General features: G+C 48.3%; 1 protein-coding gene and 1 pseudogene across 1 annotated transcript; one reads left to right on the top strand and one right to left on the bottom strand.

Moving 5' to 3' along the window:
- Positions 1-42,219: 42,219 nt before the first annotated feature.
- On the bottom strand, positions 42,220-137,322 carry ddx41 (DEAD-box helicase 41). The gene is made up of 17 exons (XM_070857414.1): positions 137,225-137,322; positions 132,834-132,911; positions 130,633-130,789; positions 129,989-130,063; positions 99,089-99,149; positions 96,596-96,732; positions 90,384-90,456; positions 88,191-88,344; positions 85,592-85,728; positions 83,227-83,389; positions 81,492-81,623; positions 79,650-79,721; positions 72,744-72,840; positions 71,486-71,635; positions 46,989-47,060; positions 46,077-46,187; positions 42,220-42,778 (listed from the first exon to the last, which is right to left on the bottom strand). The coding sequence occupies exons 1-17, from the start codon at positions 137,276-137,278 to the stop codon at positions 42,642-42,644; spliced, it is 1,860 nt and encodes a 619-aa protein (XP_070713515.1). The 5' UTR covers positions 137,279-137,322; the 3' UTR covers positions 42,220-42,641.
- A 230-nt stretch (positions 137,323-137,552) lies between these two features.
- On the top strand, positions 137,553-137,783 carry LOC139227316 (U2 spliceosomal RNA; annotated as a pseudogene).
- Positions 137,784-144,179: the final 6,396 nt, after the last annotated feature.

The raw sequence follows: 144,179 nt of genomic DNA, 5'->3' as shown, positions 1-144,179 counted from the left end.
CCACAACCTGGAGGAGGTGGCCAAGGTTAGTGGGAAACTAGAAGATTGGGAACATTTTAAACGACAGCAAAGAATGACTAAGAAAGCAATAAAGAAAGGAAAGATAGGTTACGAAAGTAAACTCGCGCAAAACATAAAAACAGATAGTAAAAGCTTTTACCGATATATAAAACGGAAGAGAGTGACTAAAGTAAATGTTGGCCCCTTAGAAGATGAGAAGGGGGATTTAATAATGGGAAATGTGGAAATGGCTGAGACCTTAAACAATTATTTTGCTTCGGTCTTCACAGTGGAAGACATAAACACCATGCCAAAAATTGCTGGTCACGGGAATGTGAGAAGGGAGGTCCTTGAGATAATCACTATCACTAGGGAGGTAGTGCTGGACAGGCTAATGGGACTCAAGATAGACAAGTCCCCTGGTCCTGATGAAATGCATCCCGGGTATTAAAAGAGATGGTGGAAGTTATAGCAGATGCATTCGTTATAATCTACCAAAATTCTCTGGACTCTGGAGAGGTACCAGCGGATTGGAAAGCAGCTAATGTAACGCCTCTGCTTAAAAAAGGGGGCAGACAAAAGGCAGGTAACTATAGGCTGGTTAGTTTAACATCTGTAGTGGGGAAAATGCTTGAAGCTATCATTAAGGAAGAAATAGCGGGACATCTAGATAGGAACAGTGCAATCAAGCAGACGCAACATGGATTCATGAAGGGGAAATCATGTTTAACTAATTTACTGGAATTCTTTGAGGATATAACGAGCATGGTGGATAGAGGTGTACCGATGGATGTGGTGTATTTAGATTTCCAAAAGGCATTCGATAAGGTGCCATACAAAAGGTTACTGCAGAAGATAAAGGTATGTGGAGTCAGAGGAAATGTATTAGCATGGATAGAGAATTGGCTGGCTAACAGAAAGCAGAGAGTCGGGATAAATGGGTCCTTTTCGGGTTGGAAATCGGTGGTTAGTGGTGTGCCACAGGGAGCAGTGCTGGGACCACAACTGTTTACAATATACATAGATGACCTGGAAGAGGGGACAGAGTGTAGTGTAACAAAATTTGCAGATGGCACAAAGATTAGTGGGAAAGCGGGTTGTGTAGAAGACACAGAGAGGCTGCAAAGAGATTTAGATAGGTTAAGCGAATGGGCTAAGGTTTGGCAGATGGAATACAATGTCGGAAAATGTGAGGTCACCCACCTTGGGAAAAAAAACAGTACAAGGGAATATTATTTGAATGGGGAGAAATTATAGCATGCTGCGGTGCAGAGGCACCTGGGGGTCCTTGTGCATGAATCCCAAAAAGTTAGTTTGCAGGTGCAGCAGGTAATCAGGAAGGCGAATGGAATGTTGGCCTTCATCGCAAGAGGGATGGAGTACAAAAACAGGGAGGTCCTGCTGCAACTGTACAGGGTATTGGTGAGGCCGCACCTGGAGTACTGCGTGCAGTTTTGGTCACCTTACTTAAGGAAGGATATACTAGCCTTGGAGGGGGTACAGAGACGATTCACTAGGCTGATTCCGGAGATGAGGGGGTTACCTTATGATGATAGATTGAGTAGACTGGGTCTTTACTCGTTGGAGTTCAGAAGGATGAGGGGTGATCTTATAGAAACATTTAAAATAATGAAAGGGATAGACAAGATAGAGGCAGAGAGGTTGTTTCCACTGGTCGGGGAGACTAGAACTAGGGGGCACAGCCTCAAAATATGGGGGAGCCAATTTAAAACCGAGTTGAGAAGGAATTTCTTCTCCCAGAGGGTTGTGAATCTGTGGAATTCTCTTCCCAAGGAAGCAGTTGAGGCTAGCTCATTGAATGTATTCAAATCACAGATAGATAGATTTTTAACCAATAAGGGAATTAAGGGTTACAGGGAGCGGGCGGGTAAGTGGAGCTAAGTCCATGGCCAGATCAGCCATGATCTTGTTGAATGGCGGAGCAGGCTCCAGGGGCTAGATGGCCTACTCCTGTTCCTAATTCTTATGTTCTTATGTTCTTATGTACGCAGACTTGACCGGGTAGGGCTGCGACTGAAAAAGGCGAAGTGCGTCTTCTTAGCTCCAGAGGTAGAATTTCTGGGGAGGAGGGTAGCAGCAGACGGGATCAGACCTACTGCGTCCAAAACGGAAGCGATCCAGAAAGCACCCAGACCCTCTAACACAACGGAGCTGAGTTCATTCCTGGGTCTATTTTGGCCGCTACACGTGCTCCTACGCAAAGGTCATGATTGGGTCTGGGGGGACAGCCAGGAAAGGGTTTTTGATAGAGCACGCAATTTGTTATGTTCCAACAAAATGTTAACGTTATATGACCCGTGTAAGAAAATTGTTTTAACGTGCGATGTGTCATCCTATGGGGTCGGGTGTGTGTTGCAGCATGTAAATTCCAATGGTCAGTTACAGCCGGTAGCTTATGCCTCCAGAAGTCTGTCCCAGGCAGAAAGGGGCTATGGGATGGTAGAAAAGGAAGCGCTAGCATGTGAATATGCAGTAAAAAAAAATGCACCAGTACTTGTTTGGCAGGAAATTTGAACTGGAGACAAATCACAAACCCCTCACGTCCCTTTTCGCCGACAACAAGGCTGTTAGATCTCTTAATTTTCAATGAAATGCGAACTCCAGTTGTCGTTTTAATGTAACTTTATTCTGGCAACTGCAACAAGCTCTTGGCTTTAAGCCAGGCCTTTGTCCTTCTGAGACCACATGGCCAAAATGGCTGTTCTTATACCTAACTCAGTTTACAGAAAAGAACGTGCCTTCTTTGACCTTATTGGCTCAATTGATATACTGTTAACCTTTAATTGGCTCGCTACCAAAGGTCCTAAAATGTCAAGTTGATTGATGACTTAATGCAACATGCTGAGTTGCACGTAGCAGCTTTGACTTGGGGTCTGTGAATTTTCACAGCCTGTCTGAATGCAGCCTGTTTGAATTCTCCATCAATCCCCCCTTTGATTCTTTCACAAACTGAATCATAAAACATCAGCTATCACTGGTTAAACATTCTACAAAATAATTTCATACACGTTAATAGAGTTTCCTTCTAAAATTTGTTGATGTGTTTCGCCACATGTCCGGACTAGTAGCTTCCATACAAATTTACACCAACCAGAATTCCATCGTGGCCACAATGCAAGTCTGGTTTTAGTAGATGAATTAACCTTATTCCAATTTAATCCAAATCAATATCTTAATTCAACCAGTAAACAACCTTCCCTTAAGCATAACATGCCCCTGTGCCACGTACAGATGGTCTGCTGGGACCTGCAAGGTGTCTCACCTGCGGGACAGCAGCTACAGCCGCCTGGTCGCAACAACATTTAATCAACATAAACAAACAATATAAAAGTAAAACAATTACAACAAATAGAATTAAACCTTCCACCAATGAAGTTCCTATTGAACCAAGCCATTCAGCAGCTCCACTCCACAAAGTGAATGATGGGGGTTGCTTAAGTTTTTCTACCTCCTTTTGGATATGCTCCGCTAAGTGGGTAATTTCTTCGGAGCTATCTGGGATATATGTGCAACACTCAGTTCAGAGTAGGGTGCAAGTACCTCCCTTTTCAGCCAGGATGTAGTCAAGGGCCAGTCTATTCTGTAGGGCTACTGTGCGGATTGCTACCATTTCTGCATTGATTTTAACTCGGGACTCTGAGGTTTCATTGGTTACCCGTTCCACAACGGGTGCCATGTTAATGGATTCCCTTGCCAGTCTGGCGGTCCCATACCTGGGGATCAGAATGGCAAAGGTCCTCTCTGTTTCTGTGATAGCTCTCTTAGGACGATGTAAATGTTCTGACAGTGACTTTATATGATACATATATGGCACAATATAGGCTAAATAGCAGGATCCCGTCCAATTCTGGGGCAGCCAAGGGTAGGCCTTGTGGCCACATACCCAATGGGTGCCATTATAGGCAATGAATGTTAGCTGTTTCTTTGTCAGCAACACTCCGGGGCCTGTCCAGACATTTCCATCTGTTTTATTCAGAATCCCCGTTACATTAAGAATTCCCACATCGGCCCAGTTATGACGGTTCCGTGGCTTGATTACATTATAATTCCGGGAGCAGTTACTATACCCCATATTTTGGCCTCCTTTGATGTTTCTAATCAGACAGACCAATTCCCCCGGTCTTCCTATTCCCGTTGTATTAGTGATAACAAAAAATGGGGGCCGTTTGGAGTTATTGTACCACGGTTGGTATCCCCCTTCAAAGGTAGTCAGATTGTAACATGCTGACTTTCAGTTACTTGCCCAGTTTTACGTATCCTGAAACGCATTGCCTGTTTTGTTTTGATTAATTATCCACTCAGCCATTTCCGAGATATTCAAGGGAACTGGCCTCAAGGGAATCCCTTCCTTTGAGTGAATAGGAATATGCGCACATACCCAACAACTAGAAATGTTACCTTGTTTGGTATAAATGTATGACATATATAAAAAGGTATTTACATGTAATTCCCTTGCTACCCTACTGTTTCCCTTTGGTGCAGAGGGTCGGCTAGTAAGAAGTAGGCAAATGCCTAGAATATCTGCAGTCAGTAATACAGTAAATTTATACATTTTGCCAAAAAGTAATTGTTCTTATTAGATTTCAGCTTCAATTGCGGGTGCTCATTTAATGTGTGAAGCGAGGATCCAGGCTTTCTTTCCTTGGACTTTAACAGCTGCCTGAATGGTCAATAACACTTGATAAGGTCCCTCCCACTTGGCACCCAAAGGTTCTTTATGCAACTTTTTCACATAGACCCAGACTCCGGGATGATGTCGTGTCCTCCTTCAGGTGGATTACCCCAAGCTGCCGATACCTGTCGGGAAACAGAACTAATAGCATTGGTTAGGTTCTGACAGTATGATAACAAAGTGTCACTCATTAAGTGAACATCAGCTTTCCGTAAATCGATAGTTCCTGGCAGCGACATGGGTCTTCATGTTATAATTTCAAATGGGCTTAGACCTGTAGTTCTGTTCGGGGTTGCCCTAATACTACATAGCACTATTGGTAGTGCCTGGGGCCATGGTGTTCCATCTTGGTGATATTTGGCAAGCCGTTGTTTCAGAGTTCGATTCATTCACTCTACTTGTCCTGATGATTGTGGATGATAAGGACAGTGTAAATCCCACGTAATGTTCAGTAACCTACAGACTTCTTGGCAGACAGCACCTGTGAAGTGTGTTCCCTGATCTGAGTCAATGCTACTCGGGACTCCCCATCGGGGAATGTAATCCTTACACAAGACCTTTACAGTGTGATTAGCTGTGGCTCTTTTAGTTGGGACAGCTTCTACCCATCTAGAGAATCTGTCGATCATGACAAGAATGTTAGTGTATCCTTGGCATGAAGGAAGAGATATATAATCAACCTGCAGATGCTGGAATGGTCCGACAGGGGCAGGGGGCCTCAGTTGGGGCATTACCGTAATGGGTCCAGAATTATTTTTCTGGCAGACCACACAGCGGTCTGTTACCAGCTGGGCATGTTTTTTAAATCCCCGACCCCACCAGCTTTTCTGGAACCGTGCTGTCATCTGTTGTGAGGCCAAGTGTCCCCACGAGTGGATCTGTTGGGCTAAAAAAGGCATAAGCGCTTGTGGCGCGACTGGCTTGTCGGTAGCTCTTTGTCTCCAGCCACCATCTTCGCATAGCTTAATTCCTGCCTCAATCCATGTCCATTTTTCCTCTCGGGAGCACTCGCCTTGCATTGTTTGAAGGTCTTGTGTCAAAGTCCTGAGTGCTTTCAATCTGCACATCTGTGTTGGTTCTTCTAGAGGAACGCCCTGTGAGGCGGCATCTTTAGCTGCCTGGTCGGCTAGGGCATTTCCCTCTACTTCTGTGGTATTTTCCTTGGTATGGGCCTTACACTTCAGGATAGACACTTCCTGAGGTAATTGTATGGCCTCGAGTAAGTCTCGGACTTCTTTTCCATTTCGGATAGGTGTACCAGCAGCAGTGAGGAATCCTCTTTTCCGCCATAACAGACCAAAGTCGTGAGCGACTCCAAAAGCATAACGCGAATCTGTGTAGACATTAGCTGTCTGTCCTTCTGCTATTCGACATGCTTCTGACAGGGCCCGTAACTCGGCCTGTTGTGCTGACGTTCCTGAGGGTAAACATCCTTTTGCCACTACCTCATATAAGGTTGTAACTGCCCATCCTGCTTTTCTGGTACCATTGTCAACAAAGGAGGAACCATCTGTAAACAGGATGAGGTCTGGGTTGTGCAGAGGCTCCTCTGCTGCTAAGGCTGCTTCTTTTGTTTCTTTTAAAATCTCCACGCAGTAATGCTCTTCACATTCTCCCCCCTCTGGCTCCCTCAATTCTGTCATCGGGAGCATAGTTGCGGGATTAACCGGGCTGGCCTGGACGATATGGAGATTAGGAGCTTCCAAAACTGCTGTCCAGCGGGTCCATCTAGCTGCCGTCACCTGAGACATTCTATTCATAGACAGCAAAGCGTGTACGGTGTGGGGACACTTGACAATCAGCTTTTGGTCGAGGACTAGACCCGCAGTAATCATTACCGCTCGACATGTAGCTTCCATGGCCCTTAGGCAACTTCCCCATCCGAGGGCTACCGCATCCAGTTTTGCCGAATAATAACCAATCGGTCTTTGCCGATCCCCATGTTCTTGTGTCAGTATAGCTGTCATATATCCTTCTTTCTCATGGGATATTTGTGCTTTGTCGATGATGGCTTTATGTCCTTTCAGCCGAAGGTGGTCCAACAAAGCTCGTAAATCTTGTTCATGCTGTTCTTCCGTGTTTGAAGCTAGCAAGATATCGTCTACATAGTGGTAGACTGTGGATGACAGGGGAGGTAATTCTCGCAAATGGCTTTGTAAAGCCATGTGGAATACCGTAGGGCTGTTGTGGAAACCCTGCGGTAACCGGGTCCAAGTATATTGTCGTCCTTGGACCGTGAAAGCAAACCACTGTCGAACCTCCGGTGCCAGAGGCACCGACCAAAATCCGTTGGCCATATCTATAACCGAGAAATATTTATGTTCCGGTTTGAGGGCATTAAAAATGGTGGAGGGATCTGCGACCAAAGGAGCTTTTTGATCAATACACTGGTTAGCTTTCCTATAATCGACAGTCAAACGCCAAGTCTCATTAGATTTCTATACCGGCCACATGGGGCTATTGGAGGAGCTATGCGTTTTAATAAGCACCCCTTGTTTCTCCAATTGCTGAATAACCGGTAAGATTCCCGCGATGGCAGTTGGACTGATGGGCTACTGTTTAGTGCATGGAGGCTTGGTCCCGGTAAATGACGCAGGCTCCATCTGGAGTAGGCCACAATCGTTCTTATCTTTAGCCCATATCGGGTGTTCCTTCAATTCTTCTTTCTTCAAAGTTCTAATTGACCATGTCACCCAACCAACCTCGAAATGCAACGATGAATCTATTTGGATTAAAACTTCCATTCCCAAAAGGGGTTGATCTACTGGGCCTATCCAGACCTGCATGGTTAGTTCATGTGGACCCAGCCCTTTAAGTACCGGTGTTGTCCTTTTAATTTCCATTTTATGGTCCCCAACTCCATAGGCTGTACGTGTCCTACCATCCAACGGCAAAAAGTCTCCATATTATAGGGGTAAGCATGTTAATTCCGCCCCTGTGTCTAAAAGACAGTCCACATCCTTATCGCCCACCCTCACAGTTATATATAGCCCATCTCCCCTTTGTTGTATTAGTGCAAGGAGGGGGGCCAGGGTGGGCTCTAATCGTTTTTTGCTATCCCAAGTAACTCCTTCTGTTGTTGTATTGTCAGTCGCTTAAATGCTTCCATGAGGTCATTATCTTGTGACAAGCCTGGCTTGTTGGCTGAATTGTATCCCTGGCTGCATCCTCTTCCCCAGCCGCGACCTTTCTGTTTTGCCCTGCACGTCTTGGCCCAGTGACCTTCTTTCCCACAATAATGACATTTTCCGGGTAATTTTCCTCATAACTGTTTATCGGAATCCTGGGATTTCCATCCCACAGCCTGCAGGGCTCTGACTTTAGCTCCCATATCCCGATCTAATTGGTTACATTGATCACCAACGCTGCAAAGGTAGTTCCTCTACCTTCCCAGTCCGGTAACACTACCTTAAGCATTTTGGACAGTTCTGACTTTAGACCTGCCACGAAAGCTGCTTTCAGGGGTCCAAACACTTGTTCATCCATTTCCTCATCCGTATTATTCATATCCGAATGTTCTAGCCATGTGCATCTAAACCGCTCGTCATACTCCAGGACCTCCTCTGTTCCTTTCTGTTGGCAGGCTGCAATTTTCCCCCAGTCTGTTTTAGCTGGACTGAAGGCTTGCAGCCAGTGTTTAATCGCCTCCCACCCTGCGTTTAATTCTTGCTCATCCTGCCCCAAAGCTTCTTCTACCTTGTCGTGTAATTTTCTTCCTTGTGTTTTTGGCACTATTATGGTCAAAATTTGCACTCCGTCCCAGGGATGAAGTTGATATATATTTCTTAAGCGATCCAATTGTTCCCACATTTTCACTCCCCCTTTCTTTGGATTGGGCAATTCCTTGGACCATTTATCAATTTTCTCTGGGTCTGCCGGATCATGAAATAAGTATTCTGCATACACCCTTTTCTTCGTTGTTTTGGTTCCGCCCTCATCCGCAGTCTCTTCTGATTTGACTACAACTCGTCTTTTTTTAAACGGGCACTGAAAACTGCGCCGATGTACTCAGCAGACTACCACTAGCCACCACTGAGGGGGCAGCTGAGCATGATGCTGAGATGGTCATGGCTGTTGAAGCTTTCGAAAGCGAAGGCTCACCTGTGACAGCCTGTCAGGTTAAAGTCTGGACAAATAACGACCCGCTACTGTCTTTAGTCAAGAAATGTGTCCTGAATGGGGACTGAACAGCCACGTGCGGGGCATGCCCTGAGGAGTTTAAATCGTTTCGTAGGCGCAAGGATGAACTCTCGATTCAGGCCGATTGCCTACTGTGGGGAAACCGAGTAGTCATGCCCCAGAAGGGCAGAGAGGTGTTGATCAGAGAACTTCACAATGAACACCCGGGCATTGTCATGGTGAAGACAATTGTCAGGTCACATGTTTGGTGGCCAGGGATAGATGTAGACCTAGAAGTTTGTGTTCGCTGGTGCAACATGTGTGCTCAGCTGGGCAACGCACCCAGGGAAACCCCCCCTTAGCCCCTGGTCCTGGCCCGCCAAGCCATGGTCACGCATCCATGTAGACTACGCAGCTCCTTTCATGGGAAAAATGTTTTTGGTTGTCGTAGATGCCTACTCCAAATGGATTGAGAGTGCCATTCTCAATTCAAGCACATCCTCTGCCACGGTAGAAAGTCTACGGGCAATTTTCGCCGCCCATGGTCTACCGGACATCTTGGTCAGCGACAATGGCCCGTGCTTTACAAGCATTAAGTTCCAGGATTTCATGGCAGGAAATGGTATCAACCATGTCAGAACGGCACCATTCAAGCTGGCCTCAAACAGCCAGTCGGAACGAGCAGTGCAGATAATCAAACAGTGGATGCTCAGAATCCAAGGAGGTTCCTACAAAGCCGCTTATCACACCTTCTGTTGGCCAATAGATCCCGACCACACTCACTCACAGGGGTTCCACCCGCAGAGCTGTTAATGAAAAGGACGCTCAAAACCAGGTTATCCCTTATACACCCCATCATGAAAGAAATTGTTGAGAGCAGGCGCCGGTCACAATGTGACTACCATGACGGGAATGCAAGGGCGCGATGTATTGATGTCAATTACCCTGTTTTTGTCCTTAATTATGCTACAGGGCCCAAATGGCTTGCAGGCACTGTGATTGCCAAAGAGGGGAATAGGGTTTTGGTAGTTAAACTTACCAATGGACAAATCTGCTGCAAACACGTGGATCAAACTAAAAGGAGGTTCAGCAACCCCATAGAAGAAGCAGAGGAAGAACACGACGTAGAGTTTACTCCACCACAGGTGACCGAACACCGGAACCAAGTGGAGGAGAGCCCAGTCACTGTGGGTAGTCTGGACAGGCCTGAGGCACCGCAAACAGCAGACACTCAGGCCAGCGCCCAACAACCGGAGCCCCAACTCAGGCGCTCTACAAGGGAGCGTAAACCACCAGAGAGACTTAGCCTGTGATCCCAATAAGACTTTGGGGGGGGCGGGGAGGTGATGTCATGTGTTCAACTGTCATTGTAACCCATGTATAAGCTGACCTAAGTTGTACACCGTGAGAACACTGACCACTAGGTGGTGAACTTGTGGGAGACACTCCTTTCCTGGACTTTCCGGTATAACAGGGGAAGCTCCACCCACCATCTGTCTCTTGAGGCTTTGGTAATAAAGGTAACTGGTCACAGAGTGACCTTTTCCCAAGTATGGGCCTCGTGTGCATTTATACTGTATAGTAAGGACATATTAGGGGGAGAGAGAGAGAGAGAGAGAGGCTGCGGGGGAGGGGGGAGAGAGAGAGAGAGGCGGGGTGGAGGGGTGAGAGAGAGAGGCTAAGGGGGGGAAGAGATGCTGGGGGGGGAAGAGAGAGAGAGAGGCTGGGGAGAGAGAGTCTGGGGGTGGGGGGGGTAAGAGAGGCTGGGGGAAGAGAGGCTGCGGGGGAGAGAGGGAGGCTGGGGGGAGGGGTGAGAGAGAGAGGCTGCAGGGGAGAGAGAAGCTGGGATGGAGAGAGAGAGTGAGGCTGGGGGGGGGTGTGGAAGAGAGAGGCTGCGGGGGGGGCAGGGGAGAGAACGAGAGAGGCTGGGGGGGGCAGGGGAGAGAGAGAGAGAGAGACTGGGGAGGGGGCGAGAGAGAGAGGAGGGGCAGAGAGAGGTGGGGTGGAGGGGGTGAGAGAGTGAAGCTGGCGGGGGGAGAGAGAGAGAGAGAGTGGGGGAGGGGGGAGAGAGAGTGACTAAGGGGAGGGGGCAGAGAGAGAGGCTGGAGGGGGGTACAGAGAGAGAGGCTGGTGGGGGGAGAGAGAGGCTGGAGGGGAGGGGGGAGAAATAGAGGCTGGGAGAGAGAGGCTGGGGGTGGGGTGAGAGTGGATGGGGGGATGGGGGGAGGGGGGAGAGAGAGATGCTGGGGGAGGGGGGAGTGAGAGCGAGACTGTGGGGGGGGGAGAGAGAGGCTGGAGGGTGGGGGAGAGAGAGAGAGGCTGGGGGGGCAGGGGAGAGAGAGAGAGAGGAGGGGGGAGAGAGAGAGGCTGGGGGAAAGAGAGGTGGGGTGGAGGGGGTGAGAGAGTGAAGCTGGCAGAGGGGGGAGAGTGAGGCTGGGGGGGAGAGAGAGAGTGGGGGAGGTGGGCGAGAGAGTGACTGAGGGGAGGGGGCAGAGAGGCTGGGGGGGGAAGAGAGAGAGGCTGGGGGGAGGGAGAGGGGGCGGGGAGAGAACTGGGGCAGGGGGTGAGAGAGAGGCTGGAGGGGAGGGGAGGGGGAGAAATAGAGGCTGGGAGAGAGAGGCTTGGGGGGGAGTGAGAGTGGATGGGGGGAGGGGGGAGAGAGAGAGGCTGGGGGAGGGGAGGGGTGAGAGCGAGACTGGGGGGGAGAGAGGCTGGGGGCGAGAGAGAGAGAGAGAGAGAGAGAGAGAGAGAGAGAGAGAGAGGCTGGGGGGAGAGAGAGACTGGGGGAGGGGAGAGAGAGAGGAGGGGAGATAGAGAGAGAGAGAGAGGCTGGGGGGAGAGAGAGACTGGGGGAGGGGAGAGAGAGAGGAGGGGAGATAGAGAGAGAAAGAGAGGCTGGGGAGGGAGGGTGGAGAGAGAGTGACTGGGGGGAGGGGGAGAGAGAGAGAGAGAGAGAGAGAGGCTGGGGGGTAAGAGGGGAGAGAGAGGCTGGGGAGGGGTGAGAGAGAGGCTGGGAGGAGGAGGAGAGAGAGAGAGAGAGGCTGGGGGGAGAGAGAGACTGGGGGAGGGGGAGAGAGAGAGAGAGGGGGGGAGAGAGAGAGAGAGCCGGGGAGGGGGAGAGAGAGTCTCGGGGGATGGGGTGGGAGAGAGAGAGGCTGGGGGGAGAGAGAGCGGATGGGGAGGGGAAGAGAGAGGCTGGGGGGAGGGGGGAGTGAGAGCGAGATTGGGGGGATGGGGGAGAGAGCAAGACTGGGGGGATGGGGGAGAGACTGGGGGAGAGAGAGAGACTGGGGGGAGGGGGGAGAGACTAGGGGGCGGGGGGAGAGACTGGGGGGCGGGGGGAGAGAGACTGGGAAGAGAGAGAGAGTGTAGCGTATGTCGGCACCTTTAGTAATGACTCCACGAGGCAGGGTATGATACTTAAACTGTGCAGACCTGCAGTCCTTTATTAGCAGCTCCTGAGTGCTGACAACAAGCTGTGTGTTCCTTTTATACTGGGTTATCTGCCATGTGCAGGCAACCCCTGGGTCTTCAGCAACAGCACTCTCTAGTGTACTGGTAAGGTGTGTATAGTGTAAGGGTACATTCAATGGTGCATGACAATGTTACAGACATCACACAATAAACAGGCATGCATACACAACAACACTCCCCCCTAAGCATTTTTCATATCCTTATTGTCATGCCCAGGGGAGGTGATCAGTGGTGGGTTATGGGAGGTTGTGGTGACGGTTGTGTGCTTGCCAGGTGTGACCCCTGTGCTTGAGGCTGGCCTCGTACGTTTCCCCTTCCTCACACATAGACAAAGTGGGTGTCACTGTTGTGGGATCCCTCGGGGAGGTAGCCACGGCAGCAGTGGGTGGTATACACTGTGATGTGGGTAGTTATGGGGTGGTGGGCAGGGCCACGAGACTGGGTGGGCTCCTTGTCCACCGATGGGGATGAGGGTCAGGTCATCCCAGGATTTGCCAGGGAAGCTGGAGGGTATTGGCCTCACGCTTGTGGTGTTGACCCTGGTGGCCAGGGGTTGTAGGGCTGGTCTGGTGCAGGTTGCCATTGGTGATGGCTGGGCTGCCCATTGACCACTGTCCCCGTAGTGGGTCTGCTCCCACTGGATGTGTGTGTGCCCTGCAAGGGGCATCACATTCATTCCAAAGGTCCAGGCTACATGGTCAGGTAGCCTGCTGGACCTGCGGGTCTCCCACAGGAGGATTCCATTGGCATTAGCCAATGTCCTTTGGCACTAATGTGACTAATGAGATGAATGCAGGTGTCAGTAAGGTTAAGAACAAGTTCATTATGCATAACAATAATGATGGAGATTGTGAGATGCCTAATGTAACCTTGGCTGTGCTCACACATAGTCGAGCCTGCATTTTACATTCTAGCACTTGCATCACTTTTGGTGTCCTGGTTTCAACAGACATGGTTACATTAGACATTTCACAATCTCCATCATTATTGTTATGCATAATGAACTTGTTCTTAACCTTACTGACACCTGCATTCATCTCATTAGTCACATTAGTTAAACCAGCATCACAATTCATGGTTACATTGCATACATTTTCATATTTGCACCCTTTAATTGCATCTTTAGCTTTAAAGTCCGTGTACTCAAATAGTTGGAACTTCCCCTTTAAATTTTTTTGGTTACCGGTCTCCTTTAAGGGAACTTTCAAATCTGATTGGCCGCTCGATGTCACATGTTGACTCCATGTTGACTCGTGGCATGGAGGAGGCCATTTTGAATGCAGGTCTGCTGCTTGAGGTGCTGCAGCCATTTTGTGATCTTGCTGCAGGCAGGCTGTGGTGCTCTTTTCTTCCACAGCACCATTTTGCCTGATGTGGACCCGGTTCATCCAATTCCTGCCCAGCAGCGTGGGACCGTCGCCGGCTACAATCCACAGGGGGAGTTTGTGCAATACACCGACCTGGGAGACTTGGACGTCTACACTGCCAACGATTTGGATTTTACCTTTGGTATAGGTGAGCAGCTTTGCCTGGACAGGAGACAGTTTTGGTCGAGTGGCAGGATTCCTTCAAATTTTTTCAAAGGTTTTTTGGCTCATCACAGACTGGCTCATCCCTGTGTCGCTCTCCATGGAATCTGGAACCCCGCCGATGTCCACTTCCATCATCGACGGAGAACTTCCGGTGGAGCAGGTAAAGATTCCATACTCCTCTCCCAGGGTTAGAGCAGCTTCATCTTCATCTGTGTCAGAGCCCCGGGGATTAACCAACTCATCAGAGACGTGGTGAGTACAGCCTTTTCTGCACATTCTCTGAAGGTGCCCGTTCTCTTTGCAGCCTTTGCATGCATAGTCTTTGTAGTGGCACTGGTGGGCCCTGTGGTTTCCTCCACAGTGCCAGCACGGGGCCATCCGGTTTGCCCCATGTGGCGGACTCAGGGTTGCGGGACTCAGGGCAGCATTTCTGCCTTTAAAAGTGTCCATGCGGTGCACTGCGCTCACCGGTTTAGAGTCCTGGGTCAGTATTCGCCTGGAGTCGCTGGCTGAAACCTGGCTGAAACCTGGCTCACTTGAATTGCTTTCTGCAGGGTGACCGTGATGTCAGCCGAGAGCAATTTGTGTAAGAGGCCTTTGTGGCCGATTCTGATGACCAATATGTCCCTTAGTGCTTCATTAAGGTGGTCGCCAAACTCACACGGTGCAGCTCGTCTTCTTAAGTGTGCAGCATACTTGGCAATTTCTTGGCCCTCAGGTCGCCTGTAGAACCGGTGCCTGGCTGAGGATGCTTTCTTTTGGTTTTAGTTGTTCCTGTATGATTGTTACAAGTTCCTCATAGCTCTTGGTGGTTGTTTTCTCCGGGGCTAGTAAGTCCCTGACAAGACTGTAGATGGTGGGCCCACAACTGCTAAGCAGGATGGCCCTGCGTTTGTTCGGTAGTGTAGCCGGTGTGTCCCCGTCCAGGTCGTTGGCTACAAAGAAGTGTTCCAATCTTTCCACAAAATTGTCCCAATCCTCCCCCTCTGTAAATTGCTGAAAGTTGCTGAGGTTAGACATGTTGAGCGTGTAGTTCGTGATCCCGTATTCCCGTCGCCAGTTGTAGGGTATGTAGGCACCTTTAGTAATGACTCCACGAGGCAAGGTATGTTACTTAAACTGTGCAGACCTGCAGTCCTTTATTAGCAGCTCCTGAGTGCTGACAACAAGTTGTGTGTTCCTTTTTATACTGGGTTACCTGCCGTTTGCAGGTAACCCCTGGGTCTCCAGCAACAACACCCTCTAGTGTAGCAGTAAGGTGTGTACAGTACAAGGGTACATTCAATGTTGCATGACAGTGTTACAGACATCACACAGTGAACAGGCATGCCTACACAACAGAGAGACTGGGCAGAGTGGGGAGACAGAGACTGGGGGGGGTGGGGGGGGGAAGAGAGGCTGGGTGGGGGAGAGAGAGGCTGGGGGTTGGTGAGAGAGACTGGAGGAGGGAGTGGGGGAGAGAGAGGCTGTGGGGGGGTGAGAGAGACTGGGAGGGAGAGAGAGGCTGGGGACGGGTGTGAGAGGCTGGGGGGCAGGGGAGGGAGAGAAACTGGGAGGGAGAGAGAGGCGAGGGGGGGAGAGAGAGGCGGGAGGGGGGGAGAAAGAGAGGCTGGGGGTGGGGGGAGGGGGAGAGAGAGGCTGGGGATGGGGGGAGGGGAGAGAGAGGCTGGGGGTGGGATGGGAGAGATAGAGGTTGGGGGGGAGGGGGAGAGAGGCTGGGTGGGGAGGGGGGGCGAGAAGAGGCTGGGGGCAGAGAGACTGGGGGAGAGAAAGAGGCTTGGGGAGGGTGAGAGAGAGAGGCTTGGGGGGGTGAGAGAGAGAGGCTCGGGGGGGGGGGGGGAGAGAGAGGTTGGAGCAGTGAGAGAGATGGCAGAGGGGGTGAGAGAGAGAGGCTGGGGGAGAGAGAGAGGCTGGGGGAGAGAGAGAGGCTGAGGGGGAGGTGGGAGAGAGAGTCGGGGGAGGGGTGAGAGAGAGTCGGGGGGAGGGGTGAGAGAGAGAGACTGGGGTGGGGGAGAAAGAGGCTGGGGGTGGGGGGAGGGGGAGAGAGAGGCTGGGGATGGGGGGAGGGGAGAAAGAGGCTGGGGGTGGGATGGGAGAGATAGAGGTTGGGGGGGAGGGGGAGAGATAGAGGTTGGGGGGGAGGGGTGAGAGAGAGTCGGGGGGAGAGAGAGAGGCTGAGGGGGAGGTGGGAGAGAGAGTCGGGGGAGGGGTGAGAGAGAGTCGGGGGAGGGGTGAGAGAGAGTCGGGAGAGGGGTGAGAGAGAGAGACTGGGGTGGGGGAGAAAGAGGCTGGGCTGGAACGGAGGGGTGGGTGTCATGTATGTAACCATCATGCAACAGTAATCTTTATGTAACTGTAACCTTCATGCAACTCCTGTACACTGTACTTATACCCTAGAAATGCACACCCTGACCACAGGGGGTGAACTTGTGGGAGACACTCTCACCTGGGTTTCCAGGTATAAAAGGGGAGGTCCCACCCAGGGTCAGCACTCCTTGGTCCTGGGAATAAAGGTTAAGGTCACAAAGTGACTGTGTCTGCAGTACATGCCTCGTGTGAGTTTGCAGTAAGGTGCAGGAACACCACATTTGGCGACGAGAAATGGGAATCACCGAACCACGAGGATGGCCACCGGTAACACAGAGGAACGGTACTGTGTGGGTGAGGACTGGGACGACTTCGTGGAAAGACTCCAGCAGGGCTTTCTCACGAAGGACTGGCTGGGAGCGACAGCGGCTGACAAGCGGAGGGCGCATCTACTGACCAGCTGTGGACCACAGACGTACGCGCTGATGAAAGACCTGCTCGTACACCAAAAGCCAGCAGACAAGTCCTTTGAAGAGCTCAGCCTGCTGATTAGTGAGCATCTCAAGCCGACGAGTAGCGTACACATGGCCCGGCACCGGTTCTACACACACCGGCATCGGGAGGGACAAAACATCTCGGACTTTGTTGCGGACCTGCGGAGCTTGGCCAGTCTCTGTAAGTTCACAGACGCCTGCAGGGGGGAGATGTTAAGGGATTTCTTAATTGAGGGCATTAATCATGCCGGTATTTTCAGGAAGCTCATAAAGATCAAGGACTTGACTTTAGAAGGGGCGGCGTTGATCGCTCAGACCTTCATGGCAGGGGAAGAGGAGACCAAGCTAATTTACGCGTGCAGCCCTGGTCCCAACGTGGCGATGGACCAGGGAGTTAACATGGTGAATGCGGCTCGGGACCCCACAGGCAGGCAAGAGCATTTCGAAACCGCCCAAGCAGCAACAAGCTCTAGGGTGGGCCCGCAACAAGGACAATGGAAAGGGGATCGGCAATTCACGCCATCACGAGGAACAATGTGTCCCGCGATGGGACCATTAACACCCACCATCAGAGTGCTTCGAAACAACCAAATGGGCAATCAGAGAGGAATGCCTGGTAACAGTCCCTTTGTTAACAACAATGTCAGCTCATGCTGGAGGTACGGCGGTAGACATACTGCGAAAAGTTGCAGGTTTCAGCAATAAAACTGTAAGATTTGTAACGTCAGTGGACATTTGGTCAGGATGTGCAAAAAGGCTGTAGCGAGGCTAATCTGTGAGACAGAGGAACCAGACAAGGTGTCTGCAATGCAGGATGATGCCTGGGGAAAAGACATGGATGCTGAAGTTCAGCGGGTTCATGTGGCTGACGTCCACAGCTCATACACTAAAACGCCCCCCATGATGATGAAAGTTTTATTGAATGGCATCCCGGTGCACATGGAGCTGGATACAGGAGCTAGCCAGTCACTTATGAGCGCCCAACAATTTGAGAGACTATGGCCACACAGAGCTAGCAGGCCCAAACTGGAACGCATTGACACGCAGCTACGGACGTACACCAAAGCAATCATCCCAGTGCTAGGCAGTGCAAACTTGGTGGTAACACATAATGGATCACAGAACCGGCTGCCACTCTGGATCATCCCGGGAAATGGCCCCGCACTCTTGCGGAGGAATTGGCTAGCCGAGATGGATTGGAAATGGGGGGATGTGCTCGCCATTTCATCTGTGGAGCGAAGTTCATGCTCACAGGTCCTACAAAAATTCGGGTCACTGTTTCAACCTGGTGTCGGAACGCTCAAGGGCACTAAAGTAGTGATACGCATCACTCCGGACGCCAGACCAGTGCACCACAAAGCCAGAATGGTGCTGTATGTGATGCGTGAGAAAATTGAAAGTGAATTGGACAGTCTGCTCAGAGAGGGCATAATTTCGGCCATTGAATTCAGCGACTGGGCAAGTCCCATCGTTCCTGTCCTTAAAGCAGATGGCTCAGTCAGGAATTGTGGCGACTACAAAGCCACCATCAACCGAGTGTCGTTGCAAGACCAATACCCGCTCCGGAGAGCGAAGGACCTTTTTGCCATGCTGGCCGGTGGCAAGCTGTTCACGAAGCTGGGCCTCACTTCAGCCTACATGACTCAGGAACTGGCTGAAGAATCCAAGCTTCTGACCACATCACGACGCACAAGGGATTATTTATCTACAACAGGTGTCCGTTTGGCATTCGTTCGGCGGCAGCTATCTTTCAGCGGAACATGGAAAGTTTGCTCAAATCCATTCCTGGAACGGTCGTATTCCAAGACGACATCCTTATAAAGGGTCGAGACACCGAGGAACACCTCCACAACCTGGAGGAGGTGCTACGCAGACTGGACCGGGTAGGCTTGCGGCTGAAAAAGGCCAAATGTGTGTTTTTGGCCCCAGAGGTCGAGTTTTTGGGCAGGAGGGTTGCCGCAGATGGGATCCGGCCCACCGAATCAAAAACGGAGACGATCCGCCGGGTGCCCAGGCCCGGCAATACGTCAGAGTTGTGATCATTCCTGGGACTTTTCAACTATTTCAGGAATTTTCTGCCGAACTTAAGCACATGCTCCTGCATAAAGGTTGTGAATGGCTTTGGGGGGACTGTCAAGAACGGGCTTTCAATAAGGCGAGGAACCTGCTGTGTTCTAACAAACTGTTGGCTTTGTATGACCCCTGTAAAAAACTGGTTTTAACGTGTGATGCATCGTCCTACGGGGTTGGGTGTGTGTTGCAGCAGAGTAATGATGACGACCGACTCCAACTGGTGGCTTATGCCTCCATGTCACTCTCCCAGGCAGAGCGTGGATATGGCATGGTCGAAAAGGAAGCACTCGCGTGTGTGTACAGTGTGAAGAAGATGCACCAGTACCTTTTCGGTAGACGGTTCGAGCTAGAGACAGACTACAAGCCATTAACATCCCTGTTGTCCGACAGCAAGGCTGTCAATGCCAATGCGTCAGCTCGCATACAGCGATGGGCCATCATGCTGGCTGCGTATGACGGCACCGGCCAGGCACTGAAAATTGCGCTGACGCGCTCAGCAGGCTCCCACTGGCCACCACCGAGGGGGCTTCGGAGCAAAGCGCTGAGATAGTCATGGCCATTGAGGCTTTTGACACTGTGGGCTTCGCCATCACAGCCCGCCAGATGAAACTGTGGACCAACAGAGATCCCCTCCTATCCATGATAAAGAAATGTGACCTGACTGGGGATTGGGCGCCCGCACACAGGGCGTGCCCCGAGGAGGTCAGACCGTTTCAGAGACAGATGGATGAGCTCTCCATCCAAGCCGACTGCCTGCTATGGGACAGCCAGGTAGTCATGCCCCAGAAAGGCAGGGAAGCGTTCACCAGGAAACTCCACAGCGAGCACCCTGGCTTCGTGTTAATGAAGGCCATTGCCCGGTCACATGTATAGTGGCCGGGGATTGACTCAGACCTGGAACACTGGGTTCGCAGGTGCACGACGTGTGCCCAGTTGGGCAATGCCCCCAGGGCGGCCCCACTCAGCCCGTGGCCCTGGCCCACCAGGCCATGGTCACGTATTCACATAGACTATGCGGGCCCGTTCATGGGGAAAATGTTCCTGATTGTTGTCGATGTGTACTCGAAATGGATCGAGTGCATCATATTAAACTCGTGCACGACATTCATCACCATGGAGAGTCTGCGTACGGTTTTCGCGACCCATGGCTTGCCAGACATCCTGATCAGCGACAATGGCCCGTGTTTCACCAGCCATGAATTCCAGAAGTTTATGTCGGGCAATGGTAACAAACAAGTCTGGACAGTGCCGTTCAAGCTGGCTTCCAATGGCCAGGTGGAACATGCGGTCCAAGTCATAAAACAGGGCATGCTACGTATCCAAGGACCCTCCCTTCAGTACCGCATATCGCGCCTCCTGCTGGCCTATAGGTCCCGCCGCACTCACTTACGGGAGTCCCGCCAGCGGAACTCCTTATGAAACGCACGCTTAAAACGCGGCTGTCCCTCATTCATCCAGCCCTGGCAGACATTGTTGAAGGCAAGCACCAGGCCCAAACCGAGTTCCATGATCAAAACTCAAGGGGGAGGTGTATAGAAATGGATGACCCTGTATTTGTTCTTAACTATGCTTTGGGACCCAAGTGGCTTGAGAGCACCGTAATTGGCAAAGAAGGAAATAGGATCATAGTGGTCAGACTAAACAATGGGCAGATATGCCGCAAACACTTGGACCAAGTAAAGAAAAGGTTCAGCATAGAGACGGTGGAACCTGAAGAAGAGCATGAGATGTCACCCACACCATTGCCAGTGAATGAGCAACAAGGACAGTCCACAGCATGCACAGTCCCTGCGGCCAGCCCGGACAGGCCGGAATCACCTCAGGTGACAGAGACACATGCCGAGGCTCAGCCACCAGAGCCACAACTGCGGCACTCCACGAGAGAGCGTCGACCACCTGATAGACTTAACCTTTGACACAAAAAGACATAAGGGCAGAGGTGATGTCATGTATGTAACCATCATGTAACTGTAACCTCCATGCAACTCCTGTACACTGTACTTATACCCTAGAAATGCAAACCCTGACCACAAGGGGTGAACTTGTGGGAGACACTCCTCACCTGGGTTTCCAGGTATAAAAGGGGAGGTCCCACCCAGGGTCAGCACTCCTTGGTCCTGGGAATAAAGGTTAAGGTCACAGAGTGACTGTATCTGCAATACATGCCTCGTGTGAATTTGTAGTAAGGTGCAGGGACATCACAGGGAGAGAGAGAGAGAGAGACTGGGGGATGAGAGAGTCTGGGGGAGGGGAGAGAGGGGCTGGGGTGTGAGGGGGGAGAGAGAGAGGCTGGGGGGGAGAGAGAGAGGCTGGGGGGGAGAGAGAGAGGCTGGGGGGAGAGAGAGAGGCTGTGGGGGGTGAGAGAGGCTGGGGGGAGAGAGTCTGGGGGAGGGGAGAGAGGCTGGGGTGTGAGGGGGGAGAGAGATAGGCTGGGGGAGAGAGAGAGAGGCTAGGGGTGGAAGAGAGAGGCTGGGGGGAGTGGGGAGTGAGAGCGAGACTGGTGGGATGGGGAGAGATAGAGACTGGGGGAGGGGGGAGAGAGAGTGACTGCGGGGTGAGAAAGAGAGTGGGGGAGGGGGGAGAGAGAGACTAGGGGGAGGGGGGAGAGAGAGGCTGGAGGCGGGGAAGAGAGAGGCGGGGAGTCAGTGAGAGAGACTGGTGGGAAGTGGAGGAGAAAGAGGCTGAGGGGGGCGGGTGAGAGAGGCTGGGGGGGAGAGAGAGACTGGGGGAGGGGGAGAGAGAGACTGGGGAGGGGGAGAGAGAGAGAGGCTGGGGGTGGGGGAGAGAGAGAGGGGCTGGGGAGGGAGGGGGGTAGAGAGAGAGGCTGGGGAGGGGTGAGAGGGAGATGCTGAGGCGGGGGAGAGAGAGGCTGGGGGGAGAGAGATTGGGGAGGGGGAGAGAGAGAGAGAGAGAGGCTGGTGGTGAGAGAGAGCAGGGGAGGGGAAGAGAGAGGCTCGGGGGATGGGGTGGGAGGGAGAGAGAGAGGCTGGGGGGAGAGAGGCTGGGGGGTAAAGAGAGCGGCTGGGGAGGGGAAGAGAGAGACTGGGAGGAGGGGGGAGTGAGAGCGAGACTGGGGGGATGGGGGAGAGAGAGAGAGACGGGGAGGGGGTGAGAGAGTGACTGAGGGGAGGGGGAAAGAGAGACTTGGAGGAAAGCGAGAGACGGGGGAGAGAGAGAGACTGGGTGGAGTGGAGAGAGAGAGAGAGACTGCGGGGTGAGAAAGAGATTGGGGGATGGGCAGAGAGAGAGAATGGGGGGGGAGGGAGAGAGAGTGACTGGGAGGAGGGGGGAGAGGGAGACTGGGTGGAGGGGGGAGAGCGAGGCTGGAGGGGGGAGAGAGAGGCGGGGAGTCAGTGAGAGAGACTGGGGGGGAGTGGAGGAGAGAGAGGCTGGGGGGGGTGAGAGAGACTGCGGGGTGAGAGATGCTGGGGGATGAGAGAGTCTGGTCGGGTTAGAGACAGAGAGAGAGGCTGGGCGGGGGGGAGAGAGAGAGGCTGGATGGGCTGGGGGGGAGAGAGGCTGGGGGAGGAGAGAGGTGGCGGGGAGAGAGAGAGGTTGGGGGGGAGAGAGAGGCTGCGGGGTGAGAGAGACTGGTCGGGCTAGAGACAGAGAGAGAGGCTGGGCGGGGGGGAGAGAGAGAGGCTGGGGGGGTGAGAGAGTCTGGTCGGGTTAGAGAGAGAGAGAGGCTGGATGGGGTGGGGGGGAGAGAGGCTGGGGGAGGAGAGAGGTTGGGGGGGAGAGAGAGGCTGGGGAGGGAGGGTGGAGAGAGAGAGGCTTGTGGGGGGGAGAGAGAGCCTGAGGCAGGGGGAGAGAGGCTGGGGGGAGGGTGTGTAGAGCACAGCACACACAGCTTCCTAACATGGCAGGCAGCTCTCTCGGAAGTCTCCGGAATTGCCTGGTTCTGTTTATTATTAACTCTGCACTTGCAGTACACAATACGTCCACATCCACACTGTGGAGCTACAAACATTACAAGCTTACAGACATTACAATAGAGAGAGGTTGGGGGAGGGAGGAGTGAGAGAGGGTGATGGGGGATAGAGAGGCGGGGGTTGGTGAGAGAGACTGGGGGGGGGGGAGTGGGGGAGAGAGAGTCTGTGGGGGTTGAGAGAGGCTGGGGGCGGACAGAGAGAGAGCCTGGGCAGTGGGGGGGAGATAGAGGGGCTTGGCGGGGGAGAGAGACAGGCTGGGGGGGGGAGCCAACGTGCAGATCTACGTGGACTCGGATGCAAGACCCGTCCATCATAAAACTCGGGCAGTTCCGTATATGAGGGAGAAGGTCGAAATCGAACTGGACAGACTCCAGTGTGAAGGGATCATATCACCGGTTGAATTTAATGAATGGGTAGCCCCATTGTTCCTGTCCGGAAAAGTGATGGCACAGTCAGAATCTGTGGAGACTACAAGGCTACGATCAACAGGGTTTCGAAACAGGATCAGTACCCGTTACCGAAGGCTGATGACTTGTTTGCAATGCTAGCCGGGGGGAAGTCGTTCATCAAACTGGACTTGACGTCAGTCTACATAACACAGGAGCTGGTCGAGACGTCGAAGAGACTTACATGCAATAACATGCATAAAGGACTGTTTATTTATCACAGGTGCCCTTTTGGAATTCGCTCGGCTGCAGCAATATTTCAGAGGAACATGGAGAGTCGACTGAAGTCCATTTCCAGAACCGTTGTGTTCCAAGATGACATCCTGATCACAGGTCGTGACTCCGAGGAACATCTGAACAACCTGGACGAGATTCTACATTGTCTGGACAAAGTGGGACTCAGACTGAAACGCTCGAAGTGTGTCTTTATGGCACCAGAGGTCGAATTCCTGGGGAGCAAAATTGCTGCTGACGGCATCAGGCCCACGGACGCGAAAACCAAGGCCATCAAGAATGCACCCAAGCCTCAGAATATGACGGAGCTGCGTTCGTTCCTGGGTCTACTCAACTACTTCGCTAACTTCCTACCTAAATTGAGCACCTTATTAGAACCACTGCACATGCTGCTAAGAAAAGGCGACAACTGGGTGTGGGGTGCATCTCAAGACAGAGCTTTTTAGAAAACCACTAATCTGCTTTGCTCTAACAAGCTGCTGGTACATTATGACCCATGTAAATGTTTAGTATTAGCCTGTGATATGGAATTAGTTGCGTACGCCAACAAGCTAATGAGTCGGGTAAACTTCAACTAGTCGCGTATGCTTCAAAAAGTTTGTCTAAAGCGGAAAGAGCCTGCAGCATGGTAGAGAAAGAAGCACTAGCCCGAATGTATGGGGTTAAAAAGATGCATCAGTACCTGTTCGGTCTTCAGTTTGAACTGGAGACAGATCACAAGCCGCTCATTTCACTGTTCTCCGAAAACAAAGGTTCATCCCGCATCCAGAGGTGGGCGCTGACATTATCCGCTTATGATTATGTCATTCGCCATCGACCTGGCACCGAGAATTGTGCCGATACTTTGAGCCGTCTGTCGTTGCCCACACCGGAGGTGGAAACGCCACAACAGGCGGACCTATTGTTGGTTATGGATGCTTTTGAGAGTACATTCGTCGCAAAGACGAACTGTCTATTCAGTCGGATTGTATACTGTGGGGCAATCGTGTTGTTATACCCAAGAAAGGGAGAGAGAAAGGTCCCTTGCAGTCGGATTCAGGTGAATTTATGGCAGACCAACTGAACAAATACTTCGGTTCTGTCTTCACGAAGGAAGACACAAATAACCTTCTGGAAGTACTAGGGGACCGAGGGTCTAGTGAGAAGGAGGAACTGAAGGATATCCTTATTAGGCGAGAGATTGTGTTAGGGAAATTGATGGGATTGAAGGCCGATAAATCCCTGGGGCCTGATAGTCTGCATCCCAGAGTACTTAAGGAAGTGGCCCTAGAAATAGTGGATGCATTGGTGATCATTTTCCAACAGTCTATCGACTCTGGATCAGTTCCTATGGACTGGAGGGTAGCTAATGTAACACCACTTTTTAAAAAGGGAGGGAGAGAGAAAGCGATAATTATAGACTGGTTAGCCTAACATCAGTAGTGGGGAAAATGTTGGAATCAATTATTAAAGATAAAATAGCAGCGCATTTAGAAAGCAGTGACAGGATCAGTCCAAGTCAGCATGGATTTATGAAGGGGAAATCATGCTTGACAAATCTTCTGGAATTTTTTGAGGATGTAACTAGTAGAGTGGACAAGGAAGAACGAGTGGATGTGGTGTTTTTGGACTTTCAAAAGGCTTTTGACAAGGTCCTACACAAGAGATTGGTGTGCAAAATCAAAGCACATGGTATTGAGGGTTGTAATGGAAAATGGGAAGGCTTCTCCTCCCACGAGCGGGCCCCCTGATATAGAGGGTCGACACTCGCCCCAACCCGCATAGCAGTTCTCGAAGTTAGCAGACAGAGACGGATGGCAAGGTATAACGATCTTTAATTATGAATGTCCGGGAACACCTCTCATCACAGCCGCCTGTGAGTGGAGATACTCCCCGAACAGCACAATCATACAACTTCTATACATTTCAAGAACCCCCTCCGTTCCCTTGTAAGACCTCCCTAGATCTCTAATTGGACTACCTTATCAGTACTACTTCTCTAATTGGACTACCTTATCAGTGCTACTTTGGATTGACAGGTCAAGACTCTTGTGACCACTTTAGGCCGTGACTAGAATGACTTCATTACGTCAGAATTTGTTGATTCTCCTTGGTGCCCGTGAGTCTGCCTCGAGCCTCTTCGCAAGGTCTTATCAATGTCTGTTTAGGTTCTCACATCGTATCCTGTCGGGATATTATTGAATTAATAACTTCTGGAGCCTTGGTACTGGAATGTACAAGGCCGAAGAGAGGCCTTTTACCTCCTTATGGGTCGGTGCATGAACCAGCACTTTAACCCTTATCCCGCTGGTACCCCTAATGCCAAATTTTTCTCTTACAGTTCCTCCCTTTTGGCCCTTGGCTATATGTCCAGCTGGCCATATTTCCCGATAACTATCTCCCTGTAGTCAAGTTCCAGATAGGTTCGTTCACCTGGGTGGCCATCTCCCAAGCTTCGGGACCTCCTGAGACCTTTCCCGCAGAGTTATATAAGGTAAGTCTTTCCTGTAGGACTGTTTAAATTTTCATCCCTTATGGCCTTAATCATAGCGCGTGCTCTACCGTGTCATTTGGCCTGTTTAATTTGTGCACATGTTAACCCCACCATTACCATCAGGTCCAGGCCCTGTATTACTACAAGTATGTGTGATATTATTCTTATCCATGGGTGAATCTGAATATTAAGTCCAATGTCCCACAGCTTTGAGTACCAGGGCTGATCAGCCAGCATTGCGTTAGTGTCTCTCTGTAAGTTGTCTATTTCTTCCATCAGCCGGATATACTGTCGTCTCTGATTCTGGATTCCTTGCACCAAACATAATCTGTTTGCCTTGCGGTTCCCATACCGCCTCCTTGTACCCCTCTCGGAGGGTACCCGTGACTGTTCCATGGATGATTTCCGTTGTCTCGGGATGTATGTGATATCCATTTATGTCTATTTCTCCCTTGGGTCTGAAACAGAAGTTAGGGCTAGTGAGGACACAGGGGGTGACTCCTTCCCTGGTCTTAATCGTCAGGTTGGCTGCCCCCGTGCTCACGCACCACTCTCTATTTCCTTGCGGGGCAGCGATGGTCTCAAGGTTGTGTTCAAGAGGAGTGATATCAGCATACATCCGTTTATGTGGTGGAATCCACAATCATCATTCGTCATTTGTGGCGTACGTGGACATAAAATCACTTGATTATTTTTATAGCAATCGGTTATGTCAATGCCTTTGGTACTAATTTAATCACCTGTCTGGAGGGGTGATGGTAACGTAACTGTGTTCGGTTTCTTCACCGATAGAAACATAGAAACATAGAAAATAGGTGCAGGAGTAGGCCATTCGGCCCTTCTAGCCTGCACCGCCATTCAATGAGTTCATGGCTGAACATGCAACTTCAGTACCCCATTCCTGCTTTCTCGCCATACCCCTTGATCCCTCTAGTAGTAAGGACTTCATCGAACTCCCTTTTGAATATATTTAGTGAATTGGCCTCAACAACTTTCTGTGGTAGAGAATTCCACAGGTTCACCACTCTCTGGGTGAAGAAGTTTCTCCTCATCTCGGTCCTAAATGGCTTACCCCTTATCCTTAGACTGTGACCCCTGGTTCTGGACTTCCCCAACATTGGGAACATTCTTCCTACATGTCTAAACCCGTCAGAATTTTAAACGTTTCTATGAGGTCCCCTCTCATTCTTCTGAACTCCAGTGAATACAAGCCCAGTTGATCCAGTCTTTCTTGATAGGTCAGTCCCACCATCCCGGGAATCAGTCTGGTGAACCTTCGCTGCACTCCCTCAATAGCAAGAATGTCCTTCCTCAAGTTAGGAGACCTAAACTGTACACAATACTCCAGGTGTGGCCTCACCAAGGCCCTGTACAACTGTAGTAACACCTCCCTGCCCCTGTACTCAAATCCCCTCGCTATGAAGGCCAACATGCCATTTGCATTCTTAACCGCCTGTCGGTTTGGTATAAGGGGTCTCCCTTTGTTACGTCATACTGTGGTACTGCACCTGTAGGGCTTGGTTATCCATGTCCCTCCCCAGTAAACCCCTTAAGATTTGCGTTAAGTTGTTAACCCGGTCGTCTATTCAGGCTGTATTGTATACAGGTCTATGGAATTTATCGTCGTAACCCCTGCCGCATAACCCGTGCCTAGCGTTTCCAGTATTAAATCTCAGGGTAGTGGATTCCGGGCCTTCGAGGATCCGTTGTGTCAGGTTCTGGGAAAGACTTATAGTTTCATTCCCACAGAAGGTAGGAAGGATGATATCTGTTAGGTTTAGGTGAAGTAGTCACTGACGCACCCCAAATTATATCCTTTCTTTAGATTCTTTCATAACTAGCCCCCCTTTGGCTCCAGTCTTTATGGACAGGCTTATGGGCTGGGAAGAGTTATTGTCCCCAGGGTGGTTGTCAGGGCAGCGCTAGGGCTTCCTTTGGGTGTGTTCTGTGTCCCAGCTGGACCTTTATTTCGGGTCCACTACATTGTCATCTTTCCTCCACACTCCATCCGCCCACTTTTTTAGGTTGTATTCCTTCTTGTTTGCGCTGCGTACGATTAATACCGGCTTCTTCGTGTTATTACCGTGTCACGCTTCGGGACATACACCTTATATTCCAGAGACCTCCCTTGCTCTTCATCTTGTCCAACTGGCCAGATTTCCTAAACATCCTGGGGTCCCACGCTGCTTTTTGCTCCGTTCTGTTCCCACCCCTCTGTACTTGTGGGGGGGATTTGGCTGCTCCGTTCTGTTCCCACCCCTCTGTACTTGCGGGGGGGATTTAGCTGCTTGTTTTGCAGCTTCGTCCGCCCAGGCATGAGCTTCTCGAACTGAAATTCCGTCCAGTTGGATTTCTGCGCCCTTCCCCTTTTGGTCCTATGAACTTGCTCCTGTCCTCGGAATCTACTGGCGCCCATGGCATCGGCAGCCTGCTGCATTACAACCCTACTTAATACACTATACATAGCCATGCGTTAAAATAAGTTCTGTCCTTGCTTCAGTCCTTGGCTGCTGGGATGCATATTTCGTCAGTTAAATTAAACAAAGCCCCATATTTCATGTAGTTGTGTCTTTCCTGTGTGTGCTATATCTCTCGTAGTCCGTCTGTATTATCCAGTGCTTGTGTGGGCCTTAAGGTTCCCAGTATCCTGAGTCTCCAGAGTCGAAGTAGCCGCTGCAGTCCCATCTCGGTGAGTGTTTTATCTGCAAATGTTAAACAGATTCTGGTCCTCACCAGGTGTTAGGTTCTGGTCTACTCATCTTTTATCCATGCATGTCGAGGTCACTCTGTGAAATTGGAGGTAAGGGTTAGGTTGGGTTTGTGGAGTCCACTTACCCACCGTGGGGTACACTTACCCACCGTGGGGTACATTGCCTCTATTACCATAGGTGATGGTGCTATGGCTGCGCACTGCACTATCCCTCTGGTCCCGGTTTAAAAAAAATCTCTTCCAGCTTATTTATCTTAGCTCTTAACTCTTGAATTTGTTTTGTTTGAGTATCTTTCTTTTACTTGTATCAGGTGAGTATTATTACATAGGCTAGTTCTGTTTTATTTTTATTCTGACTATCCCACCATTTCCTCTATCTGTCAGGTGAGTCTTTTTATTTCTATTAAGAAATCCAAATTAATAATGTCCAGTATAAAACAGCTGTCAATGGAAAGGGTTAACTCCTTTACAGGTTTGTAAGAAGGCCTGATGTCATTACGTGACTTCGCGTAATCATCTGAAAAATTTATTTTTTTAAATCTTTGAGCCTTCAAAACTTGCTTAGAAATTAGGAATCCGTTAAAACAGCAGAAGTCATTAGTAAAGCCGTCATAATAAAAGTCTTCTCATCGGGAAAGACAGCATTTTAGATTAAACTCCAATTTTTTCTTAACTTCTAATTCAAGTACTTGCCAAAGATTTTTTTTAATTGATTTAAAATGAGACCACACATTTTTAATAGCTATTTTGTTTACTGAAATCCAATTTTAAAATTCAGTACGATTTTCTAATTCCCAGTTTTTTTTTCTTTCTGTGCTGAGTTCGCACAGCTTAGATCTTTTCTCCTCATTATTTTCAAAATCCTCCTGCTTGTTAAGACTGTTCAGGATTTTTCTTGATAAACAACATCCATTTTGGAAATCTTTCAAACTGCAGCGAAACTTTCTCATCATTTAAAATCATTATCAATGGAGAGTGTCTTTTACCTCTTCAAATTCTTTTTTTTCAATGAAACCAATATCTTTTTCACAGCCGATATCAACTAGTATTTAGTAAGTTATGTCTTTTTCCATCGCAAACACCCCTTTTTTTTTCAGCACCTATTTAGTATGTTACGTCTTTTTTTTTCAGATCTCCTTTCTTCAAATTAGATTTTGTATTTTACACGGAGGGCTCGTGTCTCCGTAAATTTGTTAATTTAAAATCATCAGACAATCGAATACACTTTTTCTTTCAAATGCGTTCAATTTGTTTTCTTTCAAAGTTGCATCTTTATCTTTTTTGTCATACCTAGAATGGAGTCTAGCACGTAGGCTTTGAGAGCTGCTTTTCGTGATCTCAAATGTTCCAGTTTCAAGGCCGTTACAATGTCCTTTTTTCTAAACTGCTAAAGCTTGCCGTTTTAACATTTTTTTTCTCAAAAGTCCCTTTTACACCTTCGCACATAGCTCGCCACTCACCCAGGAGTTTAACCTGACCCCTGAAGGTATTTCTAGATTGTTTCCAAACCTTTTAGTTTTATTCCACCTTTTTTTTTTAAGAGATCAGATTTAAATTTTTTTTTAGTTTGAATCTATCTCAGTATTTTGCTGTGCCTTCTCTTAATATCTCAAAATCCCAATTCAGATATTGTACTGCCAATCTTTTATGAGCTAGAAGCTTTCACGGCAAGCTTTTACACAAAGGAAAATGGGAGCGTACTTCCCCAGCCCGCAGCCTCGAGAGACCCACGCAAGCTTTTTTTTTTAAAGGCATTCTTTATCTTATTCTTAGACTAAATTTATGTCTTTCAACCCAATGTACTCAATGATCTTTTATTTAAAACTCTTTTTATTCAACAAAGCTTATTAATTGTTTGGCCGGCTCTATTTTTGGATCCATATGTCACTTAAGATAGTCACCATCAGCTTTTTTATGGCATTATGTAGTTACGCAAGTTACAATTAATGATTGGTTTTATTCGCCTTTTTACTAGCCGGGTTACTCACCTTACCTTGGGGCAGGTGTAGGGGTCTTGGGCATTCCCTTTAATTCGTGTTAGGTATGCAGGACGTTATCTATATGTCTTCCCTCTGCGCCATGCTGCCACGCTTTGGGTCAATATGTCTCGTCTCTGCACTGTGCGCTCGTATCGCTTTGGGTCAATAGACCTTCCCCTATATCTTCCCTTGCTACCTCCACACGCGCATTTTAGGGTATACCTTTGACCCCCTTCCACCCCTAGATCGTCCTTGTCCTCCGTTTTCGTCCCTCTGGGACTCGCTGCAGATGGTTCTTTGTACGGATATCCTTCCCTTGTGGGTTACAATGCCACAGCTCTAACTTGAAGGTGGTTAATTAAAACATACTCACCCCAACAGCTGGGTCATTGTTCCATTCGGGAAGTCCATACCCTGCTCGCAGCGCCAAATGTAAGGGGAAAACCCCACGAGCGGGCCCCCTGATATAGAGGGTCGATGCTCGTCCCAACCTTCGTTGCAGTTCTCGAAGTTAGCAGACAGAGACGGATGGCAAGGTATAACGATCTTTAATTACGAACGTCCGGGAACACCTCTCATCACAGCCGCCTGTGAGTGGAGATGCTCCCCGAACAGCACAATTATACAACTTTTATACATTTCAAAAACCCCTCCGTTACCTGGTAAGAACTCCCTAGATCTCTAAATGGACTACATTTATCAGTGCTACTTCTCTAATTGGACTACCTTATTAGTGCTACTTTGGATTGACAGGCCAAGACCCTCGTGACCAATTTAGGCCATGACTAGAATGACTTCATTACGTCAGAATTTGTTGAATCTCCTTGGTGCCCGTAAGTCTGCCTCGAGCCTCTTCGCAAGGTTTTATCAATGTCTGTTTAGGTTCTCACATCGTATTCTGTCCTGTCGGGATATTATTGAATTAATAACTTCTGGAGCCTTGGTACTGGAATGTACAAGGCCGAAGAGGGGCCTTTTACCTCCTTATGGGTCGGTGCAGGAACCAGCACTTTCACCCTTGTCCCGCTGGTACCCCTAATGCCAAATTTTTCTCTTACAGGGGTAATATACTGACGTGGATGGAGAACTGGTTGGCAGACAGGAAGCAGAGAGTCAGGATAAACGGGTCTTTTTCAGAATGGCAGGCAGTGACTAGTCGAGTGCCGCAGGGCTCAGTGCTGGGAACCCAACTCTTTACAATATACATCAATGATTTGGATGAAGGAATTGAGTGTAATACCTCCACGTTTGCAGATGACACTAAACTGGGTGGTGGTGTGAGCTGTAAGGAAGATGCTAAGAGGCTGCAGGGTGACTTGGACAGGTTAGGTGAGTGGGCAAATGCATGGCAGATGCAGTATAATGTGGATAAATGTGAGGTTAGCCATTTTGGGGGCAAAAACACGAAGGCAGAATATTATCTGAATGGCAGCAGATTAGGAAAAGGGGAGGTGCAATGAGACCTGGGTGTCATGGTTCATCAGTCATTGAAAGTTGACATGCAGGTACAGCAGGCGGTGAAGAAGGCAAATGGTATGTTGGCCTTCACAGTTAAGAGATTTGAGTATAGGAACAGGGAGGACTTACTGCAGTTGTACAGGGCCTTAGTGAGGCCTCACCTGGAATATTGTGTTCAGTTTTGTCTCCTAATCTGAGGAAGGACGTTCTTGCTATTGAGGAAGTGCAGCGAAGGTTCACCAGACTGATTCCCGGGATGGCAGGACTGACATATGAAGAGAGATTGGATCAACTGGGCCTTTGTAGATTGGAGTTTAGAAGGATGAGAGGGGATCTCATAGAAACAGATAAGATTCTGACGGGACTGGACAGGTTAGATGCAGGAAGAATGTTCCCGATGTTGGGGAAGTCCAGAACCAGGGGACACAGTCTTAGGATAAGTGGTAGGCCATTTAGGACTGAGATGAGGAGAAACCTCTTCACTCAGAGAGTTGTTAACCTGTGGAATTCCCTGCTGCAGAGAGTTGTTGATGCCACTTGGGACCCTGACCATAATTTAGAACATATACAGGATCATTTACAGAAATATCATGTGATACAGCTGCGCGATTGCGATACCCTTGCTGACTTTGTCTTCTATATTCAACATGATTATTCAAGTCAGAGTCCCAAATGGATTGCTGGTACTGCCATGGCCAAGGAGGGCAACAGAGTATTTATTGTCAAGCTCAAAAATGGGCAAACATGCAGGAAACATATGGATCAGATAAAGCTGCGGCACACAGACGAACCGGAACAGTCGGAGGAGGAGACATTCGACGACCAACCAACCTACCCCTGTCATCAGAGGACGCAGTGGTCATCAGTGAATCGGGTCTTTCAATCACTGACATGACCATTGCCACTCCCACCAGGTCAGCCACCCAGCCACCAGTCACAACAGACTCTGAACACTCACCCAAGGCTGGAGTTGAACTGAGACGGTCAACCCGGAAATGTAAAACACCGGACCATTTCAATTTGTAAAAGACTGTGTTAATATATTGTCATGTATGTACTTTTGGGATCACTAGCCACCAGATGGCGTCACTGTTGGAGGCCATTGGGCTGCATGCACATGTGTGCAGCCCAAGTATAAAAGGCCAGCCATTTTGTATATTAGTCACTTTGGGCCTTAATAAAGCAGAGCCAAAGTTATACCTCTTGGAGTTAAACAGTACTCAGTCCAACAGTTATTGCAAACACAACAGGGGGAAGAGAGAGAAAAGCTGTGGGCGGGGGGGGGGGGGGGTGCGGGGTGGGGGAGAGAAGCTGAGGGGGGGCTGGAGAGAGACAGGCTGGGTGGGGGGAGAGATATGATGGGGGGGAGAGAGAGATTCTGGGAGCAGGGGAGAGAGCGGCTGGGGGAGAGAGAGAGAGGCGGTGGGGGGGGGGGGCAGGAAAGAGAGGCTGGGGGAGAGACCGAGAGGCTGGGCGGGGAGAGAGAAAGAGGCGGGGGGGTGGGGTGAGAGAGCGAAAGGCTGGGTGGGGTGTTGAGAGGGGCTGGGGGGTGGGGGAAGAGAGAGAGAGACATGGGTTGATCGGGGAGGCGGGGGGAGGGGGTGGGGTTGGAGGGGAGGGGGAACTCAGGGAAGATGGATCAGGTTCTCACAACCCCTACAAGGGACATTGTTGGACTGGATGATATCCTAAAGTCACGACACTGTCACTATTCACTTCATACCCAATAAATCTGTTAACAATCTGCACACAATGCCCCATCCATGGTGGGGTGGGGGTGGAGGTGTGGGGGAGGGAAGTACTTGGACTGGGGTAAGGCACTTCGGCTGGCCCTTGCTGTCTTCTGGGGAGCTCTGTCCTCTGTCGCTTCAGGAAGTCAAAGTGGATCGAGTTATAATTTGCAAAGTCAGTGAGACCTTGGGGCGGGCGGTTCCAGTTACACATTCCTGTGAAACTTCAGGGTGTGGCTTATAGAAACATAGAAAATAGGTGCAGGAGTAGGCCATTCGGCCCTTCGAGCCTGCACCACCATTCAATATGATCATGGCTGATCATGCAACTTCACTACCCTATTCCTGCTTTCTCTCCATATCTCTTGATCCCTTTAGCCGTAAGGGCCTCAGCTAACTCCCTTTTGAATATATCTAAACTGGCATCAACAACGTTCTGTGATCGAGAATTCCACAGGTTCACAATTTTCTGAGGGAAAAAGTTTCTCCTCATCTCGGTCCTAAGGGGACCAATCAGAAACAAAGGGTGAAGCATAATGGCCATTTTGGCAGTTCAAATAAACACAGATAAATGATAAATGGATAGAGAAGTGGTTGGCAGACTGGAAGCAGAGAGTCGGGATAAACGGCTCCTTTTCAGAATGGCAGGCAGTGACTAGTGGGGTGCCGCAGGGCTCAGTGCTGGGACCCCAGCTCTTTACAATATACATTAATGATTTAGATGAAGGAATTGAGTGTAATATCTCCAAGTTTGCAGATGACACTAAGCTGGGTGGCGGTGTGAGCTGTGAGGGGGATGCTAAGAGGCTGCAGGGTGACTTGGACAGGTTAGGTGAGTGGGCAAACGCATGGCAGATGCAGTATAATTTGGATAAATGTGAGGTTATCCATTTTGGGGGCAAAAACACGAAGGCAGAATATTATCTGAATGGTGGAAGATTAGGAAAAGGGGAGGTGCAACGAGACCTGGGTATCATGGTTCATCAATCATTGAAAGTTGGCATACAGATACAGCAGGCGGTGAAGAAGGCAAATGGTATGTTGGCCTTCATAACTAGGGGATTTGAGTATAGGAGCAGGGAGGTCTTACTGCAGTTGTACAGGGCCTTAGTGAGGCCTCACCTGGAATATTGTGTTCAGTTTTGGTCTCCCAATCTGAGGAAGAACATTCTTGCTATTGAGGGAGTGCAGCGAAGGTTCACCAGACTGATTCCCGAGATGGCAGGACCGACATATGAGCAGAGACTGGATCAACTAGGCCTTTATTCACTGGAGTTTAGAAGGATGAGAGGGGATCTCATAGAAACGTATAAGATTCTGACGGGACTGGACAGGTTAGATGCGGGAAGAATGTTCCCGATGTTGGGGAAGTCCAGAACCAGGGGAGATAGTCTTAGGATAAGGGGTAAGTCATTTAGGACCGAGATGAGGAGAAACTTCTTCACTCAGAGAGTTGTTAACCTGTGGAATTCCCTGCCGCAGGGAGTTGTTGATGCCAGTTCATTGGATGTATTCAAGAGGGAGTTAGATGTGGCCCTTACGGCTAAAGAGATCAAGTGGTATGGAGAGAAAGCAGGAATGGGGTACTGAAGTTGCATGATCAGCCATGATCATATTGAATTGTGGTGCAGGCTCAAAGGGCCGAATGGCCTACTCCTGCACCTAGTTTCTATGTTTCTATCCTTTGGGCTTGGTCTAAATAATATTTAGTTAGCATCTTGCACAATGATGTTTCTCATGGTGCTTCCCAAATTGAACTCTTGATCATTGAGAGCCACAATGAGATGAATGGCAACATATCTGTTCTTTGGGGTGCTGGTTGAGGGAGGCACTGGCAGAACTTCCCTTCTTTGAGTCGGCAGACAGGTTTAGCACTTCATCCGACCGTTTAACTACTAACAACATCATCAAATCAAAGTATTAATTAACAATGAGACATATATGACTTGAAAATGGTGATTGAATTATTTCTGCACACCCAGGCCCAATGATCCCCTGGTCTTATCTTTCCATCCTCACATTAATAGTTGGCGAATTAGAATCATAGAATGGTTATAGCACAGAAGGAGGTTATTCTGCCTATTCTGCCCAGAGCATTTCAGCCAGTCCCCCTCCCCCACTCAATCCCCGTGGCCATGCAATTTTTTTCCTGCAGGCACTTATCCAATTCCCTTTTAAAAGCCACGATTGAGTCTGCCTCCACCACCCTATCATTCCAGATCCAAACCACTCACTGCGTAAAAAGGTTTTCCTCATATCGCCTTTGGTTCTTCTGCCAATCACCTTAAATCTGTGTCCTCTGGTTCTCGAGCCTTCCCCAATGGGAACAGTTTCTCTCTGCTCTGTCCAGACCCCTCATGATATTGAACACCTCGATCAAATCTCCTCTCAACCTCTAAGGAGAACAACCCCAGCTTCTCCAGTCTATCCACGTAACTGAAGTCCCTCATCCCTGTAACCATTCTTGTAAATCTTTTCTGCACCCTCTCTAAGGCCTTCACTTCCTTCCTAAAGTGCGGTGCCCAGAATTGGGCACAATACTCTAGTTGAAGCCAAACCAGTGTTTTATAACTTCCTTGCTTTTGTACCCTATGCCTCCATTTATGAAGCCCAGGATCCCGTATGCTTTTATAACCACTTTCTCAACCTGCCCTGGCATCTTCAACAATTTATGCACATATACCCCCAGGTCTCTCTGTTCATGCGCCCCCTTTAGGATTGTACTCTTTAGTTAATATTGCCTCTCCTCATTCTTTCCGAGTTAAAATTTCACCTGTCACGTGTCTGCCCATTCCACCAGCCTGTCTGTGTCTTCCTGAAGTCTATCCCTCTCCTCCTCACTGTTCACTATAATTCCAAATTTAGTGTCATCTGCAAATCTTAAAATTGTGCCCTTTACACCCAAGTCCAAATCATTAATATATATCAAGAAAAGCAGTATCTCTACCTACTCTGTCGAGACCACTCATGATTTTGAACACCTCTATCAAACCTCTTCTCAAGTACCGACCCCTGGGGAACACCACTGTATACCTTCCTCCAGTCCGAAAAACAACAGTTCACCACTACTCTCTATTTCCTGTCACTGAGCCAGTTCTGTATCCAGGCTGCCACTGTCCCTTTTATTCCATGGGCTTCAGTTTTGCTGCAAGCCCATTATGTGACGCCTTATCAAGCGCCTTTTGGAAGTCCATGTACACCACGGCAACCGCACTACCCTCATCAACCCTCTGTTACCTCATCAAAAAACTCGATCAAGTTGGTTAAACACGATTTGCCTTTAAACAAATCCATGTTGGCTTTCCTTAATTAATCCACACTTGTCCAAGTGACTGTTAATTTTGTCCTGGGTTATTATTTCTAAAAGCTTCCCCACTACCGAGGTTAAACTGACGGGCCTGTGTTTGCTGGGTTTAGAGCTGCACTCATTTTTGAACAAGGGTGTAACATTTGCAATTCTCCAATCTTCTGGCACCAGTCCCGTATCCAAGGAGGATTGGAAGATTATGGCCAGTACCTCTTCAATTTCCACCATTACTTCCCTCAGCATCCTCGGATGTATCCCATCTGCTCCTGGTGACTTCTCAGCCTTTCAAGTACCTCTTTATCAATTTTTATCCCGTCCAGTATCTCAACTACCTCCTCTTTCACTGACTTTCACGGCATCGTTTTCCTTGGTAAAGGCGGATACAAAGTATCTCAGCCATGTCCTCTGCCTCCACGTGTAGGTCCCAAATCCACCCCACCCCTCCTTTTACCACCCGGTTATTATTGATTTGCCTTCGAACAGTTTTGGATTCTTCTATATGTTAGCTGCTAATCTATTCTCATTCTCTCTCTTTGCCCCTCTTATTTCCTTTTTCACTTCCCCTCTAAACTTTTGATATTCAGCCTATTCATTCACTTGTATTCTCAACCTGACATCTGTCATATGCCTCCTTTTTCTGCCTCATCTTATTCTTGATCTTTCATCATCCAGGGAGCTCTGGCATAGATTGCCCTCCCTTTCCCCTTCGTGGGAATGTACCTCGACTGTACCTGAACCATCTCCTCTTTAAAGGCTGCCCACTGTTCAATTACACTTTTCCTGAAATCTTTGATTCCAATTTATCCAGGCAAGATCCATTCTCAACTCACTGAAATTAGCTCTCCTCCAATTAAGTATTTTTATTGCTTGTCCTTTTCCATAACTAATCTAAACCGTATGATACTATAGGGCTAGACTTTCCACTTTTCTGGTTATCACCCAAAAAATTGGCGCTGTTCCAGTGATGGTCGATGTTTCAGCCTGGAACATCGCCCACTTTTGGGATCACGATTTTCCACTCAGCGATAGGCTAGCGATGTGAAACGGGCGATGCAAAAGGTCAGCGATGTAAAAGGTCAGCGATGTAACGTGCGCCCAGCCATAGGCCAGCGATGTGGCAGGCAAATGCTTCCCTGGCAACCCCCTTCTGTGCATGCGATTTTTTTTTCTTGGTGACTGGTTTTCCCGCGTTTCGGAAGGTCAGGGGTCATCCACACAGAAGTGATGTGAGCCGAAACTTGGGGGTTATTTTTCCGGCAATGTTCCAGCCTGAATTTCCACTTTTTGGTCAAAATAGGTGATAGCAGGTCTATTTGGGCGATGTGAAGTGGAAAGTCTAGCCCAAGGATCACTGATCCCTAAATGTTCCCCTACTGACACTTGCTCCACTTAACCCACCTCATTCCCCAGAACCAGATCCACCAATGCCTCCTCCCTCGTTTGGCCAGAAACATACTGTTCTCCTGAACACACTTCAGAAATTCTTCCCCCTCTCTGCCCTTTATACTATTACTATCCCAGTCTATATTGGGATAGGTGAAGTCCCCCATTATTACTACCCTATAGTTCTTGCACCTCTCTGTAATTTCTCTTTAAATTTCCTCCTCCATATCTTTCCCACTATTGGTGGTCTACAGAATACACCTAGTGGTGTAATGGCTATTATTTCTTAACTCTGACCAAATCGATTCTGTCCAGGGCATCCTCTCTATCCAGCACTAATATTCACCTTAATCAATACTGTCACCCCACCTCCTTTATTTCCTTCTCTATCTTTCCTGAACACCTTATAACCAGGAATATATAATACCCAATCCTGCCCTTTGAGCTAGGTCTCTGTTATCGCCACATCTTATTCCCAATGGCTATTTGCGGCTAAAGCTCACCAACGCATTTAACACACATTTTGTGTTCACACACATTCATGGATTCTCTCTTAGTCTGACCCCACCTAATAGTGTACTGTTGTTTACTCTAGTACAATCTGTCTCTCCCAATCCTTTGTGCACTTCGTTCTAGTGCTACATCCTGGTGCTCTTCCCTCTGCGAAATTAGTTTAAACCTCCCACCCCCAACAGCACTACCCCTCACCCAGTGAGGGTATGGGTCCCAGCTCCGTTGAGGCCGGTACCAATCCCATCTCCCCCAGAACCGTTCCAATGTCCCAAGAATCTGAAGCCCTCCCCTCCTGCACCATCTCTCCAGCCACATATTCATCTGCTCTAGCCTATTTCTGTACTCACTAGCTCGTGGCACCAGGAGTAATCCGGAGAGTCCTACCTTTGAGGTCCTGCTTTATCATCTCTTTCCTAGCTCCCCACAATCTGCCTGCAGGACCTCATCCCTCTTTCTAACCCATGTCGTCGATACCGATACAGACCACGACCTCTGGCTGTTCGCCCTCCCCCCCCCCAGAATGCCCTGCAACCGCTCAGTGACATCCTTGACCCTGGCACCAGCGAGGCAACATACCATCCTGGAATCTGTCTGTGCCCCTATCGAATCCCCTGTCACTATTGCTTTCCCAATCTAGCTATCTCCTCCCTCACACAACTGAGCCACCTGTGGTGCCGTGGATTTGGCTCTGGCTGTACTCCCCAAAGTAAGCATCACCCTCACCCATATTCCGTACTGAATATCAGAGGAGAGGGAACGGTTTACAATATCAGCTAACATGGGGGCAAGGAAGTTGGGTGGTCAGCAGTTTAGCGAGAATAGGGTCGAGGGAGCAGCAGGTGGGTTTCATAAAAACATAATTAGGAGCAGGAGTAGGCCATTCGGCCCCTCGAGCCTGCTCCACCATTCAGTGAGATCATGGCTGATCTTCTGTCTCAACATCCCTGCACTATCCCCATATCCAAAAATCTAGCGATTTCCATCTTGAATATACTCAAAGACTGAGCCTCCACAACCCTCTGGGGTAGAGAATTCCAGAGATTCACCGCCCTCTGAGTGAAGAAGTTTCTCTTCATCTCAGTTCTAAATAACTGGCCCCTTATTCTGAGACTGTGACCCCTGGTTCTAGACCCCCCAGCCAGAGGAAACATCCTCCCTGCATCTACCCTGTCAAGCCCTGTTAGAATTTTGTATGTTTCAATGAGACTTAGAGAATATAGGCCTAGTCTACTCAATCTCTCCTCATAGGACAATCCCCCCATCCCAGGAATCAGTCTGGTGAACCTCCGTTGCATTCCCTCTATGGCGAGTATATCCTTCTTTGGGTAAGGAGACCAAAACTGTGCACAATACTCCAGGTGCGATCTCACCAGGGCCCTATAAACTTGCAGTAAGGCGTCTTTACCCTTATACTCAAATCCTCTTGTAATAAAGGCCAACATACCATTTGCTTTCTTAATTGCTTGTTGTATCTGATGGACAAGATGAGCTCAGAGAGGGCTTGAGGGGAGAGAGAAGCTAGAGAAATGAGAGAGCTTGGGGCTAGGGCGTGGGGACCTCAGTAAATGTCTGGCCCATGGGCCGGGGAGGGGGGGGGAGAGAGGGGAAGGGAGGAATGCGGCATCAACAGCTGAACGGATTGTTTGAAACTTAGTAACAAAGACCTAATCGAGGTGTTTAAAATGATGAAAGGTTTTGATCGAGTGGTTACACAGAGAATGTTTCCACTTGTGGGGAAGAGCATAACTAGAGGCCATCAATATTAGATAGTCACCCAGAAATCCAATGGGGAATTCAGAACAAACTTCATTACCCAGAGAGCGGTGAGAATGTGGAACTCGCTGCCACAGGGAGTGGTTGAGGCAAATAGTATCGATGCATTTAAGGGGAGGCTGGATAAACATATGGGGGAGAAAGGAATAGAGGGTTATGCTGATATAGTTAGATGAGGAAAGACGGGAGGAGGCTCGAGTGGAGCATAAATGCTGGCATGGACTGGTTGGGCCGAATGGCCTGTTTCTGTGCCATATATCCGATACACGTACCCGAACTCCTTGCACGCTGTTAGAGGTGAATGTGGAAGGGGCCGGGGGAGGGGGGGGGGGGATTTAAGGAAACGGTTGGTAATGGAGAAGAGCAGCCAGTTATCTTTGCATTCCAGGACAAAGGGCCCAAGTTTCGGGCCGCGCCGTTCCTAGACACCCGTTTTTCGCGGCACTTACCGATTCTCCGGCTCCCTGCAGGTCCTCTGGAGCTGGGCGCGGCGCAGCATGAGCTGTGGGGGGCGGAGCTAGGTCCCTGCGCTGAAAACAGTGCCGGGACCTCTGCACAGGCGCGCTACAGTGGGCGCGCATGTGCAGTAGCTCCAGGCGCCCAAAACTATGTGGGAGGGGCCCGAAGCACGCAGCCCCTAGCCCTGGCCGAATGGGCTCACTGGGGCGGCGTGGATAAGGCTGCACCTCCCTCGTCCAGCTCCTGCTTCTTTCCTTCAGCTGGCTCTCTCAAACACCACCCCCCCCCCCCCCCGCTCCCCCAGCTCCCGCTCCGACACCCTCCCGACCCGACTCGACTCCCACTCCCCCCCCCCCCCCCGGACCCGACCCACCACCCTCCCAGGACCTGACCCGACCCCCGGCCACCTACCTTTAAATCTGGTGCTGGGGGCGGGCCCCGCCCGAAGTCTTGGGCCCAGCCCGTTCAGCTCAGCCTCCCTGTCCTCTCCTCCCTCGCTGTCAGAAACACAGACACTGACAGACAGAGAGTGAGAGAGGCAGAGAGATAGAGACACTGACAGGGACACACTGGGGGGGCCGTCCCAGCATGCTGTTGAGGGGCTCCCGGTGCTGCAGTCGGTAAGTGGAAAATGTTTTATTTATTGATTTTTTATTAATTTTTTTTGATTGATTTATTGGTTGATTTATTGATGTATTTATCATTTATTATTGATGATGGCTCTTTATTTGTAAAACTGAAGTGTTTAATGTTTGTAAACTTCCCTTTAACCTCCCCCCCCCCTTTCCCTACGCCTGATTTGTAACCTACGCCTGATTTTCTAAGTGGAGGCAAGGTTTTTCTGAGCGTACAAAAATCTACACTTACTCCATTCTATGTTAGTTTGGACTAAGTTTTCACTGGCTAAACTTTCAAAACGGGCGTAAGTAGCCGGACACGCCCCCTTTTGAAAAAAAAAATCTGTTCCAAACTGAAACTGTTCTAACTGACTAGAACTGGAGCAAACTAAATGCCGAGAAATGCAATTTCTAAGATACTCCATTCTCAACCAGTTGCTGCAAAAAAACATGAGCAACTCAGGCCGAAACTTGGCCCCAAATTGGGGAGGGTAGAGAGAGGCACTGAGCAGATTATTTCAAAAATAACAGCCTTTATTTTCAACAGATAGTTACTTTTTTGATAAGGCAAGTGCCTGACACATGAATGAAAATCACCAAGCCAAAGCATCCATCAAGCTGCTGAGGGCTATGTAAGGACAGACCCCAGTTACTGATGTCCAGAGTCACAGTGCAGGTTGACAAAAGTCAGGGCTTGGGTGTCTGGTGTTCCTGGGTGTCCTTAACCTCCAGGTCTGGCAGCGAGCTGCTCAAACACGGAACGACATGTCGCACAGACGTTTACTATTGCAGATAAATGTGCTTTCAGCTGGAGATTGGAGAACAAAAGATAAACTTTGGGAAATGCTGGAGCTGGTCACAGAACCTGTCACCCGGTCTCTCTCTCTCTCTCTCTCCGCAGGGTACACTGGGGGGGGGGGGGGGGGGTGCTGAGGTTAGAAGTCCATCGAGCTATGAGCCAGGTAGTCCTTGCGACCGATGTTGTTCACCTGCTTCGTCTGCATGGCCTCCAGTTTCGGACAGTCCGTGATCCGGTGGCCCAAACCACCACAAAACGTGCAGCCTCTTTCACCTGCACAAAGCACCAGAATTATACACAAAGTAGCAAATATATATCCACAAGCATCTCGATCAAACCCTCCCCAAGTACAGGCTCCACATCGCATCAAACCCATCCACACTAGTGCCTCTGACATGTCTTCCTTTTTCCTCAACCGAGGATTCCCCTCCGCCGTGGTTAACATGGCCCTCGACCGTGTCCGTTCTATTTCCTGCACCTCTGCTCTCACCCCTTCCCCTCCCTCTCAGAAGAACATCGACAGGGTTCCCCACCAGCCTCCACGTTCAACGGATCATCCTCCGCCATCTCCAGCGTGATCCCACCACCAATCACATCTTCCCCTCCCCTCTCAGTATTAAGAACATAAGAAATCGGAGGAGTAGGCCATATGGCCCCTCGAGCCTGCTCCGCCATTTAATACGATCATGGCTGATCCGATCATGGACTCAGCTCCACTTCCCTGCCCGCTCCCATAACCCCTTATTCCCTTATCGGTTAAGAAACTGTCTATCTCTGTCTTAAATTTATTCAATGTCCCAGCTTCCACAGCTCTCTAAGGCAGCGAATTCCACAGATTTACAACCCTCTGAGAGAAGAAATTCCTCCTCATCTCAGTTTTAAATGGGCAGCCCCTTATTCTAAGATTATGCCCTCTAGTTCTAGTCTCCCCTATCAGTGGAAACATCCTCTCTGCATCCACCTTGTCAAGCCCTCTCATAATTTTATGTTTCAATAAGATCACCTCTCATTCTTCTGAATTCCAATGAGTAGAGGCCTAACCTTCTCAACCTTTCCTCATAAGTCAACCCCTCATCTCCGGAATTAACCTAGTGAACCTTCTCTGAACTGCCTCCAAAGCAAGTATATCCTTCCTTAAATATGGAAACCAAAACGGTACACAGTATTCCAGGTGTGGCCTCACCAATACGCTGTATAACTGTAGCAAGACTTCCCTGCTTTTATACTCCATCCCCTTTGCAATAAAGGCCAAGATTCCATTGGCCTTCCTGATCACTTGCTGTACCTGCATATGAACCTTTTGTGTTTCATGCACCAGGATCCCAAGATCTGCAATCTTTCTTCATTTAAATAATAACTTGCTCTTTGATTTTTTTCTGCCAAAGTGCATAACCTCTCACTTTCCCACATTATACTCCATCTGCAAATTTTTGCCCACACACTTAGCCTGTCTATGTCCTTTTGCAGGTTTTTGTGTCCTCCTCACACATTGCTTTTCCTCCCATCTTTGTATCGTCAGCAAACTTGGCTACGTTAACTCAGTCCCTTCATCCAAGTCATTAATATAGATTGTAAATAGTTGGGGTCCCAGCACTGTGGCACCCCATTAATTACTGATTGCCAACCAGAGAATAAACCATTTATCCCGACTCTCTGTTTTCTGTTAGTTAGCCAATCCTCTATCCATGCTAATATATTACCCCCAACCCCGTGAACTTTTATCTTGTGCAGTAACCTTTTATGTGGCACCTTGTCAAATGCCTTCTGGAAATCTAAATACACCACATCCACTGGTTCCCCTTTATCCACCCTGTTGGTTACATCTTCAAAGAATTCCAGAAAATTTGTCAAACATGACTTTCCGAAGGGACAGCTCCCTCCGTGACATCCTGGTCCATTCCACAATCACCCCCAGCAGCCCCTCCCCTTCCCATGGCACCTTCCCGTGCAAGCGTAGGAGATGCAACACCTGCCCTTTTACCTCCTCCCTTCCCACCATCCAGGGCCCCAAACACTCCTTCCAGGTGAGGCAGCGATTTACTTGCACTTCTTGCAATGTAGTATACTGTATTCACTGCTCACGATGTGATCTCCTCTACATCGGGGAGACCAAACGGCAATTGGGTGACCGTTTTGGGGAGCACCTCCGTTCAGTCCCCAAGTGTGACCCCGAGCTTCCTGTCACTTTAATTCCCCGCTCCACTCCCACTCTGACCTCGGCCTCCGACACTGTTTTAATGAAGCTCAACGGAAAACTCAGTGATCTTCTGAAGAGCAATATATCCTTTGCAGAAATGTCATGTCATCCAGAATGAAGCTGGTTTCAGTGCACTTAGGAGCTTGCTATGCCCAGTATTTCCCTACACTCGGAGATGTTGGAGGTGTACTGTGGTGCAATATCAATGCAAAACTTCCTTTCCACCAGTGGATGTGGTGTACTTGGACTTCCAGAAGGCATTTGACAAGGTGCCACATAAAAGGTTACTGCACAAGATAAAAGTTCACGGGGTTGGGGGTAATATATTAGCATGGATAGAGGATTGGCTAACTAACAGAAAACAGTGAGTTGGGATAAATGGGTCATTTTCCAGTTAGCAACCATTTACAATCTATTTACAATCTATATAAACGACTTGGAAGAAGGGACCGAGTGTAACGTAGCCAAGTTTGCTGATGATACAAAGATGGGAGGAAAAGCAAATTGTGAGGAGGACACAAAAATCTGTAAAGGAATATAGACAGGCTAAGTGAGTGGGCAAAAATTTGGCAAATGGGGTATAATATGAGAAAATGTGTGGTTGTCCACTTTGGCAGAAAAAACTGAAAATCAAATTATGATTTAAATGGAGAAAAATTGCAAAATGTTGCAGTACAAACCTCGGGGTACTTGTGCATGAAACACAAAAAGTTAGTATGCAGGTACAGCAAGTAATCAGGAAGGCAAATGGAACGTTGGCCTTTATTGCAAGGGGAATAGAGTATAAAAGCAGAGAAATCCTGCTGCAACTGTACAGGGTATTGGTGAGGCCACACCTGGAGTACTGCGTACATTTTGATCTCCGTATTTAAGGAAGGATATACTTGCATTGGAGGCTGTTCAGAGAAGGTTCGCTAGGTTGATGCCGGAGATGAAGGGGTTGACTTATGAAGATAGGTTGAGTAGGTTGGGCCTATACTCATTGGAGTTCAGAAGAATGAGAGGTGATCTTATCGAAACATATAAGATAATGAGGGGGCTCGACAAGATGGATGCAGAGAGGATATTTCCACTCATAGGGGAAACTAAAACTCGGGGACATAGTCTCAGAATAAGGGGCTGCCCATTTAAAGCTGAGATGAGGAGGAATTTCTTCTCTTAGAGGGTTGTAAATCTGTGGAATTCGCTGCCTTAGAGAGCTGTGGAGGCTGGGTCATTGAATATATTTAAGGCGGCGATAGACAGATTTATGGGCAATAAGGTTATGGGGAGCGGGCAGGGAAGTGGAGCTGAGTCCATGATCAGTTCAGCTTTTCAAAGTTGGACGCTCAAGAGTAGAAAGGTTAGCTGTTGACAGGCGATAGGCCGACATACCTCCGATATCCAGCATGGTCTCGTCTCCTGTCTGAAGGACCTGGAGAACCGGTGGGACTTTCTGTTTAGCTTCCAGTAACAGAGCTTTCAGATCCATCAACACCGACTCGTCTGTGAGGGAAACACGCTTTAGCAAATCTCGCAAACACAAACACGCTGAATGAACTGATTTCTCAACGTTTACATTCAAGGTATCAAAAACAGATCGCGGCCTGGCTAATGGAACAGAACAGAGCAACAGTACGTATTACCCACAGGCTTTTAAATATCTGTACATCCACTTGAAGGCGGTGACCTCTGGCCCCCGTTGACTCCCTCTGGCCGTGCTACAGCTCCACAGAAACTGGCTGCCCTCCAACACCACATTGTGATCATCCTTCACGTCAACCCAGGCACAAGTGTCGGCAGGCTATATGTTTGTGGATGGCATCACAACCAGAATAGATTTTGTCCTCACCCAGCATCGATACACATGCACTTTGGAACAGGGACCCAAAGTGGAAGCCTTTGATGTTCCGAGCCCACAAACAGCGGTAGTGCTACCCCTATCACCCAGGCCCAGGTCAGTGAACTCAGCTCAGACTGGAAATTCACTGAGAAGCGAGTTAAATATGCTCGATGGTTTTCCAGTGCTGCTTCACCCATTTCCTGTTAGCTGTACAGCACAAAGTACGCGTTCATTGTCCAGAGTAACTCCAAGACTCGGCCTCAAATATTTATAGAAATGCAAATGGCATTAGGAGAAAAGAAACTCCCAGTTAACAACACCTGGATTCTAGTTGTTGCCGAATACATTTCCTCTCGCCCTGCTTCAGTTACTAACGAAAAGCCACATTCACCATAACCTCGGTGAGTCCCTTTACCAAAAGCAGGTTTCCTGTAGCTGGAAGTGTTCACACGGTCACCACTTACCACAAGCTTTGTTGATGAATGTTGTTGCAATCCCCGTTTTCCCTGAGCGACCAGTACGTCCAATTCTGTGAACTGAATATTGAGAAAGTGTTCAGAAACAGGGCTGGACAGGCAGCAGAACAGATCAGTGACATAAAGAGCAACAATCAAACTGGAACAGTGAATGAGTAAAGGAAAGGGTTTGCTTGGGTTTGAGTTATCAGACTCTGGAGTCGAGAGCATTATATGTTGAATCTATGTCCATCAACTCAGGGATCGGGTGAGCCTAATCCCCAGGGAGATGTGCAACAGGGCACCACTTACACCATTAAACTCTCCTGCTCCCCAATTTTCCACCATTCCTGAACAAAAACCAGAGGTGACTGCATTTGATATTAGATTCAAGTGGGAGAAGCAACAGAACAAAGAAAATTAAAGAGCAAACTTTGAAGGGATGAGAAATAAATTGCTAACTGTAAACTGGGCTGAGTTGTTAATACGATAGGCAGTGGAAAGTATTCAAAGAAGTATTTGGTACAATACCAAACCAGTACATTTGGTCAAGCAACCATGGTTAACAAATGAGGTCAGGAACAGTATCAAGCTAAAAGAAAAGATTTCCAGTAATGCAAGGAAAAATAGCAATCCAAGGGACTAGGAGAGTTAGAAAATGCAACAAAGGATAAAAATAAAGTAAGAGATGCAGAAAGGGAATATCAAAGTTAAGTTTTTATAAATATATGAAGAACAAAAAGTAGCAAAGGGTAAAGATGCAGCACTATACTGAATAGTATATGGGAACCTAAAGTAAGTCAAGGAAAAAAATTAGTAGATTTAATAAGAAGTTTAAAAAATGGTAACGAAGAAAATAATGGGACTTAAGCTAGACAAACCTCCAAAACCTGATATTTTCCACCTTGGGGTATTAAAAGAAACAGGTGAGGAAATATCAGATTAGTCATAATTTTCCAAAGCTCTCCAGATTCGGAAATTGTGCTACTGAAAAATCCATTATTTAAGAAGGGAGAGAGAAAGAAACCAGGTTTAACATGAATTGTGGGGAAGTGAGTGGAATCTATCATCAGGCTGATCAGTTGGACAAGTATGAGCTGATCAGCTTGAATTTATGAAGGGTAGATCATGTTTGAATGATCAGTTGAATTTTAAAGGAGGACAGTAACACAGTGGATAAGGGAGTGTCTCTGGATGTTGTCTAGATGGGTCTCCAAAAGTATCTGATAAGTTTCCGCACAAGAGATTATTGAAAAAATGAGAGCACGTGGAATTGGAGGGAACCTTGTGACATGGGTTGGGAATTGTTGGAAGACAGCAGACAGAGAGTAGGGAAAAAGGGAATGTTCTCTGATTGTTGGGATGTGACAAGTGATGTTCCCCAGGGATCTATACAGGGCCTCAGCTTTTCACGATACATATTGTGTGTATATGTATATATATATATATATATATATGTATGTATATGCAGTGGCCATACGGCTCTTTGAGTTTGCTCTGCCGTTCAATAAGATCATGGCTGAACTTTTGCATCGCCTCCACTTTCCCGCCTGATCCAGATATCCCTTGATTCCCTTAGTACCCAAGAATTTATCGATCTCGGTCTTGAATTTACTCAATGGCTGAGCATCCACAACCGCCTGGGGTAGAGAATTCCAAAGATTCACAACCCTCAGTGAAGAAATGTCTCCTCATCTCAGTCCTAAATGGCCGACCCCTTATTCTGAGACTGTGCCCCCCGGTCCTAGACCCTCCAGCCACGGGAAACATCCTCCCTGTGTCGACCCTGTCAAGCCCTCTAAGTATTTTCTAAGAAAGGGGCGATCACACTGCTGGGAGTGTACTATAAACCCCCAAGCAGTCAGAGGGAGATAAAAGAACAAATATGTGGGCAAATTGCCACGAAGTGCAAAAACTATAGAGCTGTAATCGTGGGGGATTTCAACTACCCTAATATTAACAGGGAAACAGGTAGTGTGAATGGTACAGAGGGTGCGGAATTCCTAAACTGCATTCAGGAGATCTTCTTTAGCCAGTATGTAACAAGCCCAACAAGGGAGGGACTTGGTTTTGGGGAATGAAGAGGGGCAGGTGGAAGGGGTATCAGTGGGAGAGCATTTGGTGCTAATGATCATAATTCAGTTAGATTTAGGGTAGTTATGGAAAAGGACAAAGGTGGACCAGGAATAAAATCTCAATTGGGTTAACGGCAATTTTGCAGAGCTGAGATGGGATTTGGCCAAAGTGGACTGGAAATGGCTACTTGAAGGTAAATCAGTATCAGAGCAGTGGGAGGCATTCAAGGAGGAGATCCTGAGGGTACAGAGCCAAGGGTGGGGCTAACAAATCTAGAGCCCCCTGGATGTCAAGGGACATACAGGGTAAGATAAAGACAAAAAGGGAAACTTACGATGGATACCAAGAACTGAACACTGCAGAAAGTCTCGGAGTATAAGAAGTGCAGGGGTGCAATTAAAAAAGATATCAGGAAAGCAAAGAAAGAGCATGAAAGTAAAATCAGGGAAAATCCAAAGATGTTTTATAAATACATTAAAAGCAAAAGGATAACTAGAGAAAGAGTGGGGCCCATTAGAGACCATAAAGAAAATCTGTATGCGGAGGCAGAAGACGGGGTATGATTCTTAATGAATACTTTGCATCCGTTTTCACAAAAGATGCAGACTTTGCAATGAGGGAGGAGGTTTGCAAAATATTAGACGAGATAAATACAGTGAGAGAGGAAGTATTAAGGGGCTTAGCAAGTTTGAAAGTGGATAAATCCCCAGGCCTGGATGAAATGTATCCCAGGCTGTTAAGAGAAGCAAAAGAGGAACTAGCAGAGGTTCTGACCATCATTTTCTAGCCCTCTCTGGCTACAGGTGTGGTGCCAGAGGACTGGAGGACTGCTAATGTGGTATCTTTGTTTAAAAAGGGAGAAAGGGATAGACCGAGTAATTACAGGCCAGTCAGCCTAACCTCGGAGGTGGGAAAATTATTTTGGAAAGACATGGATTAACCAGGGACAGTCATAAAAACATAGAAAATAGGTGCAGGAGTAGGCCATTCGGCCCTTCGAGCCTAAACCACCATTCAATAAGATTATTGCTGATCATTCACCCCTCAGTACCCCTTTCCTGCTTTCTCTCCATACCCCTTGATTCCTTTAGCCGTAAGGGCCATATTTAACTGCCTCTTGAATATACCAATGAACTGGCATCAACAACTCTCTGCGGTAGAGAATTCCACAGGTTAACAACTATGAATGAAGAAGTTTCTCCTCATCTCAGTCCTAAATGGCGTATCCTCAGACTATGTCCCCTGGTTCTGGACTTCCCCAACATCAGGAACATTCTTCCTGCATCGAACCTGTCCAGTCCTGTCAGAATTTTATATCTTTCAATGAGATCCCCTCTCATCCTTCTAAACTCCAGTGAATACAGGCCCATTCGATCCAGTCTCTCCTCATATATCAATCCAGCCATCCTGGGAATCGGTCTGGTGAATCTTCGCTGCACTCCCTCAATAGCAAGAACGTCCTTCCTCAGATTAGGAGACCAAAACTGAACACAATGTTCCAGATGAGGCCTCACCAAGGCCCTGTACAACTGTAGTACTACCTCCCTGCTCCTATACTCAAATCCCCCAGCTATGAAGGCCAACATACCATTTGCCTTCCTCACCGCCTGCTGTACCTGCATGCCAACTTTCAATGACTGATGTACCATGGCACCCAGGTCTCATTGCATCCTCCCCTTTTCCTAAACTGCTGCCATTCAGATAATATTCTGCGTTCGTGTTTTTGCCACCAAAGTGGATAACCTCACATTTATCCACATTATACTGCATCTGCCATGCATTTGCCCACTCACCTAACCTGTCCGAATCACTCTGCAGCCTCTTAGCGTCCTCCTCACAGCTCACACCGCCACCCAGTTTAGTGTCATCTGCAAACTTGGAGATATTACACTCAATTCCTTCATCCAAATCATTTATGTATATTGTAAAGAGCTGGGGTCCCAGCACTGAGCCCTGCGGCACTCCACCAGTCACTGCCTGCCATTCTGAAAAGGTCCCGTTTATCTCGACTCTCTGCGTCCTGTCTGCCAACCAGTTCTCTATCCACATCAGTACATTACCCCCAATACCATGTGCTTTAATTTTGCACACAAATCTCGTGTTGGATCTTGTCAAACGCCTTATTGAATGTCCAAATTAGTTACATTAGCTACCCTCTAGTCCATAGGAACTGATCCAGAGTCGATAGACTGTTGGAAAATGATCACCAATGCATCCACTATTTCTAGGGCCACTTCCTTAACTACTCTGGGATGCAAACTATCAGGCCCCGGGGATTTATCGGCCTTCAATCCCATCAATTTCCCTAACACAATTTATTGCCGAATAAGGATTTTCTTCAGTTCCTCTTTCTCACTAGACCCTCGGTTCCCTAGTATTTTTGGAAGGTTATTTATGTCTTCCGTCGTGAAGACAGACCAAAGTATTTATTCAACTGGTCTGCCATTTCTTTGTTCCCCATTTTCAATTCACCTGAATCTGACTGCACTGATCTTTTTCTCTTTACATATCTATAGAAGCTTTTGCAGTCAGTTTTTATGTTCCCAGCAAGCTTCCTCTCGTACTCTATTTTCCCCCTCCTAATTAAACCCTTTGTCCTCCTCTGCTGAATTCTAAATTTCTCCCAGTCCTCAGGTTTGCTGCTTTTTCTGGCCAAGTTATATGCCTCTTCCTTGGATTTAACACTATCCTTAATTTCCCTTGTTAGCCACGGTTGAGCCACCTCCCCGTTTTATTTTTATTCCAGACAGGGATGTACAATTGTTGAAGTTCATCGAAGTTACCTTTCCTTAAGTTCAGGACCCTAGTCTCTGAATTAACTGTGTCACTCTCCATCTTAATAAAGAATTCTACCATATTATGATCACTCTTCCCCAAGGGGCCTCGCACAACAAGGTTGCTAATTAGTCCTTTCTCATTCCACATCACCCAGTCTAGTTGGTTCCTCAACATATTGGTCTAGAAAACCATCCCTAATACACTCTAGGAAATCCTCCTCCACCGTATTGCTACCAGTTTGGTTAGCCCAATCGATATGTAGATTAAAGTCGCCCATGATAACTGCTGTACCTTTATTGCACGCATCCCTAATTTTTTGTTTGATGCTGTCCCCAACGTCACTACTACTGTTTGGTGGTCTGTACACAATTCCCACTAGCGTTTTCTGCCCTTTGGTATTCCGCAGCTCCACCCATACAGATTCCACATCATCCAAGCTAATGTCCTTCCTTACTATTGCATTAATTTCCTCTTTAACCAGCAACGCTACCCCACCTCCTTTTCCTTTCAGTCTATCCTTCCTGAATGTTGAATACCCCTGGATGTTGAGTTCCCAGCCTTGGTCACCCTGGAGCCATATCTCCGTGATGTCAATTATATCATATTCGTTAATTGCTGCCTGCGTAGTTAATTCGTCCACCTTATTACGAATACTTCCCGCATTGAGGCACAGAGCCTTCACGCTTGTCTTTTTAACACACTTTGCCCCTTTAGAATTTTGCTGTAATGTGGCCCTTTTTGATTTTTGCCTTAGGCTTCTCTGCTCTTCACTTTTACTTTTCTTCTTTCTATCTTTTGCTTCTGCCCCCATTCTACTTCCCTCTGTCTCCCTGCATAGGTTCCCACCCGCCTGCCATATTAGTTTAACCCCTCTCCAACAGCACTAGCAAACACTCCCCCGAGGACATTGGTTCCGGTCCTGCCCAGGTGAAGACCGTCTGGTTTGTACTGGTCCCATCTCCCCCAGGATGGATTTGTCAAACGAAAGTCGTGTCTGACTAACTTGATTGAATTTTGAGAGGAGAGTCGATGAGGGCAGTTCGTATGATGTAGTGTATATGGATTTTAGATAAGGTCCCACATGGCAGACTGGTCACGAAATTAATAGCCCATGGGATCCAGGGCAAAGTGGCAAGTTGGATCCAAAATTTGTTCAGAGGCAGGAAGCAAAGGGTAATAGTTGATGGGTGTTTTTGTGACTGGAAGGCTGTATCCAGTGGGGTTCCGCAGGCTCAGTACTGGGTCCCTTGCTTTTTGTGATGTATATCAGTGATTAGACTAGGTGGGTTTTGCATCACGAGCAAGACAGGTTGGGAGTTTGGAGGTCGGTGAGTCGGGAGGCCCTGAGGTCGGTGAGTCAGGAGTTCGGAGGTCCGAGAGGTCGGTGAGTCGGGAGTTCGGAGGCCGGGAGTTCGGAGGGAGGTGGTCAGTGAAGTAAGTTGTGATTTCTTTTTAAGTAGGTCGGGAGTTCGGAGGTCGGGAGGCCACAGAGGTCAGTGAGGTGAGTTGGTGCGTAGCTCTCTTTTCTCTATTTCTTTTTAAGTAGATTTTAAACTAGATAAGTCTAACTAGAGGGATGGCAGTGCAGCTCAGCCCCGTGGAGTGCACATCCTGCGGCATGTGGGAAGTCCTGGACACTTCGGGTAGCCTAGACAACCATGTGTGCAGAAGGTGTCTCCAGCTTCAACTGCTCGAGCTCCGCGTTTCAGAGCTGGAACAGCAGGTGGAGTCAATAAGGTGCACCCGCGAGACTGAGAACTACGTGGATAGCACGTTTCAGGAGGTGGTCACCCCGCATCTTAAAGGCAGCAGGTGGAGGGGAAGTGGGTGACCATAGTAAGTGTGCTAGGCAGGTAGCGCAGGAGTCCCCTCGTGAGTCCATCTTGCTTTCAAACCAATATTCACTTCTGAGTATCGGTAAGGACGATGGAGCCTCTGGGGAGTGCAGCCAGAGCCAATTCCAAGGCACCACGGGTGGCTCAGCTGCACAGGGGAGAGGGATGAAGAACAAAAGAGCCCTAGTGATAGGGGATTCTATAGTTAGGGGAACAGGAAGGCGTTTCTGCGGCCGCAGACGTGACTCCCGAATGGTTTTGTGCCTCCCTGGTGCCAGGGTCAAGGGTCACAGAACAGATGCAGGGCATCCTGGGGGAGGTGGGGGGGGGGGCGGAAACAGCTAGAGGTCGTGGTCCATATCGGGACCAACGACTCATAGGTAACATGAGGGATGAGGTCCTACAGGAAAAATTTAGGGAGCTAGGAAGAAAATTAAAGGGTAGGACCTCAAAGGTAGTAATCTCCGGGTTACTACCGGTGCCACGTGCTAATGAGTGTAAGAATAGAAGGATAGAGAGGATGAACACGTGGCTGGAAAATTGGTGTAGGGGGGAGGGCTTTAAATTCTTGAGGCATTGGGACCGCTTCTGGGGGAGATGGGACCTGTACAAACCGGACGGGTTGCACCTCAACAGCGCCGGGACCAATATCCTGGCGGGGAGTTTTGCTAGTGCTGTTGGGGAGAGTTTAAACTAGCTTGGCAGGGGAATGGGAACCTGAGAACGAATTCAAAAGGGAAGGAAGTAAAGCAGAAATTGGATAGCAAGAATCTAGAAAGCGAATCTGTAAGACAGAGGAAACAGGGTTTAGTAAGTAGTAAGCAAGGAGGTCTTCCTGTGCTGAATGGTATATACTTTAATGCAAGGAGTATAGTGACTAAGGCGGATGAGCTAAGAGCACAGGTAGACACTTGGGAGTATGACATTATAGCCATTTCAGAAACATGGATGAAAGAGGGGCAGGTTTGGCAGATCAATATTCCTGGCTACAGGATTTTTAGACAAGATAGAGAGGGGGGTAAAAAAAGGAGGGGGAGGGGGTTGCGGTACTGATTAAAGAAACTATTACAGCAATGAGGAGGGATATGTTAGAGGGGTCATCAAATGAGGCCATATGGGTCGAATTGAAAAATAAAAAAGGGGCGATCACACTGCTGGGCATGTATTATAGACCCCCAAATAGTGGGAGGGAGAGAGAGGAGCAAATATGTAGGCAAATTGCTGTGAAGTCTAAAAACCATAGGGTAGTAATAGTTGGGTATTTTAACTATCCAAATATTGATTGGGACAAATTTAGTGTGAAGGGTATAGAGGGTGCGGAATTCTTGAGATGCATTCAAGAGAACTTTTTTTAGTCAGTATGTACCAAGCCCAACACGAGAGGGGGCGGTCTTGGATTTAGTTTTGGGGAATGAAGCTGGGCAGGTTGAAGGGGTATTAGTGGGAGAGCACTTGGGTGCCAGTGACCATAATTCAGTCAGGTTCAAGTTGGTTATGGATAAGGACAAGAATAGGCCTCGAATAAAAGTTCCGAATTGGGGAAAAGCTAATTTTGCTAAGTTAAGGAGTGATTTGACCAGTGGACTGGAAACAACAACTTGTGGGTAAATCAGTGTCGGAACAGTGGGAGGCATTCAAGGAGGCGATCCGGAAGGCTCAGGCCAAACATGTGCCCTTAAAGAAAAAGGCTGGGAAAAATAATTCTCGAGCCCCCTGGATATCTAGGGACTTACAGGGGAGGATTAAGTAAAAAAGGTACGCTTATGTCATATCAACAGCTAAATACTTTAGAATCTATGGAGGAATACAGAAAGAGGCAAAATTAAAAAGGATATTAGGAATGCTAAGAGAGAGCACGAGAAATTCTTGGCAGTAAAATTAAGGAAAACTCTAAGATGTTCTATAAATATATTAAGAGTAAGAGGGTAACTAAAGAAAGGGTAGGGCCTAGTAGAGACCATGAGGGTAATCTTTGTGTGGAGGCAGAAGATGTTGGTAGGGTTCTTAATGAATATTTTGCATCTGTTTTCACAAAGGAAAGAGGTAATGCAGATACTGCTATCGAGGAGGAGTGTGATATTCTGGATGAAATAAATATAGAGAGAGAGGAAGTATTAAGCAGTTTAGCAGCTTTGAAAGTAGATAAGTTCCCAGGCCCGGATGAAATACATTCCAGGCTGTTGAGCGAAGTAAAAGAGGAAATAGCAGAGGCCTTGACCATCATTTTCCAGTCCTCTTTGGATCTGGGCATGGTGCCGGAGGATTGGAGGACTGCTAATGTGGTACCCTTGTTTAAGAAGTGAAACAGGGATCGGCCGAGTAATTACAGGCCTGTTAGCCTAACGTCAGTGGTGGGAAAATTATTGGAAAAAAATCCTGAAAGACAGGATAAATCTGCATTTGGATAGGCAAGGATTAATTAGAGACAGTCAGCACGGATTTGTTAAGGGAAGATCGTGTTTGACTAATCTGATTGAATTTTTTGAGGAGGTAACCAGGAGGGTCGATGAAGGTAGTGCGTACGATGTTGTATATATGGACTTTAGCAAGGCTTTTGATAAGGTCCCACATGGTAGACTGGTCATGAAGGTTAAAGCCCATGGGATCCAGGGCAAAGTGGCAAGTTGGATCCAAAATTGGCTTGGAGGTAGGAAGCAAAGGGTAATGAAGGGACTAAAGGCCAATAAAGCCCCAGGGCCTGATAGTCTGCATTCCAGACTACTTAAGGAAGTGGCCCTAGAAATAGTAGATGCATTGGTGGTCATTTTCCAACATTCCATGGACTCTGGATCAGTTCCTATGGATTGGAGGGTAGCTAATATAACCCCACTTTTTAAAAAAGGAGAGAGAAAACAGGGAATTATAGACCGGTTAGCCTGATATCGTTGGTGGCGGAAATGCTGGAATCAATTATTAAAGATATAATATCAGCGCATCTGGAAATCAGTGACAGGATCGGTCCAAGTCGGCATGGATTTATGAAAGGGAAAGCATGCTTGACAAATCTTCGAGTTTTTTGAGGATGTAACTGGTAGAGTTGACAAAGGAGAACCAGTGGATGTGGTGTATTTAGACTTTCAAAAGGCTTTTGACAAGGTCCCACACAGAAGATTGGTGTGCAAAATTAAGGCACATGGTATTGTGGGTAATGTTTTGACGTGGATAGAGAACTGGTTGGCAGACAGGAAGCAAAGAGTGGAAATAAACGGGTCCTTTTCAGAATGGCAGGTAGTGACTAGTGGGGTGCCGCAGGGTTCAGTGCTGGGACCCCAGCTATTTACAATATACATTAATGATTTAGACGAAGGAATTGAATGTAATATCTCCAAGTTTGTAGATGACACGAAACTGGGTGGCAGTGTGAGCTGTGAGGAGGATGCTAGGAGGCTGCAGGGGGAGGGGACTTGGACAGGTTAGGTGAATGGGCAAATGCATGGCAGATGCAGTATAATGTGGATAAGTGTGAGGTTATCCACTTTGGTGGCAAAAACAGGAAGGCAGATAATCTGAATGATGACAGATTAGTAAAAGGGGAGGTGCAACGAGATCTGGGTGTCATGGTACATCAGTCATTGAAGGTAGGCATGCAGGTAGTAAAGAAAGCAAATGGCATGCTGACCTTCATAGCGAGGGGATTTGAGTATAGGAGCAGCGAGGTCTTACTGCAGTTGTACAGGGCCTTGGTGAGACCACACCTTGAGTATTGTGTGCAGTTTTGGTCTCCTAATATAAGGAAGGACGTTCTTGCTATTGAGGGAGTGCAGCGAAGATTCACCAGACTGATTCCCGGGATGGCAGGACTGACATATGAAAAATGACTGGATCGACTAGGCTTATATTCACTGGAATTTAGAAGAATGAGAGGGGATCTCATAGAAGCATATAAAATTCTGATGGGATTGGACAGGTTAGATGCAGGAAGAATGTTCCCGATGTTGGGGAAGTCCAGAACCAGGGGTCACAGTCTAAGGATATGGGGCAAGCCATTTAGGACCGAGATGAGGAGAAACTTCTTCACTCAGAGAATTGTGAACCTGTGGAATTCCCTACCACAGAAAGTTGTTGAGGCCAGTTTGTTAGATATATTCAAGAGGGAGTTAGATGTGGCCCTTACGGCTAAAGGGATTAAGGGGTATGGAGAGAAAGCAGGAATGGGGTTCTGAAGTTGCATGATCAGCCATGATCATATTGAATGGTGGTGCAGGCTCAAAGGGCCGAATGGCCTACTCCTGCACCTATTTTCTATGTTTCTATGATGGATGTTTTTATGACTGGAAGGATGTTTCCAGTGGGGTTCCGCAGGGCTCAGTATTGGGTCCCTTGCTTTTTGTGGTATAGATCAACGATTTAGATTTGAATATAGAGAGTATGATCAAGAAGTTTGCAGACGACACTAAAATTGGCTGTGTGGTTGATAATGAAGAGGAGAGTCATGGGCTGCAGGAGGATATCAATCTACTGGTCAGGTGGGCAGAGCAGTGGCAAATGGGATTTAATTCAGAGAAGTGTGAGGTGATGCACTTTAGGAGAGCTAATAAGGAAAGGGTATACACATTAAGCGGTAGGCCACTTAATAGTGTAGATGAACAAAGGGACCTTGGAGTGCTTGTCCACAGATCCCTGAAAGTAGCAGGCCAGGTGGATAAGGTGGTTAAGAAGGCATTCGGAATGCTTGTCTTTATTGGCCGAGGCATAGAATATCAGAGCAGGGAGGTTATGATTAAATTGTATAATACTTTGGTAAGGCCACAGCTGGAGTACTGCGTGCAGTTCTTGTCGCCGTAGTATAGGAAGGACGTGATTGCACTCGAGAGGGTGCAGAGGAGATTTACTAGGATGCTCCCTAGAATGGAGAATCTTCATTATGAGAACAGATTGGATAGGCTGGGATTGTTCTCATTGGAACAGAGGAGGTTGAGAGGAGATCTCATTGAGGTGTACAAAATATTGAGGGGCCTGGACATAGTGGATATTAAGGGCCTATTTCCATTGGTGAAGGGGGTCTATTACGAGGGGGCATAGTTTTAAGTTGGTTGGTGGAAGGTTTAGAGGGAATTTAAGGTGGGGGGGGGGGGCTTCTTTATACAGAGGGTTGTGGGGATCTGGAACTCGCTGCCTGGAAGAGTGGTGGATGCAGAAACTCTCACCACTTTTAAAAGATGGTTGGATGGGCACTTAAAGTGCAGTAACCTGCAGGGTTACGGACCTAGAGCTGGTAATTGGGATTAGACCGGATGACCTTTTGTTGGGCGGCGCAGATATAATGGTAAATACAGCAGGGAATAAAATACGGCCAGGGTGATCTCCTGGACTAGTTTTGATCGTCTGGATGGGTCGGAGAGGAATTTTCCTAGATTTTTGCTCCCTAAATTGGCCTGGGTTTTTAATCTGGTTTTTGCCTCTCCCAGGAGATCACATGGCTCCAGTTGGGGTGGTGTGTAGAATGTTTCAGTATAAGGGGTGTCGCAGTTGTGTGAGGCGGACTGGTTGGGCTGGGTGCTCTTTGCCTTTCCGTCATTGTTCACAGGTTTATATGTAACCTTTAGGGCTGCTGACCAAGGGCCGTGCGGCTCTTTGTCGGCCGGTGCGGACACGATGGGCCGAAATGGCCTCCTTCTGCGCTGTATGTTTCTTCTACTTGGACTTAAATGTTGGGAGTATGATTACAAAGTTTGCAGGTTGTGTGATTGATAACGAAGAAGAAAGATGCAGACTGCAGGAAGATATCAATGTACTGGTCAAGTGGGCAGGACAGCGGCAAATGGAATTCAATCCGGACAATTGTGAGGTAATGCATTTGGGGAGGTCTAACAAGGCAAGGGAATACACATTAAATGGTACGACACTGAAAAGTGTAGAGGAACAAAGGGACCTTGGAGTGCAAGTCCACAGATCCCTGAAGGTAGCAGACCAGGTAGATAAGGTAATTAAGAAGGCATACGGAATGCTTGCCTTTATAAGTCGAGGCAGGTATACAAGAGCAAGGAGGTTATGTTTGAACTGTATAAAACACTGGTTAGGCCGCAGCTGGAGTACTGCGTGCAGTTCTGGTCACCACATTACAGGAAAGATGTGATTGCACTGGAAAGGGTGCAGAGGAGATTTACAAGAATGTTGCCTGGACTGGAGAATTTTGGCTATGAGGAAAGATTGGATAGGCGGGGTCTGTTTTCTTTAGAACAGAGGAGGCTGAGGGAAGACCTGATTGAGGTGTATAAAATTATGAGGGGCCTGGACAGAGTGGATAGGAAGGACCTATTTCCCTTGGCAGAGGGGTTAACAATCAGGGGGCATTGATTTAAAGTAATTGGGAGGAGGTTTAGAGGAGATATGAGGGGAAATTTCTTCCCCCAGAGGGTGGTGGGGGTCTGGAACTCACTGCCTGAAAGGGTGGTAGAGGCAGAAACCCTCACCATTTAAAAGATACTTGGATATGCACCTGAAGTGCCGTAACCTACAGGGCTATGGGACCAAGAGCTGGAAAGTGGGATTAGGCTGGATAGCTCGAGGTCGACCAACATGGACACGATGGGCCGAATGGCCTCCTTCCGTGCTGTAAATTTCTAAGATTCTATGATTCTAATTTTATATATTTCATTCTTCTAAACTCCACAGAATATTGGCCCATTCTAATCATCTAACCTCAGACGGCTCCCTCATCCCAGGAATCAAACTAGTGAACCTTTGTTGCACTCCCTCAAAGGCAAGTATATCCTTCCTGAGGTAAGGAGACCAAAACTGTGCACAGTACTCCAGGTGTGGTCTCATCAAAACTCCATATAATTGCAGAAAAACTCCAAACACTTGCAATGGCCTAGGGGGAGTGTTTGCTAGTGCTGTTGGGGAGGAGTTAAACTAACATGGCAGTGGGATGGGAACCTATGCAGGGAGACAGAGGGAAATAAAATGGAGGCAGAAGCAAAAGATAGAAAGGTGATGAGTAAAAGTGGAGGGCAGAGTGTGTTAAAAAGACAAGCCTGAAGGCTCTGTGCCTCAATGCGAAGAGTATTCGAAATAAGGTGGATGAATTAACTGCGCAGACAGCAGTTAACGGATATGATGTAATTGGCATCACGGAGACATGGCTCCAGGGTGACCAAGGCTGGGAACTCAACTTCCAGGGGTATTCAACATTTAGGAAGGATAGGCAGAGAGGAAAAGGAGGCGGGGTGGCGTTACTGGTTAAAGAGGAAATGAATGCAATAGTAAGGAGGGACATTAGCCTGGACGATGTAGAATCGGTATGGGTGGAGCTGCGGAATACCAAAGGGCAGAAACACTAGTGGGAGTTGAGTACAGACCACCAAACAGTAGTAGTGAGGTTGGGGACAGCATCAAACAAGAAATAAGGGATGTGTGCAATAAAGGTACAGCAATTATCATGGGCGATTTTAATCTACATATTGATTGGGCTAACCAAACTGGTAGCAATGCGGTGGAGGAGGATTTCCTGGAGTGTATTATGGATGGTTTTCCAGACCAATATGTCGAGGGACCAACTAGAGAGCTGGCCATCCTAGACTGGGTGATGTGTAATGAGAAGGGACTAATTAGCAATCTTGTTGTGCGAGGCCTCTTGGGGAAGAGTGACCATAATATGGTCGAATTCTTCGTTAAGATGGAGAGTGACAGTTAATTCGGAAACTAGGGTCCTGAACTTAAGGAAAGGTAACTTCAATGGTATGAGGCGTGAATTGGCTAGAATAGACTGGCAGAGGATACTGAAAGGGTTGTCGGTGGATAAGCAATGACAAACATTTAAAGATCACATGGATGAACTTCAGCAATTGTACATCCCTGTCTGGAGTAAAAATAAAACGGTGAAGGTGGCTCAACTGTGGCTAACAAGGGAAATTAAGGATAGTGTTAAAACCAAGGAAGAGGCATCTAAATTGGCCAGAAAAAGCAACAAACCTGAGGACTGGGAGAAATTTAGAATTCACCAGAGGAGGACTAAGGGTTTAATTAAGAAGGGGAATATAGAGTATGAGAGGAAGCTGGCCAGGAACATAAAAACTGACGCAAAAGTTTCTATAAATACGTGAAGAGGAAAAGATTAGTGAAGACAAACGTAGGTCCCTTGCAGTCGGATTCTGGTGAATTTAAAATGGGGAACAAAGAAATGGCAGAGCAATTGAACAAATACTTCGGTTCTGACTTCACGACGGAAGACACAAATAACCTTCCGAATGTACTAGGGGACAGTGGGTATAGTGAGGAGGAGGAACTGAAGGATATCCTTATTAGGCGGGAAATTGTGTTCGGGAAATTGATGGGATTGAAGGCCGATAAATCCCCGGGGCCTGATAGTCTACATCCCAGAGTAGTTAAGGAAGTGGCCCTAGAAATAGTGGATGCATTGGTGATCATTTTCCAACAGTCTATCGACTCTGGATCAGTTCCTATGGACTGGAGGGTAGCTAATGTAACACCACTTTTTAAAAAGGGAGGGAGAGAGAAAACAGGTAATTATAGACCGGTTAGCCTGACATCAGTAGTGGGGAAAATGTTGGAATCAATAATTAAGGCTGAAATAGCAGCGCATTTGGAAAGCAGTGACAGGATCGGTCCAAGTCAGCATGGATTTATGAAAGGGAAATCATGCTTGACGAATCTTCTGGAATTGTTTAAGGATGTAACTAGCAGAGTGGACAAGGGAGAACCAGTGGATGTGGTGTATTTGGACTTTCAAAAGGCTTTTGACAAGGTCCCGCACAAGAGATTGGTGTGCAAAATCAAAGCGCATGGTATTGGGGGTAATGTACTGACGTGGATAGAGAACTGGTTGGCAGACAGGAAGCAGAGAGTCGGGATAAACGGCTGCTTTTCAGAATGGCAGGCAGTGACTAGTGGAGTGCCGCAGGGCTCCTGACTGGGACCCCAGCTCTTTACAATGTACATTAACGATTTAAATTAAGGAATTGAGTGTAATATCTCCAAGTTTACAGATGACAGTAAACTGGGTGGCGGTGTGAGCTGTGAGGAGGACGCTAAGAGGCTGTAGGGTGACTTGGACAGGTTAGGTGAGTGGGCAAATGCATGGCAGATGCAGTATAATGTGGATAAATGTGAGGTCATCCACTTTGGGGGCAAAAACACAAAGGCAGAATATTATCTGAATGGAGGCAGATTAGGAAAAGGGGAGGTGCAACGAGACCTGGGTGTCATGGTTCATCAGTCATTGAAAGTTAGCATGCAGGTACAGCAGGCGGTGAAGAAGGCAAATGGTATGTTGGCCTTCATAGCTAGGGGATTTGAGTATAGGAGCAGGGTCTTACTGCAGTTGTACAGGGCCTTAGTGAGGCCTGACCTGGAATATTGTGTTCATTTTGGTCTCCTAATCCAAGGAAGTGTGGAAATGTATTTTTATCTAAGCTGATACCATACGGTATTTATGTGCCCTTTGCAATATATATATATCAAAATGGAGTCCTGGCCCTTCCAGAACTTTCTGCATTTTAGCAGTCAGCTTGCATAAACAGCTAAACCTGGTTTGAGATGGCTGATGGCCATCAGACAGCTAGGAGACAAATCATGCTGAGACAAGTACCCCCCCATGGGGCTCTCCTATTGTCTACACTACAGGAGTTCCATGTCACCCCACCCTTATCTTCTAGCCATTATCTCTTGCAGAGACCTCATCCATTTGATGCAAACAGATAAACTGACCAGGAAATTGAACTATCCTGACACAATACAAGACAGGTGATAGCCCATTACCTATGACTCATGGAGTAATGGCCAGCTGGCCAACTGATAACCCTGACAAAAGGAAATATCTGGATACCATGTCAGGACCAGGATATAGTAATTAACTCTTTATCTGTATTCACTGACTGTGAGACAGAGCAATACACAGGGAGAGGCCATAACTTGGGTTTTACCGTATAAATATCTTGTGAAACTGTACCATTTCGGAGGTGTTCACTTAGCCCTTGACTGAGTGTAACCTGCCCCTTGCTAGCAAGCGAATTAAAGAAACTTCTGCCGGAGCTGTAAGTGTCGGAGTCATTCTTTTCGGAGGTCGAGATTTCGACAGTTACTTCTTGGAGGTTCCACCGAGATGCATACTCTCTGTCCTGTGAGTAAAACGGATACAGGCATAGTGCCTCTCCAGTGAAAGGCTTCAGTGGCCAAACAAGGTGAGCCTTTTGCTCACAAGAGGTTTCTTCACTGTTGAATCGCATATGTAATCTGTTGTCCACAGGGGAGGTACTGCAATCTACAAGACTCGGCATTTAAAAGCTAAAGGTATTTTTTATAAGCATTTCTTTCTCAGCTCGCCAGCAGAAGAGAACAGGTTCTGGAAAAATCTCGAAACAGCCCGGGGAAGGTTTCAGTAGGTAAGGGAGCGCTAGTCGATCGAAAAGGGTTCCAGGTTCTTATGTGATAAGATTTTTATTGTTTTTAATTCGGAAGGGGTTCTTAAGTGATAGGAGTAGAAAAAAAAAAGGAAAGCGCTAATCGATCGAAGGTTCTTATGTGATAAGATTTTTATTGTTTTTAATTCGGAAGGGGTTCTTATGTGATGAGTACAGGAAAAAAAAAGAAAGCGCAATCAATCAAAGAGTTTGGGTATGGAACCATAAGTTTTATCAGTTTTTTATTAGGATAAGTTAAGGACGCGGTCTGTAGTGGCGTACAACGCAGACTGAGAATTTGTTTAGATAAGGTGTAAGGTTATGATTTGTGTACTCGCAGGAATATTGTTTGTTGTCCTTGTATTACTGTGTGCGCAATACCTTTGTGAGAGATTGCCATTAGAGAAACGGGAAGAGTCACTAGGGAAAATTGTGATTCGGAAAAAAAAACACAAGGATTGATTAAGAAAAGAAACGGTAACTGATTGATCAACTACGGTTGGTTCGTGCCAACGTATCTCACACACCCAGACTGAGCCCGAATTAAGAGCCTTTTCAGGCCATGTAACGGCTAGGAGAAGTGGGCGTAGAGAACTCGGTTGGCCGAAAGGATTGTGAGATCAGAAACTGTGGAAAATCTTAATCATCCAGAATGGGTGCCGGAGCAAGTTAAAATACCACAAAAGGCACACCAGCCTATGTCATGCTCCAGAATTGTGGTCAGTCTTCAATTGACCAAAGAAACAAAAACCGGTAAAGTGGACTAAGGGTGAAAACAGGCCATTTCCACCCGATGGTTCATTTAATTTAGAGAGAACAACATGTCTAGAGGAGTGTCTTATAAACAGAGATCCAGGTAGAAGAAAAAAAAAGGAAAGTAATAGAAAAGGGTTCCGATTCTTCAAGCCCATGTAAAATTAACAGAGGAAGTAAATCAAATGTAAAAAAAAAGAGAACCTGATAGTGACTTATGGATTAAAAAAAAAATAAAGCTAGCAAAAAAAAAACTTTATTGAATGGAGAGAGACTTTTGTGAATGTCTTGTCTTTGAATGAGAGTGCTTCTGTGTTTCTTCCTTGTGTCTGGAAACCTGTTTGGAAAGGTTGTGGAGCTGCCTGTTTGTTTTAGCTCCACCCACTTTTTCAAACAAAGTGAAGTTTTTTAACCCTTCATAGTGTTGTCCTGCATGTGGGAAGTTTAAGACATTTTAAGTCAGAAGCGCAGGTGTGGATTTATTCGGATGAGAAGTTACGGAGCTAGGAAATGCACAAAGGATAGGTTTGTTGAGATATGGTTCCGGTGGTTAAAAGTTGTAATGACTTTTTAAAAAAAAAGCCTTTGTGGGTCTCTCGAGGTGCAGGCTGGGGGAGTACACTCTCATTGTCCTTGGTGTAAAATCTTGGTACAAAAGCTTCTAGCTCAGTAAGAGGATTTTTTTTAGATAAAGAGTGGCAGTACAATATTTGAATTGGGATTTTGAGATATTTCAGGTGATCTCCTTGATCAACATTTTGGGTATATTGGAAAAATCTTGGGTTTGGAAGCCTTTTAATAAGATTAGAAAACAAGTACTTTACATTCTGTGATCTGTGAATCACTATAAGCATAAATGAGAAGTCCGTGTAACACACAGATTCGTCCAGTTCAGAAGCCCACACAAATGGAGGTGTGTCCATGACCTACGAGCTGTGAAGGAATCTACTATATTCTCACAATGCTTAAAGGATGTGGAATGAAGTATCCCGGAATGCTTTCCAGAGTCTTAAGCAGTCCCTCACTTCAGCACCCGCCTTGGGATTACCAGATTACACTAAGCTATTCAACTTATTTGTGCATCACAAGTCGGGTTTTGCACAATCTGTTTTGACTCAGTTACATGGGGACAGGCAGCGACCGGTAGCATATTTCAGTACCCAACTAGACCCAGTGGCACGCGGACTACCAGGATCTCTTCCTTCGTTGGCAGCAGCTTATTATGCTATGCATCAGGCTCAGACAATAACTCTAAATCATCAGACCATTTTATATATCCCACACTCTGTCGAGATTTTACTTACTAAATGTGCCACCCAACACCTAACCTCCGCAAGAACCACTAAATACGAGGTCGAACTGTTATCAAATCCGAACCTTATCAAAAGATGCACTACCTTAAATCCAGCCACCCTACTCTCCACGGAAGACGACGGCGAACCCCATTCATGTGAAATGGTAACCGAATTAGTGACTAAACCACGTATCAATCTAACAGATGTACCAATGTGTAACCCTGATTTAGTGTACTATGTTGACGGATCAGCCCTACGAAATGATAGGGGCCAACCTAGAGCGGCTTATGCAATTGTAACTCAGTTTAATGTTGTCGAAACAGCCTCTCTTCCAGACTCCTTTTCAGCCCAACAAGCCGAATTGTTTGCGTTAACTCGAGCATGTATTCTGGCTGAAGGACACACAGTTAATATATACACTGACTCCAGGTATGCTTTTGGGGTATCACATAACTATAGACAAATTTGGAAGATTCGCGGGTACCTGACTTCTTCAGGAACCCCTATCAAAAATGCAGAACAAGTGGAAAATCTTCTGCGAGCCATTCAATGCCCCTTGAAACTTGCCATTATCAAATGCCAAGCACATACAGGCCAGTCGAATGAGGTGGCACTTGGGAATGCCAGAGCTGATAATGCAGCTAAGTCAGCAGCTCTGTCAAAAGGGGGAATGCAGGTGTCATTGTTCCCACTAAGGAAAAATAATTGCTCAGACCCACCACCCACTATTAATGACGTGCTGGCCTTTCAGACACAGGCCAGTACGGAGGAGGTGGTGACCTGGACGAAGGATCAATGTTATAAAAATCCAGAAGGAATATGGGTTCACCATGACGGCCGCGTGGTGGCCCCCAGATCCTTACTTCCATGGATTGCCCGATGTATTCATACATTCACACATGCAGGCAAAGGGGGATTGGCAGATTATATTTTGGCAACTTGGTATGCACCAGGTATTTCGGCAATTGCAAAACAAATCTGTGAAAATTGTGTTACCTGTCAGACAATGAATTCGGGTAAGACGGAAAAAGTAGAATCTGCCTCCCACCCAAATCCAGTCGGGCCTTTTGTACATTTACAAATGGATTTTATTGAATTACCTATGTGTATGGGATTCAAGTATGTATTAGTTATTGTTGATGTGTTCTCTAGATGGATTGAAGCCTTTCCATGTAAAAAGGCCGATGCCACTACTGTTGCTAAATGTTTGTTAAAAGAAATTGTACCGCGCTTCGGAATCCCTGCTAAGCTTTCTAGTGATAACGGGTCACATTTCACGGGAACTGTTATAAGAGAAATGTGTAAAGCTTTGCAGATTAATCAATGTTTTCATTGCAGTTATCATCCACAATCAGCTGGACTTGTTGAAAGATATAATGGAATGCTTAAAAATAAGCTGGCAAAACTATGCAATGACACTGGACTGAAATGGACAGAACTGCTGCCCTTAGCTTTGATGGTAATGCGATCTGCAACCAACAGAACAACAGGCCTGTCACCGCATGAGATAGTTATGGGACGTCCCCAACGACTACCTTTTACAGCACCATTTACTGCAAAACAGATGGACATCCACAAAATGGAGGAAAATATGTTGAATTATTGTATTGCACTAACCAAATGTATTTCCAGCTTTCATTCACAGGTAAAGGAAGCCCAAGTCAAGCCAGCGGAAGGGAAGTGTCATAACCTGGAGCCAGGGGAATTCGTTTACATCAAGATTTTTAAAAGAAAAAGCAGTCTACAGCCAAGATTCGAAGGACCATACCAGGTCTTGCTGGCGACCAATACTGCAATCAAGGTAAAGGAAAGACCAACATGGATCCACGCATCCCATTGCAAACGGGCACCTGACCAGGAGGAAGGGAAGAAGGAACCAGAGGAACAGAAAAAGGAAGACTGAATAAGGAACTGTATGGACTATGGGGACTGATGATGCTGGGCTTGACAGGGTTTTACTTCACATTATTGATTACACCAGGGGTACAGACCCGCCACCGAAGGGAATTGCACGTAAACGTATTTATGGCACTGAGTCATAAGTATGCTCAAGAAAGAAACTTGTCGAGTTGTTGGATATGTTCCCATCTACTTGTCCACTCCGAAGGGGGTATTCCCCTGAAATCTGTCCCCTTTAACGAATCAGAAATGGTAGAATGGTTGACAGTGCCAAATAGGACAAACCTAACTAAGGGGCCAGAAACGAAGGAGCAAACAGAATGGAGGTCGGCAGGGTATAAACTTACAGCCTTCCAGGGATGATACCAGCCCAATTATGATAATAACCATCAGCCTCCCTTCCTAAGCATTACTCCCAGAATAGGAAATCCTGAAGGTATAATATGCCTAGTGAGTAATGAGACTAAAGGACCAGAAATGGGACGCAGCAAGTGTTCCCAAATGATTAAATGGCAAGCCACAACTAATCACACTGAGAGAAAGATAGCAACCGTTGGCTGGACAACGGTCCATAACAAAGCCCCAGGTGAAGGGTGGGAAGGTGAGACCACTTGAGTAGGGATAGTGCGAAAGGACCAGGAGCTGACGCCCTATAATTGCACCTACTTTATTTGTGGCCATAAAGCCTACCCATGGTTAGCTGCCAACTGGACAGGGTCCTGTTACTTAGGATATGTGGTACCCCTTATCAGATCAGTAAAGACTCTAAGGGAGGCCTATGGAAGTCACAGATTTAAACGGGATTTGACGTGGCTAAACGGAATATTCAAGGTAATGGTGCCACCCTATGGAATAGCATCAACCGAATGGCAGTTACGGGAACTGGCTAATTTAGTTGAATCAGTAGCCAACGCAACTTCCCAAGCCTTTGAAGGGATAAATGACGAAATGGTAGCTATTCGAACAGTTGCTCTCCAAAATCGTATGGCCTTAGATTATCTCCTAGCCAAGGAGGGAGGAACATGCGCATTAATAGGTGAAGAATGCTGTACACATATCCCAGATAAATCAGAAGATATCGGCAGTCTAGCTGAAAACATCAGGAAAAAGGTAATAGAGTATAAACAGACAGTTGGCCAGGACGGTATCACCTTGTGGGGTTGGGCATCAGGATGGTTGGGAGCCCTGGGGAAATCTGTGGTACAGGGTTTGATCATATTCCTGCTGATAGTCTTCGCTCTGTATCTATTATTTGTCGTCGTTAAGTGTTGCTGTGCCAGGGTGGGAGAAACTATGTTACCTACCGAGACCACGGCTAGAGTTATGGTAGCAACAACTGCTGAAGGCTCTTGTGTGGAAATGGAAATGGAGAGACTGTACAAGATCAGAATGGATTAAGTTGACCTTGTGAAGGACAAAATGGGGGAATGTGGAAATGTATTTTTATCTAAGCTGATACCATACGGTATTTGTGTGCCCGTTGCAATATATATATATATCAAAATGGAGTCCTGGCCCTTCCAGAACTTTCTGCATTTTAGCAGTCAGCTTGCATAAACAGCTAAACCTGGTTTGAGATGGCTGATGGCCATCAGACAGCTAGGAGACAAGTCATGCTGAGACAAGTACCCCCCCCATGGGGCTCTCCTATTGTCTACACTACAGAAGTTCCATGTCACCCCACCCTTATCTTCTAGCCATTATCTCTTGCAGAGACCTCATCCATTTGATGCAAACAGATAAACTGACCAGGAAATTGAACTATCCTGACACAATACAAGACAGGTGATAGCCCATTACCTATGACTCATGGAGTAATGGCCAGCTGGCCAACTGATAACCCTGACAAAAGGAAATATCTGGATACCATGTCAGGACCAGGATATAGTAATTAACTCTTTATCTGTATTCACTGACTGCGAGACAGAGCAATACACAGGGAGAGGCCATAACTTGGGTTTTACTGTATAAATATCTTGTGAAACTGTACCATTTCGGAGGTGTTCACTTAGCCCTTGACTGAGTGTAACCTGCCCCTTGCGAGCAAGCGAATTAAAGAAACTTCTGCCGGAGCTGTAAGTGTCGGAGTCATTCTTTTCGGAGGTCGAGATTTCGACAGAAGGACGTTTTTGCTTTTGAGGGAGTGCAGCGAAGGTTCACCAGACTGATTCCAGGGATGGCTGGACTGACATATGAGGAGAGACTGGATCAACTGGGCCTTTATACAGTGGAGTTTAGAAGGATGAGAGGGGATCTCATAGAAACGTATAAGATTCTGACGGGACTAGACAGGTTAGATGCAGGAAGAATGTTCCCGATGTTGGGGAAGTCCAGAACCAGGGGACATAGTCTTAGGATAAGAGGTAAGCCATTTAGGACTGAGATGAGGAGAAACTTCATCACTCAGAGTTGTTAACCTGTGGAATTCCCTGCCGCAGAGAGTTGTTGATGCCAGTTCATTGGATATATTCAAGAGGGAGTTAGATATGGCCCTGACGGCTAAGGGGATGAAGGGGTATGGAGAGAAAGCAGGAAAGGGTACTGAGGGAATGATCAGTCATGATCTTATTGAATGGTGGTGCAGGCTCAAAGGGCCGAATGGCCTACTCCTGCACCTATTTTCTATGTTTCTATAAAACCATATTGACTCTGCCTGTGTTGTGATTTTCAAGGTGCCTTGTTACTACGTTCCTAATAATAGATTCTAGCATTTTCCCATCTACTGATATCAGGCTAGCTGGTCTATCGTTCCCTGTTTTCTCTCTCATTCATTTCTTGAACAGCAGGGTTACATTTGCTACCTTCCAATCCACCGGGGCAGTTCTAAAATCTATGGAATTGATGATGATCAAAACCAATTTTCTCTGCAGCCATCAGGTCCACGGGATTTGTCAGCTTTTAGTCACACTAATTTCTCCAGTACTTTTTCTTTACTAATATTAACTGCTTTAAGTTCCTCACTCTCATTAGATTCTTGGTTCCCCACTATTCCCAGTGTGCTTTTTGTGTCTTCTACTGTGAAGATACAAAATATTTGTTTAAAGGCTCTGCCATTTCCTTATTCCCGATTATAATTTCTCCTGTCTCTGCTTCCACGGGACCCACATTGACTTCCGCTAGTCTCTTCCTTTTTACATACTTGTAAAGCTCTTACAATCTGTTTTATATTTCTTGCTCGTTTACTCTTGTTCTATTTTCTTTTCTCCCTTGATCAATTTCTTGCTGCGACAAATTACATTTTCGAGAATGAGTGATAGAATTTTGTTAGGTGAGCGTATCAAGGGATATAGTGCAAAGGCAGGAAAATGGAGTTGCGATGCAGATCAGCAATGATGTAATTAAATGGTGGAGCAAGCTTGAGGGGCTGAATGGCCTCCGTCTGTTCCTATAATGTATTTGGTCTGTACACCATACACACATGCGATAGACCAGACCAGCACCATGATAAAAAGGGGGCAATGATTCATGTGCTCACTCACGCCTGTACAGATGAGGGAGCTTTTTCTTACCATAATTCTCGATCTCCTCGGGCATATCATAGTTAATAACATGCTGAATATTTGGGAAGTCCAAGCCTTTCGACGCGACATCAGTTGCCACAAGTACGTCCTTCTTCCCCTCTCGGAACGCCTCAATGGCCTTAGTTCGCTCCTCCTGGTCTGGGAACAACCACAATAAGTACAAATCATTTCAAACTGCTCAACCTGTGGTGTTGGGATCAGCTCACACCCAAACATCAATCTTCAGTAGTCCAATCCTCCCACTCAAAACAGACTTCTTTCATTGAAGGTGAAAATAAATAAAACCCAGAGTTTTTCTGAGCTGACGTTTGTGATGGGTAGATGATCGGAGGCTGGTCAGAAGAGCATCAGAATAGACCAGTCAGAGTTAACAAAGGCAACAGGATGAGGGTTTCAGCAGCAGATGCGATGAGGCAGGGGTTAGGGTTAGGGTTAGGGTTAGGGTTAACGTACGATATTACAGAGGTGGCAGTCGGCAATCATGGGGATGGAGATGATATGGGGTCAGAAGCTCAGCTCAGGGTCAAATTGAACGCCAAGGCTGCAAACAGACTGGTTCAGGCCCAGACAATGGCCAGGAAGAAGGATGGAGTCAGTCGTGAGGGAATGGAGTCTGCGGTGGGGACCGAAGACAATTGCTTCAGTCTTCATTGTCACATCAAACACACTACTTATAATATACTCGCACCTATAACATGCACACACTCACTATTTTACACACTATCTGTAATATAATGATACGTTTTCCATCGCAAACACATTTGTCGCCGACTCCCCAGAGAGACATGTAAACGGGGTTTGCAATAATCTTCCTCCGACAGTACAGTGAACTATCGGGAGAACCCCCAGGAAATTCCCAACCATCATCTATAACATACTACCGTTGTCTATAATCTAAACATGCAATTTCTATAACATACTAACATTACCTATAATTTAAAAGCAATATCTAAAACATACAGCAGATATCTATTATAGAAACAATATCTATAACATATTCCCGTTATCTATAAATATAAACACAAAATCTAAAACATAGTTGTTATCTATAATTTACACTCGCACTTATATTTAAGTATTTCAGGGTTGCGGAATCTCCTTTATTTGAGCAGGATGTCAGCATCGGCTGATCCTCCCCTCTCCTGAAGGTGCTGCTGGGTACAAACTATGAGCATCAGCGCTCTCCACACCCTTCCTAAAACACCCTGTTCGGATGTGAGGACAGACGGAGCGTGTTGGAGCTTACCTTTCCCTCCGTGTATGGCCACGGCCTCCACACCCTTCAATAGCAGGTATTCATGGATCGCATCCACATCAGCTTTCTTCTCCGCAAATATCAGCACCTGAAAGGTACATCAAGGCCGGCCTTTAGACAGCAATGGTGTACTGACGTTCTCAGCCCCGAGGAGCCCATGCTCTCTGATAGAGAATTCAAACAGGCTACATGCATTTCAGCCACATTGCGTTAAGTCATCAATCAACTTGACATTTTCGGACCTTGGGTAGTGAGCCAATTAAAACATTAAAAGAATATTGATTGAGCCAATAAGGTCAAAGAAGGTGCATTCTTTTCTGTAAATTGAACCCGGTATAAAATACAGCCATTTTGACCATGTGTCTCAGTAAGACAAAGAAACTGGCAATCAGCCCAGCAGTTTGTTGCTCTCTGCCAAGATTAAAAAGTTAAAACTACCATCGGAGTTCGTATTTCATTGGAAATTAAGAGATCTAACAATTTTGGCGCTGCGAACAGGATCGCTGAGGAAAGAAACATCGGACCTATATATTGAGGTAAGGACTCCTCTTTTTAAAAAAAGTCCTCGGTCAAAAGTCTAAATTCGCCTCTCCTTCTACGCGATTCCGAAAGCCTCCGGTTTGCGAACCCTCCGGTTGGTAGTCGGCTCGAGGTCCCATAGACGTCTAAACTTCGGCGGTGTGTTAGTTAAGTAATCACCGACCTATTGATCGGCTAGAAAGCTTACGACTCGAGACCCCAGTAAAGAACTCAGTATAATTGCAGCAGGAGATAAGAACAACGAATTGCCTACAACTGTTAAAGGTGGGCAGGCACCACCTGAAGTTTCGCTAGATTTAATTCTCGAACAGTTGAAAGAATACATAGAGCAACAATTCAACTTATCTAAAACTTGTATTAAGATCGAATAAAAGTACGGAACCTCCAAAGGACAATGGTCCTTGGATGAGATTAAAAGGGTCTGGAGAAAAACGACCCGTATGAAAAATAAAGAGCGAACTAGATGGTCCCTAGCGGTTATGAGACAGATTCGAAACCGGAATGAAATTATAATGCGTTCCCAACATGATCAAGGACTGACCAGTACAAATGATCAATTGCAAGCAGTTTGTGCACAGCTGCGACAGAAAAAGCTTGAACTTGAAAAGCTGGAAGCGGAAGTTAAAGATCTTAAAGGTGAAATTAAAGAATGGAAAAAATCATTAGGTCAAGAGACAGTAATAGGAAAAGGAAAATGTATTGATCAATTCCCAGGGTACCCATGTTTGGATAAATTAAGAGCGCAAACCCGAAGACACGACCGAGGAATAGATACGGTTTCTGAATCCTCCGACAATACAGTGTCGGAGGATGATGAAGAATTAGGGGTGCGCTTTACTCCGTTTAAAAAAAGACGAGTTGTAGTCAAATCAGAAAAGACTGCGGATGAGGGCGGAACCAAAAAAACAAAGAGAAGGGTGTATGCAGAATACTTAGTTCATGTTCCGGCAGGCCCAGAGAAAATTGATGAATGGTTCAAGGAATTGCCCAATCCAAAGAAAGGGGGAGTAAAAACGTGGGACCAATTGGACCGCTTAAGAAATATATATCAACTTCATCCCTGGGACGGAGTGCAAATTTTGACCATAATGGTGCCAAAAACACAGGGAAGAAAATTGCACGACAAGGTAGATGAAGCTTTGGGGCAGGATGAGCAAGAAGTGGATGCAGGATGGGAGGCGATTAAACACTGGCTGCAAGCCTTCAGTCCAGCCAAGACAGACTGGGGAAAAATTGCAGCCTGCCAACAGAAAGGAACAGAGGAGGTCCTGGAGTATGACGAGCGGTTTAGATGTACGTGGCTAGAACATTCGGGTATGAATAATACGGATGAGGAAATGGATGAACAAGCGTTTGGACCCCTGAAAGCAGCTTTCGTGGCAGGTCTAAAGCCAGAACTGTCCAAAATGCTTAAGGTAGTGTTACCGGACTGGGAAGGTAGAGGAACTACCTTTGCAGCATTGGTGGATCGATGTAACCAATTAGATCGGGATATGGGAGCTAAAGTCCGAGCTGTACAGGCTATGGGATGAAAATCCCAGGATTCCGATACAGTCATTAGGAAAATTACCTGGAAAATGTCATTATTGTGGGAAAGAAGGTCACTGGGCCAAGACGTGCAGGGCAAAACAGAAAGGTCGTGGCTGGGGAAGAGGACGCAGCCAGGGATACAATTCAGCCAACAAGCCAGGCTTGTCACAAGATAACGACCTCATAGCAGCATTGGACGTTCTAATCCAAATAGATTCATCGTTGCATTTCGAGGATGGTCGGGTGACATGGGCAGGTACTGCAGGAGCGGCGAGGTCGGGGCAAAGGAGCGGCGAGAGATTGCAGAGGGACGTAATCGGGGCCCAGGAGAGGTGTGAGTTCGGGGCCAGAAGAGATGAGGGCCCAGGGGCAGTACAGGCCAGCCCACACTGCGATGTGTGTGCGCACTCGGTCCGTGCAGCAGAGCAGGTCTCCAGTCGTCTTGGGTAATCCTTGCCACTGGACCAAGACCTAGCTTTGTCCAGCCCGTGTGGTGGCTGGTGTGCAACGGTCACCCCACGTTAAAAAAGTCCAAGCATAATATTTCACCCTTCAAGATTTAGCTCGGGATCTGGAATATTAGGTCCTTCATTGAAACACCTGTGAACTTTCGAGGGACTGCCTATGATGATATGGATTTTAACATATGGATATGGATGATAAGGCCCAACAATGCAACCGGTCACGAAAGTAAAAGCCCATGGGATCCAGGGCCAAGTGGCAAGTTGGATCTAAAATTGGCTCAGAGGCAGGAAGCAAAGGGTAATGGTTGACGGGTGTTTTTGTGACTGGAAGGATGTTTCCAGTGGGGTTCCGCAGGGCTCAGTACTGGGTCCCTTGCTTTTTGTGGCATATATCAATGATTTAGACTTGAATGCAGGGGGCATGATTAAGAAGTTTGCAGGTTATACTAAAATCGGCTGTGTGGTTGACGATGAAGAAGAAAGCTGCGGACTGCAGGAAGATATCGATGAACTGGTCAGGTGGGCAGAACAGTGGCAAATGGCATTCAATCCGGAGAAGTGTGAGGTAATGCATTTGGGAAGGGCTAACAAGGCAAGGGAATATACATTAAATGGTAGGACACTGAGAAGTGTAGAGGAACAAAGGGACCATGGAGTGCATGTCCACAGATCCCTGAAGCTGGCAGGCCAGGTAGATAAGGTGGTTAAGAAGGCATACGGAATACTTGCCTTTATTAGTCAAGGAATGGAATACATGAACAGAGAGGTTATGCTAGAACTGTATAAAACACTAGTTAGGCCACAGCTAGAGTACTGCGTGCAGTTCTGGTCACCACATTACAGGAAAGATGTGATTGCACCAGAGAGGGTACAGAGGAGATTTATGAGGATGTTGCCTGCACTGGAGAATTTTAGCTATTAGGAAAGATTGGATCGGCTGGGTTTTTGTTTTCTTTGGAACAGAGAAGGCTGAGGGGAGACCTTATTAAGGTGTATAAAATAATGAGGGGCCTAGATAGAGTGGATAGGAAGGACCTAGTTCCCTTAGCAGAACGGTCAACAACCAGGGGGCATAGATTTAAAGTAATTAGTAGGAGGTTTAGAGGGGATTTGAGGGGAAATTTCTTCACGCAGAGGGTGGTGGGGGTCTGGAACTCACTGCCTGAAAGGGTGGTAGAGGCAGAAACCCTCACCACATTTAAAAAGTACTTGCATGTGCACCTGAAGTGCCGTAACCTACAGGGCTACGGACCGAGAGCTGGAAAGTGGGATTAGGCTGGATAGCCTCTTGTTGGCTGGCGGGACACTGTGGGCCGAAATGGCCTCCTTCCGTGCTGTAAATTTCTATGATTCTATGACACTCGGGTTGTATTCCCTGGAATTTTGAAGTTTAAGGGGTGAGTTGCTCGAAGTTTTAAAGATATTAAGGGAAACAAATAGGGTAGATAGAGAAACAATTTCCCAGGTTTGGGCAATGTACGATTGGGGGCATAGTCTAAAAATTAGAGCTAAGCCTTTCAGGAGTGAAGTTAGGAAACATTTCGATATGCAAAAGGTGGTAGAAGATGCTAGATTATGAGTTAATTTTAAATCTGAGATTCATAGATTAAGGCATATGAGGCAAAGGCAGATATATGGAGTTAGGTCACAGATAGGCCATGATCTGACTGAATGACGGAACAGGCTCGAGGGGCTAAATAGCCTACACCCGCTCCTATGTTCCGGAAGCTCGCGTGCACACACACACGCTTACGCACAAGCAAAAATACACGCATTTACACCCACACGCACAGAAAAACACATGCACGCACACGAACAAAAACAAACTCAGGCACACACACAACAGCAAACATACCCAAACACGCACGGGCATGCAAACGTGCACGCAAACACACCCGGGCGGGCGCACGCGCCCACGCACACAGGCCCGCGCCCACGCACACAGGGCATTTTATAGCACCTTTAAAGTAGTAAAACATCCCAAGGCAATTTACAGGAGTGTTATGGAAACAGAATGTGGCCCCAAGCCACATTAGGAGATATTAGGGTAGGTGATCAAAAGCTTGGTCTAAGAGATAGGTTTTAAGGAGTGACTTAATAGAGAGGGAGGTAGAGAGTGGAGGTGGAGAGGTTCAGGGAAGAAATTCCAGAGCTTTGGGCATAGGCAACTGAAGGTACAGCTACCAACAAGGCACAGTTACCGATCACAGCCTTGTCAGCAGTGCAAGACACTCTCCACTAGGAGAGGAAGGGAGCATTGCCCTCAAACAGCTGTCGGTGACCCCCATGTGCAGCTTTCACAGCCATGGTGTGAACCATGGAACAGGGACTCTGCCCCTTGAAAATCTACTACGCATATTTGAATATGTCCTAGAATATATAATTACAATTGTATACATCTCTAGTTCGACACCATGGTGTTCAGTTCTGGGCACCACAGGTCAGGAAGGAGTCACTGGTTTTGGAGAGGGAGCAGGGCAGATTCACCAGAACAGTACTGGGGCTAAAAAGTTCAATTATAAGGACAGGTTGCATAGACTAGGCTGGTAGTTCCTATAATAAAGATGATTAAGGGGTGAACAAATTGAACTGTTTAAGATAATTTAAGGGTTTGATAGGGTAGATAGAAACTAGTTTCTCCGGTGGATGAGTCCAGAACAAGGGAGCTTAACGTTAAGATTAGAGCCAGGCCGTTCAGGGGTGATGTCAGGAACACTTCTCCACACAAAGGGTGCTGGGAATGTGGAACACCCAGCTACAAAAAGCTGTTGAGGCCAACTTAAAATTTCAAAACTGAGTGATAGATTTTCATTAGGCAAGGGTATTGAGAAATATGTAAACAAGGCAGGTAAATGGTTAAGATACAGATCAGCCATGATCCCGACTCTGGGGTCTGAATGGCCAGCTCCTGTTTTTAATTGTCGGCAGCAGGTACTTCTAGTACAGGTACAGCACGGGGTTAGATACAGAGTAAAGCTCCCTCTACACTGTCCCATCAAACACTCCCAGGGCAGGTACAGGAGGTTAGATACAGAGTAAAGCTCCCTCTACAATGTCCCATCAAACACTCCCAGGGCAGGTACAGCATGGGGTTAGATACAGAGTAAAGCTCTTTCTACACTGTCCCATCAAACACTCCCAGGGCAGGTACAGGAGGTTAGATACAGAGTAAAGCTCCCTCTACAATGTCCCATCAAACACTCCCAGGGCAGGTACAGCACGGGGTTAGATACAGAGTAAAGCTCCCTCTACACTGCCCCATCAAACACTCCCAGGGCAGGTACAGCACGGTTTAGATACAGAGTAAAGCTCCCTCTACACTGCCCCATCAAACACTCCCAGGGCAGGTACAGCACGGTTTAGATACAGAGTAAAGCTCCCTCTACACTGTCCCATCAAACACTCCCAGGGCAGGTACAGCACGGGGTTAGATACAGAGTAAAGCTCCCTCTACACTGTCCCATCAAACACTCCCAGGGCAGGTACAGCACGGTTTAGATACAGAGTAAAGCTCCCTCTACACTGTCCCATCAAACACTCCCAGGGCAGGTACTGGAGAAGTGACCGCCGTAAGCGCGTGATCAGAATGAGCACCACCGCTCTCCCTCACCTGCAAAATAAATCCCCCGAAATTCACCAAAACAAATCGATCCCCCAGAGCTGTTTCTGTGGGTGCACCTTCCGATTGCGTGCGGCCCGGTAGTATGGCAGCCCTTCAAGGGGAGGGCCCACTGCTGTAGCAGCCACGTATTTGTTTTTGCCGGCCGATTTCCGGATCGGAAGTTCGGTCGGGCCGCCAACTGGCAGCCTGGCACCCCCTCTTGGGTACCAGGCCGCTGGCCCGGCCCAAACCCTCCCTCGTGGACGAAGATCTACAATGACAGATTCTCTCCCCTTTAACGGAAGGGAGAGAGCATGGTGATGCACACGCGCTGTGACATCACCACTGCTCCAGCGCTGATTGACCGCGGCCGAGTCTCTGCCCCTCAGCCTGCCTTCCTGTCAATCTCCCGCCTCCACTATCAGCAACTTCTGGTGGGATGTGGGAAAAATTTAAAAGTCCTGAAAATCGATCATCTGGCTGCCTCATGGATCCCAATGGTAAAACCTCTCAGGTGCACCAGGTTTCTGGCATACATGAAAAAGGATGGATGCCGCAGGCTTGAGGAAATGTCCATAAGGGGGAGGGAGGGGGAAAGAGAGTCAACCATATACTCTTTTACACTCTCCTGTGACAGCCCCCACACCATACAAAAGACTCTGGGTACTGTGCAGTAATCACCAGCAGTCACTGGCTGAGACATCCCATTTCACACGGTGCCCATAAAGTCAAACCGGACTAGACTGAGGTTAAGTCCTTTACCGGCGGTGGAGTCTTCTGCAGACACTCCAGCAAGTACACCATCTTAGCTTCTTCCTTTACGTATTCCACCTCCTAAACAAAAGAGGACATTAGCTTGTCATTCATGTTGGTCAGCTCAGTACAAAATACTCTGAAAGAAATGAAACAAGTGGAGACTTTGAGCTGTGACACCCCAGAATTGCTGAAAGTTTTCAGCGTGAACACACCACCCAACTCACTCGCAATCTTTGGGGATCTGGAGATCTCAGCCTCAGCACAGGTTTGAAAAGGAGACACCTTTGGCATCCAATGTGCTGTGTTCAACACTTTAGAACCACAGGTCGATCCAAGAAGGCAGTTAGTCTCAGGCACAGCTTCCACGGGGCTGTATAGGCGTGAATGGGTGGGTTAATCCCCGAGAGGGGGACCCTCGGGCTGGTTACAGAGCCACACTGTGAAAGAATGGACAACGGCAGGTTTGAGGGGGGGGGGGGGGGAAGGGACGGGGGGGGGGGAAAGGGGGACAAGGGGGGACTGGGGGCGCGAGGGTTTGGGAGGAGAGGGGGCGCGAGGGTGTGGGGGGTGAGGGGGTGCGAGAGTGTGGGGGGAGAGGGGGCGCGAGGGGGCGCGAGGGGGTGGGGGGTGAGGGGGCGCGAGGGGGTGGGGGAGAGGGGGCGCGAGGGGGTGGGGGGAGAGGGGGCGCGAGGGGGTGGGGGGAGAGGGGGCGCGAGGGGGTGGGGGGAGAGGGGGCGCGAGGGGGTGGGGGGAGAGGGGGCGCGAGGGGGTGGGGGGAGAGGGGGGCGCGAGGGGGTGGGGGGAGAGGGGGCGCGAGGGGAGAGGGGGCGCGAGGGGGCGGAGAGGGGGCGCAAGGGGGGGAGAGGGGCGCAAGGGGGGGAGAGGGGCGCAAGGGGGGGAGAGGGGGCGCAAGGGGGGGAGAGGGGGCGCAAGGGGGGGAGAGGGGGAGCAAGGGGGAGAGGGGGAGCAAGGGGGGAGAGGGGGCGCAAGGGGGGGAGAGGGGGCGCAAGGGGGGGGAGAGGGGGCGCAAGGGGGAGAGGGGGCGCAAGGGGGAGAGGGGGCGCAAGGGGGGAGAGGGGGCGCAAGGGAGGGAGAGAGGGCGCAAGGGGGGGGGAGGGGGTGCAAGGGGGGGGAGAGTGGGCGCACAAGGGGGGGAGGGGAGCGCAAAGTGGGGTGCGAAGGGTGGACGCAAGGGGGGAGAGGGCGCACGGCGGTGGGGGGAAGAGAGGACGCACGGGGGGGGGCGTAGAGAGGGCGCAAGTTGGGGGGAGACAGTAGAAAATGAAAGAAAAATGAATGGAAGAGAATCAATGAATTACTTTCAAAGTGTCGTCACTATTGATTAATAGGCAAATGCAGCAGCCAATGTTTGCTCAGTAAATAGATATTTAACCAAATAATCTCCTTTAGGTGGTTATAGGATCAATATTGGCTCGGATACTGGGGGAGTGTGGAGAGCTTCCCTGTTCTGTGACATTGTGCCGTGGCATGTTATGCTATTTAGAGCACACAGGGCCTCAGTTTAACGTTCCATCCAAAAGACGGCCCTTCCGACAGTGCAGCACTCCCTCAGTACGGCACTGGAGCCTAGACTCTGTGCTCAAGTCCCTGGAGTGGGGCTTGAACCCACAACCTTCTGACTCAGATTCAACAGTCAGAAGGCCCATTCCACTGAGCCACGACTAACACATAGTTAATTGATTATGGTTTTTTTCAGTATTTTTCAGATGAAGCTCAGAGTAAAGCTACTGCCTAGTCCTATGTTGAAGCATTCCTTTGAAGCCCTGGGTTTTACGGGCCTGACTGGATCAGGCACTTTCTGTATGAATTTTACTCCTGCCACCTCACCTGGATCACATCAAGGCTGGCAGCTCCTGCCCGGCCCACGTTGATGGTGATGGGCTTCACCAGGGCACTCTTGGCAAAGTTCTGAATCTTTTTTGGCATTGTGGCACTGAAGAGGAGAGTCTGGCGCTGGCCCTGTGGGGAGGTGAAAGAAGTGAGGTGAACATCAACCGGACAAAGTCCTCCTAATCAAAGCTTTACACTTCGAGCCGCAGATTGGAACTTGCTTCCCGTCCCAACTGAATATCACCATCTTCCTTCAGGGATGGGCAGTGTAGTTCCAACAATAACTGTCCCCTATCCATTTCTGTACATCTACAAGACCTGTTCTTGGAGGCCGAATGGGAAATTTGTTCTCCGAGTGCCCCTCTCCCAGGGCAAATGGTAGCAATCCTGGAATAGATCATTAAACTCACTCAAGTAAGCATCCCAGTCAGGGTGACAGAGCTCAGAACTGGGCCCAGTAAGGGAGGGGGGGGTGGGGAGAACCAGCTCCAGGGGCCTGGATAATGGAGGACATAACAAACCTCAACAACTGAGCAAAGAACACAAGAAATAGGAGCAGGAGTCGGCCGTTTGGCCCCTCGAGCCTGCTCCACCATTCATGGTAATCTTCAACCTCAACTCCACTTTCTCGCCCGATCGCCATATCCCTTAAATCCCTAAGTATCCAAAAATCTATTGATCTCCGTCTTGAATATATTCAATGGCTCAGCACCACAGCTCTCTGGGGCAGAGAATTCCAAAGATTCACAACCCTCTGAGTGAAGAAATTTCTCCTCATCTCAGTCCTAAATGGCTGACCTCTTATCCTGAGACTGTGACCCCTGGTTCTAGACTCCCCAGCCCGGGGGAAACATCCTCCCAGCATCTACCCTGTCTAGTTATGTTTCAATGGGATCACCTCTAGAGACTATAGGCCCATTCTACTCAATCTCTCCTCATAGGACAACCCTCTCATCCCAGGGATCAGTCTGGTGAACCCTTTGTTGCACTCCTCTATGGCCAGTATATCCTTCCCTCGGTAAGGAGACCAAACCTGTACACAATACTCCATGTATGGTCTCACCAGGGCCTATATAATTACAGTAAGCCTTACTCTTGTATTCCAATCCTCTTGCAATAAAGGCTAACATCCCATTTGCATTGCTGATTGCTTGCTCTCCCTGCATTAACTTTCTGTGATTCGTGTACGACACCCATTTGTCTTTCACCGTTTAAAACTAAATCTGTGTTTGCATTCTTCCTCCAAAGTGGATAATTTCACACTTCTCTGTCTGCCACCACCGTGCTCACTCACAAAGCGGAATAGCCAGCCTCAACACCCTGAGTAAAGCGGGAATAACCAAGTCTGATCAGTGACACGTGCTGCAAAGCATCAGGTTCCCTCATCTGGTCGAATATTCTGCCAACACCAACCTTGTGGGCTCAGGCGACCGGTGTCCATAGAACTGTAAGCAGCATCAGCCAGTACCACAGCGCAGGAGTGGAGAACAAGCAGAGGGAAATGGGGGATGGGACAGAAGTGATACTATGTGGGCTGGACAGACTTCACTGACAACACCGGAGCTCGGTGGGGTACATTTTGGGGTGCGGGTACCCCGCAGTGTTGAAGTTTGATCCCAATTCACTTCATTAAGCCAGTTATGGGTCGATCACCGCAATCTCCGCCTGAACCAATCACAGTGTGACAACACCCTTTCCCACTGAAAATCAAAGTGCGCTGCAGTATAGTCACCTTAAAGTAGGAAAATATGGTGCGAATATCCTCTTCGAAACCCATGTCAATCATTCTATCCGCTTCGTCCAGTGCCAAGTAGCGACAGATGTCCAATCCAACCATCTTTTTTTGGAGGAGGTCCATCAGACGACCAGGAGTGGCGACCATCATGTGCACACCTCTGCAGGGTCACAGGTCGGAAGCTTAAAAACATTGCTGCAATAGATATTTGTACTGAGATACTACCTCCCCCGGCCAAAATCTGAGTCAGCTCTCTGCAACCATCATTGCAGGAGGTGGACCCAAGCACTCACCATTCAGCCTATCACTCGAGATAGTTGATATCGCCTGACACTCAGTATTTCATCCTTGCTCACAATCACTGGATGAGACAGAGGACCTCTCACTCTCTTCCCCCTTCCACAGTGATAATCGATTTCAACTACAGTCTCCTTCAAAATCCTTTTCATTAAAAGAGACAGTCTCCGACTTCAGACCATGGTAGGTTACAGCCCAGGAGGCCATTCGGCCCATTGTGTCTGTACCGGCTCTTTGCTACAGCAATCTTTCTCTGCTACAAATATTCATGACAATTCTTCCCTACACAATGCTCCCTGTCTCACACGATTCTAACCCACTCCCTGCGTCACACCATTCCAAAGTGCAACAACTCTCCAGGTAGAGATTTCTCCCAACCTCTGTTCCCACTCCCTTTGTAAGAATTTTAAATTGATGATTCACCACCGACTCCCCAACTAGAGGAAATGCGCTTTCCATATTCACGATCGAAACCCATCATTATTTGAGAAACCTTGGTTAAATCTTCTCTTGCCCATCTCTGCTCCAGTGCACAGTCCCAGCATCTCTGGTCTCTCCTCATAACTAGAGTCTCCCGTCCCTGACATCACCGTGATCAATCTGTACTGTGCCCTCCCTCCCCCCACCATCCCTCTCTCTGCCCCCTCCCTTGTCCTCACCTTTCACCCCACCAGCTTCCACGTTCAACGGATCATCCTCCACTATTTCCCCCACCTCCAGCGTAATCCCACCACCAATCACATCTTCCCCTCCCCTCTCAGCATTCCGAAGGGACCGCTCCCTCCGCGATCCCCTGGTCCATTCCGCAGTCACCCCCAGCATCCCCTCCCGCGGCACCTTCCCATGCAAGCGCAGGAGATGCAACACCTGCCCTTTTACCCCCCCACCACCCCCTTCCCACTGTCCAGGGCCCCAAACACTCCTTCCAGGTGAAACAGCGATTTACTTCTTATACTTTCAATGTAGTATACTGTATTCGCTGCTCACGATGGGGTCTCCTCTACATTGGGGAACACCTCCGTTCAGTCCGCAAGTGTGACCCCGAGCTTCCGGTCGTCTGTCACTTTAATTTCCCGCTCCACTCCCAACTCTGACCTCTCCGTCCTCGGCCTCCGACACTGTTCCAATGAAGCTCAACGCAAGCTCGAGAGACAGCACCTCATCTTTCGATTAGGCACTTTACAGCCTTCTGGACTCAACATCGAGTTCAACAATTTCAGAGTGTAACCTCTGCCAATCTTTGGCTCCCTTACACCGCCCCCCCCAGAGCCGGTTTCTTTTTTCTCCTCGACTCTAATGGCAGCCGTTCATTATCCCATCAGTCACACCCTATCTTGACGAATGTTTTTGTAACTCCTGGTATAACCATTTCAATTTGGCCCTGCATCCCTTTTGTCTCTCTAATCTCTCCTGCCGTCCACCCTATCACAGACCTTCCCTTTTGTTCCTCCTGCCCCTCCCCCTTTCAGTGACTAAGGGTCATCGACCCGAAATGTTAACTCTGCCTCCTCTCCACAGATGCTGCCTGACCCGCTGAGATTTCCTGCATTTTCTGTTTTTATTCCACACTTACTGACTGGGATTCAGTATTCCCTACACTGACCGGGATTCAATATTCCCTACACTGGGATTCAGTATTCCCTACACTGACCGGGATTCAGTATTCCCTACATTGGGATTCAGTATTCCCTACACTGACCGGGATTCAGTATTCCCTACACCGGGATTCAGTATTCTTTACACTGACCGGGATTCAGTATTCCTGAAGGAGAAGGGGAGTTCTCCCAGTGTCCTGACCAATATTTATCTGAAAACAAATGAGCTGGTGATTTATCTTATAGCTGTTTGTGGGACCTTGCTGTGCCACATTCCCCCTCGAGGCTGACCACAAAGCAGACAGCTGAGCTACAGCGCTGAAGGCCCTCGCAAGGATTGATCATTCTAGCTTTCCCTATTGATGCAGAAGAGAATGAGCAGACAATGAACCGATGATGTTGCTCTTTCTGTCTTTAGACGTGGCAGAACACGAAGGGCAGAGTTTGGGCTACTGAAAGGTTGCACCTACCGTTTGACAACCTCCATCTGCTCCTTGATGGACATGCCACCAATGCAGAGTGCACATCGAAGCTGGGGGAAGCCATCCTCTTCTAGCAGACGGCAGTAATAGTCGATAATCCCGTGGGTCTGTCTGGCTAACTCTCTCTGCATGGGAAGGAAAACAATATTTCTATCAGCCCATAAACACGTAGCAGGACCCAACGTCCATGTCAACACATCGGTATTCACAAAGAATACAGCACTTTCACATCAGCAATATCAGTGCAAGAGCTGCACAACAACACAAAGATATCATGTGTAGTGATTTTATTGTGGGCTGACCAGGGAGAGGAAGATGGAGGGGCTGAGATGTCATCACTGGGAACACTGTGCTAGGGGCTGGGTGATGCACTCTGTTTCAACTCGGATAGGAATTCAAACCGCACCTGTCTGGAACAAAGCCTCTGCCCTGGGTTTGCTGTAAAAGTCCTCATTCAGATCCTCGCGGGCATGGGTCAGGAGGGCAAAACTATCCTAAACTTGCAACTTTCATTCACGGTGGCTGATCTGTAAAATGAACAAACATCACTCGAAGTGTTGGCTCTCTCTCAGGTGCATTACTGAGACGCATCATGCTGCCCTGGGAGTGTTTGATGGGACAGTGTAGAGGGAGTTTTACTCTGTATCTAACCCCTGTACCTGCCCTGGGAGTGTTTGATGGGACAGTGTAGAGGGAGCTTTACTCTGTATCTAATCCGTGCTGTACCTGCCCTGGGAGTGTTTGATGGGACAGTGTAGAGGGAGCTTTACTCTGTATCTAACCCGTGCTGTACCTGCCCTGGGAGTGTTTGATGGGACAGTGTAGAGGGAGCTTTACTCTGATGCTGGGCAAGTCCAAAACCAGGGGCCACAGTCTAAGGATAAGGGGTAAGCCATTTAGGACCGAGATGAGGAGAAACTTCTTCACTCAGAGAATTGTGAACCTGTGGAATTCTCCACCACAGAAAGTTGTTGAGGCCAGCTCGTTCAATATATTAAAAAAGGAGTTAGATGTGACCCTTACGGCTAAAGAGATCAAAGGGTATGGAGAGAAAGCAGGAATGGGGTTCTGAAGTTGCATGATCAGCCATGATCATATTGAATGGTGGTGCAAGCTCGAAGGGCCGAATGGCCTACTCCTGCACTTATTTGCTATGTTTCTATGTATCTAACCCATGCTGTACCTGCCCTGGAGTGTTTGATGGGACAGTGTAGAGGGAGCTTTACCTCACCCCTTATACCCTCCATCAAATGTTTCTGCCGGTATTTATCCAATTAGCTCTGGAATTTGCTGGTATAAATTGACAAAAAATAGCAAGCATGGAGTGGGGGTGAAGGGTAGTTGTTGAGTTGGATGAAGGTAGAAAGTGGTGTTCCACAAGGATCAGTCTGGGACCATTGCTATTCATAATTTACATTCATGATTTGGATTTAGGAACAAGTAACTCAATATCAAAAATTGGAGATGATCGGAACTGGGGTTATAGCTAAGACTGAGGAAGAATGAAACGTAATACATTAGAAAACCTGCAGACTGGGCAGCTAAGTGGCACATGAACATAGATAAACGCGAGGTGATGCACTTGGTAGGAATAATCGAAACTTCACCTACACCTTATGAAACTGAAGGGAGTGGATGAGCAATGGGATTTGGGAATATAGGTGAACAAATTGTCAAAAGCAGCATCGCAGGTTAGCAAAGTAATTAAAACTACTAACAAAGCACAGATTTATTTCTAGAGTTCATAAGAACTGCGCACTTGGAGCACTGTGCACAGTTCTGGTTTCCAGGCTATAAAAAGGACACAGCACCGGAGAAAGTAGAGAGAGATTTACAAGGATGGTACCAGAACTGAGTAATTACAGCGATCGGAAAGATTGAACATGTTGGGGCCTTTATCTTTAGAAAAGCGAAGACTTGGAGCTGACCTGATAGGGGCTTTTGAAATGATGAATGAGGCGGACGGGGTGGATGTGGAGAGAATTTTCCACTTGTGGGAGACTCCAAAACTAGGGCCATAAATACAAGATAGTGACTATCCAATTGGGAAATAAGGAATAGTTGCTTCACTCAGAGAGTGGTTAGAATGTGGAACTTGCTGCCACAGGAAGTGGTTGAGGCAAATAGATGCTATCAAAAGGGATGTAGAAGAGTAGGCATGAGAACAGGGGATAGAAAGGCATGTCGAGAGGCTGAGATTTCCAGCATTTCTCTTTTTATTCCAGATTCCAGCAGCCGCAGTATTTTGCTTTGTATAGAAAGATATAGTGAAAGGCCGAGATGGAGTACATGGATAGGAGGAGACTGATGTGGATTAGAAACACCAGCAGACTAGTTGGGCAGGATGACCTGTTCCTGTGCTGTATACTCTGTCATTCTATATAATTAGCCCCTCCCCCACTGCCATACATCCTTCTCATACAGAGGTTACATCTAAACTCGTTCAATTTATGGTTGTGTACTCTTGGTGTTGAATTGACGATGTTAAATATATCCCAACATGAACTTTCCTCACCTTGATGATCCTTTAAAAAACATCCCAGTAGAGGAGAGAGCGTACTCTGTGGAGGAGCAGAGCGGTACTTACAGATGGGCAGATGATGAGTCCATAGGGACCCTCTCTCTTGGAGAACGGCAGCCTTTTCTCCTGCTCCTGGCAGAACATGATCATGGGCAGGGTGAATACCAGCGTCTTGCCAGAGCCAGTGAACGCAATCCCGATCATATCCCTGCCGGCCAAACTGAAACACACAGGCATGAGAACATCCAAAACTGCAGAGCAGGGGAACTCCTGGACAATTCCAGTACTCATTCGTACCCTACATTAACGTCAGCCAAGGTCATACTGTCCGATGTGCCGTCTTTTGGATGAGACGTCAAACCCAGGCCCCGTCTGCCCTCTCAGGTGGATGTAAAAAATCCCGTGGCACTATTTCGAAGAAGAGCAGGGGAGTTATCCCCGGTGTCCTGGCCAATATTTATCCCTCAATCATCATAACAAAAAAAAAATTATCTGGTCATTATCACATTGCTGTTTGTGGGAGCTTGCTGTGCACAAATTGGCTGCCACGTTTCCCACATTACAACAGTGACTACACTCCAAAAGTACTTCATTGGCTGTAAAGCACTTTGAGACGTCCGATGGTCGTGAATAAGCGGCATAAAATCCAAGTCTTTCTTTTTACAAATCTTGCTGCAATGTGCCCTTTACCTGTGCCCAGTATTGTTCATCAGACAGTAATCCTTGCTGAGCTCCCGGGGCTGCTGACAGAGCGACCACGTTGGGACCAAGAACCAATTAGCACCACCAGCATCAAGCACAGGGGCGCACACCCCAACAGATAGCAAGGTGGCACCCTGTATTCCCAAACAGCAGAGGGCTGGGTCGCACGGTGTATATAACGTCACATTTTCAAACACGATTTCTTTCTCTTTTAAGTCCTGTCTCCCATGGTGCACCGAGCCGGGTTAGGCCTCCCAGCAGCGCCCAGTGCGCCTCCCCCCCGATCATCACATGCTTCCCCCCCCCCCACGAGCACACGCCCCCCCCCCACGCTCCTCCCCCTCCCCCCACCCATCAACACACGCCCCCCCCCCACCCATCAACACACGCGGTTCCCCCCCCACCCATCAACACATGCGTTCCCCCCCCACCCACGAACACACGCCCCCTCCCCCCCCCCCCCCCCCCATCACCACACATTTCCCCGTAATTGCTGCTGCCGGAGAGCGCTCAGGATCTGCCTCAGTTGCCAGCCCCTATCCCAAGAGCCGGAGACCATCCGAATGCATTACATTAACAGTTAAAGCATTTACCAAGAGAGCTCACTTCATCAGTGAACAGGTTCCCAGTACAAGGCTTCCTGGGGAGATTTACAGATTCTGGAGCAAGCTGGCAGCAGATTCAAATTCTCAACCCAGTAACTCAGTCAACAACACTTGTGTAAGCAGATGAAATGAGCTTTCGACCACTTATCCGCAGCATAACTAAGACCGCCTATTTCCACCTCCATAACATTGCCAATCTCCGTCCCTGCCTCAGTTCATCCGCTGCTGAAGCCCTCATCCATGCCTTTGTTACCTCTAGATTTGACAATTCCAACTCACTCCTGGCTGGCCTCCCACATTCTACCCTACGTAAACTAGAGGTGATCCAAAACTCGGCAGCCTGTGTCCTAACTCACACCAAGTCCCGCTCACCCATCACCCCCTGTGCTCGCTGACCTACATTGGCTCCTGGTTAAGCAACACCTCGATTTCAAAATTCTCATCCTGGTTTTCAAATCCCTCCATGGCCTCGCCCCTCCCTATCTCTGTAATCTCCTCCAGCCCCACAATCCCCGGAGATGTCTGCACTCCTCTAATTCTGCCCTCCTGAGCATCCCTGATTATAATTGCTCCATCATCAGTGGCCGTGCCTTCTGTTGCCTAGGCCCCAAGCCCTGGAACTCCCTGCCTAAACCTCTCTACGCTCCTTAAAACCTATCTCTTTGACTAAGCTTTTGGTCATCTGACCTAATTGCTCCTTATGTGGCTCGGTGTCAAATTTCTTATTTCCTGTGAAGCGGCTTGGGACATTTCACTACGTTAAAGGCATCATATAAATACAAGCTGTTGTTGTTGATGGCCAGGAGTGCTATCTACACAGTACTCAGGCCACATACTCACACTGTCCGAATTCCCTGGATCTGAATGGGTGTGGGATGCAAAATCCCAGCACTCACACTGTCGGAATTCCCTGGATTTGAATGGGTGTCGGATGTAAAATCCCAGTACTCACACTGTCGGAATTCCCTGGATCTGAATGGGTGTCGGATGTAAAATCCCCTTCTTTTTCAGGCCTTTCAAAATTGCTGGAAAGAAAGTAGCGAGAATGTTACCAGGAATGCACGCAGGATAGGTACAGGTTGGATCCCATATTCCTGGAGCCATAGCCGGAAGTGTCAACATTATAATAATAATAATAACTTGTATTTATATAGCGCCTTTAATGTAGTAAAACACTCCAAGGCACACAAGAAGAAATTAGGGCAGGTGACCAAAAGCTTGGTTAAAGAGGTAGGTTTTAAGGAATGTCTTAAAGGAGGAAAGAGAGGTAGAGAGGTAGAGAGGTTTAGGGAGCGAGTTCCAGAGCTCAGGCAGCTGAAGGCACAGCCGCCGATGGTTGAGCAGTTATAATGAGGGATGTTCAAGAGGCCAGAATTTGAGGAGCGCAGACATCTTGTGGGGTTGGTTGTGAGGCTGAAAAAGATTGCAGAGATAGGGAGGGGCAAGGACATGGAGGGATTTGTAAACAGGGATGAGATTTTGAAAATTGGGGCATTGCTTAACCGGGAGCCAATGTAGATCAGGAAGCACAGGGGGTGATGGGTGATCGGGACTTGGTGCAGGTTAGGACACGGGCTGCTGAGTTTTGGATCACCTCAAAGTTTACGTAGGGGAGAATGTGGGCGGTCAGCCAGGAGTGAGTTGGAATAGAAAAGTCATTTGAGAGCAGTACAATGTTTTGCAATGTCCAACAGACCTCCAGTACCTCAGTAAACATGAAACCTTTAACGAACATCTTAGCTGATACATGGAACTAACTGCATTTATCGCTGGTGTTTAAAATCAGAAACTCAGACAGGCTGGTGAGGAGAGCTTGGTGTACAATCTGTTGTGTATCTGTAAAGCATGCACTCCCAGGGAGCGCATCCCCTGAAGTCTCAAGGGATCCCAGCATCCCATGGGAGCACTGTGTATAAGCCGGCCCTCCTAAGGCCTGTTCCTCACTCTGGAGTGTCTTAATAAAGACTGAGGTCACTGTTACTTTAACCTCCCTGTGTGCAATCTCATCTGTGTTAGGAACACAATAACTGGCGACGAGTATACGAATCCAATGCAAAGATGCAGCAAACTGTGGACATCCTGGAGAAGTTCTTGGAGGGTGAGTACTGGGAAGCCTATGTCGAACGGTTAGACCAGTACTTTGTAGCCAACGAGCTGGACGGAGAAGGAAGCGCTGCAAAAAGGAGAGCGATCCTCCTCACGGTCTGCGGGGCACCGACCTACAGCCTCACGAAGAATCTTCTGGCTCCAGTGAAACCCACAGTTAAGTCGTATGAGGAGCTGTGTACACTGGTTCGGGAGCATCTTAACCCAAGGGAGAGCGTGCTGATGGCGAGGTATGGGTTCTACACGTGCCAGCAATCTGAAGGTCAGGGAGTGGCGAGCTACGTCGACGAGCTAAGGCGACTTGCAGGACAATGTGAGTTTGATGGCTACCTGGAGAAGATGCTCAAGAAACTTTTTTGTACTGGGCATTGGCCACGAGACCATCCTACGAAAACTTTTGTCTGTAGAGACACCGACCTTCAATAAAGCCATTGCGATAGCACAGGCGTTTATGTCCACCAGTGATAACACCAAACAAATCTCTCAGCACACAAGTGCTAGCAATGTTCATAAATTAACTGGAACTGTGTTTGCGAGCAGAAATGTACAGGCCAGAAAGCCTCAGGTGACCCAGATGACTCAGAGTCCGCAACAAAGGATGAATGCAAGGCAATTCACAACTTATTGGCGTTATGGAGGCTTCCATTCAGCCTATTCATGCCGCTTCAAAGGGTATGTTTGCAAGAGCTGTGGAACAATGGGGCACCTCCAACGAGACCTGCTAACCACCATGTGGCAGAAGATCGGTCCATGGTGGATCAAAGCAATTTCGAGCCTGAGAGAGAGGAGGCAGATGCTGAAATACACGGGGTGCACAAATTTTCGATGAAATGTCCACCTATAATGCGAAATGTAAAATTGAATGGCTTACCCGTAAGCCATGGAACTGGACACTGGCGCTAGCCAATCCATCATGAGTGAAAAGATGTTTGAGAGACTGTGATGCAACAAGGCACTTAGACCAGCCCTGAGCCCCATCCACACGAAACTGAGAACGTACACCAAAGAGCTCATCACTGTCCTGGGCAGCGCCGTGGTCAAGGTCACCTACGAGGGCACGGTGCATGAACTGCCACTCTGGATTGTCCCGAGCGATGGCCCCACACTGCTTGGAAGGAGCTGGCTGGGCAAAATCCGCTGGAACTGGGATGACATCCGAGCGCTACCACGTGTCGATGAGGCCTCATGTACCCAGGTTCTTAACAAATTTCCTTCCCTTTTTGAGCCAGGCATTGGAAACTTTTCCGGGGTGAAGATGTGGATCCACATGGTCCCAGAGGCACGACCCATTCACCACAAGGCGCGAGCGGTACCTCACATGATGAGGGAGAGAGTGGAAATCGAGCTAGACAGGCTAAAGTGCGAGGGCATCATCTCCCCAGTGGAATTCAATGAGTGGGCCAGCACGATTGTTCCAGTACTCAAAAGTGATGGCACAGTCAAGATTTGCGGCGATTATAAAGTAACTATTAATCGTTTCTCGCTACAGGACCAATACCCGCTACCTAAGGCAGACGACCTATATGCGACGCTGGCAGGAGGCAAGACGTTCACCAAGCTCGACCTGACTTCGGCCTACATGACGCAGGAGCTGCAGGAGTCTTCGAAGGTCCTCACCTGCATCAACACGCACAAGGGACTGTTTATCTATAACAGATGCCCGTTTGGAATTCGGTCGGCTGCAGTGATTTCCAGAGAAACATGGAAAGCCTACTCAAGTCGGTACCACGCACGGTGGTTTTTCAGGATGACATATTGGTCACGGGTCGGAGACCGTTGAGCACCTACAAAACCTGGAGGAGGTCCTCCAGCGACTGGATCGCGTAGGGCTGAGGCTGAAGAGGTCGAAATGCGTCTTCATGGTAACAGAAGTGGAGTTTTTGGGGAGAAAGATTGCTGCGGACGGCATTCGGCCCACAGACGCCAAGACAGAGGCTATCAGGAACGCGCCCAGGCCACAGAACGTCACAGAGCTGCGGTCGTTCCTGGGACTCAACTATTTTGGTAACTTCCTACCGGGGTTAAGCACCCTCTTAGACGCCCTACATGTGTTATTGCGTAAAGGTGAAAACTGGGTATGGGGAAAAAAAACAAGTAATTGCTTTTGAGAAAGCCAGAAACATTTTATGCTCCAACAAGCTGCTTGTATTGTATAACCCGTGTAAAAGACTTGTGCTAGCATGTGATGCGTCGTCGTACGGAGTCGGGTGTGTATTACAACAAGCTAACGTTGCGAGGAAGTTGCAACCTGTCGCCTATGCCTCCAGGAACTTGTCTAAGGCCGAGAGGGCCTACAGCATGATTGAGAAAGAGGCATTAGCGTGTGTGTTCGGGGTAAAGAAAATGCATCAGTACCTGTTTGGCCTCAAATTTGAGCTGGAAACCGATCACAAGCCCCTCATATCCCTGTTCGCTGAAAACAAGGGGATAAATGTTAATGCCTCAGCCCCTATACAAAGGTGGGCACTCGCGCTATCAGCGTATAACTATACCATCCGCCACAGGCCAGGCACCGAGAACTGTACAGATGCTCTCAGTCGGCAACCATTGCCCACCACGGGGGTGGAAATGGCGCAGCCTGCAGACTTGTTGACGGTCATGGAAGCGTTTGAAAATGATAAATCACCTGTCACAGCCCGCCAGATTAGGACTTGGACCAGTCAAGATCCTCTGCTGTCCCTAGTAAAAAACTGTGTACTGCATGGGAGCTGGGCCAGCATCCCCGTTGAAATGCAAGAGCTAATCAAGCCGTTCCAGAGGCGAAAGGACGAGCTGTCCATTCAGGCAGACTGTCTGTTGTGGGGCAACCGCGTAGTACTACCCAAAAAGGGCAGGGAGACGTTCATCTCGGATCTCCACAGCACACACCCGGGTATAGTAATGATGAAAGCGATAGCCAGATCCCACGTGTGGTGGCCCGGTATAGACTCTTGACTTAGAGGCCTCTATACGGCAATGCAGCGCGTGTGCTCAGTTGAGCAACGCGCCCAGAGAGGCACCACTAAGTGTGTGGTCCTGGCCCTCCAACCATGGTCGAGGATCCATGTCAACTATGCGGGCCCGTTTCTCGGTAAAATGTTCCTGGTGGTGGTGGATGCTTTTTCAAAATGGATTGAATGTGAAATAATGTCGGGAAGCACCGCCACCCCCACCATTGAAAGCCTGAGGGCCATGTTTGCCACCCACGGCCTGCCTGACATACTGGTCAGTGACAACGGGCCATGTTTCACCAGTGCCGAATTTAAAGAATTCATGACCCGCAATGGGATCAAACATGTCACCTCGGCCCCATTTAAACCAGCCTCCAATGGGCAGGCAGAGTGGGCAGTACAAACCATCAAACAGAGTCTTAAACGAATCACAGAAGGCTCACTCCAAACCCGCCTGTCCCGAGTACTGTTCAGCTACCGCACGAGACCCCACTCACTCACAGGGGTGTCCTCGGCTGAGCTACTCATGAAAAGGACACTTAAAATGGTGATAGCTAAAGAAGGGAGTAGGGTGTTTGTAGTCAAACTAGACAATGGACAAATTTGCAGAAAGCACCTGGACCAAACGAGGCTGCGGTTCACAGACTGCCCTAAACAACCCACAGCAGACACCACCTTTTTCGAGCCCACAACACACACCCAAAGGATCAACGACACCACCCCGGACCAGGAAAGTGAACCCATCACGCCCAGCAAGGTCAGGCTCACCTAGCAGCCTTGCAGGACCAACAATGCGCCAGCCCAGCGAGGGCACAGCCAACACACCAGAACAGACATTTGTACCGAGGCGGTCCACCAGGGAAAGAAAGGCTCCCGACCGCCTCACCTTGTAAATAGTTTTCACTTTGACTTTGGGGGGGGTGGGGGTGGGAGTGATGCTGTGTATCTGTAAAGCATGCACTCCCATGTTCCGCCACCAGGGAGTGCATCCCCTGAAGTCCCAAGGGATCCCAGCATCCCTTGGGGGCACTGTATATAAGCCAATCCCTAAGGCCTGTTCCGGACTCTGGAGTGTCTTAATAAAGACTGAGGTCACTGTTACTTTAACCTCCCTAGGTGCAGTCTCATCTGTGTTAGGAACACAATACAATCAACACAGTGCGAGGCAGCAGTGTCCCCAGACCTGCTCACTCGCACACAACCAACCAATGCCACTGCTCTGTAACTATAACTGAATATTAGTCACCAAGGGAAATTACACTGCTCTAATCTAATCCACGATTGTAATGTGAACTGTTGCCCTTGCCACTTATCGTGGGCGTGTTCATCTGAATGCGATTAGTTCGCAGCTTCCAGTGAAAGCGAGAAATTAACGATCCATTCCCAACAGCGATTTAAATCGAGTACGGTACCGGTACGGGAAGATGCCGGTCCTGGTCTGCACTCGCTAGTATTTGGTGACTTTCAGTTGCTGTGTTTGATGTTTTGGTCAATTTGATGCTGTTGGAAAGGAAGCTGATGTCTGGGGAACGGCTTCCACTCTCAACACCAGCCAGCATTGGGGCTCCTGACATCAGCAAAATATCGGTGCTTATTGTTGGAGGCTGTGTACATTCTGAACTGCAATTTCACTGGATCACTTTGATTTTTGGACTTTCTTTTCCTGTGGGAAGGACAAACCAGATTCTGTACTCTGTGTGGGAGATCGTATTCACTTTAAATGGGCTCCTGCAGTGGGGTGCACCCTGGCCTCCCAGTCAGCAGGTCATGGGTTCAAGTCCTACTCCACACAAACTTCTCCACAAGGTCCAGGCTAACACTCTCTGAGGTGGATGTAATAGTCCCAGGTCACCATTCAAAAGAGCAGCAGAGTTCTCTCCAGTGTCCTGGCCGAATATTTATCCCTCAACCAACAGCAGAAAAACAGATGAACAGGTCATTTATCACATTGCTGTCAGTGGGATCTTGCTGTGCACAGATTGACTGAAGCATTTCCAACATTACAGCGTTGGCTACACCACAAGTAGAGACCCCCGCCCTGGGCCCCCCCCCCTCTCCTCCCCATCCCAGGGCTCGTTCCCCCCCCCCCCCCCTCAGGGCTCACCCCCCCCGGTTCAATCGCTCTTACCTCCTGGAAACTTCATTTCCTTGAAGTGTTTGACGGGACACGGCAAACCTTCCCCCTCCACCAGGATGTGGTATTTTTTCCGCACACGCTCATTGCGCGCTTCGGGCATGCTGCGGATGTACCGCGGTGGGTTCCAGCTGCAAGCAGAGGTCCACGTTACTGTTTACATAGCCTCGGCCGGGCAGCTTAATCAGCCAAAGCCTCGATAAAATACAACGGTGTGCATTTACAACCATGCAATTCAGACTACTTGTTAGGAACAGACTGCTCAAAACATTTACAAAATATTTGAAGTCCTGAGAACATAGGGTGCTATATAGAACCATACAACCAAAACGTTTACAGCACAAAAGGGCACCATTCGACCGACTGTATACATGCGGCTCTGCATTGGAGCAATATCAAAGGAATGAATCGATCTCTCCCCATAACTCGATATCTTCCCCTCCTCCAAACAAGATTCCAATTTCTGCTTTAACACTCCAGTAACAATTTGCATTTATATTGTGTCTTTCACAGAGGAAACCATCTCGGGGTGCTTCACAACATGCATGCTGAGCCAAAGGAAGAGGTATTTGTGTTGCCGTCAAAACCATCGTCTCAATGCGATCATCCACAATAAGGTCACAGAGGCAATGCTGAACGGACTCTGCCGGTGCTAACGTATGCCACACACACCGGTCTGCAAAAATAAATCTCTCCCCATCCTCTTCGTAACAATTTTAAAATGAAGCACCCTCAGCATTGATTGCATGACAGTGTGAGGGATCTGGGCGAGGGGTTACTGAGTGACAGTGTGAGGGATCTGGGCGAGGGGTTACTGAGTGACAGTGTGAGGGAGTTGGGGGAGGGGTTACTGAGTGACAGTGTGAGGGAGCTGGGGGAGGGGTTACTGAGTGACAGCGTGAGGGAGCTGGGGGAGGGGTAACTGAGTGACAGTGTGAGGGAGCTGGGGGAGGGGTTACTGAGTGACAGCGTGAGGGAGCTGGGGGAGGGGTTACTGAGTGACAGCGTGAGGGAGCTGGGGGAGGGGTTACCGAGTGACAGCGTGAGGGAGCTGGGGGAGGGGTTACTGAGTGACAGCGTGAGGGAGCTGGGGGAGGAGTTACTGAGTGACAGCATGAGGGAGCTGGATTAACATCAGTAATTATCATCAGAGGCAGTCCCTCGAAATCAACTTGCTTCCACCCTAACTGAGTCCTCAGGTGGCTGTACAATACAGGAATTACAGTCCCTGTCATAGGTGGGGCAGACAGTGTTTGAAGGAAATGGTGGGTGGGGAGTCTGGTTTGCCACACGCTCCTTCCGCTGCCTGCGCTTGATTTCTGCATGCTCTCAGCGATGAAACTCTGTGCTCAGCGCCCTCCCGGATGCTCTTCCTCCACTTAGGGCGGTCATTGGCCAGGGACTCCCAGGTGTCGGTGGGGATGTTGCACTTTATCAGGGAGGCTTTGAGGGCGTCCTTGAAAAGTTTCCTCTGCCCACCTGGGGCTCGCTTGCCGTGTTACTCCTGTTCAGAGTGGAGCGCTTGCTTTGGGTGTCTCATGTCGGGCATGCGGACAATGTGGCCCGCCCAGCAGAGCTGGTCGAGTGTGGTCAGTGCTTCAATGCTGGGGATGTTGGCCTGAGCGAGGACACTGACGTTGGTGCATCTGTCCTCCCAGGTGATTTGCAAGATCTTGCGGAGGCAGCGCTGGTGGTACTTCTCCAGTGCTTTGAGATGTCTGCTGTATATAGTCGATGTCTCTTGAGCCATACAGGAGGGCGGGTTATCACTACAGCCCTGTAGACCATAAAAGCTTGGTGCCAGATTTGAGGTCCTGATCTTCAGGCGACCGAAGGCTGCGCTGGCGCACTGGAGGCAGTGATGAACCTCATCATCAAAATTTGCCCTTGCTGATAGTGGGCTCCCGAGGTATGGAAAGTGAGCCGTGGATTTTGATGACCGGAGGGGGGGGGGGGGGGGGGGGGGCAGTGTTGTGTGGCGGGGGAAGGTTGGTGGAGGACCTTTGTCTTACAGATGTTTAGCGACGGAGTGGAACTAAACTATAGAATCAATGGGAACCTGTTCAACCTACATCGCCTCCAGGCTGGATCCAAGGTTTTCACATACTCTGTCATCAAACTACAGTGCACAGACAACACTTGCATCTGCACGCACACAGAGGCCAATCTCCACGCCATCGTCAACACCTTCACCGAGGTGTACGAAAGCATGGGCCTTACGCTAAATATCCGTAACCCCCCCCGAGATACAGTCAGTAACACAGGGAGCTGGGGGAGAGGGGTTACTGAGTGACAGAGAGAGGGAGCTGGATTATCAGTAGAGATACATACAGTCGACAGTATGCCGGGGGGGAGGGGTTTAAAGACAGTGCCAGGAAGCGGGGGCGGGGGGGAGACAGGACAGTGCCGGGGGGTGGGAGGGACAGTGCTTGGGGGGGCGGGCATATCATGCATTGCTTTTGTCTCTGCTCTTTCATCCATGCTCACCTGGTTTGGATCGGGTCGTCGTACGTTATGCCCTTGGCCATTTCCTTCACAGATATCAGTGCTGCCAGAGAAAGGGAAGAGTTGTTTTGAGCACGACTTGGCAATGTGTGCTTCACCCTCCCTTGCTGCAGTGCCAGCCCAGGATGTGCTGGGGTAGGACTCCACTTACAGCACCAGCTCCCACACCTCGCCCAAGTCATTCAGGGGTGACCCCAGACTAGGTATCAGCAGGCTATTTGACTGTGGATGCCATCACAGCTAAGTCTGACCCTCTGCTCACCCGACAGCCACACAAACGCAGTTAGAACGTTTGAGCAGGGGGTCACTGAATGACATAAGCGCCAAGAATCCTGGCCAATGTTCTGTCCTCCCTAAATCAGACAGGAGCTACCTCAGGAATGCTGGAAATCTCAGCGGGTCAGGCATCTGTGGAGAGAAGCAGAGTTATCGTTTCAGGTCGATGACCCTTCGTCACTGAAACGTTAACTCGGTTTCTCGCTCTACAGATGTTGCCTGACCCACTGAGATTTCCAGCATTTTCTGTTTTTATTTCAGATTGCAGCATCCGCAGTATTTTGCTTTGTATGAGCCACCTCAGCAAAGACAAGATATGGGAGCATGTGTTGTGTCAGACACTTGTCCATGAGAAGAGTGACATCTCCTTTCACCATTATATTATATTTCCACATATTATATTCGGTCACTCTCCTCTTGCTCCTCCTTCTCCATTTCTGCCCCAGATTGTTAGTCAGTTTCTCTCGGTCTCCCATATTAGATTTCACACTCTAAAACAGTGATTTTCAAATGTATGTGTATGAATGACCCCGGAGAATGTTGACAGTCACTGACAGTGACACTGACAGTGCAGATGGTTCTCACAGCATTAGAGCAGAGCTTTGTCAATGTAGGATTCATAGAAACATAGAAAATAGGTGCAGGAGTAGGCCAGTCGGCTCTTCGAGCCTGCACCACCATTCAATAAGATCATGGCTGATCATTCACCTCAGTACCCCTTTCCTGCTTTCTCTCCATACCCCTTGATCCCTTTAGCCAGTCGATCCAGTCTCTCCTCATATGTCAGTCCTGCCATCCCAGGAATCAGTCTGGTGAACATTTGCTGCACTCCCTCAATAGCAAGAACGTCCTTCCTCAGATTAAGAGACCAAAACTGAAAACAATATTCCAGGTGAGGCCTCACCAAGACCAAAACTAAACACAATATTCCAGGTGAGGCCTCACCAAGGCCCTGTACAACTGCAGTAAGACCTCCCCTGCTCCTATACTAAAATCCCCTAGCTATGAAGACCAACATACCATTTGCCTTATTCACCGCCTGCTATACCTGCATGTCAACTTTCAATGACTGATGAACCATGACACCCAGGTCTCATTGCACCTCCCCTTTTCCTAATCTGTCACCATTTAGATAATCTACCTTCCTGTTTTTGCCACCAAAGTGGATAACCTCACATTTATCCACATTATATTGCATCTGCCATGCATTTGCCCACTCACCTAACCTGTCCAAGTCACCCTGCAGCCTCTTAGCATCCTCTTCACAGCTCATCCAGCTTAGTGTCATCTGCAAACTTGGAGATATTACACTCAATTCCCTCATTCAAATCATTAATGTATATTGTAAATAGCTGGGGTCCCAGCACTGAACCCTGCGGCACCCCACTATTCATTGCCTGCCATTCTGAAAAGGACCCGTTTATCCCTACGCTCTGCTTCCTGTCTGCCAACCAATTCTCTGTCCACGTCAGTACATTACCCTCAATACCATGTGCTTTAATTTTGCACACCAATCTCTTGTGTGGGACCTTGTCAAAAGTCTTTTGGAAGTCCAAATACACCAAATCCACTGGTTCTTCTTTGTCCACTCTACTAGTTACATCCTCAAAAAATTCTAGACGATTTGTCAAGCATGATTTCCCTTTCATAAATCCATGCTGACTTGGACCGATCCTGTCACTGCTTTCCAAATGCGCTGATATTTCATCTTTAATAATTGATTCCAACATTTTCCTCACTACTGATGTCAGACTAACCAGTCTATAATTACCCATTTTCTCTCTCCCTCCTTTTTAAAACAGTGGTGTTACATTAGCTACCCTCCAGTCCATAGGAACTGATCCAGAGTCGATAGACTGTTGGAAAATGATCTCCAATGCATCCACTATTTCGAGGGCTACGTCCTTAAGTACTCTGGGATGCAGACTATCAGGCCCCAGGAATTTATCGGCCTTCAATCACATCAATTTCCCGAACACAATTTCCTGACTAATAAGGATTTCCTTCAGTTCCTCCTTCTCACTAGACCCTCGGTCCCCTAGTATTTCCGGAAGTATATTTGTGTCTTCCTTCGTGAAGACAGAACCAAAGTATTTGTTCAACTGGTCTGCCATTTCTTTATTCCCCATAATAAATTCACCTGAATCTGACTGCAAGGGACCTACGTTTGTCTTCACTAATCTTTTTCTCTCCACATATCTATAGAAGCTTTTGCAGTCATTTTTAATGTTTCCGGCATGCTTCCTCTCATACATAAGAACAAAAGAATTAGGAACAGGAGTAGGCCATCTAGCCCCTCGAGTCTGCTCCGCCATTCAACAAGATCATGGCTGATCTGGCCGTGGACTCAGCTCCACTTACCCGCGGACTCAGCTCCACTTACCCGCCTGCTCCCCATAACCCTTAATTCCCTTATTGGTTAAAAATCTATCTGTGATTTGAATATATTCAATGAGCTAGCCTCAACTGCTTTCTTGAGCAGAGAATTCCACAGATTCACAACACTCTGGGAGAAGAAATTCCTTCTCAACTCGGTTTTAAATTGGCTCCCCCGTATTTTGAGGCTGTGCCCCCTAGTTCTAGTCTCCCCGACCAGTGGAAACCACCTCTCTGCCTCTATCTTGTCTATCCCTTTCATTATTTTTAATGTTTCTATAAGATCACCCCTCATCCTTCTGAACTCCAACGAGTAAAGACCCAGTCTACTCAATCTATCATCATATGGTAACCCCCTCATCTCCGGAATCAGCCTAGTGAATCGTCTCTGTACCCCCTCCAAAGCTAGTATATCCTTCCTAAAGTAAAGTGACCAAAACTGCACGCAGTACTCCAGTTGCGGCCTCACCAATACCCTATACAGTTGCAGCAGGACCTCCCTGCTTTTGTACTCCATCCCTCTTGCAATGAAGGCCAACATTCCATTCGCCTTCCTGATTACCTGCTGCACCTGCAAACTAACTTTTTGGGATTCATGCACAAGGACCCCCAGGTCCCTCTGCACCGCAGCATGCTATAATTTCTCCCCATTCAAATAATATTCCCTTTTACTGTTTTTTTTCCCCCAAGGTGGATGACCTCACATTTTCCGACATTGTATTCCATCTGCCAAACCTTAGCCCATTCGCTTAACCTATCTAAATCTCTTTGCAGCCTCTGTGTCCTCTACACAAGCCGCTTTCCCACTAATCTTTGTGTCATCTGCAAATTTTGTTACACTACACTCTGTCCCCTCTTCCAGGTCATCTATATATATTGTAAACAGTTGTGGTCCCAGCACAGATCCCTGTGGCACACCACTAACCACCGATTTCCAACCCGAAAAGGACCCATTTATCCCGACTCTCTGCTTTCTGTTCGCCAGCCAATTCTCTATCCATGCTAATACATTTCCTCTGACTCTGCGTACCTTTATCTTCTGCAGTAACCTTTGTGTGGCACCTTATCGAATGCCTTTTGGAAATCTAAATACACCACATCCATCGGTACACCTCTATCCACCATGCTCGTTATATCCTCAAAGAATTCCAGTAAATTAATTAAACATGATTTCCCATTCATGAATCCATGTTGCGTCTGCTTGATTGCACTATTCCTATCTAGATGTCCCGCTATTTCTTCTTTAATGATAGCTTCAAGCATTTTCCCCACTACAGATGTTAAACTAACCGGCCTATAGTTACCTGCCTTTTGTCTGCCCCCTTTTTTAAACAGAGGCGTTACATTAGCTACTTTCCAATCCGCTGGTACCTCCCCAGAGTCCAGAGAATTTTGGTAGATTATAACGAATGCATCTGCTATAACTTCCGCCATCTCTTTTAATACCCTGGGATGCATTTCATCAGGACCAGGGGGACTTGTCTACCTTGAGTCCCATTAGCCTGTCCAGCACTACCCCACTAGTGATAGTGATTATCTCAAGGTCCTCCCTTCCCACATTCCCGTGACCAGCAATTTTTGGCATGGTTTTTGTGTCTTCCACTGTGAAGACCGAAGCAAAATAATTGTTTAAGGTCTCAGCCATTTCCATATTTCCCATTATTAAATCCCCCTTCTCAGCTTCTAAGGGACCAACAATTACTTTAGTCACTCTTTTCCGTTTTATATTTCTGTAAAAGCTTTTACTATCTGTTTTTATGTTTTGCGCTAGTTTACTTTCGTAATCTATCTTTTCTTTCTTTATTGCTTTCTTAGTCATTCTTTGCTGTCGTTTAAAATTTTCCCAATCTTCTAGTTTCCCACTAACCTTGGCCAGCTTATACGCATTGGTTTTTAATTTGATACTCTCCTTTATTTCCTTGGTTATCCACGGCTGGTTATCCCTTCTCTTATCGCCCTTCTTTTTCACTGGAATATATTTTTGTTGAGCACTATGCAAGAGCTCCTTAAAAGTCCTCGACTGTTCCTCAATTGTGCCACCGTTTAGTCTGTGTTTCCTGTCTACTTTAGCCAACTCTGCCCTCATCCCACTGTATTCCCCTTTGTTTAAGCATAGTACGCTCATTTGAGACACTACTTACTCACCCTCAATCTGTAGTACAAATTCAACCATACTGTGATCACTCATTCCGAGAGGATCTTTTACTAGGAGATCGTTTATTATTCCTGTCTCATTACACAGGACCAGATCTAAGCTAGCTTGCTCCCTTGTAGGTTCTGTAACATACTGTTCTAAGAAACAATCCCGTATGCATTCTATGAATTCCTCCTCCAGGCTACCCCGTGCGATTTGATTTGACCAATCGATATGTAGGTTAAAATCCCCTATGATTACTGTCGTTCCTTTTTCACATGCCTCCATTATTCCCTTGATTATTGCCCGCCCCACCGTGAAGTTATTATTTGTGGGCCTATAAACTACGCCCACCAGTGACTTTTTCCCCTTACTATCTCTAATCTCCACCCACAATGATTCAACATTTTGTTCATTAGAGCCAATATCGTCTCTCCCAACTGCCCTGATATCATCCTTTATTAATAGAGCTACCCCACCTCCTTTCCCTTTTTGTCTATCTTTCTGAATTGTCAGATACCTCTGTATGTTTAATTCCCAGTCTTGGCCCCCCTGCAACCACGTTTCTGTAATGGCCACCAAATCATACCCATTTGTAATGATGTGTGCCGTCAACTCATTTACTTTATTTCGAATGCTGCGTGCGTTTAGGTAGTGTTTTAATACTAGTTTTTAAACCATGATTTTTAGTTTTGACCCCTCCTGCAGCCCCTTTATATTCATACATATTGTCTCTTCTTATCACCTTGTGGTTTACACTTACCCCAGTGCTACTCTGCTCTGTTGCCTCCTGCCTTTTGCATTCTTTTTTGGGGTCCTGTTCATCTGAGCTCTCGCCCACTCTAACTAGCTCAGAGCCCTCTCCTGGGTTCTGAATACTCCTTGCATTGAGGCACCGAGCTTTCATGCTTGCCTTTTTATTACACTTTGACCCTTTACAATTTTGCTGTGCAGTGGCCCTTTTTGTTTTTTGCCTTGGGTTTCTCTGCCCTCCACTTTTACTCATCTCCTTTCTGTCTTTTGCTTTTGTCTCCATTTTGTTTCCCTCTGTCTCCCTGCATTGGTTCCCATCCCCCTGCCATATTAGTATAACTCCTCCCCAACAGCACTAGCAAACACTCCCCCCCTCCCCCCCTCCCCCCCCCTCCCAAGGACATTGGTTCCGGTCCTGCCCGGTCCTGTCTGGTTTGTACTGGTCCCACCTCCCCCAGAACCGGTTCCAATGTCTCAGGAATTTGAATCCCTCCCTGCTGCACCACTGCTCAAGCCACGTATTCATCTGAGCTATCCTGCGATTCCTACTCTGACTAGCTCGTGGCACTGGTCGCAATCCCGAGATTACTGCTTTTGAGGTCCGACATTTTAATTTAGTTCCTCGCTCCTTAAATTTGTCTCGTAGGACCTCATCCCTTTTTTTACCTATATCGTTGGTACCAATGTGCACCATGACAACTGGCTGTTCACCCTCCCTTTTCAGAATGTCCTGTACCCGCTCCGAGACATCCTTGACCCTTGCACCATGGAGGCAACATACCATCCTGGAGTCTCGGTTGCGGCCACAGAAACACCTATCTATTCCCCTTGCAATTGAATCCCCTATCGCTCTCCCACTCTTTTTCCTGCCCTCCTGTGCAGCAGAGCCAGCCACGATGCCATGAACTTGGCTGCTGCTGCCCTCCCCTGAAGAGTCATCCCCCTCAACAGTCCTCAAAGCGGTGTATCTGTTTTGCAGGGGGATGACCGCAGGGGACCCCTGCACTCTCTTCCTTGCACTGCTCTTCCTGTTGGTCTTCCATTCCCTATCTGGCTGTGGACCCTTCACCTGCGGTAAGACCAGCTCGCTACACGTGCTACTCGCGTCATTCTCTATTCTACCCCTCCTAATTAAACCCTTTGTCTTCCTCTGCTGAATTCTAAATTTCTTCCAGTCCTCGGGTTTGCTGCTTTTTCCGGGCACTTTATGGGCCCAAGCTTCCACACGATAAAAAATGGGCGCCTCTCTGAGCTGGTCGCCCGTTTTTCGCGCCTAAAACGGCGCCTAAAAAAAAAATCGCGATTCTGGAGCGTTCTGTAGCTCCTTGTCTGCCTGGCGCGGCGCCCAGGGGGGCAGACCCTACACTCGCGCCGATTTTGTAACTGGGAGGGGGCGGGTACTATTTAAAAAATTTTTTCTCCTGCCGGCAACGCTGCGCATGCGCGTTGGAGCGTTCGCGCATACTCAGTGTGAAAAAAAACATTGGCACTCGGCCATTTTTGTAGTTCTTTGTAGCTGTTTAATTTTTGAACATTTTTTTAATAAAAGCACATTGCCATCAGCACATCAGCACTTGCAGCCTTCTCACTGTCTCCTTCCCCCCCCCCATCCACCCCCCCCTCCACCCCATGGGAAAGAACGGGCGCCTCCTCTCCCCTCCCCCGCGGGAAAGAACGGGCGCCTCCTCTCCCCTCGGGAAGAACGGGCGCCTCCCCCCCCCCGCGGGAAGAACGGGTGCCTCCTCCTCCCCCCCCCACCCCCGGCGGGAAGAACGGGCGCCTCCGGCTGACTGCAGCATTCTCCGTGCCCGAAGCACTTTCACACAGGTAGGAAGATGATTTATTTAATCTTTTCTTTGCTTATAAATGTTTATTCAGGTTGGATTTATTTGTATAATATTTGTAGAAGTATAAATAAGGATTTATTGTCGAATTTAATGACTTCCCTTTCCCCCCCCCTCCCCCCCACCTCGTTCTGGACGCCTCATTTGTAACCTGCGCCTGATTTTTTAATGTGTAGAACAGGTTTTTTCAGTTCTACAAAAATCTTCACTTGCTCCATTCTAAGTTAGTTTGGAGTACGTTTTCAATGTGGAAACTTTGAAATCAGGTGTCAGTGGCCGGACACGCCCCCTTTTGAAGAAAAAATTCTGTTCCAAAGTAGAACTGTTCTACCTGACTAGAACTGCAGAAAAAAAAATGTGGAGAATTGCGATTTCTAAGATAGTCCGTTCTCCACCAGTTGCTCCTAAAAATCAGGCGCAAATCATGTGGAAACTTGGGCCCTATATGCCTCTTCCTTGGATTTAACACTATCCCTAATTTCCCTTGTTAGCCACAGTTGAGCCACCTTCCCCGTTTTATTTTTACTCCAGACAGGGATGTGCAATTGTTGAAGTTCATCCATGTGATCTTTAAATGTTTGCCATTGCCTATCCACCGTCAACCCTTTAAGTATCATCATTTGCCAGTCTATTCTAGCCAATTCACGCCTCATACCATCGAAGTTACCTTTCCTTAAGTTCAGGACCCTAGTCTCTGAATTAACTGTGTCACTCTCCATCTTAATAAAGAATTCTACCATATTATGGTCACTCTTCCCCAAGGGGCCGCGCACAACAATATTGCTAATTAGTCCTTTCTCATTACACATCACCCAGTCTAGGATGGACACTGAGTCTGTGAACCAGCTCCGAGGGACCCCAAAGCTTCCTGCTTTCATTGACTCACTCGCACATTACTTATGCTGCTGTATCCCAATAAAAAATGCTTACAGCACTGCTTTTCTTTAGAATCATAATCATGGAGCATTTCAAATACCCCCAAATAAACTGACATGGAGCGGGAGTGAAAGCGGAGAAGGGAGCGGAGTTTTTACAATGTGTACAAGACTCCTTCTGACCCAATATTCAAGGCAGCCAACAAGGTCGGAATGATTGCTCGACCTATTCATGGGAAAGAGAGGCAAGTGTGGGAGAACATCGAGGAGTACGGATCACAATATAAGGTTAAGATAATGATTGAGGGATATAGATAGTACAAAGACCAAAGGAAAAATTGGGAAAAAGCCAACGATGAGTGAATGAGGATGGAGCTAAGGAAGGAAAACTGGAGGAATACCCTGTCAGAGAATTCGAACATCAGTGGGCAATATTTAAAGGAGAAATCAAAAAAGTTGAGCAGAAACGTATTCCAGTAAAAAAAAAGAACGAGCTAAGAATGAGACGCAATGGATAAACACACAAAAATCCACACACAATACAGGAGAGGAAAAAGGTAAAAACATACAATTAGGAAGGGAAAGAGAAAATAAAATAATAATGACTACAAAAAGAAACAGTAAAGTATTCGATATGCACACATGTAACAAAAAGAGAATTAAGATAAGGACAGGGCATGAAGGTTTGAGCAAGATAAACTCTCGGGCGATACTGAAATTGCAGGGATACTGCAGATACCTGGCCGCAGTTTTCACTGAAGAGACTAACAAAGAGGAAATGACAACAGGGGAAGGCAGTCAAGGGGGACAGCACGATGGTGAAAAGAAAGATGGCGATACTTGCCAAACCGAAGGGCAAAAGCCCAGGTCCAGGTGCATTGTACCCTGGGATACCCAAACTCAGGAAGACACAGCAGGGGGCAGCAGTATCCATACATAACAAGCCAATGGCAGAATGAGTACTGCCAGAGGGCAGGCTGACAGCAAAGAATGTTCCTATCTTCCAAAGAGGCGACAGACAAATCCAGCGAACTACAGGCCTGTGAGCTTAACGTCAGTAGCAGGGAAAATACTGGAATCGAAGCTAGAGGGTAGGGGGGTGGGGCGCAGGACACAAACGGGGGGGGGGGGTCAGGAACAGAGGGGGTGGGGTGGGAATGAGGGGGTGGATCGGGTGGGGAGAGTGGGGGCGGGAACGGGTGGGGGAGGTTCGGGAACAGGGGGGGGCGGGAAGGAACGGGGGGGAGCGGGAAGGAACGGGGGGGGGGGGGCGGGAAGGAACGGGGGGGGGGGGGCGGGAAGGAACGGGGGGGGGGGCGGGAAGGAACGGGGGGGGGGGGGGCGGGAAGGAACGGGGGGGGGGGGCGGGAAGGAACGGGGGGGGGGGGCGGGAAGGAACGGGGGGGGGCGGGAAGGAACGGTGGGGGGCGGGAAGGAACGGGGGGGGCGGGGAGGTCGGGAACAGGATGAGAATACATAAGAATTAGGAGCAGGAGTCGGCCATTCTGCCCCTCGAGCCTGCTGCGCCATTCAATGAGATCCTGGCTGATCATCAACCTCAACTCCAATTTCCTGCGCTATCCCCATATCCCTTGATTCTCGTAATATCCAAAAATCTATCGATCTCCGTCTTCAATATACTCAAAGACTGATCTTCCACAGCCCTCTGGGACAGAGAATTCCAGAGATTCACCGCTCTCTGATTCTCGTCATCTCAGTCCTAAATGGCCGACCCCTTATCCAGAGACTGCAACCCCTGGTTCTGGACTCCCCAGCCACAGGAAACATCCTCCCTGCATCTACCCTGCCAAGCCCTGTAAGAATTGTGTACTTTTCAATGAGATCACCTTTATTTCTTCTGAACTCTAGAGAATATAGGCCTAGTCTACTCAATCTCTCCTCATAGGACAATCCCCCCATCCCAGGAACCAGTCTGGTGAACCTTTGTTGCATTCCCTCAATGGCAAGTATACCCTTCCTTAGGTCAGGAGACCAAAACTGTGCATAATACTCCAGGTCTGGTCTCATCAGGGCCCTATATAATTACAGTAAGACGTCTTTACTCTTATACTCAAATCCTCTTGTAATAAAGGCCAAAATACCATTTGCTTTCTTAACTGCTTGCTGTACCTGCATGTTAACTTTCAGTGATTGGTGCACAAGGACACCCAGGTCCCTCTGAACACCAACATTCCCCAATCTCTCACCATTTAAAAAATGTTCTATTTTTCCTACTAAAGTGGATAACTTCACATTTCCCACATTATATTCCATTTCCCATGTACTTGCCCACTCACTCGGCCTGTCTATATCCCCTTGAAATCTCTTTGCATCCTCCTCACAACTTACATTCCCACCCAGCTTTGTATCATCAACAAACTTGGATATATTACACTTGGTCCCCTCATCCAAATCATTGATATAGATTGTGAATAGCTGGGGCTAGTTACAGCCTGCCAACTCGAAAATTACCTGTTTATTCCTACTCTCTGTTTTCTGTCCGTTAACCAATCCTCAATCCATGCTAGTATATGATCCACAATCCCATGAGTCCTAATTTTGTTCAATAATCTCTTGTATGGCACCTTATCAAATGACTTCTGAAAATCCAAATACACCACATCCACTGGTTCCCGCTTATCTATTCTACTGGTTGCAACCTCAAAAAACTCAACAGATGCATCAAACATGATTTCCCTTTCATAAATCTGTGTTGACTGCCTAATCCTATTATTATTTTCTAAGTTTCCTAAGTGAATAATAGATTCTAGCATTTTCCCTACTACTGATGTCAGGCTAACTGGTCTGTAATTCCCCGTTTTCTCTCTCCCTCCTTGTTTCAATAGTGGGGTTACATTTGCCACCCTCCAATCTGCGGGAACCGTTCTAGAATCTATGGAACTTTGGAAGATGACAACCAATGCATCCACTATCTCTATCACCACCTCTTTCAGACCCCTAGGATGTAGGCCAACAGGTCCAGGGGACTTATCGGCTTTCAGTCTCATTAATTTCTCCAGTACCATTTCTTTATTAAGACTAATTTCTTTCAGTTCCTCACTCTCGCTAGACCCTTGGTTCTCCACTATTTCCAGGAGGTTTTTTGCGTCTTCTTCCGTGAGGACAGTATTTGTTTAATTTCTCTGCCGTTTCCTTACTCCTCATTATAATTTCTGCTGTCTCAGCCTGTAGAGAACCCACACTTACTTTCGCTAATCTTTTCCTTTTTACATACCTATAGAAGCTTTTACAGTCTGTTTTTATGTCTCTCGCTAATTTACTCTCATATTCTATTTTCCCTTTATCAATTTCTTGGTCTAAAATCCTCCCAATCCCTCAGACTCACTGCTCTTTTGCAACATTATAAGCCGCCTCTTCTTTGATCTGATACTATAACATAACAAATAGGAGCAGGAGTAGGCCATTCGGCCCCTCGAGCCTGCTCCGCCATTTAATACGATCATGGCTGATCCGATCATGGACTCAGGTCCACTTCCCTGCCTGCTTCCCATAACCCCTTATTCCCTTATCGTTTAAGAAACTGTCTACCTCAGTCTTAAATTTATTCAATGACCCAGTTTGCACAGCTCTCTGAGGCAGCAAATTCCACAGATTTACAACTCTAGAAACAGAGACATATACAGCGCAGAAGGAGGCCATTTCGGCCCATCGTGTCCGCGCCGGTCGTCAAAGGGCCGCACGGCCCTCGGTCAGCAGCCCTGAAGTTTACACACAAACCTATGAACAATGACGGAAAGGCAAAGAGCCCCCAGCCCAACCAGTCCGCCTCATACAACTGCGACACCCCTTATACGGAAACATTCTACACTCCACCCCAACCGGAGCCATGTGATCTCCTGAGAGAGGCAAAAATCAGATAAAAACCCAGGCCAATTTAGGGAGAAAAAAATCTGGGAAAATTCCTCTCCGACCCATCCAGGTGATCGAAACTAGTCCAGGAGATCACCCTGGTCGTATTCTATTCCCTGCAGTACTTACCATTATATCTGCGCCATCCAACAAAAGGTCATCCAGTCTAATCCCAATTACCAGCTCTCGGTCTGTAACCCTGAAGGTGACTGCACTTCAAGTGCCCATCCAACCATCTCTTAAAATTTCTCCTCATCTCAGTTTTAAATGGGTGGCCCCTTATTCTAAGATTATGCCCCCTAGTTCTAGTCTCCCCTATCAGTGTGTAATAACACGAATCCTGTTATTATAAACTGACTCGGGTGTGTACCCGATCTCTTTTATTCCCACTTTGGATAAGAACAAGATCCGACTTCCTGTGTTGCCTGCATGACATCAGACAGTGGCGCCCTCTTGTGTCAGGTGACCCCAAGCATAAATATATTACAACATCCCCCTTTCAAGATCTTAATATCAGTCACTTTACAATACAAGACGATCTGAGGCTTTCCACTCACAAGTTGACCGTCTCAGTTCAACATTAGTTCTAGGTGAACGTTCTAAGTCAGTTGTGACTGGAGGTTGAGTAACAGTTCTGGTGGGAGTGGTAACAACATCAGAGACTGAAGGTCCGGGTTCAGGAATGACAACAGAGGTGAATGAACGATAGTTGATGGGTCACTGACTGGATCTTCCTCAAACGGTTCCAGTTCATCTGTATGCCGCAGTTTTACCGGGTCAACGTGTTTGGCCATCCTTGATCACGATCTGTTACCCTCCTCAGCTGTAACAGTATTAGCGATCCATTGTGGACCTCGACCATAGTTCAGTACAAACACTGGATCATTGACAGAGATCTCGTGACACAGCAGTATCATCAGGATACAATTGCTGACTTTGATATCTGTTTTCAACACGGTCATTCAAATCAGGATGAACAAGTGAAAGCTTGGTCTTTAGATTTCTTGTCATCAGTAGTTCAGCAGGGGAAACACCAGTAACAGTATGAGGTCTTGTCCTATAACTGAGCAATATACATGACAAATGAGTTTGAAGTGAACCCTGAGATACACGTTTCATACTTTGTTTGATAGTTTGAACAGCACGCTCTGCTCTGCTTGACCATTAGTAGCAGGTTTGAATGGTGCTGACCTCACATGTTTAATACTATTGAGTTTCATGAAGTCTTGACACTCCAGACTTGTGAAACACGATCCGTTGTCGTTCACAACAATGTCAGGTAAACCATGAGTAACAAACATGACACGTAGGCTCTCAATAGTGGCTGTAGATGTACTGGATGACATAATGATACTCTATCCACTTTGAATATGCATCCACCACGAATATGCATCCACCACAACAAAAACATCTTTCCAAGGAATGGACCCGCAAAATCGATGTGGATCCTCGACCATGGTTTAGATGGCCACAACCAAAGACTCAACGGAGATTCCGCTGGTACTTTACTTAGCTGCATACAAGTATTACACTGATGCACACGAGTCCAGATCAGAGTCAATTCCAGGCCACCATACATGAGATCGAGCAATGGCTCTCATAATAACAATACGGGATGAGTGCTATGTAGCTCACGTACAAATCTTTCTCTACCTTTCTTAGGCATGATGACACGATTACCCCACAGTGAACAATCTGACTGAATGGACAACTCATCTTTGCGACAGGTATAAGGTTTGGTCTCTTCACACATCTCCGTAGGTATTTCAGACCAATCACCACAATCCACAAAATAGGGTCATGGCTGGTCCAGATCCTAACTTGTTGAGAAGTGACAGAGTTCCTTCACTCTCAAAAGCATCCATTACCAACATTAGATCTGCGGGCTGAGGCGTTCTCACATCAGGTGTAGGCAAAGGCAAACGACTCAGTGCATCGGCACAATTCTCAGTACCAGGTCTATGGCGAATAATGTAATTATAGCCAGACAATGTCAACGCCCACCTCTGAATTCGGGACGATGCATTGGTATTAATACCTTTGTTTTCAGAAAACAATGAAATGAGTGGCTTGTGATCCATTTCGAGTTCAAAACGGAGACCAAACAGGTACTGATGCATCTTTGTTACACCATACACACAGACCAAAGCTTCTTTGTCTACCATGCTGTAAGCTCTTTACGCTTTTGATAAACTTCTCGAAGCATACACAACAGGTTGTAGCTTAACCGACTCATTGGCTTGTTAGAATATACAGCCAACACCATATGATGAAGCATCACAGGCCAATAGAAGACGCTTACACGGATCATAATGAACAAGCAACTTGTTTGAACAGAGCAGACTCTGAGCTTTCTCAAAGGCTCCAACTTGAGACATACCCCATACCCAATTGTTACCTTTTCTGAGTAGCAAATGGAGTGGCTCCAATAAAGTGCTCAATCTGGATAAGAAATTACCAAAGTAGTTGAGTAGCGCAAGGAACGAACGCAGCTCTGTCACATTCTGAGGCTTGGGTGCATTTTTGATGGCCTTGGTTGTTGAATCAGTAGGCCTGATTCCATCAGCAGAAATCTTCCTACCAAGGAATTCAACTTCAGGTGCTATGAAGGCACACTTCGAACGTTTCAACCGGAGTCCCACTTTGTCCAGACGATGTAGAACTTCTTCAAGATAACAGATGTTCAGCGGTGTCACGACCTGTGACCAGAATGTCATTTTGGAACATGACAGTTCTAGGAACGGACTTCAGTACGCTCTCCATAATATGGCTGCAACTGAATGAATTCCGAAAGGTCACCTGTTGTAGACAAACAGTCCTTTATGGGTGTTGATGCAGGTCAGTTTCTTTGAATTATCAATGAGCACCTGTGTCAGGTAGGCCAACGTCAGATCTAGCTTAGTGAACGACTTTCCACCAGCTAGCATGGCGAATACGTCGTCAGCCTTCGGTAACGGGTACTGAATCTGTTTCGAGAATCGGTTAATCGTAACCTGGTAGTCTCCGCAAATCCTGACAGTGCCATCACTCTTCAACATAGGAATAGGGCTGGCCCACTCATTGAACTCGATAGGTGATATGACCCCTTCACGTTGGAGTCTGTCAAGCTCAATCTCAATCTTCTCACTCATCATACAAGGGACAGACCGAGCTTTGTGATAGACAGGCCTTGCATCAGAATCCAGGTGAATCTGCACCTTGGCTCCAGTAAAATTACCAATGCCAGGCTCAAACAAAGAAGGAAACTTCTTCAACAGTTGAGCACAAGAAGTGTCGTCCGCCAAGGACAATGCTTTGACATCACTCCAGTTCAGCTTGATGTTCTCGAGCCAATTCCGACCGAACAGCGTTGGACCATTACCTGGGACGATCCATAATGGTAGATCTTGGATCACGCCATCATACAACACCTTGATTACTGCACTGCCAATCACAGGTATGAGTTCCTTCGTATAAATACGCAACTTGGCCTTGACTGGACTCAGCTTAGGCTTCACAGCCTCAGTGTCCCACAGCTTGTCAAATGTCACTTGGCCCATGATCGACTGACTTGCACCTGTGTCCAGCTCCATTGATACAGGCACGCCATTCAGCTTCACATTAACAGTTATCGGCTGGCTCTTTGACGAGAACGAATACAAACTATACACTTCCTCCTCAGGTTGTGTATCAAAGTCAGCACTGGACTGGTCATCATCCACAATATGAGGAGCAGCAGCAGCACGCTTGCTCAGTTGTGAGCACATTTTCTGGAGCTGTCCCACTTTCGAACAGCCATTACAGGAGTATTGTTTAAACCGACACTGATGAGGCCGATGACTGCCCCCACAACGCCAACAGGGTGAACTCAGCTTCGTACCAGTTGTCGGGCTCTGAGCAGCTACAGGTTTCACGTAAACAGTTGACTTGGCCCTGCCATGAGCAACTTTGTCAGAAGACGGCACAATCCTGCTTACAGTAGCCGACAAGCCTGCCATGGAGCTCCGACCTTTGGATGATATCTGCCTCAAGTTCTCATCAGTCATCATGCATGCCTGGGCTATCGCGATGGCCTTTTCCAAGTCCAGTTTCTTCTTGGCCAATAACTTCCAAAGAATCACATCATGGTTGATGCCTATCACAAAAAAGTCTCTCAACATCTCTTCCAGTGTGTTCCCGAACTTACACGGCTCAGCAAGATGTCGTAGGTCGGCGATGAATCCCGACACGTCCTGGCCCTCAGCACGGACATGCGTACAGAAACGATAATGAGAGATGATGATCCCTTCCTTCGGCTTTAGATGGTCACACACCAAATCACACAATTCCTAGTAAGACTTGGCAGTTGGACAGAAAGGCGAGAGAAGGTTCTTCATGATGCCGTAAACCTTCTGACCACAGACGGTGAGGAGAACCACCCTGCGATGGACTGCATCCGCCTCCCCCTCCATTTTGTTAGGAGAATTCCAATAGTGTCCATTGTAAATAGGAAAGTTCTTAATTTACCTCGTCGCCAATGAAATAACACAAGAGTCCTGTTATTATCAACTCTCTCGCCGGGTGTGTACCTGATCTCTTTTATTCTTCACCCAGAGAGTGGTGAACCTGTGGAATTCTCTACCACAGAAAGTAGTTGAGGCCAATTCACTAAATATATTCAAAAGGGAGTTAGATGAAGTCCTTACTACTCGGGGGATCAAGGGGTATGGCGAGAAAACAGAAAGGGGGTACTGAAGTTTCATGTTCAGCCATGAACTCATTGAATGGCGGTGCAGGCTAGAAGGGCTGAATGGCCTGCTCCTGCACCTATTTTCTATGTTTCTATTCCCACTTCGGATAAGAACAAGATCGGACTTCCTGTATTGCCTGCATGACATCCGACAGTGGCGCCCTCTGGTGTCAGGTGACCCCACGCATAAATATATTACACAGTGGAAACATCCTCTCTGCATCCACCTTGTCAAGCCCCTTCATAATCTTATACATTTCGATAAGATCACTTCTCATTCTTCTGAATTATAATGAGTTGAGACCCAACCTATCCTCATAAATCAACCCCCTCATCTCCAGAATCAACATAGTGAACCTTCTCTGAACTGCCTTTAAAGCAAGTATATCCTTTCCTAAATATGGAAACCAAAACTGTATGCAGTATTCTAGGTGTGGCCTCACCAATATCATGTATAACTGTAGCAAGACTTCTCTGCTTTTATACTCTATCCCCTTTGCAATGAAGGAATGCAAAATTCACAAGAAACCCCCCCGTGTTGGACTCATTCGAAAGGAAATTTAATTTGGGACTATCTACCAAAAAGTTTGGAACTCTAAAGTGCTTATGGAAGAAACTACGAACTTTAATAGAATTATGAACGTTTACAAGACAAATTCAAGGCTGTGGGCGGACCTAACGAACCCACAGGAGACACCCTGATTAATGGGTCTGCCTAGGTGTTGGAACTGAAGTAACTTTGTCTGGAGAATTGAGTAGTCAAGAATCTTTCTCCACAAGGAACATTAACATTACAAAATAGCTACCCATCAACATGGGTCTGGACAACCATTTCAGCATATACATCACAAAGAAGCCCAATCCAGCCTGTATGCAAAAGACTAAGCACAAAAGGACATTGCAATTACCAAACTAATATTTTCCATCAGGAAACAGTTTTTGAACATCAACCCACCCAAGACATATCAACTTTTAACGAGCCCAACAAAATATTACAAAGAAGAACCAAGCCCACCAAAATTATACAAAGGGTTTTGAACAAGATTTGGCGGCAAGATTAGAACACTGAAATCGTAAAACTGGCCATTGTTTTCAACAGAGATTGGGTGGTTGCTAGGTAGCTACAAGGCTGCTACCACCTCAGATGATACTTTGCCTGACAGACTAGTACCACACTACGTTGTGTCATCAAGACAAGGGGAGAAACCAACGCAACAGTTGTAAACTAACTTCTCCAGCCTCGAAGTCCTGAAGGAAGGAAGAACATCACCATCGCAGCAGCAACCGACCACAATCAACGTGGTATCAATGGAAAAGCAACCGCGATTTACCGTTAACTATCAAAAGGTTTGGTAAGCATAGTCCCTGCCTGCCCTAGAGTCCAACATAGCTAGAATTAGGCATTGGGAGGTGGGAGGTATAATTTTACTGCAACTCTCTTTGAATGTGTAGCGTATGGTACTTTATAAGAGTGATTATAAGTTTGACCTTGTACCTTTCCTTGTATTGTCCTTTATTAGAGTGATTGTAAGTTTGGCCTTGTATTCTCTTACTAGAATAATAAGCTTGTATTTCCTTGACTGTAATAAAACCAAAGTTCTTTGCATCAAACCAGTATCCTTTACACTTTTGTCACACCCCCCAAATAAATCCAGAGTACAGAACCCAAGGGAGTGGGAGCGATTCGAATCGCTCAAGTTGGTCAGAAGGGAACCTGACCCCCTCATAGAGACCACCCCCTTACAAAATGGCGACCGCGGCAGGACTCTGGTACACGGGGTACGATGTGGAGAGTGCTGGTTTGGGGCAAAGAACCAAAATGGAAGAGAGAATTTCCTCCTATGTGTATAAGAAAGTGAATGTCACTAAAGAATGGGTGCTTAGTCTATTGCACGCGGAGCGTCCAGCTGACGCTGCAGCCCAGTGGACAGCAAGCAAAGATCACAAAGAAGCTATAGAGAAAGCAATTTGGTTGGTCTGTCTACAGCGACAGGTCCAACTCCTAGATAGAATGAATGAAACATTACAGGCAGAGTTATGTGAATGCGCAGAGAACTACCAGGAAAGGGTTATGTCAGAAGAAAGATTATCAGGAGAACTCCGTAAGCTAAAGCAGGAAAGGACCCAAATAATGGAAAGGTTTAAAAACAGTCAGGACTATTTTCAGTGTCAGGTTACCGAGGCTAAAAGTAATGAAAAGTCACAGAGGGAGGAAAGCACTCGCCTCACCCTACAAGTAAAAGAGCTCCAGGAAGATGTGCAAGCAGCGTATAAAGTAGCTAGCACTAATGGGTTTGAATCGTGAGACCACGGTCCCTGCCAGCAACAAATTAAAAGTTTAAACCTTGCTCTGTCCAAGGCAAAAGGCATGGTATGCCTCGTAAGCCCGGGTATGCCCCAGGTAAACCTGGAAGAGAAGGAGGAAACTACCTGGCCACTACCTGTGGCACCGGTGACTACACCGGTTCAGCAGCAGGAGGGGCAAATCAGTTGTGGGGCGGACAAGGATAGTGAACCACCACCACCTGTGGCACCGAGTTTCAGCTCGGCTTGGCCACAGGGAAGAGAGGGAGGCGAGCCAGAACAGGGAGAGCCAGAACCAGGGCCAATGTGCCCGGTCCGGCAACAGAAGTTTGGCCCGCCCACCAGTGCCGGGGGTCCAGGGCCCCTGGAAAATCAGTTTGTGGTCCCCCACACTCCCCACCAGCTTAGGGCTATAATAAGCCACCTGGGAAAGCTAACTCCAAAGGGAGACCCCTCGGTTCACTTTGTGGAAGTGGAACAGGCAGGGGATATTAATGGGTGAGATGATGCAGAAATGGCAAAGATGCTTCTCCTATCTCTAGACAGCAAACTGTACCAGTCCCTCTCTACTGAGAGCAAAAGCGGACAGTAAACACTTGCTGCCGTCCAGACAGACATTTTCGAAGCTATGGGCTGCAATGATGGGAGTCCCTTCTCGAGAGTAGAGAAAACGGTGCAGCTCACAGGAGAAACCCCACAGGCTTTCGCAGACCGACTGTGGCTTGTGTACAAAAGCGCCTGTAGTGGGGACATAGACAGAGATCACTTAAACCCGGACGAATTAGCGCACTGGCTCCGAAGCCTAGTAGCTAACAGTTTACCCAGAATAAGAACCAAGGCTGAGGACTGGTTCGACCCCAGAGATCCCCAAGCCACAGAACAGGGAGTGCTTAGGTAACTGACCCTAGCTTACAGAAACGGCAGAGGGACAGAAGAGCACCCACAAAAGGGAAGGTTTCACGAAATCCGACTTAACCAAGACAAGAGGGAATGGCACCACAAGGGGGGCAACCCCTCCGATACAAAATGTACCTGCTTCGGGTGCGGAAAGAGTGGGCACTGGAGAAGGGATTGTAGAAATCCATGGAAGAATAGCACAGGAAAAAATTCTCCAGCCCCTGCCCAAAAGACCGAGACAGATAAGCAAGTCCCCCACTCCCACTCGTTTGATACCTTTTTAACTGCGCTCCGAGCCATGTTAGATGGCCCTGGAAAGGTAGCCACCGCCACCAGTACCGAAATCCCATCTGCCCCCTCCCAACCAAAACCCTGACGAGGACAGGCACAGCCTGTCCACCTGTGTGCCCTCGAGTATGATGCGTGGGGGAGACTGACCGTACAGATGGAAGTGGAAAAGGTGAAAGGGACTTACCTGTTGGACACCAGTGCCTCAAGCACCCTTGTCTATGCAGTTAACCCCGCCGCCTCACCTCTGTCTAGCGGGGTCCCCTACAGCTTGGTGGGTTTCACAGGCACTGAACAGACTGGCTCATTCTCCATTCCGTTCTTCATTCATTTAGGTATACTCCACACTAAGTGGACTTGTGTCCTGATGAAGTGGGAGCAGGAAGAGAGAGGGATCCCGGGGGCTGACTTCATCCTCGGCCACGGGATCCTAGTGGATTTAAGAAACCACTGTCTTTGGGGGTCAGTCTGTACGGGACAGGAGAGTGAGGTGATGGTTATCCCAGGAAAACAGGGAAAAGGGACGGTGTGCACCATGAAACCAAAGGAGGGTTACGACCTTGAATCACTGGTCAGTAACACCTCTATAGAATATCAAGAATATGTGAGGAAAAACCTTGCAGCTTTTGCCACTCACAAACACGAGTGTGGGAGAATAAATGGGGTCGAGGTTAGCATAGATGGGGACCCCAGGACCCGACCACAGAAACAGTACAACTTCCCCAGGGAGGCGGAGGCAGACATGGAAACAGCCTTGGGTTCTTTAGTTAAACAGGATGTATTGAGACCGATAGCTACCCATGTGAACTCTCCATTATGGCCGGTTAAGAAACCGGACAACTCCTGGAGAGCCACGGTGGACTATCGAGTACTCAACCGTAACATCCCCGCCTGTGCACCCGCTGTTGCTGCTGTCGCCGACCTCGCTGGAAATTTCCCAGCCTCCGCGACCACCTTCACAGTGCTGGACATTTCCAACGGGTTCTGGTCCATACCGTTAAGAAGGGAAGATCAGTACAAGTTTGCTTTTACCTTTAAAGGACAGCAATACACTTGGAACTGTCTCCCTCAGGGCTTCCACAAAAGCCCCAGTATTTTCCATCAGTGTATGGCCAACTGTTTAAAGAGCTTCAGCAGACCCCAGCAATTAGTACAGTATGTGAATGACCTGCTCCTGTTCACCGATGAGGGGGAGGAGCATGGCCTACTGCTGGCTGAACTGCTGGAGCTGCTGAAAGAGGGATTTAAAGTAAACCCCAAGAAGGCACAGATCGGCCTGAAGGAAGTAAAATTCCTGGGACTGACTGACTGCGCGCTGGGGAAAGAGCCATTGACAAAGCTAGAAGGGAAGCAGTGCAGAAGTTACCTGCCCCCAACACAGTAACAGAAGCAAGATCTTTTCTAGGGCTAACCAGGTACTGCAGAGATTTCATTGAGGATTAGCAGCCACAGCAGCCCCTCTGCGCTGACTCCTACACCAGGGAGTGGAGTGGGAATATACATAGATGACCTGGAAGAGGGGACGGAGTGTAGTGTAACAAAATTTGCAGATGACACAAAGATTAGTGGGACAATGGGTTGTGTAGAGGACAGAGAGAGGCTGCAAAAAGATTTAGATAGGTTAAGCGAATGGGCTAAGGTTTGGCAGATGGAATACAATGTCGGAAAATGTGAGGTGATCCACCTTGGAAAAAAAAACAGAAAAGGGAATATTATTTGAATGGGGAGAAATTACAACATGCTGCGGTGCAGAGGGACCTGGGGGTCCTTGTGCATGAATCCCAAAAAGTTAGTTTGCAGGTGCAGCAGGTAATCAGGAAGACGAATGGAATGTTGGCCTTCATTGCAAGAGGGATGGAGTACAAAAGCAGGAAGATCCTGCTGCAACTGTACAGGGTATTGGTGAGGCTGCACCTGGAGTACTGCGTGTAGTTTTGGTCACCTTACTTAAGGAAGGATATACTGGCTTTGGAGGAGGTACAGAGACGATTCACTAGGCTGATTCCGGAGATGAGAGGGTTACCTTATGATGATAGATTAAGTAGACTGGGTCTTTACTCGTTGGAGTTCAGAAGGATGAGGGGTGATCTTATAGAAACATTAAAAATAATGAAAGGGATAGACAAGATAGAGGCAGAGAGGTTGTTTCCACTGGTCGGGGAGACTAGAACTAGGGGGCACAGCCTCAAAATACAGGGGAGCCAATTTAAAACCGAGTTGAGAAGGAATTTCTTCTCCCAGAGGGTTGTGAATCTGTGGAATTCTCTGCCCAAGGAAGCAGTTGAGGCTAGCTCATTGAATGTATTCAAATCACAGATAGATAGATTTTTAACCAATAAGGGAATTAAGGGTTACGGGGAGCGGGCGGGCAAGTGGAGCTGAGTCCACGGCCAGATCAGTCATGATCTTGTTGAATGGCAGAGCAGGCTCGAGGGGCTAGATGGCCGACTCCTGTTCCTAATTCTTATGTTCTTATGTATGGGACAAAGGTTGCGAGGCAGCATTTATCCAACTCAAGAAAGACCTGCAGACCGCGCCAGCTCCAAGGGCCATAGTTGGGGGTAAAGAGTTTTTCCTGGAGGTAGCAGCCAGTGGGGACAGCCTGAGCGCAGTACTGCTCCAAGAGCGGCACGGCCGGCTGAGACCAGTGGTCTACTCCTGCAGGACACTCATGGACGTGTGAAGGGATACTCCAACTGAGTGCAGCACTTCCTAGGCACTCACTGGGCTGTGAAAAGATCACTGATCTTCACAGGGTAGTCCCCTATCACACTCCTTACCCATCATACGCCCACACAAATGCTCCTGGACGGGAGAATCAAGGACGGGACAGTGAGCAGTGCCCGCATTGCTCGCTGGACCCTGCTCCTCTCTCAGATGGACCTAAGGGTAAAGGGTCTCTGCAAGCCAAGACTCGCAGCCAATATGATTTATCCAGGGACAGCCCACCGTAGAAGGGGTATGGGAAATTAACTTAGGCTTTCGGGCTGGTTACACCCCACAGACCGAGAGATCTATGTGGACGGTTCAAGCAGGGTATCTACGGGTGAATGACTCACAGGCTGCGGAGTTTATGACCCCGAGGCAGGCACTGCCCTGGCGATTAAACTCTCCAGCACTATGAGCGCCCAGCACGCTGAACTGTCTGCGGTGGTGTATGTAGTCACACACCCCTAAGAATTCCGTACCCCATACACGATTTGCTCGGACAGTATGTTCACATGCAATTCGTGTACAGAGTACCTGGCTATCTGGTCCCGCCGCGGATACACATCCGCAGACGGGAGAACCCTGTTGATTAAACTCCTACTGGAAAAGATCATGAAAGCCGTCGGGGTGGAAGGGAATATCTACATCCATAAGGTGAAGGCACATTCCACCACAGAACCCCGTAGCGAGGGAAACCAGCAGTCTGACATTTTAGCCAAGCAGGGGGCCCGCACGGGCAAGCTCTGGGATCCGTACAACTCAGGACCCATAGCAGCAGTCAGGGGCAGGATAGGGACGGCAGGGAAAGCTTTGCCCCCGGACCTAAAAACGGTTCAGACCCAAGACCCCGTCCTCAAATCTGTCCTGAACACACTAGATAAAGGGGAAAGGATAGACGACCCGTACGGCACCGCAGCAATTGCCATTAAAGAAGGCATGCTGTTCGGGGGGAGCAATGGGTAGTACCGCAACAACACCGGAGAGAATTCCTCCAGCGGGCCCACGAGGGTCCAGGAGCAGGACACCCCGGACCTGAGACCACTTGGCAATGAGTAGAACAGACAGGGTGGTGGCCAGGACTCAGGGAAAACGTCCGCGAGTTTTGTGCTAGCTATCTGCTGCACGGCCAACAACCCCGAGCCCCAGAAAAGAAAGGTGTCTATGGGACATATCAGGAGGGTAGAGGGACCCTGGCAGTCGATCCAAATCGATTACATCGGGCCCCTACCCACTGCCCAGGGAGGTTACAAGTACTGCCTAGTATTGGTGGATGTATTCACCAAATGGGTGGAAGCCTTCACATGCCGAACAGCCACTGCCCTGGGAACAGCTGGGCTCCTGGTCAGAGAAGTGTTCTCTCAATGGGGACTACCACAATAAGTGGAGTCCGACCAAGGGAGTCACTTCACCGGGCAGGTGATGCAGGAGACCCTTAAGGTGCTCGACATCAAAGGGAAAGGGCATGTCGCCCACAACCCGCAGTCATCCGGGCCTGTGGAGCGTTTAAACCGCACCATCAAAGAAAGGCTGCGCAAAGAGACAGGGGACTCACCCAAAGGGTGGGTAGAGGTCCTACCACTGGTCCTCATGAGGATCTGGGCCAGCCAGTCAAAGAGCAAGGGGTACGCCCCGTGCGAGCTCATGACCGGCAGAGCCATGCGAACCCCCACCCATGTGTTAGCCCCGGTACTCACGGAAGGTCAGCTTAGGGAAGCGAGCCGGGACAGCTTTGTCAGGAATCTGTCTGAACACCTTAAACAGATTCACTGGCAGGCTGTTATCAACATGGGAAAACAGCATCGGAGCAACCGACTGCTTCTAGAACCCTGCAAACACCACGAGTGGGAGATAGGGGACCAGGTTATGATGAGAAACTATGCTAGAGCAGGGGTCTTTGAGGCACTGTACATGGGACTGTACCACATTGTCGACAAGGCAAGCCCCATGGTCTATGCCATAAAATTGCTCCGCCGAACAAAATGGTTCCACATAAATCAGTACAAACTTTTCAACCCGGGGCAGCAGCTAAACGTAAAGGACAGCCAAAAACGATAAACCGTGCTAAAGACAGGGACCCCCCAGTCAACAGCCCCCGACTGTAGAAATCTCACAGGGGACGTGGCAGACCCACAGACTGTACCTAGAGGGGCGGTGAACTGTGTTACTGGAGGAGCTGTCCCCCAAATCATTTGGGACTCGGATGCACCCCAAGCAGCCAGAGCCTTATCAGGACTCCCCGCACGCCACGGCCGAAGACACCGTGGTCACCAGCGCTCCAATTTAAATGGTTCAGCCCCAATTAAAAGGGACCAGCCACAAAAGGTTACCTAAGGTCAGAGACCAGCCCGTGAGCAGGGACACCCAGCCGGTAACCTCGGGCAATGAGGGACCCCCAGAAGAGATAGCGGTGAACCAGCCACCAAGTGAGAGTCCCCAGCCCATAGCCCTCAACCAGGTAGACCCCCCAGGGGAAGAAACGGACCAGGCAGCCACCCCCAAAGGAGCGGTGCGCTGCAGCACCGGAGGGGACGTTCCCCAGATAGTGTGGGACTCAAACCCACGTTCAGTCAGGGTACTTAGGGTTAGGCGGTGCAGACCGACCTATCACCTACCTCGCTGGACACCCAGTGAAAGAAAGAAAGAAAGTAAGAATTAACCTGGCCACCCAGAGACGGGTGGCAGATGTACATATATAGCAATGTGAATTTAAGTATGTTTAGTGAATAAGTTTAGAGTAGTGTAAGATTATCTGTGTAATGATAAGTATATATGTATTAGTTAACTGGGGTAAGGAAAAGAATCTACCTGTGCAGCTATTAAAAGAGGCACAGGCCGGTTAATCCCCAAGAGTAAGAAGAATCTACCAGTAAGGCTATTAAGGAAGTACCAGTAAGATAACAAGCAGAACGGCTGTGAGATAAAAATTAAAAGCAGACATCAGTCCACAAGGAACTGAATAAGACAGCCAGTCAATTAAAGACTATGAGCCTAACTTGGAACTCACGTCACCTTTGTCCAGCCAGAGAGCTTTCTCAGGGCTAGACAATGTGCCCCTACAGGAAAGAGAACAGTATGGAAAGGATCCTGTTCCTGTTCGCCCTGATAAGGATGAGCAGCGGCGACCGAGGAGACATGGAAGAATCCCTCATTTACGGGTGTTCAGGAGAGCACCGATCATAACTGCCGGGTTGGCCCCCGAGACGTGGAAGAACTCGCCGTTTACGCCCATGAGGGAAGATGGCCAGGGTGGCTGGGATCTAACTCTACCCGCTACTCCAGCCAGGAAGGTTTTCCATTCGGGGAGGCCTCAGTTCCATGCCCCCGGATGCGGATCATCGCTACCCAAGTCAGTGTTAAAGAGGGAAAGCGTGTGTGTTTGACTTGCAAGATGGTGGTGGCTCAGAAAACTCAGCAAGGGCGCATGGGACCAGGAGTCGGACTGGGAAAGACTCAGTAATGATACGTACCGCACCATCACGGGGACACGGGGAGGAGTGAAAGTGTGTTGGGGCAAATGGTGGGAATCCGAACAAGGGATTTATGTTTGCATGTGGGGTTCAGAGAGTATTTGTCCCGCAGGCATATCGATCGCCTTCGCCAGGCAATGACAAGATGAAGGGGAAGGGATGGGGTGGGATTCTAGCCTACACGGTGCGCGGTCCCACACTCCCCACTCCCAATTAACACCACCGAACTAAGAGCACACATTAAGAAACTCCTGCCCACAACCCCGCCAATACACACAGTAATAGAAAGGTGTCCTACCACCACCAAGGGACCTGGGAACGGATTAGTATTGGTACCAACCGAAAAGGTGTTATATCAGGGGGTACATTATGCAGTAGCTTCAGTAATATTAAACCTTACCGAGGTACACCTGCCTGCATGGTGTCCAAAGGAAACAGAGCTGCTATACCAGGGCCTACTTAGAGACATGTTCAAGAAATTTTATGAGTTAGACTTTGGAAATGTAGACACAGCAGACCTATACACCCTAAACGCTAGGGACACCATGAGCTCAGGGAGACCTAGAAGGGGAATCATAAAAGACATTTTCACTACCTACAATACAGCATCTTCTGTAATAAATAGCCCAGATGACATAGAGCTGCAATCACAGATAAACAGTTTAAAGACCCAATTGAGAAAATCCTGAAACAGGAGAACACAGTAGTAGGTTCAGAATTACATGAGGACCAGGCTATGACGGTCCATTTAAAAGAAATAGTGGCTGAGCTGGAAAAACATGCGCAGACAGTGAATGCACACATACGGGAGGATAGAAACGCTTCGGACCAGGCTGCACAGAACGAGGTGTGCGTATTGTATGGGGCATCGTTGTTGGGCGAGGGCCGCAACAACCTGGAGGATTTAAAACAAGGTGTAGTCCCCTCTTGGATCAGGAACAAGCACCTCGCAGCCCTCCACCCGTACAGCAATTCACTAAGCCCATGCCAGCTCCACCTAGCCTCTGAAGCCTACCCTGTCCCAGTAGACTGTGGGAAATCTAAGCACACCATTATGGGAATCGTACTAAGGATGCCGGTCATGGGTGGGACAGCCCGATCCGCAGCGGTATACCGGGTGGAGAACATTGGAGTTATTCAGGGAGGTGCACACATTTGTTTCACAGCAGTCCCACCCTATGTAATAAAGTGGGAACACGCTGTAACGGGTACTCACCTCTCCGGGTGCCGGAGCCGGGGTGCACACGTAATACTGTGTCCCCAGTACTTGAGTGCCCCATTCAAAGTCACAGTGTGGGTTTAAAGCTGCTGGCGCACAGCCTATTAACTGCACCATGGAGGTAATGGCACAAGACCACGTCCCTCCACAGGTAGCATACATAGGGGCTGGGACATATTGTGTCACCACCAGTGCGATCCACTACCAACATGGACACTTCTGGTCCCCGTTCCTGAACCCTCCACTGTCCACCTCAATGTGAAAGAAAACATTACACACCTACAGGATTATGTTGTACATTTTGGCTATGCAATTCCCCCTCTACCCGAACATCTTACCGCTCTGCTAAAAGCTGTAATTATCTCACAAAAACACTTCTATACTCTAGAACAGAAAACCATTGAGATTGGGAAAAAGATTCTTGAGATCACCATTCCGCCTTGGTGGGACCTTTTCAGAAATATCGAGGTCCCAGTCTGGATCCGAATTGCTTCCCACACTTTAGTTATTTGTCAACCTGCGATTATACTTTACTTATGGTGTCTCACTTGCCGAGTGAAACGCAGAGGCCGTCAGGTCAGGCACCAAAGGGTGCTGTCCGTTCCTTGGGAATCGCGCAGGGAGGGGTGACACCATACTACCATGTTTAATTTGTGTTTGATTTTACCTGCTGTAAACCGCAACATCGCGAGTGTTGTAAGAGTATTACTTAAATGTTTTGACTATGTACCTTTATTTTCTTACTAGAGTACTGAGCCTGTATTACTTGGACTGTAATAAAACCAAAGTTCTTTGCATCAAACCAGTGTCCTTTGCACTTTTATCACACACCCCAAATAAATCCAGAGTACAGAACCCAAGGGAGGGGGAGCGATTCGAACCACTCAAGTTGGTAAGAAGGGAACCTGAACCCCCTTCATAGAGACCACTCCCCCTTACAGCAATAAAGGCCAAGATCCCATTGGCCTTCCTGATCACTTGCTGTACCTGCATACTATCCTTTTGTGTTTCATGCACAAGTACCCCTAGGTCCCACTGTACTGCAGCACTTTGCAATCTTACTCCATTTAAATAATAACTTGCTCTTTGATTTTTTTTTCTGCCAAAGTGAATGACCTCACACTTTCAAATATTATACTCCATTTGCCAATTTTTTGCCCACTCACTTAGCCTGTCTATGTCCTTCTGCAGATTTTGTGTGTCCTCCTCACACATTGCTTTTCCTCCCATCTTTGTATCGTCAGCAAACTTGGCTTCGTTACACTCGGTGCCTTCAGTCAAATCATTAATATAGATTGTAAATAGTTGGGGTCCCAGCACTGAACCCTGCGGCACCACACTAGTTACTGATTGTCAACCCAAGAGTTAACCATTTATCCCGACTCTCTGTTTTCTGTTAGTTAGCCAATCCTCTATCCATGCTAATATATTACCTCCAACCCTGTGATCTTTTATCTTGTGCAGTAACCTTTTATGTGGCACCTTGTCAAATGTCTTCTGGAAGTCCAAATATACCACATCCACTGGTTCTCCTTTATCCACCTTGTTTGTTACTTCCTCAAAGAATTCTAGCAAATTTGTCAAACATGACTTCCCCTTCATAAATCCATGCGGACTCTGCCTGACCGAATTTTGCTTTTCCAAATGTCCTGCAACTGCTTCTTTAATAATGGACTCCAACATTTTCCCAACCACAGATGTTGGGCTAACTGGTCTATAGTTTCCTGCTTTTTAAAAGAGAGGCATTATATTTGCAGTTTTCCAATCTGCTGAGACCTCCCCAGAATCCAGGGAATTTTGGTAAATTACAACCAATGCATCCACAATTCCTGCCGCTACTTCTCTTAAGACCCTAGGATGCACGCCATCAGGTCGAGGGGTTTTATATGCCTTTAACTTCTCTTGTTGGCCACGGTTGGACCACTTTTCCTGTGCGTTTTTTGTGCCTTAAATGAATGTATGTTTGTTGTAAATTATGTATTAATTCTTTAAATGCTCGTCATTGCTTGTCTACCGTCATACCTTTTAATGTAGTTTCGCAATCTACCGTAATCAACTCACCCCATATACCTACGTACATTTGTTTAGATTTAAGATCCTAGTTTTGGATTTAACTAAATCTCTTTCAAACTTAATGTAAAATTCTGTATCATGGTCACTCTTTCCTAAAGGCCTCTTTACTACAAGGTTATTAATTAACCCTTTCTCATTGCACAATACTAGATCTAAAATAGCCTGTTCCCTAGTTGGTTCCTCAACATACTGATCTAGAAAACCATCTTGTATACATTCCATGAATTCGTCCTCCACACTATTACTGCAAATTTGGTTTGCCCAGTCTATATGTAAAGTCCCCCATGATTACAGTATTATCCTTGTTACATGTACCTCTAATTTCCTGATTTATACTCTGCCCGACATTACGACTGTTTGGGGGCCTATAAACAACGCCCAGCAATATTTTCTGCCCCTTGCTGTTTCTTAACTCCACCCAAATTGATTCAACTTCTTGATTTTCCAAGCCAAGATCCTTTCTCTCTACTGTCTTTATCACACTCTTTATTATCAGGGCAACCTTTCTATTTTGCCTATCTCTTCTAAAAGTTAAGTATCTGGAATATTTGGTTCCCAACCTTGGTCACTTTGCAACCACATCTCTGAAATGGCTCTTAAATCAAACCTATTTATTTCTATTTGCGCTATTAAATCATCTATTTTGTTGTGAATGCTTCGCACATTTAATTATAATGCCTTTAGCTTTTTTCTATTTCCCCTAATGTCACCGTAGTCAGTGATGCCCTATTACATTTGTTACTCTCTCTGTCCCTTTGTGACCCAGGCTGCTTATTTTTTTATTCAAAACTCTGCTCTGCTGTAGAGCCTTGACATTTCTCTTGCTGCTTTTAAATTTACTCTTTCCTGAATCCTCCCAACCCCATGTGTACAGGATGGGAATAGAGAGGGTGAGGGTGGGAATAGAGGGGAATGAGGCAGGGTGGGAATAGAGGGGTACGGGGCAGGGTGGGAGGTGGTCCTGTGAGAGGGACTACGCTGGTGTGGAGTATTAACACCGGCACAGACCAGTTGTATCGAATGGTCTCTTTGTATGCTATAGATTCAATGCAACACACTTGCCCCAATAGGTATAACAATTAAACTGACCTCTGCCTTCAGCAACACTTTCCAGAATTTTCTCCTCTTCTTTCAGTCGTTTTTCTTTAGCAGATTCTTTACGTGCTGCAAACACAAAGCGCAGTGATTCACAACTCGGCAATATTCACAGAATATAACACCCACTTTCCCTGAACTGATTGAATTCCCCCCCCCATATCCCAAGATCAGTGTGGGACCCTCCATCCCACCGCCAGTGCGAGACCCTCGCTCCCACCGCCAGTGCGGGGCCCTCCCTTCCACCGCCAGTGCGGGGCCCTCCCTCCCGGGGTCAGTGCGGGGCCCTCCCTCCCGGGGTCAGTGCGGGGCCCTCCCTCCCGGGGTCAGTGCGGGGCCCTCCCTCCCGGGGTCAGTGCGGGGCCCTCCCTCCCGGGGTCAGTGCGGGGCCCTCCCTCCCGGGGTCAGTGCGGGGCCCTCCCTCCCGGGGTCAGTGCGGGGCCCTCCCTCCCGGGGTCAGTGCGGGGCCCTCCCTCCCGGGGTCAGTGCGGGGCCCTCCCTCCCGGGGTCAGTGCGGGGCCCTCCCTCCCGGGGTCAGTGCGGGGCCCTCCCTCCCGGGGTCAGTCGGACCCTCTCTCCCCCAGAGTACAGTTTCCCGGGCCCGCCTGACAATGGCGACTTGGATAGAAATGCTCCACCTTCGGCCTTCTCCTTCAGCTGCTGGTGCTGGTCCAGCAGGCTGATATTGGACCGTGGACCCAATGGACCATCCCCATCATCCTCTCGGTGCTCACTGCCACTGTCCTGTGCATCGTCCAGGGCAACCTTCCTCCGGATCCGCACCAGCTTCTCCATCTGGACACACACAAAAATAAGTCTCTATGTAGCAGTAAGGAGAAAGTGCTAAAGCATCTCATTGTCTTCCTGTTACACAGGCTGATTAACTCACTGGCTTTCCCCAGTATTCTTTTCAGCTCTATGGACTTCTCGGCCCTCTGCAAGCTTCAAAATGCAGTGTAAAGAAATACATGATCAACGTGCAATGCAGTAACAGTAGTCCTTGCACTTCTCACACACAGAGCTTGGGAGCATGGTGTTTATTCCCCTCTACTCCAGGTGCAGATCCACACACCAACAGATCACCCAAGCACTCTCTCCAGGTGATCCCAGTGAAAATTTACATGATATTCGACCAAGGAGTACATCACAATAAACCTTGGTGGTGTCGTCACCTGACACCGATACACACACCGCCCTTGGGGGGGGGGGGAGGGGGGGGGATAGTGAACAGCAGCAGAGACACTGGCTCACATTTCCTCTCCCCAGCTCAGGACCATTGTAGAACCCCAACTGCTTCCCCGACTGAGGTCAGCACAGGTCAGGGATCGAAGCTGGACAAGGTGCAGCTAATAACTCACAGCTGGATATCACCTCACCGAGTTCTATCCTTTTCCTTTTGCTTCAATCCTTATCATCACATTCAGTCCATTCACCACATGCTGTGTCGTGATATGGTGAAGCAAACACAGAGAGCAGTGACAGAATGTGATCGCTCTCTCACGTTCCCAGAGTGACAGAATGTGATCGCTCTCTCGGACAATCCCAGAATGACAGATTGTGACCTCTCTGTCTCCCTCTCGCTCTCTCGGATATTCCCAAAATGACAGAATGTGACCACTCTCTCTCCCTCTTCGACAATCCCAGAGTAACAGAATGTGATCTCTCTCTCCCTCTCGCTCTCCTGGACAATCCCAGAGTGACAGAATGTGATCTCTCTCTCGGACGTTCCCAGAGTGACAGAATGTGATCGCTCTCTCTCTCGGACATTCCCAGAGTGACAGAATGTGATCGCTCTCTCTGGCTTCTCTCTCGGACGTTCTCAGAGTGACAGAATATGATCGCGCTCTCTCTCTCTCTCGGACGCTCCCAGAGTGACAGAATGTGATCGCTCTCTTTCTCTCTCCCCCTCTCTATTGCACAGTCCCAGAGTGACAGAATGTGATCTCTCTCTCGGACGTTCCTAGAGTGACAGAATGTGATCGCTCTCTCTCTCTCTCTCGGACGCTCCCAGAGTGACAGAATGTGATCGCTCTCTTTCTCTCTCCCCCTCTCTATTGCACAGTCCCAGAGTGACAGAATGTGATCTCTCTCTCGGACGTTCCTAGAGTGACAGAATGTGATCGCTCTCTCTCTCTCTCTCGGACGTTCTCAGAGTGACAGAATGTGATCGCTCTCTCTCTCTCGGACATTCCCAGAGTGACAGAATGTGATCGCTCTCTCTCTCGGACATTCCCAGAGTGACAGAATGTGATCGCTCTCTCTCTCTCTCTCTCGTACGTTCCCAGAGTGACAGGATATGATCACTCTCTCAGGCTCTCTCTCTCGGACGCTCCCAGAGTGACAGAATATGATCGCGCTCTCTCGCTCTCTTGGACGCTCCCAGAGTGACAGAATGTGATCGCTCTCTTTCTCTCTCCCCCTCTCTATTGCACAGTCCCAGAGTGACAGAATGTGATCTCTCTCTTTTGCTCTCTCTCTCTCGGACGTTCCCAGAGTGACAGAATGTGATCGCTCTTGCTCTCTCTCCCGCTCTCTGCTGCATGGTCCTAGAGTGCTGCAACACATGCTCTGAAGCTTGGTGGTTGTGGCGATTTGCTGATCACAGAAAGTGGGAGCAGAGTTACAATGAGCCGGGATTAACTATGACCAAAATGGTAAAGATCGGTAGTCAGAATTAGCAGAGGTTGGAGGATCTAGCTGTCTTCTCCCATCACCACCCAAAACATAAATATCAAAGCAATGGGAATGATAAGGAAGCAGGTGAGAGGAGCAGAGGGGAATCACGCCCACTGAATGCATTCTGTTCTAACTCAATAAGAGTAGCACCATCAACACTCACCATTTGCTGTTTTCTCTGCTTAACGGGAACATATGGAACGTATTCCTCCTCTTCCTCCTCATCCTGTGATTGTGTGCGCTGTAATACAGAATCCATTACGGTACATTCCACACAGTTACTACTGTTGAGTGAGCATGCCAGGAACTGGCACCAGTAAAGTGTCACGGGGGCTAGGGTAAAACCTTTCACTTATATCCACCGAAGCTGGCGACAGTGTTTGGAGATGAATAACATGGAGGTACAGCACTGTCAGAGTTGGTCACAGAGATCTCAATCATGGTTCCAGCAATTTGAGGGGATGAATTAGGAGGATCATAGATTCAGGAGTGGCCATTCTGACCCTCAAACCTGTTCCGCCATTCAATTAGATCATGATTGATCCGTACCTCAACTCCATTTACCCACTGTTGCTCCATATCCCTTAATACCCTTCCCAATAAAAATCAACCAATGTCAGCCATGAAACCTCCAACTGACCCACAGCCTTTTCCAGATTTCAGATTCCCACTTTGCTTTGTTTGAGGAATGTTTACTGATTTCCCTCCTGAAGGGCCCAGCTCTAAATTCTAAGGTCGTGTCCCCTTTTTCTGGGCTCCCCCACTAGAACGAATAGTTTCTCTATCTACCCTATAAACTGCTTTAATCATCTTGAACATCTCAATGACATCACCCCAATCTTTTATACTCCAGGGAATACAAGCCCAGTCCTCATAATGTAACCCCTTTAGCCCCGGTATCACTCTGAGGAACTTGTTCTGCTCCCCCTCCAGGGCGATATACCCTCCCCGAGGGGCAGGGCCCAGGATTGGACGCAGTGCTCCCAAGCCTGAGCCCTGTACAGCTGGAGCATAATGTCCACCCCTGTGTGTTGCAGCTCCGAGACAAAAGCCTTTTTTAATGACCGTTTCTACCTGTCCATTGGCTTGGTGATTTTTGTACTTCAACAACAATTTGGATTTATATAGCACCTTTAACGTAGTAAAACATCCCACAGGACTTCATAGGAGTGTTTTCAAACAAAATTTGACACCAAGCCACATAAGGAGATATTAGTAACAGGTAGGTTTAAAGGTGCATCTCCTAGGAAGGAGGGAAAGTTGTTTACATGGAGAATTCCAGAGGTGAAGGGGCTAGGCAGAAGGCACGGCTTCCAATGGTGCAATGGTGGGTTTTCGATCAGCTGAAGGTTACAGAGGGTGCAAGGTCGGAGGCCTGCCATACACGAGGATTGGAATAGTGGAGTCTACAGGTACAACGGGTGAGCATTTCACAAGATCAGCTCAGGTGGGGCAGATAGAAGTGGGCGGCCTTGGTGATGACATGGTTATCATAGAAATTTACAGCACGGAAGGAGGCCATTTCGGCCCATCGTGTCCGCGCCGGATCACCAAGAGCTATCCAGCCTATTTCCACTCTCCAGCTCTTGGTCCGTAGCCCTGTAGGTTACATAGAAAAAAAACTAGGTGCAGGAGTAGGCCATTCGGCCCTTCGAGCCTGCACCACCATTCAATATGATCATGGCTAATCATGCAACTTCAGTACCCCATTCCTGCTTTCTCTCCATATCCCTTGATCCCTTTAGCCGTAAGGCCCACATCTAACTCCCTTTTGAATATATCCAACGAACTGGCCTCAACAACTTTCTGTGGTAGAGAATTCCACAGGTTCACAATTCTCCGGGTGAAAAAGTTTCTCCTCATCTCGGTCCTAAATGGCTTAACCCTTATCCTTAGACTGTGACCCCTGGTTCTGGACTTCCCCAACATCGGGAACATTTTTCCTGCATCTAACCTGTCCAGTCCCGTCAGAATTTTATATGCTTCTGAGATCCCCCCTCATTCTTCTAAATTCCAGTGAATAGAAGCCTAGTCGATCCAGTCTTTCTTCATATGTCAGTCCTGCCATCCCAGGAATCAGTCTGGTGAACCTTCGCTGTACTCCCTCAATAGCAAGAATGTCCTTCCTCAGATTAGGAGACCAAAACTGCATACGATACTCAAGGTGTGGTCTCACCAAGGCCCTGTATGGCACTTTTAAATGTGGTGAGGGTTTCTGCCTCTACCACCCTTTCATGCAGTGAGTTCCAGACCCCCATCGCGCTCTGGGTAAAGAAATTTCCCCTCCGATCTCCTCCCAATTACTTTAAATCTATGTCCCCTGGTTGTAATTTTGGATGAGGATGCCAAGGGAAACAGGTCCTTCCTATCCACTCTATCCAGGCCCCTCATAATTTTATACACCTCAATCAGGTCTCCCCTCAGCCTCCTCTGTTCAAAAGAAAACAGACCCAGCATCTCCAATCTTTCCTCATAGCTAAAATTCTCCAGTCCAGGCAACATTCTTGTAAATCTCCTCTGCACACTTTCCAGTGCAATCACATATTTTCTGTAATGCAGTGACCAGAACTGCACACAGTACTCTAGCTGTGGCCGAACCAATGTTTTATACAGTTCAAGCCTAACCTACTTGCTCTTGTATTTCATGCCTCGACTAATAAAGGCAAGTATTCCGTATGCCTTCTTAACCACCTTATCTACCTGGCCTGCTGCTACCTTCAGGGATCTGTGGGCATGCACTCCAAGGTCCCTTTGTTCCTCTACACTTCTCAGTATCCTACCATTTAATGTGTATTCCCTTGCCTTGTTAGACCTCCTCACATGCATTACCTCACACTTACCCGGATTGAATTCTATTTGTCACTGCTCTGCCCACCTGACCACTACATGGTTATTTGGTCAGAAATTCAGCTCAGGATCAAAAAAGACAGCAAGGTTGGGAACGGTCTGGTTCAGCTTCAGACAGTGGCCAGGGAGGGGACTGGGTTGGTGGCCAGGGAACGCAGTTTGTGGTGGGGTCCAAAGGCAACGGCTTCGGTCTTCCTAATATTTAGTTGGAGGATAATAAAAACAGAAAATGCTGGAAATCTCAGCGGGTCAGGCAGCATCTGTGGAGAGAAACAGAGTTACTGTTTCAGGTCGATGACCCTTCATCAGAACTGGGAAGAGCAAAACTTCTTCAAGGTGTGCATTCCTAAAAGAGAAGTGGCTGTGAATTAAACACTAACACAAAAGCAAAGTACTGCAGATGCTGGAATCGAGGAGGATATTTGTCAAGGAGTCTGACAAATCAGAGGCGGTGAAGGGGTCGAGAGAGGTGGTAGTGAGGTGTTCTTACCATACAGGTGGAACCTTATGGCCCAGAAATTCCGGCCTCCCGGGTCGTACGGAGTGTGTATGGACCCAGGAAGGCATCGCAAAAGCCGGAGCTGGAGCTCGACAGATCCTCCGTATCTCGGGAGCAAGGACATTCGCATGGGCAAGATTGCGGGATTTACCAATCTCTTGCCCAGTGGATGTCCTGAAAACTCTTGCGCCTGATTAAAGCAGACACATAGCTGATGTTTACTGGTGTAAGAGCTTTAAAATACATAAAACCGTATAAAATAAAATTTAAAAAACACATCTTATTGTTAATAACCCTCCCAATCACAGTAAGTTTATTTTAAACCATAATTAAAAAAACTTTTTTTTTTTATAAATCAGAAAAGTATATATTTTTTATAATACACAACTAACTAATTTACATTAATAAAATTATGTGGTGTATTTTTTCTATTTTTTTTAATTAGAGTTGTGTGTGTTTGGGAGGGGGGGGGTTCTCATTTATAATAATGGGAACTCCAACTTGCGGAGTTGCCATTATTATGAATGAGGACATACTTTACCTGATTGGCTTCCCAGAGCCATGTGACTGCAGCTCCCACCCTGATGCTGCGATGCGCAGTCAGTGGAGGCCTCCGGACCGGGAACTCGTGGGCGCAGCAGGAACAGGTAAGTGTGCATCTTTTTCAATTTTTTTTACCCGACCGGGATTTCTGGGCCAATGTAATTTTGGATGAGGATGCCAAGGGGAAGCATGTAGGTAAGAAATAGGACCCGACATCCGCACTGTCGGAGGGGCAGTACTGAGGGAGCGGCGCACTGACGGAGGGGCGGTACTGAGGGAGTGCTGCACTGTCGGAGGAGCGGTACTGAGGGAGTGCTGCACTGTCGGAGGGGCGGTACTGAGGGAGCGCCGCACTGTCGGAGGGGCGGTACTGAGGGAGCGCCGCACTGTCGGAGGGGCAGTACTGAGGGAGAGATGTTAAACCCAGTCCCCTCTCGAGCCGCAGACGATCCCGGGACACTATTTGGAAGAAGAGCGGGGAGTTGCTCCCCGGTGTCCTGGGGCCAATACTTATCCCTCAATGATCCGGGTCACTCTCTGTGCTGTGTGTGGGATCTTGCTGTGCGCAGATTGGCGGCCGCCTTTCCCACAATGCAGCAGTGGCGGCGCTACAGAAATGCAAATCTCCCCTCCCCGGCCGCAGGCCTCCCCGCCCCCGGCCTCACCTTCCAGGCGCCGCGCTCCCGCTCCCGCTCCCGGCCGCCGCTCAGAGGTTCCATCACCCGCTCCGCTCCGCAACAACACTTCCGGTCCGCCCGCTCCCCGCTCCGCACGGCCGCTTCCGGTCCACTCCGGGGAGAGGGCGGGGCCGTGAGGGCCTGTTGGGCGGGGCCTGGGGAGAGGGGCGAGGCCTGTGAGAGGGCGGGGCCTGGGGAGGATGGGGCCCTGGGGCAGGGGCGGGGCTGTTGAGAAGGCCGGAGCGAGTGAGTGGGGGCTGGAAGTGGTTGCTCCCGCCTTTATTAGCGAGGTTTGCTGGGCCTGGCACCTCCAGCAATGACTTCTCGGCCTTTTGGCTAAGATCTGCATAACTAACCTGACCAGCCACCATGACCTCCGGGTGGTTTATCCCTGGTCAGGAAGGTATATGCTTATATTTTTGTAAACAGGAGGTGGGTGGGATGGCTTGACCCATCCACCTCCACGGAGGTGTGTGGGGGACCTGACCCATCCACCTCCATGGCACGAACCTGGTATTGCAGTACTTCCAGGAACGGTGCAGTGGCTCTAGGCCTTTTGGCTAAGAGCATTGGCGCAGAGTGATCCTTGACTGGTGCAGGGTGACCTCTGGCGTTTGTGACTTGACAAAGAATTGGAAACGATTGGCTACGAATTTATAAAAAAAAAAAATGACTCGTGGCTCAGGGTGGGAGCAGGAGTCAGGTGAGCATTCGTGGCAGTGCGAGCAATGAATAGGGAGGAAACGGCTCTGATCAAATCTATGTGGCAGTGTGTCCATAATAAACTATCCCTCTTCATCCTTCCCTGCAGCCTTTGACGTGGTTGACCACAACATCCTTCTCCAACGTCTCTCCCCGTCGTCCACAAACAGGAATCTGTTCAACCCCCCACCGCCTCCAGGCCAGATCCAAGGTCGTCCCACCCTCCGTCGTTGAACTACAGTATGTGGACGACACTTGTGTCTGCACACATTCAAAGATTGAACATCGTCAACACCTTCACCGAGGCGTACGAAAGCATGGGCCTTACACTAAATATCTGTAAGACAAAGGTCCTCCTCCAACGTGACCCCGCCACACAGCACTGCCCCCGGTTATCAAATTCCACAATGAGGTTGTTGTGTTTGCAATAACTGTTAGACTGAGTACTGTTTAACTCCAAGAGGTATAACCTTGGCTCTGCTTTATTAAGGCCCAAAGTGACTAATATACAAAATGGCTGGCCTTTTATACTTGGGCTGCACACACGTGCGTGCAGCCCAATGGCCTCCAACAGTGACGCCATCTGGTGGCTAGTGATCCCAAAAGTACATACGTGACAATATCCCCCTCTGAGATATTAACACAGTCTTTTACAAATTGAGACGGTCGAGTGCTTTGCACTCCCGGGTTGACCGTCTCAGTTCACCTCCAGCCTTGTTGTGACTGGTGGCTGGGTGGCTGACCTGGTGGGAGTGGCAATGGCCATGTCAGGGATTGAAAGTCCAAATTTAATTGAACATGTCAGCGATTCACTGATGACCACTGCGTCCTCTGATGACGGGGGTAGGTTGGTTGGTCAGAAGAGGAAGGTACAGGGCCTTGGTGAGGCCACACCTGGAGTATTGTGTACAGTTTTGGTCTCCTAACTTGAGGAAGGACTTTCTTGCTATTGAGGGAGTGCAGCGAAGGTTCACAGACTGATTCCCGGGATGGCGGGACTGACATATCAAGAAAGACTGGATCAACTGGGCTTGTATTCACTGGAGTTCAGAAGAATGACAGGGGATCTCATAGAAACGTTTAGAATTCTGATGGGTTTAGACAGGTTAGATGCAGGAAGAATGTTCCCAATGTTGGGGAAGTCCAGAACCAGGGGTCACAGTCTAAGGACAAGGGGTAAGCCATTTAGGACCGAGATGAGGAGAAACTTCTTCACCCAGAGAGTGGTGAACCTGTGGAATTCTCTACCACAGAAAGTTGTTGAGGCCAATTCACTAAATATATTCAAAAAGGAGTTAGATGTAGTCCTTACTACTAGGGGGATCAAGGGGTATGGCGAGAAAGCAGGAATGGGGTACTGAAGTTGCATGTTCAGCCATGAACTCATTGAATGGCGGTGCAGGCTCAAAGGGCTGAATGGCCTACTCCTGCACCTATTTTCTATGTTTCTATGTTTCTATGTCATCGATTGTCTCTTCCTCCGACTGTTCTAGTGTGCCGCAGTTTTGTCTGATCCATATGTTTCCTGCATATTTGTCCATTTTTGAGCTTGACAATAAATACTCTGTTGCCCTCCTTGGCCATGACAGTACCAGCGGTCCACTTGGAACCCTGACCATAATTCAGAACATATACAGGATCACTTACAGAAATATCGTGTGACACAGCTGCGCGATCGCGATACCCTTGCTGACTTTGTCTTCTATATTCAACATGATTATTCAAGTCAGGGTGTACAAGAGACAGCTTGGGCTTAAGACCTCTCTTCATCATTAGTTCAGCAGGCGAGACCCCGGTAAGCGTGTGTGGCCTTATAAGAACATAAGAACATAAGAATTAAGAACAGGAGTAGGTCATCTAGCCCCTCGAGCCTGCTCCGCCATTTAACAAGATCATGGCTGATCTGGCCGTGGACTCAGCTCCACTTACCCGCCCGTTCCCCATAACCCTTAATTCCCTTATTGGTTAAAAATCTATCTATCTGTGACTTGAATACATTCAATGAGCTAGCCTCAACTGCTTCCTTGGGCAGAGAATTCCACAGATTCACAACCCTCTGGGAGAAGAAATTCCTTCTCAACTCGGTTTTAAATTGGCTCCCCCGTATTTTGAGGCTGTGCCCCCTAGTTCCAGTCTCCCCGGCAAGTGGAAACAACCTCTCTGCCTCTATCTTGTCTATCCTTTTCATTATTTTAAATGTTTCTATAAGATCACCCCTCATCCTTCTGAACTCCAATGAGTAAAGACCCAGTCTAATCAATCTATCATCATAAGGTAACCCCCTCCTCTCCGGAATCAGCCTCATGAATCGTCTCTGTACCCCCTCCAAAGCTAGTATATCCTTCCTTAACTAAGGTGACCAAAACTGCACGCAGTACTCCAGGTGCGGCCTCACCAATACCCTATACAGTTGCAGAAGGACCTCCCTGCATTTGTACTCCATCCCTCTCGCAATGAAGGCCAACATTCCATTCGCCTTCCTGATTACCTGCTTCACCTGCAAACTATCCTGTCATTCATGCACAAGGAAGAGGTGGGCACCGGAGGGACTGGAGTGCATCATCACGCCCGGCAACCAAATTTTAATTTGATTTTACGTTTTAAAGTTTAATTTGTTTTAATTGCCGGTGCTTTTAGTGTCCCCCTTCCCTTTTATAGGGGGCACTGGGGAAAATTGTGATTTTAGTGCCCAAAAAAAAAAAACCAAAAAAAAAAAGAAAAACACAAAAAAAAAAACCCCCAAAAAAAAGGGGGGAAAAAAAGGGCCTTGAAAATGTCTGGAGTGTCACCCAGGTCGGGTGGCACCGTTTATTGTTTTTATGTTTTCACAGGTGAACTCAAAAGAGTTTCATGCACAAGGACCAATGGTAGAGCAGTGGAGACGTGTCCTGCTCAGTTGGAGCTGTGAGCAGTGAGGAGAGGAGCTATCAACTTGAGCTCCTGCCTGGAGAGCCCTGAGACCAGCCCAGGAGGAGAAGGAAGGAAGGGGCTTCACCTTCAACTTTCATCCAGAGGGAGAGGAGGAAAAAGCAGAAAACTCTTTTAACATCTTTTACCATTCTGCAAGGAGTTGGAGAGAGGGGGAAAAACCACAACAACATCCAGTGTGGAAGGAGGGAGACTCTACATTCTACAGGTGGGTGTGGGTGCATTTCCCCAAACAGACTTTGTTGTATCGGTGGGGGGAGGAAAGAAGACCACTGAGGGCCGGAACATCGCGGGGGGTGTGTGTGTGTGTGGTAGTGTGCGTGGGGGCCGTGCTTACAACTAGGCCCCCCCCACAATTGGAACCCCCCCCACCCCCCCCACATTTGCCTAGCCTGGGATAGCTGGAGCTACCAGGCTGAAGATTGTTGTTTTTCTTAATCACCCAATTAAAGATCGTTAGGAGTGCCTGGTGGCTCCAGCTACCCCAGGTGAAGACATCTTCTCCCCCTACCTGAAGACCACCCCAAAGACTTTTGTGTTTTGCCATCTGGGGAGTGCACCCACCCACAGCTGCGAGGGGAGACCTCCCCTCGCAGCCCCCCCCCCTTCCCACCCCCCTCTCTCTTTCTCCGTTACCCTCTGTTTCTCCCCTCTCTCTCTGAGGCCCCTTTTCTTCCTAATTTTAAAAAACAAAACCCAATTAAGACAACTGAGCAGAGGGAGCAAGGCCTCTCCCCAATTGTCAACGAGGGGAGAGGTGCCTCGTTAAGGGCTCCTCTGCTCAGTTAATATACGAGGCCATTAAAGACCATTAAGGCCTGTGACTTTGGGGTGGGTGTGGCCCTTAAAGGGACCCCGTGATGGCGACCCCATCCACGCCGGTGGCAGGGCCAGCAAGGACGTATGCGCAGGTGGCAACCGCTTCCACGGCCCCTCCTGCGCCACCCGCTGCCCTGCCACCTTTCAGACTCATTACTAAAAAACACGGGGTCAAGAGCTACACTCACCCCACAATGACCATCGAGGAGTGCGTGCGGGCGATGGCTGGGGTAGTCGGCCCCTCGGCCATTGTCGCAGCCTCCAAGATGTCTGGGAAGGCCGTGTTCTTCCTGGGGTCGGAGCGGGCGGTGTCCCTGGCCCTTGAAAAGGGGCTCACGGTGGGCGGGACGTTCCTGCCGGTGGACCCTCTCGAGGCCACCGCGCAGAGGGTCATCATTTCAAACGTCCCGCCCTTTGTTCCCGCTGAGCTCCTCCTCCCTCACCTACACCAACTGGGGGAGGTAAGGTCGGGGATCAACCCCATACCGCTCGGCCTCAGGGAGAACAGCCTGTGCCACGTGTTCTCCTTCCGCCGCCAGCTCTTTGTCCGGCTGGCGCGGGAGGAGACGACGGAGGGAAATTTTAATGTGGTGCACGAGGGGACTGCCTACCGCGTCTTCTGGACGTCGGACGGCGTGCGGTGCCATGCCTGCAGGGAGGTGGGGCATGTTCGTAAGAACTGCCCCGCCTCCAAGGCCGCCAAACCACCGAAGGCGGCCAAGGCTGGCGCCGCCGCCACCCCTCCCCCTAGTTGCGTCCGCGTGCCGGGAGCCATGGGTGCGCGGGCATCGTCGGAGGCCTTTGTTTTCAGGGCCTCCGGCGGGGGGGAGGGAGAGCGTCCGACCGGAAAGAAGGCGCGGAAGAAGGCGAAACATCTAGAGGCGGGTCCCCTCGGTGCGCCAGATAATTTGACCACCGCGCTCAGCCCAACCCAGTCACCGGCGAGCGCGTGGTGCCCAGAGCCCGTGCCCGAGCCCATGAATAACACCACAGAGGGGCCCGGGCGCGGGAAAGGAAAGGAAAAGGGGGGGGCGGAGCGGGAGGCCTCGGCAGACATGGGGGTCTCCCTGCCTCCGCGCACCCCCAGGAACAAAAGGAGGCGCGGCTCCGATGAGGCGGAGGGGGAACAACATCCCTCCGCGGAGGAGTCGGTGCCCGCCGCGTGTCCCGCGTCCCCCATCAGCGCTCCCAAATTGCGCTGCAGGCGCGAAGAGTCTGTCCCCGGGGAGGGTGAGGCAGTCGAGGCTGCCCAGCCGCTGCCTCCTGGGGATGGCATGGAAGATCTGCCTGTCGTGGGGGGCGTGGGGACCGTGGAGGAATGCGTAGCCGCCGGGCCGGGCGTCCCGGGGACTGAGGCGGGCGAGGCCGAAAAGGCCGAACCTGAGCCCGCCCAGCCAATACCCAACTTCCCCCGGGAGTCGCTCGACCCGGCAGAAAAACAATTTATTGGTTTTAATGACACTGTAGATGCTGGGCCGGGGGGTGGCAGCGGGGAGGGGGAGGAACACCCACCCTCGCCCCTTACTTTGGAGCTGGAGCACTTGGAGGGCCTGGGGATTTCCTATGGCCGGGTCTCTCCTTGTTCTCCGGTTCCTGGGGCGGAGGAGGAACCCCTTCCGCTGTCATTTCCCGACCCAGCACCATTTTTAAAAGAGCCCAGTGGGGACTCCTCTGCCGACGATCCTGGGGGTGGGATCGGGGCAGTGCCAGGGCCGGTTGGAGCGGCCGGTTCATTTGCCGTACCTTGTGCGGTCGATGGGCCGGCTGCTGGCGGCCACCTCCCGGAGGAGGACGGGGACTCGGTGGGGGACGCGGGTGAAGACCTAGAGACCACCGCCAGTGAGGCGGTGGATCTGCTCGCGGCCGCCGCTGAGGCCCTCCTCATTCCTGCAAAGGAACTCCGGGACTTTTTGGCCCAGAGCCGGGGTCGCCGCGACCAAGCCCGACTGGCCCTGGAAAAATGGTCCGAGCCGGAGCTGATCAAGGGGTCCGTCCGCGCCGCCGTTAAAACCTTGGCCGCGGGCGGGCCCTTGACAAAGGAGCAGCACCTTGAGCTGCGCGAGCTCGAGGGACTCCTCGCTGGGCTGCGGAGGGAGCGGAGTTCAACAAAAGACTCCGCTCCCTCCCCCCACAATAGGTTAAGGTAGAGGTTGCACTATGCTTTTGCCATGAAGATAACCATAGCCAGCCTCAACATCAACGGCGGCAGAGGGGCACGCCGTAGATTTGACAATTTTTTGCTCCTGCGGGAGGGGAAATATGCGGTGTGCTTCCTGCAAGAAACCCACACCGTTCCGGGAGACGAAGCCACGTGGCTCCTGGAATGGCAAGGAGAGGTCCGCATGAGCCACCTCACCGCCATTTCTAGTGGGGTGGCCATCTTGCTGGGCCCGCATTTTCAGCCGGAGATCTTGGGGGTCGAGGAGCCCGTGCCAGGCCGCTTGCTGCACGTAACGGTTCGCCTGGGGGACGTGCCGCTCCATCTCGTGAACGT

This window comes from Pristiophorus japonicus, chromosome 16 (assembly GCF_044704955.1).
Source record: "Pristiophorus japonicus isolate sPriJap1 chromosome 16, sPriJap1.hap1, whole genome shotgun sequence".
In the NCBI taxonomy this organism is placed as follows: domain Eukaryota; kingdom Metazoa; phylum Chordata; class Chondrichthyes; family Pristiophoridae; genus Pristiophorus; species Pristiophorus japonicus.
The sequence above is the reverse complement of the archived record's forward strand: the minus strand, read 5'-3'. Positions and strand labels throughout refer to the sequence as shown.

Bases quoted from the DNA above. Each gene is read 5' to 3' on its own strand.
- ddx41 (XM_070857414.1), bottom strand. From the start codon at position 137,278: ATGGAACCTCTGAGCGGCGGCCGGGAGCGGGAGCGGGAGCGCGGCGCC. The intron at 132,912-137,224 runs GTGAGGCCGGGG...TCTGTATTACAG, and splicing joins GGGAGCGCGGCGCCTGGAAG to CGCACACAATCACAGGATGA. The intron at 99,150-129,988 runs GTCAGTTTAATT...TTTCTCTGGCAG, and splicing joins AAGTGTTGCTGAAGGCAGAG to CACTGATATCTGTGAAGGAA.